Source organism: Perognathus longimembris, chromosome 18 (genome assembly GCF_023159225.1).
Source record: "Perognathus longimembris pacificus isolate PPM17 chromosome 18, ASM2315922v1, whole genome shotgun sequence".
In the NCBI taxonomy this organism is placed as follows: domain Eukaryota; kingdom Metazoa; phylum Chordata; class Mammalia; order Rodentia; family Heteromyidae; genus Perognathus; species Perognathus longimembris.
Window position 1 is genome coordinate 11978800 of NC_063178.1, and position 144179 is coordinate 12122978.

A 144179-nucleotide genomic window follows, 5' to 3' on the forward strand; every position below is an offset into this window, starting at 1 on the left:
AGTGGCATCTTCAACAGTTGTAAGAGAGAGTAACCATGGCAACAGTGAAGAAGGCTGGTAGGTACCTGCCCATCTAGCAAGGATGGAGTCTTAGAAGGCATGGGGTTGAGCAGGACAGGAGCCAGCAAGGAAGCAGTGGTCAGGTTCTATACAAAGTAAGATTTAATGGGAATAACAGCAGAGCAGAGACAGACTCTCTACAGAAGAGGTCCAGGCAAGATGGTAGCAAGAACAGAGCCACGTGTGTCAAGATTAATGGGAACAGAAAGCCCTGGGCTCAGTGTTCCAAAAACGCAGGTTCAGGGGAGCATGGAAGAGGTAGCAATGGAGGCAAGGCCAATGTGAATGAAGGAGGGACCAGGGTCTGAGGATCCTGCTGTACTTGCATCCCATCTGACCAGGTGGATTATGGGAAGGCTGGGTGGGCCTCTTCTTTCATCTTAACCACGATCCTATCCTGGGGGAAAAGGAGTGAGTTATTCAGCTTCTGAGGATACAATAGCAGTTCTATGCTCTTTGTAAATCAGGGAACTACAGAGCCACTACAGTGGAATGACTTAGAAAAGTCTTTATGGACATTTTCTTTGTTCTTTATCCACACGATGTCTCCACTTTCCCTCAAAATGCACACAGAAGAATAGCCAGACATGGAGGCTATGGGGGATAAAGGAGAACCTGGTCCTCTGCCAGGAGCCAAACTCAGTAAATACCTGATGAATGATGTAGGGAAGAGGTGGGACTACAAGTAGAATTGGAGAATTTGGTGTTTTTTTTTACTTCATAATCCACTGGAAGAAAAGAACACATGCTATTAACTGTATGTCCCTTAGGGCTGTGGGTTTCCCAGTTTACCCATGAAGAAGTTGACAGAGAAGCAGCCATGCATTTCTCAAGTGCAATTTCCCCATTGCTAATGTTCTGGAGGAAAGATCTCTCTTCCTGCTTGTTGTCTCTCCAGCCTTAACATAGGCAGAACTTAACCCTAGCCTTCTTCCCTCTGAAAGAGACCCCTCTCTAGACTGTCCACATGTGCCAGGTACTGGTAGCTCCCACCTATAATCCTAGCTCCTCAAGTGGCTTAAAACTGAGTATTATGGTTCAAAGTCAGCCCAGGCAGACAAAACTGTGAAACTCAGCCCCATACCAGTGGCTCACACCTGTAATCCTAGCTACTCAGGAGGCTGAGGTCTGAGGATTATGGATCAAAGCCAACCTGAGCAGGGAAGTCTGGGAGACTCTTATCTCCAATTAACTACCAGAAAACCGGAAGTGGCACTGTGGCTCAAACTAGTAGAGCACTAGCCTTGAGCAAAAGAGCTCAGAGACAGCACCCAGGCTGAGTGCAAGCCCCACAACCAGAAAAAAAAAATCAAAACAAACAGACAAACCTGTGAAGCTTTTATCTCAAATTAACCAGAAAAAAAAAGAGATGAAAGTAAAGGTTTGCCTTCAGTGCTAGACTACCAGCTATGAGTGTAAAAGCCAAGTGAGAACACAGGTTTTGAGTTCATGCCCTACACCAGCATAAATAAGATAACCATTCTAGTTAATGTTCATCCTTGATTTCTGCTTCTCTTCCTTTGTGGAGGTCCTATGACCCCACGCCTGCTCAGTTTTCCCCAGTTTTGAATGCTTTCCCTCTTAAACCACGTGATGAGGTCCACAGCATTCCCTATTAAAAAATGTATCCAAGTTTCTCATTACCATAAACTCTGATTTGAGCTTTTAGAGTTACCTGTTGTCCTCTTCCTAGTTACCCCCCACCTGCCAAATGAATTTTCTGTCATTACTGTTTCTACACTGCCAATCCAACCATTCTATTTGTATTCTCTTATCAAGAATCCACCTTTGATCAAGGAGATCAGGCAAACAATATTAGCTCTCTTCAGCATCTTCTCATATACATCAACTCTTCCCTCTCCCTGGAAGTTTCCCTGAGCAACTAGCTCGATTTGGCTGATCTCTCCGCCTCCTGGATTTAGCTTAGGCTACTGTGTCATTAGTATCTTTCATCTTCAACTTACAATTTATAAGAAACTGCTTACATTCTATAAATGCCATGGTGCTACTCTTTAAAAGGCAGGATAAGCCTATAACGATGTAATATAAAATCATAGAATATTAGAGTTGACATATTTATCAACTAGCCCATTCACTCTTTTCATAGAGAACTAAATTGAGTCCCAGACAATGTTATGACTTTTCTAAGGTTGCAGAGTCATAAGGCTCCTGATGACATACCTTCTTCACCCTGTCTACTGTATATGTCTTTTAAAAGAAAGGAGCTGAGCCATGATAGTAGAATGACTTAGGAAGGTCTCTATGCATTTTTGTCTTTATATTTGGGAAGTTAAGATGTACTTGGCAGGGTTAAAAGTAGACTTTAGAATTATCATTTTATTGGATTCCACAATCTAGTGGAGGAAAAGATATGAAAGAAGAGGTAAGACAGAAGTACAAGGTGTTACAACTCTATTTCAATTGCTATATTCAATGTCCTGTAAATGGTAAAAGCCTAAAATCCCACGATGATAACATAGTATAGCTAGAATTTCCTTAGTATCAACATGCAACACTACCAGTGTCTATCTTAGACCTCATAAAATACCATAAATATAAGAAATTAGGGTAAATAAAAAGAGATAAGAGGGTGACGAGAACAAATGTGTATTGACTGCCTTCTGTGTTTCAGGTTGCATTCTTTGTTCCTTTGTAAATGTCCTCTCATATACAGAAGAATAAATGAAGAGGGGAATTGGTTCAGACAGGGTAACAAATGTTCGTGTCATCACTTAAGACGAGAGCCCAGGAGCTTCTTGCTCCCATTGAAAAATGGCCAATGTCAAGGCAAGTTTAGATGCCACTCGGTCTGACACTCATTAATGAGGATGATAGTTAAAGCATTGGGAGGTTGAGTCAGTATGTTTTTTTAAAAGCTCTTGTAATTTTAATGAGAGCTTAGGAGAGATTCTCCTCTGTCTTAGTCATGCATGCAAGCTTGGGGGTGTTCTCCCTCACCCTGGGGTGAGGCCTCTAACATCTTAGTGCTTTTCATGCATGAACTTAAGACAATGTACATCTGACTTATACATCACATTCCAAAATATATTTGGTAACACTTGCCTGAATGGTTTGTAGACATTCTCCTTTGAGTAAGAAAAAGGCTCTGTTGATCTCGCTCCAATTGGGAGAGACAGACCATTAAAGTGGCTTGATCGTGTCTCCTGACACAGTCATATGAATCTTCTGGTATCATCAGGTGGAAATGGTAAGTTATTCCTAGCTCGTGATCACCACTTCTACATTGTGGCAAGTTCTAAGATAACTGGGCATGAGAGCCTTAATGGTTTTATCTAAGTGGCTCTTAAAACCACACCAGTGTTCATTCATACAGGCAAAGGTTTACACCCAGTGGAATTACCAGCTCCCAGAAGGAAGGTCACCAGGGATACAGACTTAGTGTACAGGGCCCAGGTCCAATCTTAATAAAATTCCTCCACAGTGGCCCCTGGTCTCTGCTTCACTTCTTAGGAAATACAATGGACTCTTTTCCTGGCTTCCTTTGTAGTACATCAGGCGTCAAAGGACTAGACAGAACAAAAAGTAGTATCAGGCTGTTGCTATGGAGATTTAAGAACCATCTGAATTGCGGTGGCATCATAGAAGCAAAATTCCTATCATCAGTCTTCAACTATAGGGCTGTTGAAATCTAGCTCATATTTTTAGAATGTGTGACATTTAACACATTGATGAATATTTCCAGCATTGGGACACATTCCCTGCTTCCATATTTAGATGGAGTTTTTCCACTTTAACTGGTGGGATTTTTTTCCCTCCATCCTGCTAAAGGCTACATCTCCTTGAGTGAGAATGGGTGAGACCCTTTTTATACTTTTATTTCCTAGCTGTTGTTTTTGTTCATGTTCTCTGATTCCTCTTTATTAAAGTAATTTTCTCCAGTAGCTGCATAGCTCCACTTCTTTCAAATTAGCCTTTTAAAGCCCTGAGTGAAATTCCATCCAGGGCTTTATCTCCACTGGGCTTAACCAATTCTCCTTTAAGTCTAAAGGGTTAATAGCCAATAGTTCTGAGCTTCAATCAAGGTGCATGGTTATTTCTCTGGTAGGTCTTTTTCTTGATGGTTGTACTGGGGATTGAACCCAGAGCCTCACTCCTGCCAGAAAAGTAATCTACCACTTACAGTCTAACCCCAGCCCACTCTTTATCTCTGAGATGACTATCCTTATCGTCTAAGGTGATTCCAACTTATTTCACTAGACTTCATATAAATCCCACTCTTTCCATGTGAAATGATAAGCAAGTCATCTTCCACTTTTCCCTTATGAAAACTGTGAACGGAGTTTTCTTTAGCTCCATACACACCATCATTGTGACCACAGCGTGTGTCCACATATATACACTCACAAAAATACTGTTCATCTCATTTGAAAAACATTAGAGGAGACTGGTCAGCTTATTAAATGTAACACTTAACCAAGTATGGGTGGTTTACACCTGTAATCCTAGTTACTCAGGAGGTTGAGATCTGAGAATGGCAGTTTGAAGCCAGCCTGGAAAGAAAAATCCCCCAAGACTTATTTTCAGTTAACCAGTAAAAAGATAGAAGTGGAACTGTGGCTCAAGAGGTAGAGCCAAAGAAGAAGTAAAAAAGCCAAGCAAGAGTGGGAAGCCCTGAGTTCAAGTCCTAGTACCACCACCACCAACAACAAAAAAGGCAACAACCCTTATAACCTAGTTAGTTTAGATCTAAAAAAGGAAAGATTGTGTCTATGCATTCAGGAAACCCAAATTCAAAAGCTCTACTAAAAAGAAATCCATTAAGTTGCTCCACAGTTGGCTAGTAGGTTTCCTGATTCTTGTTAATTTACCCAGCTTCAGCTTCTTCAGGACCTGCCAGTGCATGTAAGAGTCTTTTTTAGACCTCTTAAGAGAGCATCAGAATCTCTTAGACTTATTTATTTTCCTCTCCTCTTTAAAAACTCTCCAGAGAAGAGCTTTCTTATTCTCTCCACAGTATCAGACAACAAGTTCAAGTACATCCCTATACATGGCATTACCAAGGCGTGGCTCTTCCCTTTCAAGTTCCAGGAATCTACATCTGTTTACTGAGTTGAAAGGCATCAGGAATTCCTTGAAAGATTTTTGAAGCACCTTTGTATCACATTTCTCCTCTGGAGGTCACAGAAGGGGTGACATATTTATTCACTCTACATTTATAATCACCCGACGAAGCTGTAGATGTCAGGGCTGGCTACAAAGCCACACGAACTAAATATATTTGCACAGATAGTAATGCCACGCAAAGAAATAAAAGAGGACACCTGTGTCTGCTGACGCCTACGTCAAAAACTATGCTGTCATCCTCATCAATATCTAGGTCAAGTTAAATACTGCTTTCAGAAATTGCACTCTGGGCTTACAGTGGCTAATTGTGGTTTTTGTTTGAATAAGATTACACACACACACACACACACACACACACACACACACACACACGCCCACTGCAGGTGATTTCCAAACACAGTCTGACTGTCTGTAAGTACCTTTTTGCTTTATTCCTGATAGGTTGTCTTCCATTCGGCCATCAGTCAAGCAAACAAGAATAATGTACCATAGAAGTGCCTCACATTGTAAATTGTGTGGTGGAGAATTAGGGCAATTTACTAAATGCTTACAAGTCTGAGGACTTGGACGTCACCTGAAATTAAACCCCCAGGAAACACAAATGCCATATTATAATACCACCCCCCATGTCACAGCATGTCACATTTTAATCTTTGGTGTCCTGTGTAACATAAACTTGGGGAATGAATAAAGGAAATCATATGAAGGAATGAAGAACACCAACCAGTCTTCAAAGAGTTAACAACTTAGTCGTATAGCAATCAGATCAGAAACCAGAAAGTCATGTAAGATTATGCAGTGGAGATGAGTTTTGTAAGGATGCAGACAAGGGAGATGCTAGTTAAGAGGAAAACCGCTAGGGAAGATCTCATGGGTCCTGGGTGATGTGGTGTGCATTTGCCTAAGTGGGCAGAGCTATAGGTGTGGGATAGGGAGAGAACACAAGACAGCAGATGACAGCAAAGAGCAGCTCTATGCAGTCAAGAGTAATGGCAAACATGGCCTGAAGAAAGTGTCTTAGGCTCAACACAGAAGGGCACTGCTTGTCCCAAACCATCCCTTTGATCCCTAGGATTCAACTAACCTCTTCAACCATATCTAAAGGCATGCCTCACAGTGGAGGCTGTATAAAGGCAAAAGGATTTATAGAAGAAAACCAAATACTATAAAATGAACTCTGTAAATCTTAGCACTGATGTTAAATCTATTAGTAAGACAGGAAATGACCCATCTGCACATATGCAAATGTGTTTGCATGTGTATGTGTGCTGACACAGTTACAGTTAGACAGCTATTTGTAGTTTTTGAGCAAATGTATGCATCTGGAGGCCACTATGAAGTTCTAGGGTCAAGACCAGGTGCCCTCATTTGGACACTGGCATACTTCCTAGTTTGATGAAATGGAGAGGAATAGGTTGTCAAGACATCTTGGTTCTTTTGCCCAATCAGTTTTGTGGAAGTCCGAGTCCCGTGTATTCCTAGTCTTCCCTATCTCAAGGCTGATAAAACAAGAGAAACTCCTCCTCATTCTGTTATCCCTTCAAGCACTGCCTTGGAGAACCGAATGTTGGGGACTTAGATGTACATAACCAGCTCCATGAGTTGGGAAAGGCACAAAACCGTACATGAGGCCCTGGGAGGTACCTAGCCTTCAGTTGCGCACTCTGTAAAATCTCTTGTGGTAGCTAGGTGGTGGTGGAGATCTGAGAATCATGGTTCAAAGCTAGCCCTGGCAGGAAAGTCCACTAGACTTTTTATCACTAACCACCAAAAAGCCTGAAGTGGAGCTCTAGCTCAATGGATAGTGTCAGCATTGAGTGAGAAAGATAGGGGACAGTGCCCAGGCCCTGAGTTCAAGTTCAAATTGGCACACGTGCGTGCGCAAGCACACACACACACAGACACACACACACACACACCACTGTGGTTGCCACCCACTAGCGACCCATACCCACTGGTTGCTGATCTACAGAGTAGGGATGCCCGTGGTTGAGGATGGTGGTGAGAGAAGCTTTGAAGACCTTGTGGACTTTCACAGGCAGGATGGAGCAGACTTTCACAGGCGCCCTTCCACTGTTCACAAAGGCGCTGTTCCTTCCCACTGCTGGCTCTCTGGTGGCCTCACCTCCACCACTACCAGTTGCCCAGGCTCACGCTGACTCTGCTCCTTAGCTATATGCTTTGTGTAGCCGCTTAGCTCTCTCAGTATCCGTTTACTATTTGGATTTTCTTCTGCTTTAATTGAGGTGAGATTCATGTAACACCCTTTAAACATTTCAAAGTGACATCCAGCAGCATGTAATACATCAACCATGTTGTACAACCAGAACCTCATGTATTTCCAAACCATTTTCTTCACCCCAAAAGAAACTCTGAACTATGAGGCAGTTGTTCCCTAGTCTCCCCTCCTCCTAGCCCTGGTAACCCCCAATGTGTGTTATATCTCTACAGAAAGACCCAAAAGTATGCCACAAAATTTGCTCCAATACTTAGGATTAAAGTAGAAAACCCTGAGACACCCCACCCAAATCTTACAAAGCTGCTTCAAGTGAATATATAAGTTGTACATATTTATGGGGGTACACTGACATTTCAGGACCTGTCTACAGTGTGTATTTGGCATACTCATCCCGTTAGACATGTATCATTCCTTTGTGCTGTGAACACTAAAATCGGCACTGCTAAGATTTGAACTTAGGGCCCAGGTCTTTTTTTCTAGCATGCTGGCTATTGAGATAGGAGGCTACACTGTTTTCCCCAAGTCTGCTCGTGGCCTCGACCCTCCTATTTTATGCTTCCGGCAGTGAGTGGGATGACAGGTACATGCCACCACACCTAGGTTCTTCAATCCAGATAACATTTTATGAATTCACTTTCCTGTTTGTTTTGGGGTTTGTTTTTGCCTCATCTGGCACCAAAACTACAATTCTCCCAGTCTCCATTTCCCGAGTAGCTGGGATTAGAGGTATGGACCACCACATGTGCCTGGAATATTTCAAATTCCCTAGCACTTTGGAAATGTACAATTAATTGTTTCCAATCATAGTTATCCTACTGTGCTATTCAATCATTCTTTTTATCCAGTTGTAGCCCTGTACCCGTAGCTATCTCCTCTCCATTCCTTAGGCCTTCATATCTTCCATATCTTCTCTCCATTCCTGATGTCTGCACATCCTCTGAAGCACTGGTAACACGATTCTATTCTAATTCTAGGAGAATGCCTTTTAGTTTCCCCATATATGTGAGACTGTTCCTGACATTTCACTAAACATAACATTCTGCACTTCTGTCCCTGCTACTGTAAAGGATAGCGTTTCATTCTTCTCATAGAAAATTCTATTCCACCGTACATGTGCACGCCACATTTTCTTTACCTGTTCATCCATTATGAACACCTAGGCTGAGTCTACATCTTGGTTGGTGTGAACAGTGCTGCATTAAACAGGAAGTGCAGGTGTTTCTTCAACACACTGATTTTGTGTCCTTTGCATGCCTACCCGCTAGTGGGATTCCTGGATTCTATGGCAGTTCCACTTTAAAGTTTCAGAGGAACCTCCATATTTTCCATAAGTGGTGGTGCCAGTTCACATTCCCACGAATAGTAGACAAAGTCCCTTTCTCCATAACTTGCGAAATATTCATTGATTCCTCTCTCTAATCCATCATCTCTACATTCCTTCCTTCTTCATCTGTATACTAAGCCCCTCCACCTCTCGTAGCACTACACTGGGCACTGGAATAAGAAGATGATGGAAAACGGGCAAACTAACTTCAGGAGCTACTCATTCCTCAGATGTCAAGTGAGATAAAGTTTCTAAAATCCAAATTTTAGGATTTTTCTCCTTTTTTAAATGAAAGGACTTTATTTATTGGGGGAAAGAATGTACAGCAATATAAAACTCCAAAGCTCACCTGTCATTTAATTTTTCTCTGATTGTCAAATGGAAGTTGGATGTTGCCTGTACATTTTCTTGTGTATGTGGTCCAGTACTGAGGCTTACACTCAGGGTCTCCATTCAGCTTTTGTCTGCTGATGGTTGATGCTCTACCACTTGAGCCACACCTCCAGGTTCCAACCTGTACATTTTCTGAGAGTCCTGGTCTGTTCATGATTTTTTTTTTCTTGTTGCCTGTCCTGGGGTTTGAACTCAGTGCCTGGGCACTGTCCTTAAGCCATTTTGTTTGGTTGTGGGGCTTGAACTCAGGGCCTGGGTGCTGTGTGTGTGTGTGTGTGTGTGTGTGTGTGTGTGTGTGTGTGTGTGTGTGCGTGTATGTGTGAAGGCTAATGCTCTACTACTTGAGCCACAGCTCCACTTCCAGCTTTTTGGTGGTTAATTGGAAATACTCATCTCACAGATTTTCCTGCCTGGGCTGGCTTTGAACTGCCATCCTCAGATCTCAGCTTCCTGAATAGCTAGGATTACGGGCACAAGCCACAGCCACCCGGCTCGTTCATGAAATCGTTCTACAGGAAGGTGTGGGAGCAGATTCCTTGAGTGCGTCCACATGTCAGGGCAGAAGCAATTGCTCTTCTGCTTCCTTTTCCTCTGCTTCATGTGTACTAAACTATAGCCATGGCTTACAATGGTGAGGCCTGCAATTAACAAATAGAAGTCCTGGAGGCCCACTGTGCCACTTGGGCATATTTCCAGGTCCTTCATTACTTTCCACATGCTCTTTTTGATTTTCAAAACTCAAAGGAACTCTCTCTCTCTCTCTCTCTCTCTCTCTCTCTCTCTCTCTCTCTCTCTCTCTCTCTCTCTCTCTCAGAGTACTCCTCTCCTTAGTTAAGTAGCCTTTATTCCAAGGTAAAGTGAAAAGCCTCAATTTCCATGGTGTTCCATTTGAGACAGCTTTTTGTACCGATGTGGGTTTTTGTGTGCGAGTCTTAGGGCTTGAACCAAGAGCCTACATGTTGTCCCTGAGCTTTTTTGCTCAAGGCTATCACAGCTCCACTTCTGACTTTTTTTGGGTGGTTAAATGAGATAAGAGTCTCACAGACTTTCTGCACAGGCTGACTTGAAATTGGGGTTCTCAGATCTCAGCCTGCTGAGTAGCTAGGGTGACAGGTGAGAGCCACTGGCACTTGACTCTAAGAAACTTTCCCTGAAATGAACTGATCAAACCCTCACACTAAGGATTCACAGCAACAAGTTTCCATTGAGGTTCGTATTTGTCAGTGTAGAGTCAGATGTTGTAGCCCAGTGTACCATAAAGCTATGAGGAGACATCCCAGCCCCGGTAGGCTGCAAGAGGCGTCTATAGAGAAGAAGGTAGGTCAGTACGGTGACAGTGGCCCTGGTGGGAAGGGGGGTCTGGCCTTCCCACTTCTTCATACTATGACTATAGGGATGCAGACACGCTTCGACATCCTCGCAGAACAAGAATCCAGCCATCTTCTCGTCACCATGGAGAGCCTTGCACCCATCTTGTGTCCCTCAGTGCCACACAGGCAGCTCTTTAGTGCTACTCGCCATGGACATGCACCAGAGCCCTGGGCACTGTCAGTGCCTGCATCTTTCTCCCTCCATCAGGCAGCAGCCACCACACCTCCAAGGAGAACCAAGCCAAGGACATAACTCTGCTCCTCCCCAGAAGGCACCATTATAGCTGCCCACTTCTGCAAGGTTCCATCGCCCACAGGCCTGGTCTCCACAAGCTCCATTTCCTGGGTCTGGTTCTCTCCATCCCATTCCCAGGTCAGAGTGATCTCCACAAGGTAGAAGCCCAGGGCCCAGCACTTCAGGGTGACCTCATGGTTAGAGATGGGGTGGTGGGTCACATTTGCCTTTGGGGGATTGAGTGCTTCAGTGCCTCCTTCCCATACTCCGGGTACCTCAGGAGCCTCTTCCGGGAGGCTCTCCCGCTCTGCTTCACCTGTTGCCTCCCGTGTGCACTGAGGGGTCTGAGCCATGGTGTCTGACGCAGTCCAGGAGTTCAGATCCTGGTTCAAAGAAATAAAATCCTGGCCATCATGGGCATCAATCAGTTCGGTACCTGCGAGGGAAGTGTCCATTGGGCCCCATGTCGCAGCTGCCGATTTTTCTCCTTTTTAATCTCCTTGAAGTGTAAGCCTATTTTTGTTCTAAAAAGGACTGCTCTGTTAATTATTTCAACTGACCTTTGCCAAGTACCTCATCTGGCCAGGTGCTGGGGCCTCACACCCATAATCCTAGATACTCAGGAGGCTGAGATAGGAAGATCGCCATGCAAAGCCAGTCAGGACAGAACAGCCCCAGAAACTCTTATCTCCAATTAGCCATGCAAAAGCTGGAAGTAGAACAGTGGCTTAAGTGGTACAGGACCAGCCCTGGCCAAAAAAGCTAAGGAACAGCACATGGGCCCGGAATTTAAGCCCAGGATTCACACCTCACCCTCTCACATGCACCCCCTCGCCTCCCCTCCCCAAAACCCCAACTTAATCTGTCTTTTTTTTTTTCAGATGTTGTTAGCTAACCATTATGAACTATATCCAGGCCTTGGAAAATTGTCTCAACATCAGATAGAGCAAAGAACTAAATAATAACTGCCTTGCTTACTTGTATTTTCCCTTATTCCTTAAGGTTAAACAGGAATTTATACTCTCACAACAGGTTTCAGGAGAATAATGATAATCATTACTAATGGCATATGCTATTTCTCTTTTTTCCCCCGTGACATCAAAAATAATCTTCCCTACTTCCATGCCATTCCTTTTTGTGTAGATGTCTGAATTCTTCATTTTGCTTGCATGAAAACAGGCCCACAGAGGGTTAAAACTATTACCTATTATAATCCAGTAAATTTGAAATGGAGCCACAACCAGAAACCCTATTTCCAGAACCTGGCCCAGGATTATATGAAATTTAGCAAGAAAACTATACCAGGGAGAAAATCATATTGGCACAAAACAGTAAATCTTTCTGACAAAAATAAAATGTCTCTCCTGTATTTCCTTGCATACAAAATCAACTGCCTTCAGGAAAGAGCAGAGACTCAGGCTGCGACTGAATACTACCTGTAAAAATTATTTCTGGAAGGCTCTCTATTTATCTTGCTCTCTATCTCTCGCTCTCTCTAGAGATAATAAATAAACTTACTCAATTTTGAACATGCAGTTTGACTCTTCATGAGGTGAGATCTCCAGGTAGCTCATGTAGCAGAAGGGGTCAAGCTGGGTTCAATCAATTCCTCCATGATTATCAGCAGGAAGGCGGCAATAGGTAGGACTAGAAAGACCAGAGCCAGCCAGTTCCTTTTCTATTATAAAGTTAATAGTAGCCACTCCTCAGATTCAGGACATCAGCCTCTGCATTCAGACTGTTCCAGAAGATCATATACTGTTGCATACACTGTCACTGTTTCCTATGCCCACACGGGACACACACAAACTAAGAATCTTGACAAGTCCTCATAGCTCACACTGTAATCCTAGCTACTCAAGAGGCTGAAATCTGAGGGTCACAGTTCAAAGCCAGCCTGGGAAGGAAAGTCCTTGAGACCCTTACCTCCAACTAGCCACAAAAATCTGGAAGTGGAGCTGTGGCTCAAGTGGTAGCGGGCTAGCCTTGATCAAATAAAGCTCAGAGATATCATCCAAGCCCAAGTTCAAACTCCAGGACTGGAACTCTAGACCCTTTCTTCAATAAAAAAGAACCTAAACAGGTCATTCTTTCCTGCTTTTGCTTTTACACTGAAAGTTTTAATTGAGAAGTTCCCTGACTTAAAATAATTTGATTTAGGATTTTTCTGTTTTATAATGGTACCAACGCATACTTGTATGGTCATTCTGCTTTTCTCCTTTCAGTAAAGTACTCAAAATTGCATGAGATATCTGCCACTATACAATAAGCTTTATGCTAGATGACTTTGTCCAATGCAGGCTAATTTAAGTGTTCTGAGCATGGTTCATATAGACCAGGAAAACTACAGTGTTCCGAGAGTAAGGCATATAAAATGCATTTGAATTGCAGTATTTTCAATCTAGGATGTGTTTATAGAGAGCACAACTCCATCATCCAACTGTTTGGGGGGGTTGCCAATACTAACGATGGTATCTTGAATTCTATTACAAATCACTATGGAATCCATTTCCATCCCATATCCAGCTCTAGTTCATTACCTAGGTGAACTAACATTCTTTCTTCTCTTGGAGAAGAATGATATGAAGGAAGGCCAAAGCTAGCTGAGAGAAGGAAACATCACTTTGTTCATCTTTAGTGCTGTGTATATATGTGAATAAACTAAGGACTTCGAGTCAGGGCATCATATAGAAGACACTTGATGACAGACATCCTCATTTTCTCATTTTCCACCTCAAAAGTGGGTACAATAGTCCATCTCAATAGAGCCTAATTATGGACCAAGCCATTTTCCTGGACTCCATGTGAAATGTGTCCCACTGTCATACCCATATGAGATTGCAGGTACCACCAGACATGACCTTCTTGGTCATCACTGAACCATGCCTCCAGTCCTTTATTGTTTTTCTAATTATTTTTCAGATAAGGTTTCTAGCTTCCTTCTCTGGGTACACATCAGCTGGGTGCAATCCATCTGTTAGGTCTCCCATATAGGCTAACAGCTGTGCTTAGCTATGGGTTGAGAAGAGGGTGGGGGTGGGCGGGGGAGGGGTCCATCTCTTAAACTTTGCTGCTCAAACTGGACTTGAACTTCGATCCTCCCAGGCTCAGCCTCCCAAATAGCTAAGGTTACAGGTGTGAGGCACTGGCATCCAGCATCATTCACTGTCTGTATTGTAAAGTACTTCCCATGGAGGTCACCTTGTTTGGTCCTCTCATCGTTGGGCTCAGTTTTATCATCATTCAGTAATCCTTGGCCCCTCTCTCCCCCCTTTTTGCTGATGGGAATACCCTATACACCCTACCTGATTGGAATTTTTTTTAAATGCTCCTCCCCTGAAAGTCTTCATTCTCATTTAGTCTAAAGTGACTGCAGCTATCCTAAGGTGTCACCAGAGGGAATTTTTCTTCCTCTTCGAGCGAGAGCTGCATGACTCTCATAGCTCAACCTGCAGCCCTCATGGGACAAGGGGCTTAGCAACATGTGGAGGGCCTGAATCCACTCACAGAAGTGCTTCCACAGCTTCTGTAGTCTTTAGTGGGCCTTAGCAAAGCTAATCAGCTTTCTCATTTAATCAAGTGTGTGGTGCTTTGAAAAATTATTTAAAACGTAAGGAAAGACCCAAAGATATGACTCTATCCATTTAGAAATAATTATTAAGACCAACAGTTTATATAAAAGTGGAATCCTTTCATAGACTGAACTGTTCTGCCTTGAGCTGAATTGCCACAGTCATGGTTAATTCTTATTCTCACAACTGTAAAATAAATGGGCCAGAACCCACTTTTGCAAGGAAGAAAAAAGATAGACCATACTTGGGACCACCAGGTGCCTTTGTAGGTTGCCCCTTTCCTCCATAAAGTGACAATTTGTCTATTTTTCCATGTAGGCACATCATAGAAACTGCCAGCCTTGATCAGAGCCTTGCAGGGAGAGAGGAGGGCGTCAGCTCAATCTGTGTAGCTGGAAGACACAGGGCATGCGCGAAGATTAAGCAGAGAGCTTTCATAGTGAGATAACCCAGCTGTGTGAAAAATCAAGCCTATTGAACACGAAAGCACTGAGCCACCAAAATAACCACTTTCACCAGAAAGGAGAGGAATTATTACCACAACAGAGCACCGAGAAAGCCACAAAAACTCAGAACTCATTTCAAACAAATTCATTGCAATCAGCCTCACCCTCATCTACTTGTGCTTCCAACTCTTCCCTAGCAAACTTTGTTACTTCTTTTCTGAGCTACCTTTGATTTCTCTGAGACTATCCAGACTAAAAACAAAATTACCTGAAAGAAGATTAGGGTGGTGGGGTACTGTAGTGACTGCCTGTAATCCCAGTTCAGGATATAGAGATAGGAGGATCACAGGCTAGCCCTGGCAAAAGCTGGAGACCCTGTCTGAAAAGCAAACTGAGAACAAAATGACTTAGGCATGGCTCAGTAGTAGAGTGCTTGCCTGGCAAGCACAAGAGGCCCTGTGTGCAGACCCCAGTAAAAGCAACAACCATCAGAATTTCGGTTTTCAACAGGTGGATAGGCAAGGTGAAATTAATTCAAATACAAAGTTCAATTCAATGGCTCAGTGGCACTACCCACATTCACCTTCTCAAAGGCCACATGTGGTGAGGGACAACTGTATTGCTTAGCCCTGAAGTGGAATATTTCTAATATCACAAAATGTTCCATAGGCTGTGGATGAGTTACAGAACTTAACTTCTGGCCTACACCTGTGTAGTCCTAGGAGCTTTCTGATATTCTGATACAGCCCAGCTTGGCTTCCGGTGTAACTTCCTGGTAGTAAAATGAATGTGGCATAAGAAACCAGAAATTTCCCAGGTACTTGAAAACGGAGTTCAGTTGTGCAAACTGTAGGCCTCTGCTTGCTTTGGGGTACAAGAATAGGCTTTTCTTCCTAGTCTGTAACACACCCACCAGACCCCTTTCTTATCACTTCTATACTGCGGTAGACCACAGGGAAAGTGGAATCTGCAATCTCAGTCCTGCCTCAGAGGCCCCTCCCATCCTGGCTAGGGCCTCTCCCCCTAGCCCAAGTACCAGATGGCTGTTTCTGTAGTTGGAGGGTCCCACGTCCAGCCATTTCAATGCAGCAAAGGTCAAGGAGAAGTAGGATGAGGGCTGAAGACAAACTCTGGGTATGGTTACCCCGGGAATGAGAGGAGGGGCCTCTTCTGGTCTGATTTAGTGTACACGGTTCAGACCTACTGCATACTTACTAAACAGAAGCAACCACTAGCCCCAGAACTTGTCACATCCTGCCATTTACAGTATATCCTGGAGTGAGTGGGCTCAGGCAAGAAGGCTGCATCTCTGCTGCATTTCCCAGGGGTGGCTCTCTTGTCTCTTTGATATACAGCATGTCCAACTTTCACTGATAAAATTCCCAGCAACTGGCTGGTTGTTAGCTCCACATTTAGAATCATCTAACAGATGTCTACACAACCACAAGGATGCAGGTGCTCATAAACTCCTCAGAACAGAAGTTTACATTTTTCTTTCCATCCCAGCAACAACTGGAAACCACCCTGCACTGACATTGAGGGGGAAAAATGGAGTTGAAAATGGAATCTACCATCCACAAGTTTAAAAAAGCCATCTCTACATTAGAAATCTGCCTCTTGAATTTTAATATGTCATCATCATCATCATCATCGGCTTTCTGCTCAATTGGTCCCTTGCTTCATTTGCATTTCTTCCTACTGTTGTCTTATTGGTAGGCTCAAATTCCCACACCAATCAGCACTCTCACAATCCAATCTTTGCGAGGGTAAAGGGAGGATTTTTTGGTTTGGTTTGGTTTTGTCTTTGTTGCTGTTTTTAGTACTGAGGATCAATCCCAGCAATCTCAAGCTTGTTAGGCAAGTACTCTACCGCAGAGCTAAACCTCTATCTCAGAAGCATTTTGTGTGTGTGGTACTGGGGTTTAAACCTAGGAATTTGTGCCTCCTACGCAAATCCCAGAAGCATTTTTTAAATTGTATAAAATAGTAGTGGTTAAACCAACAGATTCATGCCCCACTGGTAAAAGTGCAAAATGGAACAATATCTTGGGAAAACCAATTCATCCAGACCAACCAATGGCTTCAACATCATTCACAACTTTAGATTTAAAACTTCTGTTTCTAGGGAAGGGGAAGATGACATGTACAAGGACGTTCATCCCAGGATTATTTATGATGATTGGCAAACTTCAGAAGAGACCTGAAATATTCAAAAGTGAGAATATTTATACACAATTACACATATTTATATACTGGCAAAGGATATCACCATCAAAGATCATGCCGTAGATGAACCACTGGATAAGTAGGAAGGATGCTCATGTTGAGGGTCAAAAGCACAAAATAAAATATGACTCATCTGCAACTTGCTACTAACTGTACTATTCTTCTTCCCCTTTAGGGTTAAATAGAACCAACCTTGTAAACTGGTCAGCACAATGCTAAACACTGGGAGAAGAGTCATCCTAATGGTATCCAGTGTCATCTCTAATGGACACACACACACACACACACACACACACACACACACGTGTGGGGTGTGAAGGAGTTATGTTACCAGAAAGTAAAATAAGTTAGCTGGGACTGCATAATCATCATACATAACTTTTGCCTCCGAGATGGGTTGAAGTACTTATGTTCTCTCTCCCCATACCGTGCCTAAGCCAAGTAATCAATGTCCTTTCTCTGCCCTTCACCATTATTCATCTCTTTATCTGACAGAAGGGAGAGTGCCTGACCTGACAGCGATGGGCATGGAACTGAAAACTCTTTTTTCAGCTTGAGTGATGAGCTAAAGTTGCTCAGCGTTCCAGAACTAGGGATGGGTAGACCTGGGGTTTGAGTGTAAAATGTCTGGTTTTAATAAATGTGTTCTAAAACAAACCTTTCAGGGATCAATCTGTATTACAGGAATAAGGAAACCAAGGGTCAGAAACGTCTAGAACAGCTGTTATGGGACTCGATTATGTATGTTTACAAAGAGCCACTCACTATTTCTCTTGGACCCCTTTCTATTTTTTTCCTCTGCTGAGATAAGATTGTAGGAGGAAAAAGTTGTGTTTTACTTATTAGGGTTCCCCCGTCAGTTTTATCACCCTTGTCTTCAACAGAGCAAATGACAATTATCTACCATGAGCCAGGCTAGATTGTAAGAGATTTAAACTTTCAAAGACCAGGAAGTGTTTTGGGCTGGGAGCTCACAGTTAAATAAAAATCCCAAGAATGATCCCAATGAAGTGACTTGAAACCCTGTCACCCACTATAAGACATTACAAACCAATCTCCTGATGGCATTTGTTGAGAGGTGGTCATGAGACAGATGTAAACCGGAAGTGCTTCGAAGCCTGGATTCTTGCTCCCTGATGCCTTAGCCCAAGGGAAGGAGCTATTGGTTTTGTTCCTCTTTAGTGGAAAACTGTGTCTAAATGAAGCAGTATCAACCTCCAAAATGGTGCCTGGGGTAGGAATAGACATCCTTTTGATATAAGAAAAATGCCTGAGGACAGCTCCAAATTGGTGCTGTCTCCCAGGGGCAGAGAGGGGACAGCCCTTCCTGCCCACCATGCCTCGCCTCCCTATGGGATCCTGGCTAATAAGGGCTGCTCAGCAGTGTCTGCACCATCTTCTTCCACACACCGAGGCCTTTGTGTTCGCAACGTGGGAAAGCAAGCCCTGGGGGAATATTCACGATAAGCCATGGCACGTTGTTATGCTTTTGCTTCTCAGGACTTTTGCTTTGAGCAAGGGGTGGGATGGCTCCAGCTGTCCTTCCATCTCCATTTAATAACCTCCCTCCACCCTGTCTTATCAGAGAAGAGGGCTGTATCAGACATTTGCTCTGAGCTCCTGGCATCTCATGCTCTTAGTTCTCTGTTCTCCTTAATGGAAAAACAGATCTACACTTCTGATACTGAAAATCAATTGTGTCTGAGATGCAAGCCACAAGCTCAGCCTTCTTACTCTCAACACTGCATACCAGGAAAATAATTATATATATGCATATATATGTATATATATATTCACACACATAGATATAGGTATATATAATATATAATATAATCAACTATACAATCTCTATACAGTATTATATAGATGCAGATAGATATTATATAATAGGTATCTATATATTATATATACATATGTAGATATAGACAGATAAATATATATTATATAACATATAGTAGATATCTATACAACATCTATACAGTTATATACACACATATACAGATAATCCTTAGTTTATGATGAGGTTACAACCCAATAACCTAGTGTAAGTTGAAAACACCTTAAGGTAAAATGTTTCTAATATACTGATCTTTCTTTTTGTATGTGTTTTTAATTCCATTCTATCTTTTCATTTTTTATTTCTATTGTAAAAGTGATATACAGAGGGATTACAGTTACATAAGTCATGTACTGAGTAATTTCTTTTTGAACAGTGTCATCCCTCCCTTATTTTCTCCCAGTTTTTCCCCTCCAACCCCCATCCCCCCCGCATGGTATACTTCATTTCCAACATAGTGTCCAGCGAGTATCACTGCTGAATTAGTTGACACTTTGACCCACTGGTACTGAACTTTCTAGGCATCATAGCACCATAGCACACTGTGGAGTGGCAGCTGTTCACCTCTTCTTATTTCAGGGGATTGAGCTCAAGGCCTAATGCTTGCTAGACAGGTACTCTACCACTCCAGCCACACGTCAGTGCCTCTTTGCGTTGGTTATTTTTGAGGTAGGGTTTCACATATGTTAAGACTGGCATGGTCTGAAATCTTCCCACTTGAGGTTCCCCCCATCCCTGGGGATGACCAGTGTGTGCCACTATACCCAGACATTGAGTAAGATGGGGTTATACCCAGGCTGGCCTTGGGGTGTAATCCTCCAATCTCTATCACCCAAGGAGCTAGGATTACCATACACATTGGTGCCACTAAGCTTGGCTATTGCATGGGAGCTGTGGGTCCAGCCACTATCAGCATCATAGAAAACTGTTGTGCACAAGTGTCTTCTTCTCATAAATCTGAAAGTCTTGTTAGATCATCACACATCAGAACTCTACCTCCTCAAAGCTCAAAAAGATGCATTGAAGACTGAGCAGGTGATGAGGAAAATGATTCTTGGTGACTTTGTGGCCACAGTTGGGCTGCGAGGTAACCCACTTTTAGAGAAATTATTTCAAAATTCAAAAGTGGTGGGCTGGGAATGTGGCTTAGTGGAAGATTACTTGCCTAGCATGCATGAAGCCCTGGGTTCGATTCCTCAGCACCACTGAAAGAAACAAAACTTAATCAGAAAGAGCCAGGAGTGGCATTGTGGCTCAAGTGGTAGAGTGCTAGCCTTGAGCAAAAGAAGCAAAAGAACAGTGCTCAGGCCCTGAGTTCAAGCCCCAAGACTGGAAAAAAAATTGAAAGTGGTAACTGCCTTCCTGTTGCTGGAATGAGTTACTCATGACTGATAGCAGTTAATCGGGCACTGACGCTAGAAGGGCTGTGTTTATGGATGATCCAGACTTATGTGCATTGTGCTTTCTTTCTCAGTTTAAACTGTGCTTCCAGAAGACAGAAGCAAAGCGGAGCTCTCACACAGTCACAAAGTCCTTATAGGAATTTGGGTTCTGAAACCTAGAGTAGGTTAGAGCTCTCCTGACTAAAATAGTGGACATTCTGGTGGCTCACACCTCCAAGCCTAGCTACTCCGGAAGCTGAGATCTGAGGATCAAGGTTTGAAGCCAGACTGCGCAGGAAAGTCTAAGAGTCTTATCCTCAATTGAACAACATGCACATACACACACACACACACACACACACACACACTTATCCCTCATTAAACAACACACACACATACACATATATACACACAACACAGTGGACCTTTATTTTACACATACAATAAGCTACATGCTCTAAAAATTATTTTACAATCTCATTTAGTTTTCTCTTTGAGGAGGAGCCATTACCACTTTGGAGCACAGAGAGTTAACCTGCTCAAGATCACACAGCTCCCAAGGAAGCAGAGCCAGTTTTCAAGTCTTGGTTAAGATTTTTTTTAGCAGTACCAGAGTCTCTTGCTCTTCCCTGGGCCACTGTGATCTGTACAAATCAAACCATCCTCAGAGCCCAGGAGAGCCAGGTTCAAGTGCCCCAGTATTCCAGCCTTTCCTGTTCTGTTCACGTGAGGCCCACGCTTAGTGGTGTGTCTTCTTGCCCATGTAGAGGTCGAGTCCATGAGAATGGTGTCTTTGAATGAGGTAGAGTCCAGCCTGTACCGCTCGATCTGAAATCCCTAAATATGGCTCTTCACAGCCCAATTCAGATCCCTTATTGGGCAGAAATGTACACATAGCAGTAGGACCTAGCTTTGCCCTTCTACACTCAAGCTGGAATGACCATGGACAGATTATCCTTTCCTTGTCTCTGGAAAAGAGAGGTCTGTCTAAACACCTGTAAGTTCTAAAACTCACTCTTCTCCTTTGAACCCCGGGTATTTTTACCTTAACATTTAATATATACTACTTTGTTTAGTATGATTATTTTCATGTATCTCCATTTCTATCTCTCTGAGGCCAGAACTCTAATTCCTACTGGATACATACTGATTTGGGGCTTGTTTTTTTTGTTTTTTTTTGGTGCTTGGAGTCCCACTGTTCATTGGTAACCATGTGTATTGATCCATTTCCCATGGCTATAGCAAAATCCCTGAGGCTGGGAACTTTTTTTTGCCAGTCCTGGGGCTTGAAGTCTGGGCTTGAGCACTGTCCTTGAGCTTCTTTTACTCAAGGCTAGCCCTCTACCACTTAAGTCACAGCACCACTTCTGGCTTTTTCTGTTTATGTGGTACTGAGGAATGGAACCCAGGGCTTCATGCATACTAGGCAAACACTCTACCTCTGAGCCACATTCCCAGCCCTGAGGCTGGGAACTTTTACCAAGTGGTTTATCTCACTCATGGGTTTGTAGGCTGGAAGCCTAAGAAGCATGACCTAGCTCTGGCAAGGGTCACCTTGCTGAGTCACATTGTGGCAGATGACGTTGTAGATAGATATCTTAGTAAGGGAGGGTGATCACATGACAAAACAGGAAGCCAGAGAGTGAGAAGGAGCTGGTCCTCGCTTTCCTATAGCAGTCTCTTCAGAATAAACTGTGATCCTAGGAGAATTATGCTTCTTTTTTCTGAGGACACTCCAATGACCTAAAGAACTCTCATTAGGCCCTGCCTCTCAAAGGTCCTATCACTTCTTAGCATTTCCACATTGGTGATTCCAACACACAAACCTTTTGAAGCCACACTTAAACCACATCCAAACCGTGTATTCCACCGCAGCCTCTCTCTCATACGTGATGCATTCGGTGTGTGCCCAGAACTCTGCCACTAGGGGTTTCACATGGGTGATACAAAATCCTAACATTCTCAAAAAATGGGAAGGAAACCAATGGTGATTTTACACATCTGCTTTGTATTATGCCTAAATGTAAACAAAGAACTAGCTAAGTAATAGCTCCCTTGGTAATTTACACTTTAATATCATAATCTACAAGAATGAATTGAACCAATAAGCTCACAGGGATGTGTTTTAAGAAAAGCACATTATCCAAATTTCTTTGCAATTTATTACTGAGTCTGAATTACAGAAAGCATAATGAATTTGGCCACTTAGTTTATATTTAAGGCAAAACATGAAATTTTAAAATATCAACAGTTGTTGGGCTGTTGAAAACAGTCACAAACAGCCAGTTAGTAGGGAAAAGGTAAGCCATGAGCTTCAAAACAATGGTGTTGACCTTCATGGAAAAAAAAAATACATTCCAGGGTTGCCAAAGTTACTTTAAATTCCATGTGGGCACTTAAGAGTAAAACAAGTCTGGCCCTAAATTAAAGCCATCAATATGCGCTCCTCAGGTTCGAAAGGCGTAAATAAATAAATGAAACAATGCACACAAATCGATTTCTGCTCTGTCTGCTACTTAAGTCCTGGAGTATAGTTAAAAAGTCAATTTAACACTAGAATATAATTACTGGGCATACAGAATGGCTAATCTTTGCTAAAGCATCAAAGAACAGCTTTCTTTTCTCCTGTAAATTTTTTAACTTCATAAACTAGAAGTAATAAAATGAATTTCTAGTTTTCAGGCTTTCTGTCCTTGAGAAAACAAAGGAATGCTAAGCCAGTGTGTGGAGGGGTAGGGATGGAGCAAAAATAAATGAAATGCAATGGAGTGTAAAAACACAGTTCCTTGCAGAACACCCCAACAAGGTGTCCAGCTGTGTCTCCCACATAGATGGAAAGCCCTTCTGTGGGTTCTATTTGCAGATCTTGGAGAAAATCTGCAGGAAGAATACAAATGTGTCAGTAAAGGTTGCTCTGGACTCATCAGTGAGCAAATTCACCACTTTTTCACGAAAGAACCAGGAAAGTCTACGGTGCAGTTCACCGTGGCTCACTGGGTAAGACCCTGATTCTGAGGTCTCATCTCAATAGCTAGCCTGCTGTCTGTGCTTCTGAGCTGCCTCGCATGCTCTTGTTCTTGAAAAAGAGAGAGAAAAGAACGGTCGATTTTTCTTTCAAATCTCCCAAGAGCTGAGATTGCAACCCCCACGGTGGGAAGTTCTCACCAAGGAGTGTCAACAAAGAGAGTCAGCAATGACCTTCTGTGTAAGTGTGGGGCTCACACAGCAAGTGCTGGAAGGCTTAGGTGCTGGGAGGCAGGCGTGCACCTGGATCACATGGTGGGGCACAGTGACACCGCTGACCCAAGGCTGTGAGCTCCGCCCCTCTAACAGGAGGTGCCCCCAGGAGCTCATCAGCACTTTGGGGACAGCCAGGCTCAGGGCTTGCTCTGTGGAGTTCAGGACGATGGCTCCCCTGAGTCTACAGGGGATACAGAGCCTGAGGGAGAGCAGAGGCGGCCTCCTTTCATTGCATAGAGAACAATGAAGGCAGCTTGGGGTATTGGGCAGGATGCCCAAGGGACGTACCATGTGGCCAGATACCAAGGATGAAGGCTCACACTAGCATGTGAGGGCCTGTGTGCTTTCCCTTCCTTTCTCCCCGCCCCCACCAATGTTTCATTAACACATGCATGTTAATCAGTTTTAGTGTGACATTTCCACAGACGCATACTATCTGCATTGATAGTGTTCAATCATCTTGTTCCTACCTCACCCCTCACCCACTCAGCAACCTTCCCAGGCCCAAGTAATTACTATTCTAATTCCAGGCCAGACAATTTTAGTTTCCATGAATAAGAGACAATATACTTGTCTTTTATCATTAAGCTTATTTCACTTAACATAATTTCCTCCATTTAGATAAACTTTGTTGGAAATGACATGATTTCACTCTTATTTAAAGCTGAATAATTATAATTACACACACACACACACACACACACATAATCTCATGTTTCTAACCATCTGTTCATGAGCAGGCTTGTTTCACATGTGAACAATTGTGAATCGTGGTGCAATAAACATGGAAGTGCATATACTTGTTTGGTGTACTAATTTCATTTCCTTTGGAAACATATCTAGAAGTGAGGGAGATGGATCATCTGGTAGCACTATTTTTAGGGATTGTTTCTTTCTTGTTTTGTGGTACTGGGTTTTGAACTCAGGACTTCTTGTGTGTCAGGTGTTCTGCCCTCTGAACACCCTCCCCTCCTTTAAAGTTTTTGAAAGAACTCCCATACTGTTCTCCACAGAAGCTCCATATCTTTTCCTTTCTTCAAAACCAAATTGATTTGCTATTGCCCTAACAAACTTTGTAAATGAGAGAAAAACCAATGTCTGTATGAGTTAATTCGGGGAATATTTTTTTCATGAGCATTCATTAATAATACAAGGGAGTTTCATTGCAACAAATCCACAGATGTTTAAAGGTATTTGAAAAAGTTCATCTCTTTGTTTTCATATCAACGATTTTGCTGTTGTGTGTTATCGAAGGGGCTGCAGTTAGATATTGATTCAGTACTGAGGCCAGGTTTGGTTTTCTAGATAAAAGTTTTTTTGAAAAAATGATCGTGTCTTTTCCTGAAGGTAGAAAACTTCTTCCGGGTTTTGCTGTCACTGTCTTCCTGAGAGAATGGCTGTCTACTGGCCCACCAGCACATACTTGCCATGTGTCCAATGTCTCAATTTTAGTTCATCAGCAAAGTCTGAAATTATTTTAAAATGACATATCTTTCGATATTCAAATGAGACTCAATCTGGCAAGGAAAATGACATGATGTTAATTATTCTTTGTGCATATCAATCAGCTGTGAAATCATTTGAAACTCCTGTGTGTTTGTGTGGGTTTCTTTACAGGCAGTGCAGAATAATCACCAACAAAAGGTCTCATTACTCCACATGAGAAGCTTTGAACGTGGAAGCCGAGGTGTGCCGTGGCATGCAAAGATTGGTAAACTTGGGCTCGCCATTAAATGTATCTAACCAAGGTAACAATGGAAGCCGAGGTGTGCCGTGGCATGCAAAGATTGGTAAACTTGGGCTCGCCATTAAATGTATCTAACCAAGGTAACAATGGCTATCAAGTAGCCAAAGGTCATAATCATCTTTGAAGGGAGGAAGAGGGACAAGGAGGGAGAAAGAGAAGGGAAGAAAGAGCAAAAGAAAGATAGACAGAGAGAGAGAGAGAGAGAAGAGGGAGAGGGAGAAATAGAGGGAGCGAAAACATACTGGCCATCTGGGGAAGTGGGTCTTCTAAATTTAGAAGTTACTTCATCTAAGACATTCAAAGTGTAAATTTACACTTGTGCTACTGCCTTCCACCAACACCACCACACCAATGCACAATCCCTCCTGACTTTGAGTAGCTGTGTACAGGAGGTAACCAGAGCGATGTGTATGGACAGCCTTGCAGCAAAGAGCTACGCAATGCTTCCGAGTGTCACGGGTGGCTATTGATGACGGAGAGAATAAGCTCTGAGATGAGTCAGCTGGTCAGAAAACTGGCCTAGTGAGTCCTGCTTCCCTTGAGCAGAAGCCTGAGATGAAGATGCCCCGGGACAAGGCAGGCACAACTGTCCAGTAAGGTCTACATAACACCCCCCTCCCCCGCAGCACCTGCTGGAACCACACAAGAAACCTTGTCTTTTCTTTGCCCCACACGGGCCCACCCCATCTCTACCTGTAGAAGGGACTGCTCTCTGGAACACCACAGACTATGCTGACATTGCTTTCCAGCTATTTGTGGATTTCTTACATAGGCTTTGTGAAAAGAAAGCATTGTCAAAAAGAAAAGCTTTTGAAAACAGTAACAGTCCCCCAAATTTCAAAGACTCAGTCAGTTCTATGGCATCATTAGCTGTGTTCAAATCATGGGGTGATCTGCTGCTTCCTTGCCCTTCATTTGGGGACAATCTGCCCCCATCAAATCTCAAAGAGGTAAAAGTTACCATGTTTAATACAAATGATAAAGCGTAAATCTGAGATCTGTTGGGACGAGGTGTGTCTTTAGTGGAAGTCCAGCGGCATGATGGGGGGAAAATGGACTGTGCATCTGCAGGACAGTACCAGCAGTACTGACTGAATTCTAGATCCTGAGCATGCGCTGGAGAGCTGTTCCCCCACCGCAGTCTCCTGAAAGCCATGAGCTAGGACACACTAAGGGTCTAGTGCATCTTCCCTGTGGCGCCTGGCCTCCAAAGCACCAGCTATGCTGCAGAGGCAGAGGCACTGTGACTGGACCTGCTAGCTGTTTACTTTCTTCAAGACTGGAGATTGGATTTAGGGCCTCGCACTGGCTAGGCCAGTGTTCTACTTCAGAAATGACACATACCTCCAGCCCTTGTTGTTGGCTTGTTTTTTAAATTGGGTCTCATACTTGTGCCCAAGCCAATCTCAGATCTCAGCCCTCCTACCTCTCCTCCTGGGCACCGACACACCTAGTTTACTCTTCAAACTGGGTCCTGCTTTTATCTGGGTTGATGATGTCAACCTGCAATCGTTCTGTCTTGGCCTGCTGGCGCTAGTCATTTAAAAGACCAGCAAGTTTACTTACCAGATAAGCAATTTTGACTGTTAAAATTGCAACCTTCAAAAATTTTAAATATTTTTCTGTGAAAAGCTTTGAAACATTAGCATTTTGTAAGCCAGCCTACACAGATAAAATTCCAATTATAAGTTTCAACCAGCCAGGCTCCCACCCAAATACAATACTAAAGCCACAAAGATAAGAGCAGGAACTTAAAAGAGACTTCTATTTATCTCCTTACAGCACATGAATTTTGATGACAGGCTATGTTGAGAGGAGAGACTTGACTAATTTAATTTCACTGGCCTGAAGCTGAGAGGTCTCAAGTTCTGTCAACTTTCTTTTGGAAATCTAACTTGCAACTAATGAAGACAAGCCCCAGAAGAAACCATTATTTGCCTATCTAAAGGAAAAGGGAAATATTCAAGAGAGCCCAAAGAAACAAAATGATAAGCCTTAAATGAATGTGGATTAACCTTCCAATCACAGTGCCATGTCATCTGAATTTTAACACATCCTAAAAGCAACCTTGTCTCTATAATAAGAAAGTCAATCACTTACAGACAAACTTAGCTTTCTTGTTAGAATTATTAGGAAAAGTAAAAGGGCAAATCTAAACCAGATGGGAGTCAGTTAATAATATTTTACAAATTAACATCCAAAAATATCCCTGGGAAATATATTAAAATAATCCCTACCCCCAAAAACTCCAGCTTTGAAAATATCAAATTTACATATACTTAGGAAATTGTAGGGAACTAGAATGAGGTCTCACCAACCTTCAGCACCCTCCCTATGGCCAAGAATGTAGCTATGAGGAAAGAAGAAACTTTAAAGTCAATGTTTGCTGGATGAAAAGAGAAATAGAATTACTTCAAGGAAAGTGAATGGGTCCCAGGATAGCAAGGAAAGCCTTTTATTTTTTTTTTTGCCAGTCCTGGGGCTTGAATTCAGGGCCTGAGCACTGTCCCTGGCTTCTTTTTGGTCAAGGCAAAAAAGAAGCCAGGGACACCACTTGAGCTATAGTGCCACTTCTGGCTTTTTTTGTGCATGTGGTGCTAAGGAATTGAACCCAGGGCTTCATGTATGCTATAGCGGCAAGCACTCTACCACTGGGCCACATTCCCAGCCCAAGGAAAGTCTTGATTCTGATTGGCTTATGAACATTCCAAACACAGTCCATGCCTTCATTTAATTGAGTGGCCCATCCATGGCCTGGGCACAGGGCATTTAGCTAATAGCTGAGTACAGACGGACACACAGCCAGCTTGGGAATTGTCCCAAATTGTTGAGACCACTTCATAAGGCTGCTGAGTCTGATCTCAATATGAACTCAAGTCATTGAACTACCTCCCTTCCTCCCTGCCTTTTATCCGTGTGCATCCGTAGCTTGCCTGTAAATCACAGAAGAGGCGTTTCCTCTTGACAGTTCTATTTCTCATCACCATTAAGCACTGGGTTTTAGATCTTCTGTTTCATAAGCACATACGGATCAGACTGTCTGAATGTGTTACCATCTCAAGGGGGCATAGCCAAGGTGAGCTTTGAGTGGCTGGATACTTTATGGACATCCAGGTCTTGCATTACACTCCTTTCTCCCTCATTCCTATAGCAAAAAAACAATGAATAACAACCAGGGTTTTTCACTCCACTTATTCATTACAGGAAGAAAGCAGCCATCTCTGAAGTGAACTTTCTGTCAGATCACCTCTTACCTACCCCTCCTCCCAAACTCCCCTCCTCGATGTCAGTTCCTGTCTAAATGTTAAGGAACACCCAACCAGCTATCTTTCCCAGGATGTGTCTATCCAAGAACCCATTAGAACACTTCCGTTGGAGAAAACACAAGTGCCTCAAAGCCAGCACACTTAAGTGAGTTATCACTCCTTCTCAATAGGCCCCTTTGTTCCTGTTCCATAGATGAGAGATTTCCAGCCACCCAGGTTCCAAGCCTGGATGGCTCAACTCAAGGTGTGGGCGTGGTCACTTCCTCCTACAGGACACATGGAAGAACCTCATGCCAGTCTATTTGCTTGGCAGGTGGATGACCACCGCTCCCTGGGTCTTGACACCTTTCTTCTTTTCCTAATTTCCCCCTTTTTGCAACGACATTAGAAGTTACAACCTCAACACAAAACATTTGGGGAACAAATTCAATCCATAGTATGGTCAGTAGTTCTCTGCCCTCCCAAATACCTCTCCACTGTTGCTGCTCTCCTCATGCAGACATCTTACATTTCTTTCTTCCTTGTCTGCTGGTTTGCTTTCCTTCCCCACCCCAACCCCTAGTCTGCTCTTCATATCCAGTCTGAGAGAACTTCCACTACAGCTCTTGCGATTGCCTTTAAAGCACTCCGGAAGGTGCTGCTGCGCCTCAACAAAAAGTCAACACCTCTTGTCTATTTCAAAACAATGGGCACACTCTGGACTCCACATCTGTTCTCCTCCACCCAGAGCCACAGTGCAAGCCACTAAAACTAATTTTCTTTTTTACCAGATCCCAGAAGGTGTCAAGTTTCCGCTACATCTGGGCCTCTGAAAACGCTTCCTCCTCAGCCAGGTAACACTCTGACTCACATCTCCTAGTCATCCTTAGCACTTGGTCGAGTGTCACTTATACCAAGGCTGTATATGTGATGTGTGTTTTCTTGTGACATTTCTTCTTTAGTCATACCAGTTACTAAAGTGTACCATGTATTCAGTCACCCTGTCCACTAGACTAGAAGCTTTGTGATGATTTAGGCCATCTCTATTCCTCACATTGCTGAGTATTGGTTTAAAAGAATAATGTCATAAAATTGTTTTCTAACAATATTTTTAGTCCAGAAGTTTTATTCAAATGACACATGAATCAAGCCAATTTATAATCAGAGTTGTTTTAAATGTTGGAAAACTTTTACCATTGTTTTTATTGCAAACTTGATGGCCTGGGAATTTAAATTCAATTTGCACATGCACAGATAATACACAATGGCAATATTGTCAGAGCACTGCACTGACCATATGCTCTTATATGATTGTGATTATCCTGTTCAAGCCCATTGTCTGAGTATAATTTTAATAACGCTTCCATTGACTCCCCAAAGTACTCTGGGTTGGATGATTAATTATGCATTCACCGACATACAAACCAGTTTACAAATGTTGAATTTTGTAGACAAAAATCGTGCTTTGCTAACTATGCCTTTATGAGAAAGTAAAGAGCTATGATTCAAAATGTAGAAGGAAGTTTAGCTAAGAAAGTAGACCTCTGAAACAAGAGAATAATAATAACTAAGGTTTACAAGGTGCATATTTTTGACATAGTGCAAACAATTAGAAATGAATTTGAGCCAACTTGTAATCAACCCAACAGGGAATTCGCTTATCTGGAGTAATTGAGTTAAAACAGATTAAGCTTTAGATGAATACAAATCACCAATTTCCATTTGCATACTATTTGAGTAATTGAGAAATATACCCAGTTAATTTTTCATATTAAGAGAAATTATGTCCAAGGACTATTACTCAAAAGCAACAGGGGAAGAGGATGTGGGTCAAGTTAGTGTCAAGATTTTGCTTAGTCTGGTAAAGGCTATTTTGTTAGTTTCCAGTGCTAACTGTCCCCACAATACCAGTTCAGCCATGACACTCTATAAGCAAGCACTCCACCCCATGGTGTCACATAAACACATTTGGGATTACTGGGGCTGTATTTCCCTTGTCTATGTAACTAACTTAAGTGGCTTCTCTTTAAGCCTTAATCCACGAGTGGAAATAAGACAACCAGAAAAATATGTGTACTTGCAAAATAATTGTTAATTATCTTGTTGGCTTCCTTTTTTGTGTGTGTGTGGCCATTCCTGGGGCTTGGACTCAGCGTCTGAGCACTGTCCCTGGCTTCTTTTTTGCTCAAGGCTAGCACTCTGCCACTTGAGCCACAGCACCACTTCTGGCCGTTTTCCATATATGTGGTACTGGGGAATTGAACCCAGGGCTTCATGTATATGAGGCAAGCTCTCTTAACACTAGGCCATATTCCTAGCCCCCTTGTTGGTTTTCTTGATACCAGTTACACATAGATGTCTTTCTTAATCACAAATACATATAGTTAAAAAATAGCTTATTGGCATAAATTATATATACAAAAAGAATCCCATCGTAACATTTCTATACGTGCATATATTGTACTTTGATCAGATATAACCCCTCGTCTCCGTTACTCTTTCTTAACTTCCTCCCAGCCCTTTCTTTTAAATGTTTTTAAGTGGGTTTCATCATGCTATTTGCACACACACGAACACACATATACATATTTTAATCATATTCACCCTCCATCATTCTCTTCTTCCCCACTCCTACCCCCCGTCCTCCAGTCCCCCCTTTTGTAATCACACCCGTTTTTATTTCAAAAACCAAGCCATTGAATGTCAACAAGTTCCATATAAAATATAAAGATAAAACCTCTGATTGCCAAAGCTACCATATTGCAAGCTAAAAGATCTTACAATCTTCCCAAGTTCATCCTTGGCACATGTAGGTCACTCTGCGCACAACTGTCCTATGACAGTTGAACTGTCCTATGAACTATAGAAGTTGAGTTCATGCCCCAGGAATTGGTAGCAAATGCAATTTGCTTCATTCCACCTCTGCCTAGAGCGGCAGACTGTTCTAATTGTCAGAGTGTTTTCATATCTAGATAGCTCAGAGAGCTTCCTGTATGTACAGTCCCCGCCCATTCTTTTGAGGGCGGCATTTTACACACTTCTCAGCATTTTGTACAACCAAAGTTGTGTCTAATCGCTTATGTCCCATAGGGATTCACTTCTAGGGCTCAATTTAGATGGGCAGAATAAGTCTCCTCCCAGATATTATCGATCATGCGTGGGATTTAGAAACTCTAACAAGTTGTCAGCACCCACCGAGGGTATGGGTTAACTTGGAGTCTGAATACTTGTTGACCTGGATCTAAAGCTCAACTCCATCAACCACCACTTGCCTATCCTGAGAAAATTCCCTCAGCCATTTAAGCCTCAGTCTCCTCGTCTGTAAAACAGGAGAAAACCCTCTGAATCAACAAAGCTACTATGAGAGCTCCTGGTACCTGGTAGGTACTGAGTAATAAATTCCATTGTAGGGTTGGCAAGAGGGAAAAAAAAGATACCTTTATTTATTATCCTGTGGTGCTGGGAATTGGATCCCAGGGCCTCATATATGCTAGGAAAGTACTTTTTGTTTTCAACTGAGCTACAGCCTCAGCCCCAAATACAGACTTTATAATCATACAGGTCTAACAATCCTAACTCAGTCCTAAAATATTCATGAGCCACTGACATTTTCGAAACCATCCATCCGAGATTCAGTTTTGTCATCTGTAAAATGGGAATATCTACTCCACAGGATAATGGTGAACGAAAGGTAATTCATTTGAAGGACCACGGACAGAGTAAGCAGTCACGGGTTGGTTGTAATTCATATTATTGTCTCCACTGAGGGACAAAAATAGTTAACCTCAGAACCATTTGATTCTGCAGAATTCCCTTTGTATAAAAGTCCAAGTTCTTGGACAGTTCTGGGGCCCTAGTTTTCTACAAAAAGAAAAGAGAAACAAAACAACAACAACAACAAAAAAAGCCAAGTGAACCAAGAGGCACACTGGCTTTGTTCCCCTCCAAAGGGTGCAGTCGGTACAGTTGGGAGATAGCAAGGAGCTACAAGCATAGGCAGCGCCATTACACTGCCACACAGCTGGTTGGCTCTTGCCATTTGGAGAGCTGAAGACAGACTCAGATCCCATGTTGGCACTGAATTCAGCAATGAAAAGGCCACAGAGCGCTTTTTGAAAGTGAGTTGCCAATCATACATCAACATGATGCAGGGAAGAGATTCTAAGGAGGCAACGTTGTGGACGTGGCTTGTTTCTACTCTTCTCTCTAGGCAGCATCTCCAGGTGTCTTGTAACTTGTGATTCTCATACTGAAAACACAGACAGGGAGGCCTGGCATTTCACCCGGAATCTGCTGTCATTTTAATTATCTAGCACATTGATAGAAAAATATCCTGAAGATGTGTTCCCTGTCTGTTCTTTCCTGGTGGTCTAGTTGAATCATTTAGGAGTCGAAATGTCTGAAAGCAGAATGCTGTTTACATTGTATAACACTACAGGGATTAATAAATTCACCAACCTCTTTAATTTGTTCTAATTAAAAGTGGCTTTGTAATTGGTTTCACCAAAAAGTCTTATTGAGAATTGTTCCTTTAGGTCTTGTAAAGACAGGGTAGGGTAAGTCAGTTTCCTACTGATCCATAATCTCAAATCTCCAACCACACAAATCCCAGCCCAGTTGCTGGGATGACCCCAGGCTGGCCCAATGCAAAAGAGAATACATGGGAAAGAAAGAAGAGAAAAGGATGCTATTTGGAGCATTTGCTCGTCTAGAGCCATGTGTCTTTGGAAACAACCACTAAGGGTCTGATTACCCTCAGCCAATCAATGCAATGAACAATAGTGATGTTTTGCTGAATTGCTGTAATGTCTTTAAAAAAAAAGTTAAATAGTCCTACAGTAGCATTCTTTGCACCCCAGAAAGTGTATTCCATCAAGCCATGGGTGATGATCTGAAAATGAAATCTGACTTACAGAATGTTTTAAACTTGTGCTCACTCAGGCTGTGCATTGATTGTTACACAGTGCTGAGTGACTGTTATTGGAGTCACAACCCCATTACCGACACCACAATGACATCTCCATCCCCTCTCCCTTGTGCTGTTTCCCTTCCCCTCTGGGCTTCTCCTACAACTGGCCTGATGGTCACTCGGTACATGTAATATGATCACACACCTGAGAGGTCATGATGGGAACTCCAGTCAGAAATCACACAGAGGCCTGACAACTGTGTATGATTTTTGCAGACTTTACCCAAATGCTTTCCTTTCCCAGTGTGGGCATGACATGTCTGTCATGTGGCAACTCAGCACGTGTGTCAGGCCTTTCTCTAGACAAGACTGCTGGTGTATGATGATAAAGAGTACCATGATCTGCAGTACTTCCTAGCCCTTCACATGCTGACAAAGGTTGCCTAGCAACTGTTGTTATGGGCAACACTAGCATATTTTGTTTCCCTCCATGTAACAGGACATCTTGGGTCTCCTGAAGGAGGTTCAAGTTTGCGCCTTGGAGATTGGGTGCCCCTCACAACATCCACATGGGTCATAATCTCCCCTGGCTCTGTATATGGCTTAACCACTACTACTGAATGTTCTCATTGAAGAAGCTCAAAATTTCCACCCTACTGACAGTGGGCAAGAGTTAGTATGTGATTTTTACTATGAAGTAACAGCTTGCCCTCATTTCCTTCCCTACTTAATATTCACAACAATGAGTTCAAAATGGTTTTTAAACTAGGAAGCCTGGTACAAAATAAAAAGTAAAGAAGGAGGAAAAAAAATCTTTATTAAGCTCCCCACTGGGATACTTTCCTCTTTAACACACTTGAAAAAAAAAAATCCTGGACAATTTGGCATAAGATCCATCAACAGAAGCAGGCTGGGATGTATACACTGGCGGATCACACCACCCCCTACTGATCGACCCTCTTAATGGCTCAGCATTTTGCAAAGGCAGCAGTTACCTCTGTTCTGCTGGCTATTCATTCAGTCTGCCTAAGTTTCTGCTGGCTTAATGAGAGCAGAAGATCTCCACCACCCCCCAAAATAATCATGGTGCTTTCAAGTTGCAGAAAAATAGCTCCTATTCAAATTAGCCTACAAAATAACTTACAATAAAGTAGCACAGCTAATGGCAAATTTAATTTCATGTCACCAGGTTTGCAAAATAGCCACCCAGTCCCTGTTTACAGGGAAAAGAAATTAGGAGTGTTTAGGAGAGAAGGCCAGCCTTGACCCTGAGCTCTTCATGGAAAACTTCAATTGTAATATCGTTTCATATACTGGAACTTGGAATTTGGAGACTTTTCAGCAGGAGTCAGCTTCAACAATAACTGAAACTTCTACTTAGCACAAAGTCAGATTTCATGATAAGTTCATTTTCCATTCCTGGTTTAAAAATATAGTCTTTTAGGGCTGGGGATATGGCCTAGTGGCAAGAGTGCCTGCCTCATATACATGAGGCTCTGGGTTCGATTCCCCAGCACCACATATACAGAAAATGGCCAGAAGTGGCACTGTGGCTCAAGTGGCAGAGTGCTAGCCTTGAGCAAAAGGAAGCCAGGGACAGTGCTCAGGCCCTGAGTCCAAGCCCCAGGACTGGCCACACACACACACACACACACACACACACACACACACACACACACACACACAAAAAAATATATATATATATAGTCTTTTAGGTACACGGTGTATACTTGTAGTTCCAGCTACCTGTACGTAAGGTGAGATCTCCTGAGTCCATGATTCAAGACCAGCCTGGGGAATATAATGAGATTTCTCTCTCAACAACAGAAAGGAAGGAAAGAGGGAGGGAGGGAGGGAGGGAGGGAGGGAAAGAAGGAAAGAAGGAAGGAAGGAAGGAAGGAAGGAAGGAAGGAAGGAAGGAAGGAAGGAAGGAAGGAAGGAAGGAAGGAAGGAAAACAGCAAAACTTGAACAAAAAATACTATCACTTGAGGACACCTGTTAAGTTCAGATCTGTGTCATCCAAGTTTATACTTTTATTTATAACTTAAGTTCAAATTACTTTATTATCCTACACAACATTTCTTTTGGGTTTTAATTCCCTTTTTGCAAAGTATAGGAGAGATTTTTCCCCTAATCTAAAAATAAAAAGCCACCTGGGAATTAAAGGGAAGTGTTGTCAGGAAGTAGGAACGGTATGATGACACGGGAAGCACAGCGGTGTTGCGGGAATCGGAGATCACACACAGAACTTAGGCTTTCCCGAGTGTGTGTGGACCTCACTAAGCTGCTGAGAACAGCCTGGCCACACTAGCAGCTATCACGGCACAGAAGAACTGGGCATCGCTGGCTCTACAGCATGAGTGGATAGCAGGAGTCACAAGACAGAGTTGGAGCTGTGGCACAGTTGGTAGAGCACGAGCTAAGTGTCAAGTACTGAGTTGAAGTCCCAGTCTTGCAATCAATTAAAGTCACAAGGAGGGAGGGGAGGGAAAGGGGAGGTCTTATGAACAAAAGGCTCTGATTTCCTCTAGGAGCTCTTCTTCCTAACGGTAGCATGTGGCCAGAAACATGGAACACACAAGTCAGATGCTAACGAAAATCCAAAGCATTTCTCAAGCTGGTTTTCTTTTATTCTTACAATTCTCTATGGAACTGCATTTCTCTATTAGATTGCATGGACCTTTCTTACCTGTCATTGCTAAGGGTTTTGGAGAAATTCAATAATAGATAGCCCGTAGGTATAGGTAATATATTAATAGTAATAAAAATGACAAAAGACCAGTAAAGGCATAAAAAGGATCATTCCTGAATTCATGTGTTTGTAAGGATTTAGACTATAACCCTATGCCTCAAGCCATGACCTCTGAAGAAAATGACGAAATAAAATGAAGATAAGGAAGTAATAAATGCCAAATTAAGCCATGATCTATGGGATGCAAGAGAATCTCTGTCCTTTGTACAAATCGTATGAAATAAAGCCAGTAATACTCCCCAGATCCTCAAGAATAGGACTTAAAGGTCCTCTGAGAATGTAAAACAGTGCTATCACTAGAGAAACTAGCACGACAGTCTACATGATAGAATTAACTCTTAAAAAAAAAAGAGAGAAAAGCAATATTTTATCCTCAAGTAGTTGTACAAAGGAGTTGCCACTCACCAAAGCAGTTAACGAATACATTGCATCTTGATCTTTGTCACCCATTTCAACATTCTCACCCACACCATCCTTTTCTTCCTTTAATTTTAGGGCAATTTAAATTATGTGCTTACTATTTTTGCTTTTTACAGAGCAATTCGTGTGTACCATGCATCTTGATCTGTGTCATCACTTCTACATCTCCACCACTCTTTGACTCACCCCTTCCCTATTATTTCTAAATTCTGTGGTATATACAATGAATTTATGCCTGCATTTCCCCTGTCCCCCCTTAGTTCTTCTACTCCTCTTTCCTTAGCCCTACCTTCCCCTCTTGCAAGTACTCACTGCCTGGTACTTCTTTTTTGGGGCTCTGACTTAGTCTTTTTAAAGAATTATACTATTTGTTCTCTCCATCACATCTATTACACGTCAGTTAGTTCATTTGGAGCCCCTTGCTTATCCAGTGTGTTTACTTTTAGAAATGTGCCTATAATTAAGGGGGAACATGCAAATGTTTCTATGGGTCTGTCTTATTTTGCTTTATCTTTCCAATTCCTTACAAATGGTACATTATCATTCTTTCTGATGGATGAGTAGAATTCCAGTGTGTGTGTGTGTGTGTGTGTGTGTGTGTACACCACATTTTCTTAATCCATTCATTCATTGAGGGGCATCTGGGCCAATTCCCTATCTTGGCTATGGTAAATAATGCTGTAATTATCATTTGATCCAACAATTCTCTCTCTGGATCTACACACAGTAGAACTAAATGCAAGGACTTGAATAGAGGCCATGGGGCACTTAACACTAAGAGCACCATATTATAGGAGCTAAAGGTAGGAGCAGTGTTAGATGAATGAAGACACACAATGCAGTCTTCATCTTCGAAATGGGGAGATAATCAGACACATGGTACAGCAATGGATGAGCCTTGAATGGATGAATCATGCTTAATATAAGCCAGTCACAGAAACACCACTATTGCTTAAAACCACATGTACAAGTTCACGTATAGAGTAATCAACTTCATAGACACAGGCAGTAGAGCTGTAGTTGCCAGGGGCTGAGACAAAGAAACACAGCGAGTTACTGTTTAATGATCACAGAGAAGAGAAACAACTGGAGATGGATGGGAGGAACGGTCACACAACAGTGTGGATGAACTTACTGCCACTAAACCGAACACACCGAACGTGGTTACATATATTGTGATGGATATATTTCCACAACAAGAGAAAGCAAAAAGCCGGCACTGAGGATTACAGTCTAATTACATTGTGCTCAGTGTGACCTTCCGAAATCAAGTGACCATCTCTACCCTTCATTCCCTGCCTTGCCTGGGATCTGAGGTGGCCAATGCCTAAAATCTTTACAACCTGTGGCCAAATGCTGAGTCTTTACCAATGGAACTACAGAGCTCCATCACAAGAGAGAGCTGAGAGAAAAGTGGTGATGGGATTATTATGCAGAAACCATTTTCCCCAAGGGTAGGGGCAAGAGGACAGGCAATTATAATCAATTAGTCCACTTACTTAGTATTAAGTCTTAATTGAAAGAGAGCAAGTGGAACAGAACACACACACACACACACTAAGAAAACAGGATGGGCTATAATACTGCTACCATTTACAGAATACAGACTCTGCCTACCAGAGCCACTGCTATCCACCAAAGACTTAGGGCATCTGCCTTCCAGCTCATGGGATTCCTGGACTCCACAGCTCTCTTGGGCAAGGGAAGCTGTGAGAATAAGGAGCCATAAGCAGAAGTGACAGAAGTATTTCATCCTTGTGTAAGGTCCTCCCATGACCTTCAGTGACTGCCAACACTCGAGGCTATGGTTCCCCCACCATTGTACCTAAGAGAGAAGTATACTCGCTAAGATGGTAATTTCTTTCTGCAGTTTCATTTGGTTTATTTTTGTGACAAAAACAACACTCAAGCACACACTGAATACACTGAATCTGGTATCTTACCTGTACTAACCACAATCCTGCAATGACCTTGCAAAGTGATGTCATCCACCCATTTCTCAGATGAAGCAATGGTGGCCAAAGTATCACACTGGGAAGGCAGCATGCACCACCAAAGTCAAGATCACCTCACACCCAACCCAGTCTCTGCCCACTGTAGCTTAAGGTTCCCTTTAATCAACTGTGAAGACCCCTTGCCTGCACATATCCACATTGTCCTCTTCTGCACATGCATTACATGTGCACAGACACATATGCGTGCACACGCGCACACACACACACACACACACACACACACACACACCAAGTCCACTAAGCCAATGTGTTTAGCCCCCTTCCCCTTGGAAGCTATGGTGTCAAAAAGCCATAGAAAGTAAGGACTCCCAGAGAAACGGGGAAGAGAGAAAATACAGCACTGAAGGCCCAAAGGCTTAGAGAAGAAAAGTTTTCAATAGTACAGCTCATCCTAAGGAAGGGAAGACAGGAAGGGAAGAACATCAGGATGGAAACAGAAAGAGAAGAGAGAGAAAAGCTGTGTGGTCTGCAGGTGGAAACTTCCAGAGAGAGCCAGCTTATTGGTGTGTCATAAACACAAGCTCCAGAGGCCCTGGGTAACCTTTAGGGCTCTATCATGCCCTAGAACACTTCAAAGGGACCTCTCCTAAAAGACCAGATTGTTCTCCACTTAGCATGTAGGTGGGCCATATCGACTCTCTGGGCATGTGCCCGAATTGGGCTAATCATCACATAAACAGCCCATACAGATCACCTCAGACACTCACTGCCCCACCCCCCCAGGCAAATACTGTTGGCCACATGGAGGTCTAGTGACCCCAACACTAGGGAACAATGGACAGACATATCCACAGTCACTCTGCATCCTTCCTGAAGAAAATCAGTTTGTGATCTGCATTGCCAGAAGCAACTTAGCTGTACCCCAAACCGCCTCTGTTAAGCTTTGCACTTGAACGGTCGGATTCAGGTATCAGGCCCCAGGGTACAGGGTACAGGCATTTACGCCATGCCCGGAACAGTGGCAAACGGAACTAATACATCTCCTAGCACCTGTCAGAAGAAATATGAGCACATTCAATTCTTGCCATTTTCCTTGTCTACTACACTAGGTAGATTAACATGCAGATAGATTCTCTTTTCTCTTGTGTGTATGTATGTATGTGTGTGTGTCTCTCTCTTCCCCCTTCCCTCCCTCTCTCCTTCTGTCTATTCCACAGTCAGTTTTCTGGCCTGTAGCCCAAAGATCCCCATGTGTCACAATATCGTAGAGGAAACTAGTACAAAAGGCACACTTATTCTCTTCCTTTCAAAATAGCTTGGGAAATGAGCTCCCCTTAGTTCAAAATTACAAAGAAGAGAGTAGAGGCTCCTGGGTAGAAGACCCGCTCTAAATGGTGGACACTGAGACTCTCAGCCTTCAGTGGGAGGTCAGGCTCCATGCCCTGCTGGTTCAGAAGGAATAAAATACCCTAGTTGTAGTTTTTTCTCAATGCTTCTGAGTATTGTTGGATAGAGACCTCTGTTGGACCTTCATACAAAGCAGTGTTCTCATCAGTTAAAGAACAAAGAAGCAAATGACTGCATGACAAAGCCCTATCCAAAGCCAAATGATAGAAGTGGAACTCCCCTTCCCTTTCCTGGACCCCAGTGAGAGCCCTCTGTTGCTTTCCATTTCTGTCTGCCGCCCAGCTCCCCACACAATGGGCTCATCACCTTGTGTGATTCTCGCACAATTCTGTAAAATACTTTATCTTTCAAGCTACAAAGAGACTCATCCACTGAGCACATCACCCCCAAACACTTTTCTCAAAAACCAGATGATTATAAATTCTTAGGGAAATAGATTTTAAAAAAAAGACTTCAAAAATTTACCAGTTCAGTTACATACACATATTTCAAACCACATACTCTTTCAATAATGCATCAATGGAGAAATATTGCTTCGTGTCGTCTTTATATAGCATTGGATAAAGTTTATTCATCATTGTTGCCCTTATCTCGAGAGCCCAGTTTTGAGTCATCTAATCCCTTTTGTACAAAGACACATTATCTTCATTTCCATCTCAGTTGTTTGAGATATGCTATCCTGTAAATTGTAATCCAAGTCCTGAATGAATACACATTCACATAACATCAGGACTGTTGTTTTATTTCTTCAAACTACAGCTATGTATTTATGACCTCTGCAATATAACCATTTACCTTACTGCCTTGTAAAAGTTCCCAATGGTATCTCATACTTGCATTCAGGAAGTCATATTCTTAGAACATCTGCTCCCCCCCTCCTCGGAAAAGGGGTTCAATTCACTTGGTCCGTTCTGTTTACTGATTGGTTTCTATCAGGAGACCTTGTTGGCATCACAAGCAAACACTGACTGAGGTCATTTCAGGTCAACATGCATTTCCTTGGACAACACCATGTTTTCAAGTAAAGGTAAGTGAGGTCGCATTCCCTAAACTTGGGATGCTTGGTCCTTACAAATTATTACAAAATATTTGCAAATTATTTTTTATGTAAGGGATGAGATGATTTGTGGATCTGTGCTCTGACTTACATGAATTATTAACCCCACTATACAGATGATAAAACCGAGATTCCCTATCTAGAATGTTCCTTCTGCCTTGAGCATCTACTACAATGCCCATTTCTTCCTTGGAGGAAGAAGGAACACATCAGCCACGCCAAGGGTACTTATGCTGCCATTACTGGATAAAAGCAAATAGTCTTGGAAAAATGATTAATACCTACACACAAGCCCTGGCCTCTGCCACTGCTTCAAATGGACCACTCAGCAGCCATGTTTAAATAAGAAATAAGAAACAGGATAAAGATATGGGGCAATGGGATTCTAAATTTATTTCATTTCTACTAAAACTACACATGTATCCAAAAGGCTAATTGGAAACACAATACCCTATTCCGCTCATTTCTGGATGATCAGTTTAAATGATACTTTTACTATCTCCCTTTTTATTATCTTATTTATTGTTTTTATTTAGTAGTTATTATTATTACTATTATTTTATTATCTTTTACTGCTTAAAAGTGCACCCATCTCAAAGGAGTAGCTAAGAGTAAAAACTAGCAGGGAAAGTAAAGAAGAAGCAGAGACTGACAGGAAAAAAAAAAAGCCAGGTAAAAATGGTCTTGTTTCATAGGCCTTTACTCCTCTACTTTTTACAATGGTGTTGGTCTGCCAAAGGATTTTTCCAATTAAGAGGAAAAGATTACAGTTGTCATCCTGGGATGGTATCAAGTCCATAATCTGTTTGCTCTTTCTATTACAACAGCTCAAGTATAAATAGTCTGCCTTCTAGAACCAGCTAAGTGTGTAAACCACTCAGCCATCTGTCAGGACCCTGCTAGGGCCAAAACCCAGGCAAGGCCTCCCAGGGACTAAGCCGGCTCTCTCTAGCCCAGTCCCTGGCTTCAGAGTCGTGCTAGGTGGGAAGTAATGGGCCAAGCAGAAAGGACACATTCTCTGTCCTCAGGGAGTCTTTGTGTCCAGCAGAGCTGTGTTGATGAAGACGTGGCTATGTTGAGCAGAAAGGAAAGTGGCATTCACAGGGAGGAGGCACAGAAGTCACTAGCTGGGCTTTGAGACTAATGTCCAGGCCCAGGAGGACACATAGTATTAGACTGAAAAAGGTATTACAAGGCCAGTTTGTATTTACTACCAGGAAATAAAAGTTAGCATCCCATATCCCAGTTACATGGTTTGGAGCTGCTTTCAAGAACTGGCCTCTTTTAGATCAGAGTGTCCGAAGATAATAGATAAAACCCTGTCCATAGGTTAATATGATTTTTACTTTATTCATTAGGCTATATTCTTTTACTATGCCTAATTTCTATTAAAACAAATATGAATCTGAATAGTTCTGTGCAGACAGATTCTACCGAGTACATGTATTGGCCAAGATATGTTTATTCCTAAAAGACACTGGTATCTTTTCTTTTATTAGAGCCTGTTAAGGACCTTGGGTCTTTGTTTATGTCTCTGGTCCAGTCAAGGTTAGTACCACTGCAGACAGGGGCCCTGGGATGGCGTCATTATTAATCATCCTGAAGAACATGACAGCATGACAGCACTCAAGACAAATAGTGAATGGATCTACTAAGAATTTTCTCCCAATATTTTACTAGCAGTTTGGCAAAGATTTCAACATGACCACATTAAAGAAACATTAGCGTATATTAATTATTCAAAATAATAGGTTTCATTATCTTTTTATATGTGTAAAGTGATCATATTTGATGTGATCAAGATTTTTTGTGCAAATGTAATTGGTATAACAAGTGGATTGAATTCACAAAATGGAAAGTCAGCTTTTCTTCTGGGAAATCACATTTTTAAAATTAATTCCATCTAATCTCTTTTCCTGAATCCCGGATGAGCTGTGTGGTCTTACCCATTCTTTCTGGTGCTAGAAGAACCTCAGTATGAAGCATCCAAAATCCAGCTCCTTACAGAAGCATTTCAATCTTTCCTTCAATTTAAAACTTCTCCCTGTTACCAACTCAGGATGGAGCAGGTGAAATTCCCAGGTCTACAGTGAAGTATGAGAGGGAGGGGAAATGATGGAGAGAGGAAATGGTCTTTCAGTCCTCCTCCATCTTGTTTTTCTTTCCCATAGTCCTCTGCTCACTGTTTTGGGCTTCACTTGCTCAGGACCAGGGGTGGGATGGGATGTAGAATGGGGAACCCATTACTTGCTTTGTGAATCCTTCATGGGACAGTTGCCCAAATACCACCTTCTTTTCTCTCTCCCAAGAGGCACTTTGGGTCCAGAAGAATCCCCTCTCCCCTTTAGACACCTCCAATTTGCACCTCCCTCGCATCTCTCATGACTTTCTCCACGCTGGGCTCTGCTACTAGCTTTTACAACATTCACTGGCTCCGGAGAAAACAATGTCTCTGCCCCCTGAATTCTGGTAGTGTGGGCCACACATTCCCACTCTACACTCTTCACTGAGCTCCAATTAGCATTTCACCTCTAGACCTTCTTCTAGGTACAAGTCCATGGCACATCGTGGTATCTTCCTCCTGCCTCCCCTCTAGGGAACTGAAGTCAATGCAGAAAGGAATGATGGTACACTGGAGGTGGGCGCACCTTCTCCAATTCTGTACACTTCTACTGCAGGTGGAATGTGAGGATCACTGGGAGAAAACACTGAACTCACCCTCCCTCTCTTTTACATAAAAGGCTGTAAATGGAAGCCACCATGGTAGAAAGAGCAGTTAGAGTGACCTGTCATCCTGAAGCTATGCTTAGTACCTTTCTTTAAAATATTGGGGATTCTTATCGCCTTTCAACCTCAAGATAGGTACTGTGTTGTTGAATGTGGAAGAAACGTGGTACAGATCATATTACTGCACTTGTCTCATTATTAAATTATTACAGGAATAGCTGCTTTGACTAGTTAAGTTATTACACGAATAGCAGCCTTGGTTTCAAAGGGAAGGACAATAAAGCAGTCAAGTAGGCAGACTTTGTACAAATATTCAAAAACAAAACACATCCTTCTTTCTCTTTTCATGAAAGCTTCTGAACCTTGTTGGAGGGGCCAAATCTATAAAATCCTAGGTCCCAAAGTATTAATTCATTCACCTCCAGACGGGCTAACTTATAGTCAAGAATGACCAGACTCTACTAGCTTTCCACTCAAGGGTCTGTGAGCCAGGAGAGAGGGCTAAGAATTTACAACCATCTCAAAATTATAAGTGGCTGTTGCTAAAAATTGGGAGAAAGGAAGGTAAACACTGTGGCAAGGAAAAGAAAAATGACAGCAAAGAAACAAAAACCATCTTCCCCAAAGTGGCGGGGGGGGGGGGGGGGGAGAAGCCTTCCTGCTTTCCCTCTGCCAGTGTTCTATGTTTATAAATCCGAACCCATGAAATTGCTTTTGAACTGTAGATCGGAAGAAGGAAACTAGTTTTGCCACCAGAAAATAAGTCAGCAGAGGACAGAAGACTAAAGAAGCAGAATTTAGGCTTCAGATGATAAAGGGAGATAAAAGCAATTTTTTAAATTATGGAATGAGCTGGGAATATGGCCTAGTGGTAAAGTGCTCGCCTCGTATACATGAAGTCCTGGGTTCGATTCCTCAGCACCATATATATAGAAAAAGCTGGAAGTGGCACTGTGGTAGAGTACTAACCTTGAGCAAAAAGAAGCCAGGGACAGTGTTCAAGCCCCAGGACTGGCAAAAAACAAAGCAAAACAAAAAAAATTATGAAATGAGTGATTTCAGTAAGTGACTATAAAAAGTACAAATATACAAATATACCCCTGTCTGCAGAAACTGCCTATAAAAACATAATGAGGAAAAAGAAAGATTCCTTTTATAATGGAAGGCAATAGGTAGGAAATATCTAAGAATGTATTACTAATAAGCAATGTGCAATAGTGAAAACCGCAATCTTGAATGCAGGATATAAAAAGATTTGCACACAAAAGCCATATCTAGATTTCTCTGTTGTGTGACTAGAATAGAAAAGGTGACAGTTATCTTCCAAAACACATATTTGATACTATGCCATCCCATCAGAAATTTCAATAGACTCTAAAAAGCTTTTTAAGTGATTCTTTTAAAAGTCATTGTAAAGAATAAGCACGAAGAGAAAGTGATGAGATGTTTCTCTAAATTACTACTCAAGCCAGTTATGAAGTCATAATGAATATAAATATGGAACTGGTACATAAGTTAACAATAGTAAAAGAATAATGAAAATAGTCCATATATAAACACACACACACACACACACACACACACACACGTAATTTTTTTAAAAAATCTTGCCATCCTCCAAAATTTACTCTAGGCTTTTAAAAGTTAAAACTCTAGGCTTTTAAAAATTAAAACTCTAGGCTTTTAAAAGTTAAACAAACAAATTACAATTGATCTTAGTATGAGCAGAACTTTTGAAACCTAAATACAATGAATCAAATCACAAAGTTACACGTTATTAATTGATTTTCAGTAAGTGTGCCCAAGTAATTTTTACTGAGTGATCAGTATCACCATTAAATTTGACTTCCAGAAACCACTAAGAAATAAGTGAACAAGACACAAAGAATACAAGTATATAAAAAATCAATAAATTTGAGTTTATCAATACTGTCTACAATGTTTATGCAATAGAAGGCCAGATACAGATGAAAAAAATCTGTAAAACATGTAAGTATGACAAAGGAATTTTATCTATAGTACAAATGAAACTGTCAAAATTCAATATCACACACAAAAAAATGGGCAAATGATTGCAACACATACTTTACCAAAGAAAACATAAGACGGTAAAAAGCAAGTTAATGCTTAGCATCAGTAATTAGTAGAAAAACACCAACTAGAATCACAATAATATACTATTTTACATGCGCCAGACTGGCGAACGTGTAAAAAAAAATTGCTGTAAAAATTGCTATTGGAAAGATAAGTTGGTACAATCACTTTGGAAATCAATTTGGCCATCTCTAAGAATGTTTAAAACTCAGTGGAGCCATGGCTCAAATGATAGAGTGCTAACCTGGAATAAGAGCTCAAGGACAGAACCCATGCCCTCTGAGTTCAAGCCCCAGGACTGGCATGTGTGCACGTGTGCATGAGCACACGCGCACACATGCACACGCGCGCGCACACTCATGAACTCTTAGGCCTAGCATATGGCCGAATTAAGATATTATACTTTGGGCTGGGAATATGGCCTAGTGGCAAGAGAGCTCACCTCGTATACATGAAGCCCTGGGTTTGATTCTCCAGCACCACATATCTAGAAAACGGCCAGAAGTGGCGCTGTGGCTCAAGTGGCAGAGTGCTAGCCTTGAGCAAAAAGGAAGCCAGGGACAGTGCTCAGGCCCTGAGTCCAGGCCCCAGGACTGGCCAAAAAAAAATTTTTTTTTTTTTTTTGTGTGTGTGTGTGTGTGTGTGTGTGTGTGTGTGTGTATTATACTTAAAACCCCACTAATAAACTCTGAGATCTAATCAACAGTTTGGCAATGTATCAGGAAAAAAAAAAGATCAATAGATAAGAATCAGTAGGTTTTCTGTATACCAGCAATGAAGAAATTAGGAAAACAATCCCATTCACAACAGTCTCAGAAAATACCTAGGGATAAGTCTAACTTAGGTGCAGTACTTCTGCAATAAAAACTATAAAACACCAGAGAAAAAGTCAAATAAAACACTGCACAGGGGAGGGGTGAAAAGACCTCCCGTGTTCATGGATGAAACGCATCAATATGGTAAAAATGGCTATACTACTGAAAGCAAGCCATAGATTCAACATGATACCCACTAAAACTCCAATGACATATTTTACAGATGTAGGAAAAAAAATCCTTCATTTCATATGGACCAAAAAACAAAAACAAAAAAAAACCTTAAGAGCAAAAGTAATTCTGAACAAAAAGAGTAATGCTAGAAGTATCATAAGACCGGGCTTCAAAATACACTACAGAGGCATAGTAATAAAAACAGGACATACACCAATGGAATAAAAGACCCAGAAATAAGCCCCCACTGTTACAGCCACAATGTATGCTAAAAACATACACCAAAGAAAAGATAGCTCCTTTAACCAATGGTGCTGGGGAAAACTAAACACCAACACATAGAAGACTGAAACTCAATCCTCGTCTTTCTCTCTGCACTCAAATTAGTTCACAGTAGATGAGAGACCTCAATAGAGCTAGGCACAGGTCCCCATGTCTGTAATCCCAGCTACGGTGGCAGCTGAGACTGTAAGGATCACAGTTCCAAGCCAGTATGAGCAGAAAAGTCTGTAAGACGCCATGTCCAATTAACCTGCAAAATGCTCTGCTGGAAGCACGGGCTCAAGATGTAAAGCACCAACCATGAGCAAGCTAGCCAACGGAAAGAGGTCAAAGCTGAGTATTCCTTCTCTTGAGCCTCACCTCATTCTCCGAATGAATTTTCATGATTGGAAGACAGGGAGCAGACTCCTGGGTTGCGGGGGGCGGGGAGCCGAAGGAATTTGGAATGAGACTCGTCCCTCCCCTGGAGAGTCCAGAGACAGTGTTAATGCCATTGGAATGGGAGAAAACACAGAACGTCTCAGATTCAAGGATGGCCAGCTGGGGCCACAGCCCCGGGTGCTGGGTGTTAAGAACCTCAGCGTACTCAGCACTGTGAGAGAATCATGTCTGCTCAAGAGCATTTTCTTTTATGAGCAAATAAAGCAAGTGAGCTTGGCGTGGCACTGTCCAATTCACCCAAGAAACCAGAAGGCCACGCTGTCAAGGCTGCCCCGGGTGGGTGCAGTCTGGCTTGTTCGCATTGTGTCAGGGCACGCCCTAGGGTACGTAAGCCCAGACAGTGTCCCTTGGCCTGGTACCGTTGCATCCTTGGACAGAAATGGCCTTTGACAATGAGTGACTCGTGGAGGGGACTTGTGTGCTGCATTCAGAGGGTGGCATTAAAAGAAACAGAATCCTAAGATTGGGTATGACTTGATTCGAGAAAGCAGGAACTGACATGTCCATTTTTAGGAGCTGCCACCACCCTCCCTATCAGCCAAAGGCTCTGCACAGAAACAGGCCAGTCGACAGGGAGGAGGAGCGATTACCAAAACCACTTGCAAAGCTGCTGGCCAGGCTTGCTGCTAGGAAATGTCCCAAATTTTCATCGTCCTGTATGACCTGCACTACTTTAAAAAAAATAAAGAAAACTATAATAAGTGCATACATATCATATGCTTTGGAAACACAAAATAGCAAGTGATTTGCTGTAAATAGACTTCATCTATCATTCGAAAGCCACTCTTGCCCATAGCCAGATCTGGGTTTCCTGAGTTTGTCCCCCAATCTTCCTGTCTGTTCATTGCCCCAGGGAGATGCTGGGGGGACTGTCACAAGGGTGTCACTGGCTAGGAGGGCTCCTGGACCTACAGGGTTACGACACAGGCACCAAAGGGACAGTGCTAAAGAAGTATGCAGAAGAGGTTTGAGATACTTTGCTGTCATTGTGCCCTCTAGATGCCCTTGACAAGCAAAACCAATTAAGAGTTTCCAGCATCCAGGATGGTTGTCTGTAAAGGAACACAGAGGAAGGCATTGTGGGTAGCTGGAACTGATGAAGTCACAGTGGAGGGCATCAAAGCCATGGGCAAAAAGCAGCGCCGAGCCTTTCTCCCATGAGAACGCATCGCAGTAGCCATAAAGCGTTGCTGCATTAATGGCACGTCTCCTCGCTAAGATTCGCTCCCAGTGTCGACGGAAACTAATGAGCACAATCACAGCATCGCTCAAGCACTCCTCACCTGCCAGGCACTTGAAAAGATTAGCTCATTAATCCACTCAGCCCTCCTGTGAAGCTGGTAATTATTATTATGCCCAGTTCAGAGATGGAGCAACTGAGCAGACAGGATACCAGGCACAACACAGCCCTCTGTTCCTCAAGGCAGGTAACAGGTCCTCTGGCTGGCTCACTTGCTCTCTCCCTTCATCCCAGCTTTCCCACAGATGAGGAAGCCTGATGTGGGGAGGAAATAGATGGACTGGATCTTTTAATGTAATCATTGATCGATTCCCCTGTAAAGGAGTCATTATGAGGAATGAAAACACTACCACTTTTAAAAAATGGGCATCACTGGACTCTTCCTGCCGATCTGTTTCTATCCAGAGCAATGAATTAATTTGACCAATGGGTATTTAAGAAATGCCTTCCATATGTTAAACATTTATACATCAGGTACTAATTTATCATAAAAGTAATACCGTTGAATTTTATAGGGCGATTGCACCTGCATGAAGTATCTATTCCTTCTCACTTCAACTTTTTGCTCCTTCTAGGTTTTACTGATTCAAGAAACTAGGGATACCCAAGAGGCTGAGATTCAAGGTTTGCAGTTCAAAACTAGTCAGCGGAAGCACCTAAAGACAAAGTTCAGAGACTTTCATGAGCCAAAGACTTCTTTATCTTCCAAGATATAGGATAAGTCTGGTGGATTGTAAATAGTTCCTTTTTTTCTTTGTTGTTGTTGTTGTTTTGGAACTGGGGCTTGAACTCAAGGCCTGGGCACTACATTTTTTTCACTCAAGGCTGGTACTCTACCATTTGAGACACAATTCTACTTCCTGTTTTTTGTGGGTTAGAGGTAAGAGTCTCATGAATTTTCTTGCCTGAGCTGGCTTCAATCCATAGTTCTCAGGTCTCAACCTCCTGAGTAGCTAGGATTATAGGCATGAGCCTCCAATGCCCAGCTAAATTAAAATATTTCAATGGTGAACTGTATAAATTTTCCAACAAGGACCCAAGTATGCAAGTTTATAGAAGCGAACAAAAATGAGATATTAAAAACTATTTTTAAGAAAACCAGTGCAATCTGAGAGCAGAAAAGCAAAAGCAATGATTTCTGTAGTGATTTTGTTTATAATTCCACTGGGATGTAGGGCCCCTTTATTCACATGAGAAGGATAGAAGAATGATTCTAAGTGAAAGCACATATCTATGGAATTCTAGAAAGTAGAGATAATTCAAATCTGCATGTCAAAATCCTAAGTCAGCCCCATCTAGATAGGTCAGAACTTCACATGTGTGTGCTGATGGTTCCCAGAACAGCCAGGAATAGAGGGCACCTTTGTCATAAATCTTCCCAGTGCCATGCTCTATTCCGCTAGCCATGCCCTCCTTATGTGGGGCAAAAGCCTCCTCTCAACTTGCCCCAAAGCAGAAATAACCATGGCTGACACCGTGTACCATGTCTGTCTTTCTCTATTCCCTCAGCAAGAATAGATTTATCGTGTGATGAATCACAGACGAGGTGACACATCATCACTGGGAAGGAATGAGCAGGACGCCAGGCAGGGACCACAACAGTACATTGGGGAAGGGAGGTTGTGATTTACTTTGGAAACTATAGATGTATACAGATGAGCTCAGCATCCTACCTGTGGCCCCCACTTTCCCACAGGTCTCAAGACTTGGAAACAAAGGAAAAGAGTGTGTGGTGTCTAGTGTGATTACTGTACAGTCACAGTGGCCAGTGGGCTCAAGTGGCTAGAGGCTTTGAGCACGTGTCCCAACTGTGGCATGCCAACATTTTGTGCTGGTTAATTATCAGCCTCAGGAATGGGAGGCTAGAGGGCTGTTCTATACACCGTAGAATGCTAATCCTATCCCTAGTCCTACCAACTATATTCTAGTAGCACCCCGAATTGTGATAACCCCAAATCTCTCTAGACTTAAATGAATATTTTAGGTGGAGGGAAGTAGGGTGTATAATATAGTCCCTCAATTCAAAATTTCTGTTAATCCCTCAATTACTTTTCTGTCAAAGCCAGATAATGTTGGGGAGGTGAATTAAGATTATTAATAACATTTTATAGTAATGTGACTAAACTATTGCATTAAAGGATCTCATTTCTTCTTCATTTGTTGCTTAGAACCCCTGCTATGTATTGTGTTATGGGTGTATATGCACATAGAACTAGCTATCATAGACTGTTTTGTACTAACACTCAGAAAAATATAAAACAAAAAAATCTGTTTGAAACATGCTCTCCAAAAGATTGATGACATAAATAAAATACATTCATAAAAGAGAAAATATGATCGTATTTTCATACTTCAGAGAGCACAATCATTTAAGTCTTTATATCTTTCTTATCATGAAGAGACTCTCAGAAATGTAATTGCAAATACAGTCAGAAGTTAATTATACTATTATAAATTATTTCCTTTTACTACTCTCTGGGGGAACTCCAGGAGTTTTAGGATGAATGGATGTGTATAAAAATACACTTTAGTAGTTAATACACAATTTATAGCATCAAGCAAGTAAAAATAGAATAAATCCTCTCACCAACATGGAAATAATCAAGAACAGAAGTATTTCTTCTTTGAAGTTTCTAAGAAACCTTTAGGTCTCAGTGTTGTTTAATGCTGTGTTTTTATTCAGTGCCTGGAGTAGACAAAAAAATGCAGTGAACAGCCAGAACAAAGGGAGACAGAGATGACGTCATCAACTTAAACTCCACAAATAAAGTCCAGGGCAAAAGAGAGAAAGGGAGATTGAAAAAGGTTCGAGGTCGAGATGGTAGAATTTAAACAAGTAGTTTTTCAGTAATTTATTATTCTTCTTTTATTTGAATTGATCCATCCTGTGCGCATGTGTAGGGTACAGAATAACAATTCAACATATGTTCACAATATATAATAATTAATTCCAGGGAACTTTTATCATTTGTATGTGTTTGGACTCTTCTCATTAAGTTATTTTGAAATCTATAGTAAATTGTTCTAAATAGGTATCATTGCACTGTGCTATAAAACACCAGAACTTACTCTTCCTGCCTAGCTATATTTTACTTGTTTGCTGGTTTTTGCTTCAAGCCTAAAAATCAAATACCAAACTCATGGGATAGCTAGGTATACACTGAAACACCATCAATTCTTTGCTGGTCCTGTGGCTTGAATTCAGGGCCTCGGCACTGTCCCTGAGCTTTTGTGCTCAAGATTAGCACTCTACCACTTGAGCCACAGTTCCACCTCTGGTGTTTTGTGTTTAATTGGAGATAAGAGTCTCATAGACTTTCTTGTCTGGGCTGGCTTTGAACCTTGATTCTCAGATCTCAGCCTTCTGAGTAACTCGAATTTTAGGCATGAGCCACTGACACCCAGCCAAATAATTCTTTTCAATAAAAATGTTATGGAGTAAAGGACAACTTCTCTTACATCACAGAGCACTTGTGCAGTCCACAAAAAAAAGAAGAAACCTACAGCAGATCACTGAATATGATTTCTTTTAGTTAATGTCTTCATTCTAATCAATAAACACATCAAACCCTCTTTCATTTATATAGCTACAAGCACTAGTTCTATTTGCTTCTTTCTGCAAAGAGGCCTAAACACTGCAAATGTAATATATTGTAAGACTCCCTCAATTCATTTGCTTTTCCATTCATCTTCATGAAAAGAAGCATGGCAACGAAATAACTATGGTTTTTCATCTTCTGCCTACCTGCCAGAGGCTCCAACATAAGTGAAGATTAACTAATGTTTGGAGGAGGCCACTTGAAGTGAAAGATTTGATGCATGATGATGCCGACACAATCTTGCCACGAAAACACACAGCCTGGTGACTTTATCTGCAATTTAAGAGTCTGCACAGCCTGAAGCAACGTTCTGCCCCAGTGATGCCAAGAGGCAAGTCAGCATTTCCCAGCAATACAAAACATCCGAAGGATGGAGGTCATTTTTTCCCCTCAAGTCTACACATTTTGTACCATCCTCAGTTTAGAAATGCTCCAAGTCACGTGGCAATTGCACTAAACACTAACGTCCTACCCAAACTATAGTTGTCTACTAAGTATATTGCTTTGGGATAAGAGCTCGCGTCAAGTTACTAGGGACCTGCAGATTCTTTGTGCTTAGATGATTGCGTGTAGAGCCATGAAGTCACACAGCGATCGCTCTGGGCTGCCATGGGTTGCCTGGGCTGTGGCGGGGTGGTGGCTATTTCTGAAGGGCTGAGGACATAGACATATGCACATCACAGTTAGCTTTTCATGGGCTCACAACAGATATGCTCCAGCAATCACATCCTATGCACAATAGGCTGTCTTGTGTACAAATTCTTCCATGGTTGTACTCATTTTTATTGCTGCTGTGACAAATCACCTCAAACTCAGCAACTGCATTATCTATGGCTCAGTGGTTCCACATGAGTCTCACTGCTCTAAACATCCGAGTGCTGAGGGACTGTGTTCCTTCTGCACGCTTGAAGGGAGATCTGCTCTTTGCCTTTTCCAGATTCTAGAGCACTCCTCATTGCTTGGCCTGTGGTCTCTTCCTCCATTTTCAAAGCCAGCGCTGCATCATCTCTCTTGGCTCTACTTGCACTGTTGCACCTCTGCTTCAAAGGATTCATGCAATTCATCTGGTCCAGCTGCATTTCCAGGCTATTCTTCCTATCTCCGGGGTTGTGCTTTAGTCACACCTGCGAAGACCTTGTGAGAGCTGCTTTTGCATGCCAATCTGGCCAAATGAAGATGTAATAATTAAGAAATAATGAATATTAAGGGAATTATTTACTCTCAATCAATGTGTTAATTAGTCTCTGTGTCTCAGCAGGCGCTGAGCTGGTGGTCTTTCTTCTGCTGAAAGGGAAACTCGGGTGGCTCAGCCTTTGATTGGAAAGGCTAGTCATCCCCAGGTGTGTCTGGGAACATTTTCAGAGAAGATTGGCCTGTGGGTCGGGACTGACCCTCATCTGTGGTGGAACTCTCTGATCAGCTGGTGCCCCAGACGGAACAACAACAACAAAAGTTGTTCTTCCTAGAGCCAGACAGCCTCTTCCTGTGTCCTTGGATATCAGAACTCTTCCCAGGTCTTCTCGTTCTGAACTTCAAACTCATCTATACGCCCTCTTACTTTGACTCTAGAGTCTTCAGCCTTGGCTGAGAGTTACAGATTAGCCTGATCCAAAGGCCTTTGGATGTGGGCTAGGTCACCCTTTTCATTCCCCTGATTTTCCATCTTACGGATGGCTATCATGGGGCTTCTGAGCCTCTACAACTGTGTGAGGCAATTCCCTTATAAATGTCTTCTTATATCCATGTATCACCTGGTTCTATCTCCGTTGGGGACCTTAAACAAATAGCCTCCCTTTTCCATGTAAGGGGACATCATTCATAGGGTCTAGGATTAAAGCTAGGATACTTTGGGGAGGCTATTTTCCTCTCTATCATAATGATCTGTGATGTGAGGATCCCCAATCCTTTATTTATCCACCTCCTTTAATGGGGAAATTCCTCCCACTCCCCTTAGTGGGATATCTGTAGATGTCAAATACAATGGCAGAAGCATCTAGGATAACTCCAAGTATTCATTGTTTTCCCAATCATTTATGTAGTAAGCTTGCAAAAGTTCTACTGAGGGTGGGTTGCCATTAATACAACTGTTAGAGTGTAGCGATATTCTGTGACTACCTTCTTATTCCATCTTTAGAACATCTCTAAAATGCTGGGTTTGGAACTACTTGGTATTACATAATTCTCTTATTTAATCACCAACATCTGTACAAATTGAAAGCTAGCTGGCAAGGCAATGGGGCATTTCCCTACCTGAGAAAAATCCCCAAATCCCAGATCCATTTTTATTTCTTTCCTCTGGCCTGGATAAGGGAATTTCAGTTTTGAGGCTAACTTCTGTCTTTCAAAATCTGGCCTCAGATCTTTCTAGAAGGTCTGATTTTTTTTCCCCAACAGTCGCTGGTAGGATGGTTTCTATACTGGTCAATCCTTTAAAACCCAGACCCCAAGCCTTGTTGCTGGCTGCTGCTAGAGTCTCTGGCTTCTTATGAATGATTGGATTAAGAATTATGAAGCAGGGCTGGGAATATGGCCTAGTGGCAAGAGTGCTTGACTCGTATACATGAAGCCCTGGGTTCGATTCCCCAACACCACATATATAGAAAATGGCCAGAAGTGGCGCTGTGGCTCAAGTGGCAGAGTGCTAGCCTTGAGCAAAGAGAAGCCAGGACAGTGCTCAGGTCCTGAGTCCAAGGCCCAGGACTGGCAGAAAAAAAAAAAAAAAAAGAATTATGAAGCACTTAATATGTCAAGAAGAGGAACAACCCAGCAGTGTTAGGCAGTGCAAATGGAAAAAAGAAAACGCACTACCTTGCTTTGTAACCATAAGCAACCATATAGATGGTAACCATCTGAATATTTTGAGTCTATGCAAATTAATCAGGCAGCACAAAGAAAGGGATTAGAGAAAGGACGAAATGTCCCCAAGAGCAGAGCAAAAAGCCGATTTATACTTGCAGATGCTACTTCTTGTTGTTTTGGTTCCTTTTGAGATTTTGCCCTTTCTCACACACAACCAGACTGCTCTTAGCTGATAAGAGTGGCTCAATGCAAATGGGTCCAAGTTTAGGTGAATTGTTGCGCTTTGTCCATCCAAAGTTCACTCATGCACTTTAAAAATGCAAAAACCAGAAGTGGATGAGAATAAGTTCTGGTCCTCGTCCTGCTGCCATTGATGGTGACCAAATCACATGACCTCTGTTCATGACCCCGGACTGCTGAGTCTTATTTTATATTAGTTAGCCTGCAGAGATGCTACTGTCACTGCTGTTTCCATGTCACTATTCCTCACTGTAGCACACTGCCCGTCCTGGGAGACAGGGAATTTGTGAGAGCTACAGCCCAGAGGAGAAGCTCACGTGACCAGCTAGACAATCCAGCACAGTTTGACTCAACGTGGAAACTTCCTCTAAGGATCCACCCCAAGTCCACCACAAAAGCCACTTGGCACAAACCCTGAGGGACAGCGTTTGCTTCCCTCCCGCCTCTAGGGAAACCTATTCAGAAGAAGGGGATCTCTTCAGAATCTGCTAATGAGAAGGCCCCAGTCATGCAGCCCTTTCTGCTCAGGAACTCCCTGTCCCCGTTTCAGGATAGAAACTTGCCACTTTGGCCCTCTGCCTCTGGCTTCCATTGCCCTGGGAAGTCTGAAGTTGGATACAATTGTGTGAGAAATGCTGGCTCTGGTGCCATAAACTCCCACAGGCAAAAGGAAAAGCAGAGTCAGTGAGGACCTTTCTTTCCATTCACTTCTTTGCTTCTCTAGTGTTAAAGCTCTGATCTTCCTTCCTGACTGACTCAGTCAACAGAATGTGTGTGTGTGTGTGTGTGTGTCTCTCTCTCTCGGGTCTTCTTGTCCCAGAGTTCTGACCTTTGGTGGGAGATGGGGAGGTTATACAGGTATTAATCCTGCTCTTCCAATCAGATGACATTCTAGAAGCTGAAAGAACGGCATAGATCTGAACCAGAGCCCTAAGAAGGTTGAAACATGCCATGGCCTGAAACCCTAACTCCCCAAGAGATAGTATTATGAGACAAGACCTGGAGTGGAGGGTGAGGTGGAGCCCTCATCGGTTGGACTGTTGGCCCCATGGAGTAGACCTCTCCCTTGTGTGAGACACAGCAAGTTGGTGTCCTCTGTTGACCAGGAAGAGAGCCCTGAGCAGGTGTCTCATCTTGCAGTGCCTTGCTCTTGAACATCCCTCCAGCCTCTAGAACTGTGAGAAATACATGCTTGTTGTTTAAGCCACCCGGCTTATACCATCTACTTCACTGGGCTGAGAGATGGTAAAGCAGGAGGTTAATAAAGCCTCTTTGCGGTGTGTCTGTGAGGGCATGAACAGAGATGGTTGGCAGGTGGGACAGCAACTAAACGTGAAAAAAAAAAAACCTGCTCCCTGAATATGGACAGCAACATCCAATAGGCTGGAGGCCAAGATGGAATCAAAGTAGAAGAGAGGGGCTGGGGATGTGGCCTAGTGGCAAGAGTGCTTGCCTTGTATACATGAGGCCCTGGGTTCGATTCCCCAGTACCACATATACAGAAAATGGCCAGAAGTGGCGCTGTGGCTCAAGTGGCAGAGTGCTAGCCTTGAGCAAAAAGAAGCCAGGGACAGTGCTCAGGCCCTGAGTTCAAGGCCCAGGACTGGCCAAAAAAACAAAGTAGAAGAGAAAGCCAGCTAGCATGCAGCTAGCTAGCTCCACTCTCCATGAATACTGATTGCCACTGTTATTTCCTGTGGGACACCAGACTTCAAGTTCATCAGTCTTTCGGTGGGAATACACCTCAGTGACTCTCTCTAGGGAGCTCTCCGGCCTTCAATATCCTCATGGGTCCCCCTAGTTTTGAGGCTTCTGGCTTCCTAGACTGAGCAACTAGTAGGTTCTCTGGCGTTTCAGCCTGAGAGAGCCATCCAGCCACCAAACACATAGACCACCATATGTATATTATTGGTGCTATCCCTCTAGAGAGCCTTGGTGAATAACCACACATCCCAGATGGATGAACACAAAGAAGGTAGGTTCTGAGATGAGAAGGAATGAGTCAGCCAACAAGGAAGAAGGAAGGAACGAGTCAGCCAACAAGGAAGAAGCCTTTCTCATATCGCTCACCGCCTTCTCTATTACTATCCTCCAGGCCTCTCCTTTATTGTACCAAGATGCCAACAGAGTCTACTATTGATTCTGCAGCTCTTTGACAGCCAGAGAAAGACTTCAGCGTCTGGAGCGCAGGGGATAGGGAACTCAGGCACGTTTGCTCCTTCTAAGTTCACCTGCTCTCAACAGCCAGAGCTCTCACAACACACTGGCCATCTGTCTGGCAGTTGAAACACAACATCCCCATCAAGAGATCACAACATGGCTTGCTAGTTTTTGAATAGGACCCAATTGTCCCATCTATATTTTGCTGATACTCAAATTGGCCTGACAGTCCAGCTCCCAGGACCAAAGGCCTGCAAAGTCTAGCACCTTGTCTACCATGAACCTGTGGACAAGGTGTGGCTTCTTTGAGGCTCTATTTTTATTTATCTAATGGAGATAGTAAGCCTTGAACTTATGGCTTTGCACACTCCCTCAGCTGTTAAGGCTGGCGCCCTACCATTTAAGCCACAGTTCTAGTTCTGGATTTTTACTGGTTGATTGGAAATAAGAACCTCTTGGATTCAACTGCCTGGGCTGACTTTCAACATCCTCAGATATGGACCTCCCGAGTAGCTAGAATTACAGGCATGAGCCATCGATGCCTGGCAGGTCTCTACATTTTAAAGAAGTTGGGATTTAAGCTCACAGTATTTAAATCTGAGGAGAATCCCCAGACTCCAGTTGCTCATTGAATCCAAGGATAAGCCTTTGCTTAAAATTGCCTTTGTAGGACTTAATAATTGAAAGCTATATTATTTTTCAGTTTTCTTTTGGACTCTACCCCTATTTCTCTAACTAATAAATCATTTCTAAAATTGATTTAGAACCTTTTCACCACACTTCTCTTTCCAAGTTCCCCAGCTGGGCTATTGAAGCTAAGACCTGGAATATGGTTCTACGTACAGTCAGCCTTCTTTTCACAACTATTTTGGAAATATCTATTTCAGGTCTTCATAATTGATAATAAAAATTTTACAACATCAACGGGCGTCAGTGGATCATGCCTATAATCATAGCTACTCAGGAGGCTGAGATATGAGGACAGGAAACCTGGACAGGAAAGCCTGCGAGACTTTCAGCTTCAATTAACCACCAAACAGCCAGACATGGAGGATGGCTCAAGTGGAAAACCACCAACCTTCAGTGAAAAAGACAAACAAAAACACAAAGCCTTGAGTTCAAGTCCCAGTACTGGTGCATGTGAGCATTCACCACACACACACACACACACACACACACACACACACACACACACTTCTCTAACTTCCCTACATTCCCAGAAATCTAACTTTCAGCCATCGCTGCAAAAGAGCTCTGGAAACATTTCATCTCTGAATGCTTTGTTGAAATAAATAAAAGCATCAGACTCCATTTCCTTAGAAACAAAAGCCCAGTGAAGCAGCACGCGTTGAGATGTCCTGTAGACAAGTTGGGGAAACACTCCTGCTTTTCCTTGGCCTGGAATTGGAACAAGGATGAGAATTTTGCAGCCGGCTGCACACCCTTTAACTCCAGGCTTGGTGCTTGGTCTAATGAAGCAAGCGATTGATTTCTTCCTGTCTAACAAATGTTACAGGATACTACCAGCTAGCAGAATGGGAGGGCCATCTTTTTATTTCCTCCTTTTTTATTGTAAACTTTTAATTTTGTGTGCTCAGGGAGAAATGTATGGATTTCTTTCTTCTCGTTAATCACAGCTGTGCTTCTGTCCTTCTCTCCTGTCTCTGCAGTTTTCGGTTTTCTTAGCCAATCACCCAGAGAAAGCACAGGCATCTCTTTCCTCTAACACACATCTAATGGGGTCACAGTCATTTCCGAGTGTGATGACCACAGGACCTGCACTACACGGCAGTGACTGGGCCCCCATGGATCTGAGGGGCATTTACACAGAGGGAGGCAGAGTCAATGCCAAGCTGGAATTCTTTGTCTGCTGTTACCATAATGGTTTACCACAGACTAGCTAATTTATAAAGAAAAGAAGTTCATGGATCTGGGCAGGCATGTACGCCTGGCACAGTAGGAGGTGGAAAGAGACTAGCCATCAGCCAGAGAAGATGGGGATGGTTGCAGGCTGCTTTTAGAACCATCTACTCTATAGCTAATTTATTCCCACACAATGACATTGGTCCAGTCAGAAGACTCCACCCTTGCCACCAATCACCACAGGTTCCCCTCCCAGTTCTGTTTTATGGCAGGGGGAAAGGGTATTTCCAACACACAAACAAAAGCGTCCATTACCAAAGTAAGCGGGTTTTCTTTTCCCCCTGTGGACATAGGAAATGTTGTTCAACTTTTAAAAATCTCAAAGAATCTGAATGTAATATTTATTATGTCCTTTCTTTATACTCCCCCTCATGCCCCTAGAAAGCCAGTTATGTATCTTAGTCAGATAGAGTCAATCACAGAGCCAGGATGCTGGGAGCGAGGAGGAAGAGCTGCTATCTGAATGTTGATAGTGGACTCCTGATGTATGGTAGAGTTTATATGTAGGATGTCATTTAATCCTGACCAGGACTTTATGATAGAGAGCCTACCATTTTCTTCAATATTGAAGAAACTGAAGTGAAAAATAGGAAGCCACTTATTCAAGATTCAAGTCTGTCTGGCTCAAGCCTCCAATGGTATACACCATGGAGTAGTTTCATGTGCGTGCACGTGTGTGTGTGTGTGTGTGTGTGTGTGTGTGTGTACTAGTACTGGGACTTAAACTCAGAGCTTTGTGTTCTTGCTTTTTCACGCAAGTTTCAGAGCTCTACCAATTGAGCCATACCTCTATTTCTAGCTTTTTGCTGCTAAGTTGTAGATAACAGTTTCATGGATGTTTCTGCCCAGACTGGCTTCAAACCACAATCCTCATTCAACCCACATCCTGATAACCTAGGATTCCAGGCATAAGCCACCAGCAGTCCACTTCAAGTCAAATGGAAAGGATTTGAGAGGAACCAACTTTGCTCATACTTGGACCTTAGACTTCCAGACTCCAGTCAGAATATGAATTTCTGTTTGGCTGAGCCATCCAGTGTGTGGTACATTTATTAGGACAGCCACAGGACATGAATACAACCTGGGCAAAAATCTATACTTTGGGGCTGGGGATATGGCCTAGTGGCAAGAGAGCTTGCCTCGTATACATGAGGCCCTGGGTTCAATTCCCCAGCACCATATATACAGAAAACGGCCAGAAGTGGCGCTGTGGCTCAAGTGGCAGAGTGCTAGCCTTGAGCAAAAGGAAGCCAGGGACAGTGCCCAGGCCCTGAGTCCAAGGCCCAGGACTGGCCAAAAAAAAAAAAAATCTATACTTTGCCTTTGTAACCATTAAAACATATGGTTCAGTGTCATTAATTACATTCACATTTTTGTGTGAGCTGAAATTCTGTACCCATTGAACACCCATTCCCTGTTCTGGTCTATTTTTTAACTACATTTTTTTTGGGTGCAGTTACTGGGGCTTAAACTCAGGGCCTCATGTTCTTGCTTAGTTTTAGCACTCAGGGCTGGCATGCTATCTCTTGGGCCACACCTTCACTTTGGACTTTTTTTAAAAAATTGGTTAGTAGGAGATAAGTGTCTTTCAGATTTGTCTATTTGGGAGAGCTTTGAACCATGATCCTCAGATCTCAGCCTCCTCAGCTAGGATGACAGGTGGGAGCCACCAGTGCCCAGTCTACCCTTAACCAGTTGCGCTACAACTATCTGCCTGTTCTGAGCCAGTGTGATCTCTTCTGGGGAGAGTCTTCACCCAGATGAGATAACTCATACAGTAGACACAGAATGAGCTAAGCAATAGAGACACTATACATGAGATTTTCACAACAGAGTAGTCAAGTGCTTTTTCTAGACTGTTCCAGACAAAAGCTTGTAGCTTACTCAGACAACTTGCACATAAGATGAACAAGGGTGATTTATCTGTCCTTCCAGAAAGCTTGGGATTCTCCAGGAAGGGCCTCTAATAAAATGAGTAACTGCCTCTCTTTTAGCCATGAGGAAGCCATAGGTGGAATAAAGCTGGGAAAGACAGGAAATCAATTTTAATATGGTCCCGTCATAGTCTGGAGGGGAGTTTCTTTACTTACCCCCAAGGCTAACTAGATTGAACCATCATCAAAAAAAAAACAACAAAACAAAACAAAAAAACCCGACGGGAACCTTCCAGAACAAAAAGCAAAATAACTGACCACAATGAAACTAAAGCTGACTGCCAGTAGCTCATGTCTGCAATCCTAGCTACGGAAAAGGTGGAAAGCTGGAGGAATGGAACTTGAAGCCACCTGGGGCAGAAAAGTCTGAGAAACTGCCCTTCCAGGTAACCACAAAATGCCAGACTAGAGGCATGGCTCAAGTGGTAGAGAACCACCTGTGAGCAAGAAAGCCAAGTAGACATGAGTTACCAATACACACACACACACACACACACACACACACACACATACACACAGAGATAGAGACAGAGAAACAGAAATCAACACAGCTCAGACTGGAGATCATAAATGAGCTTTATCACTGGCAAGATTGGAAAGATATGGTCTTAAAAGAGAACATATCCAAAAAAAGGGGGGGATATATTCACCTGTGTTCACTATCTGATGGGTCATTTAACTGTGATGAGAATTTAAAAATCAAGGTTTTCCAAGTCTCCCCACCACCCCCCAGCCCAAATGAATACCAAGAACTTCCTTTGTTGTGCTGGCTGCTCTGAGACATCTTATTTCACAGAGTGGCGTGTTATTTTTTTCCTTCTTCCTTCTATTGCTCAGCCTGGAGACACTAGTTAAGCCTGAGCTACAACTAGAAACCGTAGTTTCTTGGGGGTTTGACATAACATCAAAGTGCACCCCTCCAGAAAGGATTGTGTGAATGCAAAAGTTCAAATAACATCGCCACTGGACACAGCAGAGCTGCGTCTTCAAAGGACGCTGGTGTCTCCCGTGAGTTGGGCGGCTGAGCCTGAAGCTCAGACTCACCAATTTGAAGGGATTATCAAAAGGCAGTGTCAACACAGATCGGCACTTGTAAATGTCACTTTCAGTCTTTTCCTTCCAGCACAAGGCTCAGCGAAATCTCCCCACCTCAGCTTTGGATTTACATGAGGAACTAACTTTCATCTAGCAAGATTTCAAACCAGAATGACCTCTGCCAAATCTCGCAGTTGTTAAACGAGTTGAGTTCAAATTGCCAACGATGGTCAAGTGGATCACTGAGAACACATAGGCTAAATAAATGTAAAAGAAATAATACCAAGAGCCCCAAATGGTAGATTTATATGAATCTCTTTATCCTTACGTTCATGGTAAAAGAGGAAAAAGACTGGCGGGGGGTGGGGGTGGGGGACTAAAAGCAATCCACAAAAGAGGATTTATGTGTTCATATTCAAACTTGTATTTATTTTCACTTGTGTTCACACCCATTTACTCACCCCTGAATGGTTACAAGAATTCCTTTGATAGTGTGTAATGCTGACCTTCACTTATTTGTTTATAATACATGGTGTTTTCACAACTTGATTTATTTTGTCAATCTGCCTGGTCATTGAATCTGAGCTCTAGTTTTCAAGCAACCCAAATATGTTTTGGCGTCAAATAAAAGAGTGACCATTCCTGGGTAAGTTAACCTCTGTGACCACAATAATAACTAATATCATTTATCCTTTAATTGAGACTTTGAGTGGAGCCAGGCACTAAGCCAAGAGTTGAACATAGATCAGCTCAATTCATTCCTTGATAACTCCTTGGTAAGTATTGAATTCATATTACGGATGGAGAAATAGCAAGGACTGATGGAGAAGTTGACACTTAGAGCACTCAAATGATTTACCGTTTCTCAAACAAATCACCAGTATCAATTGGGAGATCTAAGCCTAAACAATACAACTGTACTATTTTACTTTTCAATTATCCCAGTTGCAAAATGTGGGCAAAAATACTCAATCTACAGAATTATTGTAAAATTTAAATGGGATTGCATATGCAACTGACGCCACAGTGGCAAGGGTATAGTAGCTAGTAGAAATATAGTTGTAGTAATATTAGGTTAGGTTAGTAGAACTATTAGGTTAATAGGTTGAGGATACTGTCACAACATATATTATCTAATAAACTCTTCACACTTGAACTTAGTGCAGGCATGCCAAATTGACACTTTAACAGAATGCTGGTAGTCACTGGAATTTACACACACACACAGAGAGAAACAATAATGAATACTGCTATGGGCTAATGATGTTAGAATCTTCAACAATAAAATACAATCGTGATGACAGTAAAAGTTGTGTAATGTTAAACACACTTGTGAAATTTATGCTATGTGAGTGTGTGGTAGCCATATAATCTCCAGTACTCATTTCCGCTTTCTCCTCCTGGAAAACTCCTACACATCCTACAGCATGCCCCCCACAACTCAAATGCTTTTTCCTTTGGGAAAGAGCCAAAGAAAGAGGGAGGAGGGAGGAAGGGGGAGGGAGGAGGGAGCTTCCTCTCTTCTGCAATTTTACATCACTGCACTAGATGGTAGCTGAGAGCAGGAACCGTCTCCAGGGTCTGTGCCTGACAGAGACTGATACATAGACGGTACATAGCAACTGCTTATTTAATGAAAAAAAAAATACACTTTCAATGTGTTGATTTCGAATTTGTGTTTTGGGTATTTTTATTTGCCAGACCTGGGGCTTGGAACTCAGGGCCTGAGCACTGTACCTGGCTTCTTTTTGCTCAAGTACTCTACCACTTGAGCCACAGTGTCACTTGCAGCTTTTTCTATTTATGTGGTGCTGAGGAATTGAACCCAGGGCTTCATGCATGCTAGGCAAGTACTGTACCACTAAGCCCCATTCCCAGCCCTGGTTTTGAATTCTTGATAGTCTGAGCACAGTAAGGTTGTATGAGACAGGGTTGAATACAAAAATGTTGTAAATGTTCATAGTGATGTCACTTCACAGTGTGGCTACAATAAAAGTCAGACCTAGAGCAGTGAGCAGAGCCAATTATAAATGTCAGTGTGAATCGTTCAGCCTGGCTCTTATCTCTCCTTGTCTTGTTCTACAGTCTTATTTTTGGATCTGAGCCAAGTTCTGCTGGTTCTGCTCTTCACAAAGCCCTGCCTAGGCACCAGAGATGTGCTGGGACTACAGGCAGTATACTCCAGCACCTGCCAGCTCTAATGGGAGTGGATGCAGGTACAAACCAGCGGCCTGCTCAGCCAGGCTTCTTAGAGCACCACTGCTTGGCTCTGAGGCAGATACTCCTACCCTGGGTGAAGTTTCACAAGCTTTCACCAATAAGGAAATTGGCTAAGAAGAAAAGATGGAAGCCGGAGCTGGGAATATGGCCTAGTGGTAAAGTGCTCGTCTCATATTCATGAAGCCCTGGGTTTGATTCCTCAGCACCACATATATATAGAAAAAGCTGGAGTTGGCGCTGTGGCTCAAGTGGTAGAGTGCTAGCCTTGAGCAAAAAGAAGCTAGGGACAGTGCTCAGGCCCTGAGTTCAAGCCCCAGGATTGGCAACAAAAGAAAACCAAACAAAGAAAAGATGGAAGCCATCAGAGAGACACAGGACTATACCCCATTTCTACCTCTACCTCTGAGACAATAAGTAATCAACTCATTTGACCATCTGAACAATGGGTATATTAATCCATCTCCAAGTTTCAATGAGGGCTAGGTTCTAAGCACCTATTGTAGGAGGTAGCACTGAGAAGACATGACACATAACAGTACCCCTGCGCTTCCCTTTCCTCTAATACCAGCTTTTCTTCTGAGGTCATCTAACTCAAGGTCACAAGAGTTTAATTCTTCCATCTTCTCAGCAACACATTTTGTTGTTGTTGTTAAATAATGATAATCCTCACAAGGGAGAAGGGATGTTTCATCACAATTTTCACTTAGAATTCCTCATAGCTTGTGATGTTTAGCATCTTTTCATATAACAGCTGGTTACTTCTACATCTTTGAAGATTTACCTACCTGGGTCCTTTGTCTATTCTTGAGCCATTGTTATTGTCAGTGCTACTCAATCAAATATACTTTATGAAAATATTTTCTCCAACTCCATAGCTTGCCTTCAACAACAAACTTAAGTACAGAAGGAACCTACCTCAATTTGACAACGTCTTCATATATAACAAGCCCACAGCTAACATCAGACACAGCAACAACCAGAGCAAGAAATAGGGGTATGGCTCAAGTGTGCAGCCCTGAGTTCAAACCCCAGTACTACAAAAAGAGGAAAATATAGCCTCTTTAATAGTATTATAAAATGAATGTAGTAACAAATTGAATAAATAGCTTTTTGAAAACTGAACACCTACATGCAAAAGAATGAAAATGGACCTCTACATTATACTACTGACACACACACACAAAAAAACCTGAAAATGGCTCAGAGATTTAAATGTGAGTTATAAAAAAAACACAGGGGTTGGAAACATGGCTCACTTGGTCAAGTATCAGCCAATGAGTGAAAATATCAGATGCTGAGTTCAAGTGCTAGTCTCTATCAAAAAAAAATAGAGAAGAATACATACAGGATGATTATTCTAGCTATATAAAATCCAGAATCAGGCGACATATCCTGTCATGTTAAGTGTGCAATATAATTATCAAGCAAAAGATGGGCTGAATGAATCCTTCAAGTGGGGCGAGAGGGTACAGTCAAGTAGGGTGCTCACAAAGTATTGTGAACACTGTTGTGCAACAGGAGGAAAGCACACAGATGCTTCTTTTATCCTTCTTCAAACTGGACATACAGCAGGCTGTTGCTTCCTACTCTGTAATAAAAAGAAGAGGCATGTTTGGCTTGAAGCCATCCACGATGCTGGAAGTCAAGACCTCGCAGACCCAAGGTCCACACAGCCTAGCGTCCACTAATAAAACAGAGACAGGCCCACAAACACAGCTGGTGTCCTCCTCCACGTCCCATGGCTGGAGGCAGATAAAATAATAAGGCCGTGCTGTGGCTTTTGCAGCAAATGCAATATCTTTGCAAAGTATTGCAATCCATAGTTCAGTGACCCTTGATACAGACATGATTATGGAAAGCCCTTCAGGCGTAACACAACTGGTCCCCGATTCAAGCTGGAGAAAGGGAAGCCTTTAGTATTCTTAACAACAACACAAATGCCTAATAAAAACACACAGCTTCTTTCTCGACAGCAGGGAGTACGATTCCGCATCGTGTGAACCTGCTGACACTATTTGTAATGTCATAGAAAGGTCACTAAAGCCTGAATCCACTCAGTAAGGTTTCATAGCTGTGATCATCTCAGAAACCACAGGCTTTATTAAATATCAGCTCTCACCTAATTTCCCAGAAGGTCATCTGCAGGTTAGGGTTGGTTCAGATGGGCCGGGCACAGCTATGATTCTGTATCTCATTTGCATCGCATCCACCCCCTGCACCATTCCTTGTGACCCACCTTGCTCCTCGATCTAAGCTGGCAACCTGGGGGTAGGTAGGCCCCAATCCCTTGCTTTATTGTCAGTGTGGGAAATGAAGATAGATGCAGAGACAAACTTTTTAAATCATGAGGTTAATTCTCTCCCTTCTTAACGTTACTACTGAGTTCAAGGAGGGTATGGCTGTACAGACTTGAGCTTCAGCGTGTGTTTACATGGAGTGAAAGAAATGAGGGGGCTCAGATCAATGTGACCTGGTGTTTTCCAGGTGAGTGAGCCCCCTTTGGGTTAAGTCTGAGAGTAGGGATGTGGCCTCCTAATAACACTCCACACCTATTTCAAGCCTCCACTCACAGGGGAATTTCTCAAGCACTGAATGTTAAAATACTCAACTCCCACAGAAGTTCTAATCCCCTTTGATTTGATATAAACAAAGTAACCGAGAAAATGTAAACCCAGCGAGTTTCCAAGGTTGCAAAGAGGAGGCCCACTGTGTCATTCTGGCCTGTATTTATATTTATTTATTTATTTGTACCTTTGTGTGTGTTCTGGTACGAGGGCTTAAACTCAGGGCCTCCAGCTCATGCTTAGATTCTTTACTTAAACCTGGCACTCTACGACTTTAGCCACAACCTCACTTTTAGCTTTGCTGCCAGTTCCTGGAAGGTAAGAATCCCACAGAATTGTCTGCCCTGGCTGGCTTTGAACCACAGTCCTCAGATCTTACCCTTCCACTGGCATGCGCCACCAGCACACACCCAGAGTCTTTGTGGCTATAAGAAAGAATGAGGGTCTGGGGCAGGCTGGGAGCCGCCTGCAGCCCTATGCATGCAAATACATTTTATTGCAATTCAGCTCTGTGCACTCACTTGTCTAAGATCGCCTGCACATTACCAAGACTGAGGTGAGTAGTCGCCAATAGTCCATTTATGTCCCACAAGCCCGGACTATTTACTATTTGGACCATTTCCAGAAAATAAGCTCCTGTACCACATCGTGAGCCCCACGATGCCCACGTGCAGCCAACAGGTCACATCCTTCAGTGGTGGAGGGCAGACATGAGCAAGACCACAGTATGTCTTGGTTGAGTTTCTGTCTTCTTAATTCTAATAGAAACATTGATAAGAGGACCCATTTCTCCACTGGGAAAAAAAGAAACAAGGAAATATGCAACTGGCTCTCAGTTTCTGCCTGTGGTGGTGGTGGTGGTGGTGTGTGTGTGTGTATGTGTGTGTGTGTGTGTGTGTGTGTGTGTACACGCGCACTGGGCCTGGGCTTGGACTCAGGGTCTGGGTGCTGGAGCCCCGAGCCTTTTGCTCAAGGTTAGTGCTCAATCACTTGAGCCACGGCTCCATTTCTGGGTGCTTTTATTTTTTTGTTTTGGGCAGTTAATTGGAGACAAGCATCTCACTGACTTTCTGCCCGAACTGCCCTTGAACTGTGGTCTTCAGATCTCAGCCTCCTGAGTAGCTAGGATGACAGGTGTGAGCCATCGGTGCCTGGCTGGGATGGGATCTGTAGGAATTCCTGGCATCGTGCCATGCCTACCTACCAAGCTGCCCTCCGTCGGTGCAGAGGAACGTGAAACCAATGGTGCCTGCTCTTTCATGGATTTAAGAAAGGCTAGACATATTGATTTTTTTTAATGTGGCATCCATTTAAAAAGTAAAAATTCAGTCTGGGAACTAGTAATGAGAAAACTAGCACTGTAAAAAAAACAGTGACTGGGGCCCACCGTGGTGTAACCTCTCGATGACCTCTCTGATTGGCTGGACTTGGGCTTGAGGACTCAGAGGAGGCTGGGAACATCTTGGGAAAGCCTCCAATTACCAGAATGAAAAAAGGGGACTGGGGGAAGTTTGGGGGCTATTCAGAGATAGATAAAATGGCACTTTGAAGCCAAGTTTACAATGGAATTACCTAAGGCATTGGGTAAAGGGAAGTTGCTTCCTAATTGGCTAGGACAGCCTTCTCCTAGCTGCTGGCCATTCAGTGTGCTAGCTGGGACAATCCTCAGACAACAGACATTTGGGCAGCCTCACAGAGACCAGGGCGTCTGTCAGGAGGTTGTTCTGATACAAGAAAAGTCTCCTATGCTACAGAGAGCTTTCTCCATTCTGTTCTGGTGAATAGCTTCTTTCCATGGAACCTTCTTTGCTTGGCTGCAGGTACATTTTAAGCATGAACTCCTGGCTATCAAAGTAGGACTGTACTGATTCAGTGGAAGAATAGAGGCACATGGCTAGCCAGTGGGGGGTGGGGGGCGCTATGGAGTCGAATACTTAAAAAGAAGAAGAAAGGTTCTCATGGAAGGAATGCGTGTTGTGGCCTAGTACATCACTTAATATTTATGATGACCACTGCAACGAAAGAACTTCTTTCCACCAATTTTGCCAGTGAGACAGCAGATGTTCAATACTCAGTATTCGACTCCAGAGTCCTAAGTGTGGGGCCAGACATAAAAGCAAGTCCATCTATCCTCGCTGCCTGCAAGACCCCTCATCTCCTGTGACTCCCCTCCTCTGCCTTCTTGAGGGCTCTGGCCCTAAGCAAGGATGGCCACCTCCTGGGAACTAAATGAGCAAGCTTCAGACACGACGCATCAACCACCACAAAGGAGCCAGCAGCCTGAAGGAAATTCAGAGGAGAGCCACATGAATAATTAAGAGCCAAAAAGGATTGATCTGTCAGGAAAGATTAGAAGAATCCAATACGTGTAGTTTCACTAAGCTGAGACAAAGAGCGGGTGGGGGAAGAAGCAAGACAGCAAAGCCATTACAGAATAGGTGGGTTTTCTGCCTCACACTGTTCAGGAAACAGAGATGAGAAGGAGATGTGACAAAGAGGAGGCATGAAGGGAGACTTAAATGATGATCTCTCAGGAGAAGAAGGATTTTTGTCCCAGAATCCAGAGCGAGAAACCCAGTTTATATTTGCTGTCCATATCACAAGTGAATGAACAAAAGCTCCACAGTGCTGCTCTTCCTTAACAAAGTAGTAAATGTGAGGTTCTTGCCCCGTCTGCTTGGTTGCCAGGCTTCTCACATCTGGAAATGAACTGCTTTGTTTGGAATAGACTCAATTCTCCATTACCCCAAGAGTAAGCCAGCTTGGATAAATGAGTGTGGACTTTCCCAGGCCCTGTAGCAGGCACTGGATAATCAAACATTCCATTCCGTGTTTGCCTGTCTAAGATTCACACAAGTACTTAGCTCCTCAGTAGGTTTAAAAAAAAAAATTTCAGTACCTATTCTACATTTATTCTTGTGATAATTTTATAAGCCAAGCAATAGACTATCAGCTAACTTCTCATGGTGACCAAGACTGTCCATATCCAAGAGGATACACCATTCAATACCAGAAGTAACCATTCAAGGGACCGATATAGGTCACCCATGGAAAAGGTAGGAAACACCAAGAAGGAAGGGGTGTGGGGTTTTTGATACTACAAAGCAAGATGGAAGGCCTCCCTTCAAGAAAGGACTATGAGAGGTAAGGAAATATCATTCTCAACAAAGAGCTGCCTCTGATTAGCTACTGGGAGCTGAACTCTAGGCTCTTGGAATAACCCGTGTGATATGAGTATCTTTGTTTACCTGAGGGCTTCGGCCTCCAAATAGTCTAATAGGATGATTTATGATGGGAACACTGGCCTACCTTGTATTCATACTCCAACCTCTAGAAGGGCTGGAGACTAAATGCTGTGTGAAGATTGTGATCTAATGTATCCAATGCCCAACGTATAATACTGTAACCTCTCTGTACGTCAGTTTGATAATAAAAATTTGAGAAAAAAAAAAAAAAAAAAACACTGCCCCCAGAGGCTCAGGTGAGCTTTCCTCCGTGCTGCGCTGTGCTTACGTTAAGAGGCACCTTAAAGATGCTTTTGCAGGGCTCCATGAATTACCTAACAGTCCTCCAGCCTTTTATCTGTGCCTTTTGATCAAAATTATTCTCTGCTGTAGTCACTTTACAATCCCTGTGGGTTCCAGGAAAGAGGGATTCTCCAGTAAGTATCTTGAGTGTGAAAGGTTAAAGAACCCACTCAAACAGGCATATCATCGTAAAGGAAACAGCCGAAATCCAGGAAATCACCTATAAGACAACTTGTTTCTGCCCTGTCACCATGGTAAAGTGAGATTCACTTCTCTGGAACTTCTTCAGAGACAAAGACTAAGCTCATGGTCAACCAGGCCATACCTGTGGCTTGAGAATGTTAATAATGCATAACCTTCTCACTCCCCCCCCCCAATTATCTCTACTTAAACCAAAGCCAATGTCTAGACTCTGGATGAAGGTTGAAGATATACCAAAGTGCTGTCTTCCCAAGGCTGCCATGTAATAAATATCCTTTCCATGTTGGGCACTGGTAGCTCATGCCTGTAATCCTAGCTACTAAGGAGGCTAAGATTTGAGGATCACAATTCGAAACCAATTGGGGGCTGGATCACAATTCGAAACCAACTGGGGGCTATAAGACTATAAATCTACAAGACTCATCTCCAATAAACTACCAAAAGAAGCCAGAAGCAGAATTGCAGTTCAAATGCTAGAGGATTATAGCCTTAAGTAAAAAGCAGCACAGGAACAGAGCCCAGGCCTTGAGTTCAAGCCCTGATTCAGTGTATACACACACACATCCCCTTTCCTGTCCTTCACCATGTCTTCATTTGAATAAAAGGTGAATGGGTGGACCTAACTTGGGACTCCTGAACTTTGGGCCTGGGGTCTAGAAATGTGGTTCTGAATGTTGTCACATGTCAGTACCAGGAAAGCTGCTGGCTTGAATGCATGGAAGGCCCACATTTGGTGCCTTTCCTGGACCCTGGGCTTTGCTTCTTCCCTTGGCTGATGTTAATCTGTATTCTTTCCTGCAACAATCTCTAACCATCCGTATAACAGCTTCTGTGAACTCTTCGTGACACCGTTGAACCTGAGTGTGGTGATGGGAGCCATCCAAGCTCAACTGGTGTCAGAAGTGAGATAATGCCTTGCGGGAACTGTAAACTGCAGCAGGCACTAAGAGGGGTGGTCTCCTAGGCCAAGCAGGCTGTGAGAGATGTCTCCTGTTATACTTTCATCAGTACACCAGATGATCCTCACAGCAATTGTTGTTTTCTATATGTACCATAAACCCCTCTTTCTTATTCAATTGCCTGAATGAATACTGGCTATTTTAAAAAAATCATTCCGCATCTAATTTCTGTGACCATGGTCACAGAAAATGACTACGATCATTATCCTTGTCCTATAATTTCAAGATAAAGCTACACTCCTTATGTAGTTCTCATAAGATAGTATGTTTTCAGGGATTGGAGACATGGCTCAGTTGGTAGAGCTCCAGCCAATGAGCAAAAGCATCAGGTACTGAATTTGAGTTCCAGCCTCAGAACAATAACAACAAAAAGAATGAAAAAGAAAATATGTTTTCAAATGTAATGGCAAGTTTGAAATGCTAAACTTATGATTGATTAGAGAAGATTCGTACAAAGTAGCACTCGATAATGCGGCTGAAGATCAGGGAACCAGGCAAGTGTTTGTTGGTGTTGCATTAAGTGAATAGAAGTGTGAGGTAGAGACCCCAATGACTAGCCAGCGCCAGTGGCTCACACCTGTAATCCTAGCTACTTAGAAGGCTGAGATCTGAGGATCACGGTTCAAAGCCAGGCCAGGCAGGAGAGTCTGTGAAACTCTTATCTCCAGTTAACCACCAGAAAGCCAAAAGTGACAACTGTGGCTCAAGATGGTTAGAGTGCTAGCCTTGAGCAAAAGAGCACAGGGACAGCACCCAGGCCTCAAGTTCAAGCCCCATGACTGACTAAAAGAAAAGAAAGCCAAATGACTGGGGGCAGCTTGGAGGAACTCAATGAGCAGCAAAGCAGGACTTCAGATGTCCCAGGGAAACCAACTAGAAAAGGCTTGAGAAGAGGTTCGTGCTCAGAAAGTGTTCAACTTGGGGAAAATCACACTCAGAAACTGTTGCTGAAGATCCAGGTGGCTTTTTTTTCTGGGAAAGACCTCAAAAGGGGGGGAGGTGTGATTTCCACATACCACAACGGAAGGTCTTTTCCCATGCTTGCATGGACTTCTCATGTCCCTAACTCATTCTTTAAACGTTGGTTTCCCACTGGATTTTTGTCTCCTCTCCATTTGCCTAAAACTAAACTGGCATCATGGTGAAGAGCATGCGCTGCAAAGTCAGACTCCAGACTCCAACTCTGCCATACACCAGCTGTGTGACTTCGAACAAGCTATGAAACTTCTCTGTGCTTCTGCTTCTGCTCATACATACTGGAGATAATAAAAAGGGCCTGTCTAATACGTAAGGCTTTTAGGAGACATCAATGAATATATACTGATTTCTTAGAATCATGCCTACCTAGATTAGATCATTGCTCAAAAGATTTATTATTACTATTATGTATAAGATGACAGAGAACAATGATCCATCCAATGACCAAAGACAAAAGCCAAAGTCATTCTGGTGTTCAAATATGGTTGCAACAGTTCCAACCTAATTCCAAGTGTTGTTAGTGGTCATTTCTCACCATCAAGTAGACAGAGACAAAAGGTATGATGTAATGACATTGTGGCTCAAAACTCAGAGACAGCACCCAGGCCCTGAGTTCAAACTCCATGACAAAAATAAAAAAAGAATGTTATGAAACCTGATGAAACCCAGGTGGATGGTGGATGGTGGATGGTGGACTGTGATGTATCCAGTGGAAGAGCTGTGACTTCTTCCCAGTGCGCCCAGGGCCTCTACACGACAGGGCATGGTCAGCCCCATACCAAGGACTCCAGCCCAGCCCAAAGAGAGGGACTTGCAAAAGTTAAACTTCACCCTTCTGAAAAATTTGGCCTGGCAGAGGAAGGGGCAGGGAATGAAGATGCTGATGAATAGAATATCCCAGGTAGAAACCCTGTTCTGAAAACAGAGCCAACCCTAGGTGCTCGAATTTCCCCGGGGGAGAGGATCCCAGGTGGGCTGCACGGTGGAGTCCATTCCCAGGAGAGCTGTTTGGGATCCCAGTGCTTAGGGCTCTCCCCAAGCCACCAGATCACCATTTGGTATTGGCACATTTTCCAAGGCTTCCTCCTGCCCCTCACCCCCAGATGATACTCACGTGGAACCCCCAAGTTGAAGAGCTGAAACCACCACTTCTAGACTCTTCTCAACTGTTGATTTTTCTCAAATTTCCAGGGGCATAGCACAGGAAGATGCTGGGTCAGCAGGTCAGGGTGAGACCTGAGATTGTACAGGATCTTTGGGGGATAAGGGAGGCTGAGGGGGGAGGGGGACTAGCTTATTTCACATTGTGTAATGTCCTCCAGTTCTATCTACATGGAAGCCTCCATCAGATTTCTTTCCTTTCTAGGGTGGAATCATATTCCATTGCATATATGTTTCTGTTTATCCATTCATCACTGCATCTGGGCTTGTGAATAACAGCTCTGAAGATAATGGACAAATAGCTCCTAATACTTGGCTTTCAATTCTTTGGGATCTAGGTAGAATTTTCTGGATTTCTATTCTTCCTCCTCTCACGTTGTTGCTTCTTGTTAAGATTCCAGAAGATTCTCTTTCCCCACAAGGACATCAGAGATGTCAAATTGGAAGTGCCCAAGAACCTGGCCCCACACAGGGGTGGATGCTTACAATCCCAGCTCCAAGAGATGTGGAAGTTGGAAGTTAGTGGTCCAAGGCTAGCCCAAGAAGAAACATTAGACCCTATCTAAAAACAAACTGAAGCAAGAAATAAAAGGGGGAGTGGCTCAAGTGATACAATGTGTGCTTACCAAGTGTAAGACCCTGAGTTCAAACCCCAGAACCACAAAAAAAAAATGTGCCAGAGAACAAATGACCCCTCAGCTGTCCTTGCCTATTAGCAATGGGAATTTATTCATCAATACCGAATGGCTCTAGAGTCAGATAATGGAGGGCTACTGGTCCTGTCTTCCAGAGTGTCCCTAGCAGAGGAAAATGCTCCAGGTAGAAAATGGTTTGGTAACACATCCTTGTTCAGCTTCCTTGTGTTACAGTCTAGTTCCGGGAAACCATCTTCTCGGAGTTCAATGCTAAGAATAAGGCAATGTGTTCCCATGCCTGAGCTCCCCTCGGCGGCGGCTGCACCTTCACCAATACCTGGTTTGTGACTACAGTGTCGAGTAAACAGCGCAAAGCAACTGCTGTTAGAGAACATAAAGGTTCTTCCTGTAGGAAACGAGACACAAGATTTCAGGTAGCAGAGTGCACATCAGTGGCACGCTAATGGAAAAGAGGGGAAGGATCCAGAGAGTACCGTCACCCAACCTGGGGGATCAACACCTCTTAGGAGAGTAAAAAGTCACCCGGGCGAGGCTGGTAGGGCTGTCCCAAACAGGAGCCAGCAACAATAACCAGGTAAGGCTTGTACTATCTCAAAGGGTTCCACCCCACATCTGTTCAAAGGTACTTTGGTCATTCCATCAGACAGTGGTGAGGCCAAAGCCACTGTGCGTTTCAAATTCACAAGGGTTTCTCTGTCAGGCCCCCACCACCCACAGTGTAAGGGAGTCTGGTCTGATAGATTAAGTTCATAATTTGAAACCAGGCCTCTGTATGCAGAAGGTATTTGTTAAGATAAGAGCGAGCCAATCGGTACACACTGAGTTTCCTCTGTTTGAGGAGTGGTTGGCTTTTATATCTGAATTATTCACACTCTTGAATAGGTAAAATGATTTTTCCATCATTCAAAAGCCACCTTGTATCCATCTGGGACTGAATCTGTCGAAATTTCAATATATTTGGGATGAAGAAGGGAAGAAGGAGAAACCAAGGAAAATAAGAACAGTATTTATCAAATTTATAACCCTTTAAAGAAACATTCTTTAGCTTCTAATAAGACTGTATTCCTAGGCCTTACATTAGCACCAAGAAAATGTAAAATGTTCAAAATATAGCCATGATGATAAAAGGTAAATGTTGGGTTGGGGTATTTTTTGTGGGGTTTGTTTTGTTTTGTTTTTTTGCTATTTTCAAATGCATTTCCACTTATTAGCTATTCACAACATAGTTTGATTTTGATTTTCGGTTTCTGACTTCTGACACTTTTTATTACAACATGTGTGTTCCTTTGTCACTGGAAACACAATAGGAATTAACCAAGTTCCTAATTTAGAACCCAGGGATGAATCAGAGATAATGACACAGAGAAGAGACTCACCCATCAGAAAGGGACAGAGCCTTGCACGAGGATTAATCAAGGAGAACGCCCCCCAGTGGGAGAACACTGCCCCCCATGAGCCGTGAGAAGAAAGAGCATGTGGCATGTCCTGTGTGCCCTGGAGATATTTATATGATGAATTAAAACACACACGCACACACAGGCCTTTGAAATCCTCTCCCTTCCTCTCCTCCCTCTCCTCTTCTGCTCCCTTCCTCTTCCCTCTCCTTCTTCCCACCCTCTCCCTCTCCCCCTTCTTGTCCAGGGACTTGCTTGCTAGGCAGGCACTCTTACTGCTGAGCCATATGTCTAGTGCTGATCTTACTAGTCATTTTTCAGATAGGGTCTTGCTTTTGCCTAAGTGTCTTGGCTGGCCTTGAACCATGATATTCACAAACTCAGCCTCCCTAGTAACTAGGATGATATACCTGAGCCACCAGCATTATCTACAATCTACCTTCTAAAAATTATTACTGTCTTTAAGTAGTTGTACAAAGGAGTCGCCCCTTAACGAAGCAGTTTGTGAATATAGTACATCTTGAGCAATGTCACCCGTTTCTCTCCTACACACCCCTCCCCTCACTCTTCTTTTGTTGGACAAATATTGGCTGCATCCTCCCCTTTTTTTCCAGTCATCTGCCCCTATCCCCTTAACCTCATCCAGTCCCTTTCGCCTGTTTCTTGATGTTTTATTGTGCTGATTTCCTTTGATTTTCCCTTCCTAAGGAATTACACTACTTGGGTTTCCCTTGACTCTGTTGCGTTTCAGCTGATACACTTGTATTTACTTGCAAACCATTCACCTTGTCCACAGCCAGGAGCACGAAGCTCTCCTCTGTCCCTCGGCTGGAGCCTCCTCTCACCTACCGCTCACACTGAAAACTAGAGAGACCACATAAAAGTGGTCCCTTCTCAGGGGTACAGGTGTGCAGCAGGTATAGTGGGGCTCCATTGAGGGGCTTTGGGGAGCAAGTAAAGATTGGTAACCTCCAAAAGCATTTTGATACAACATTGACTTGCCTTGCCACACTTCCCATCTCACGGAACACCATCTCAGAGAACACCAGGGATCGAGTGCTAATGGCACCTGCGTGTCACAGGCAAAAGAGATGTTTGCCTTCATCCTCGCTACACCAACTCTAGTCCAGGGTCTCAGTTCTCGAATCTCAGGTACTGACTATAATCACTTAACCCTCTTTCCTTCAACCCTCTCCCCTTCTCCACTGGATTCATCATGAGATGTGGTGAAAAGTTGGTGACCAAAATACATCAAGCCCACAGTTCCTTGCTAAACTGGCTACCTTTGATTCAAACAGTAAAGAGTGAGATTCAGAGCTCTGAGTCTGAGTCTTTCAAACAAAAGTGGGCTCACTGAAGTTTCATTATTAATCCTTCAGTGACCGTTCAATGCAGCCATTTTGGAAGAACCTTTCAAAGTCTATTGATGGCCAAATTGTACTATTGATTGATACCAACTGCAAACTCAAGAGCTGTTCATCCAAATCCCTTTAATTGGTCTTGAATGACACTCTTTTAAATGACTTTGGGAAGAGAAGGGGAAGAAACGCACCAAAAAGAACTCACACAAAGAAAATTACCACCCTGCCTTTGTTTCATTTTCTCTGACACTGATGCAGATTATCAACTTTTCTTCCTTTTTTTTCTCCCCCTTTCGGAAAATAGTGAGAATGAGAACAGCAGTTGGGACTTTTCTTGTTCTGTTGCCATAATTAGAGAAACAGACTAAAATTATGCAGGAGCAGATTGAAGGGAAAATACAGCCCTGCTTTCACATGAAATAGCTTACTCTTTTTTTAAATTCAAAGCTGTTTCTTGCCCTGCACATGTCTTTCATCTCCGCGTAGTTACTGTATTACTTTCAAGTTTCAGGTTGAACAATGGCTAGCTTGTTTGAAAAGGTTCAAGTATCGAGGTGTGCTCGTGGCCATTGTCTCTGTTTATTAGGTGAGGGGGTTATGATACTGTAGTATCTTTTTGCTAGGACAAGGGAAAGACACCCCTCCTACTACTAACCCAAAGGTGCTGATAACATCCGGTTGTGATTGAAGAAATGATTTTCTTTCCCATAAATTATAAAAATGACCTATTAAACAATTCACCCCTTAGTCATTCTATATAGAGAGGAAGGACCCTTTCTAGGACACAGAAATTCATTAGAAAGAATCATGGAAATCCATTTAGTAGGTGCATATGTTTTATTGCAGATTCAGTACTATTTCTCCTTTGACACTTACTTGCCTTTCCTTCCATGCCCTTTCTTGGAAAAGAAGGGAGGAAGAGGTATTTTATATGAGTGTAATTCAGATACAAGTAGAATATCTCTACCATCTGGAGCATTCCTATTTCTAATCACACATTTATGGAGCGACTCTGGACCTAGAGAATTCAAATCCCAGAGAGGAAGGCCTTGAAATTTGGATTTCAAACAAGCACCCAGGTTCTTAGGTCTTCTGCGTTCTGAGAATGCTCAATAGTCTCCAGTCTTCAGCCAGTAAGACTTACCTGCGCAGCCAGCTGAACTGCACCGCACATCCTTTCTGCTGGTGCTGCGAATGGCCCGGCATTCCCACTACTGCTATTCCTGAACCCCTGCAACCACTTGTTAACTTGTTGGTGCACCACCATCCTCTCTTAAAATTCCCAACACAGCCCTCTCACCAATAACGTCCTGCTCGAGAATTCCCAGAGTTTGGATATAGATGTTCCACAAGCATCTCCAGCTAAGGTTTGGGTGGTGCTGGTGGGTGGAGTCTGTAGTCAGGGGGTTTAGGGAGGAGGCTGATGCTGGGTGGCAGGTGTAGAGCCATGAAGGGCTGTGCTAATGGTGTGCTGGCAGCAAGGGCCTCAAGGGAACTTTTAAAGCCCCAGAGGCGTGGTGACATGTGGGGAGTAGCAAGAGGATACCTATAAAACAATCCAAAGAGTACTATTTAAGGGTCCCTACCCCTGCTAAGTGCTGAAGGGGAGTAAAAAGTTGTCTGAGAGATTCTTGCATCCAGGGAGTTGCAATGTCGGCAATTTGAAGACCACAAAAAAAAAGGAAGGAAGGAAGGAAGGAAGGAAGGAAGGAAGGAAGGAAGGAAGGAAGGAAGGAAGGAAGGAAGGAAGGAAGGAAGGAAGGAAGAGAAGACAAGAGAAGACAAGAGAAGAGAAGAGAAGAGAAGAGAAGAGAAGAGAAGAGAAGAGAAGAGAAGAGAAGAGAAGAGAAGAGAAGAGACTGACAAGGACAAATAAATGAACATCTATCAGAACTCCAGGAGAAAGCCACCTCTACCTCTACAGGCTCAATATACTTAGAAAAGTCCAATACATAACATTGAGAGATTCAATTTCTAGCAGGTGGCTCGTGCCTATAATTATAATAAGGAAGATGACCTCTGAGCATGGTGGTTCAAAGCCAGTGAGGGTAGGAAAGTCCATGAGACTCCAAATAACTACCCCAAATGCCAGAAGTGGAGCTATGACTCAAGGGGCCCTAGCATAAAAGCTCAGGGACAGCGCCCAGGCCCTGAGTTCAATTCCAGGACCAACACACATGCACAAGTGCGTACATGCATGCATATATGCACATGTACACACACACACACACACACACACACACACACACACTTCCAATTTCTAATCTAATTGCTAGTATGAGAGACCAGACATGAGCCATTTGAGTTCTATAGAACCATTCTATATACATTACATATCTTTTCCCCACTCTGTCCAGCATATCACATTCATTATTTTCTGTATTATTCTCAGCAAGTGTCATTTTTTTGTTATGTGGTGCTACTGCACCTACCTGGACTTACTTCATTCCTATACATTCTTTCCTCAGCTTCAGGATGTCATTGGTTCTCCACCCCATGCCCAATTCAGGTCCATCTGCTCACTCTTTTGCTTCCTTTTCCTCCTTCCTGTTCCACAGAACCAAGCCAAGGTTCATTTGCCTCCTGAAAGCCCATGACATCTTTCAGGAGGAGAGACTGCTACCACTTTTGTAGGTGTCTGAGTTGTTTGCTTATAAAACAGAGCACCCACGGCTTTTCATTTGACATTTCACCATTTTGGTGTGTTTATGTTTGTTTCTCAACCTAGATTGTAAGGTTGCTAAACATCATTGTCTTCTTCTTTTCCCTGATGTTGAATCATAATCAGCACCCAATTCTGGGGTTAAATCTCAACCCAGATTTCTGCTTAGTCAGATAGGCCTCTTCATGCTTTCGATTAAAATTTTGATATTTGCAAAGTATAATAATCCATTTTTCTCAGTGACAGTAAGAGGAGGGGGGAGAGCAATCTGAGGAAGGGAATGAAATTTGGGTATCATTCTTGGGATACAAAATTAAAAGGCCATCTGCCTCAGAGATGCAGCAGAGGCGTAATTGATATTCACCGCTCACATGCCACTTGAATTTTGCAGACACTTAATGATGTAATTGTTTATATAGTAAGAATCTAAATACCCTTTGGAGAATAACTTACTTTTTCTATACTCCCTACTGGCAGATAATAACTAGTGCTTATTTAACTAGAGACTTAAATATAGAATTTAAAGGAAAACAACAAATTGGTATGATGTTGTTGTTGTTAAAGATAGTAATTGGACAATATCTATAAACATTTGAGAGCATATACTTATGAGCTAGGATTTTTTTCTCCCCACAGTATATTCTAGCTACTTGTACAAAGATGCATGCACATGAATGCTCACTGTGGGACAGTCTATAATTTAAAAAACGTTTTAAAACAAATAGCCTAAACATCTATCAGTGAGGGTTGACTCTGCAGTAGTCATTCATACCATAGAACTGTCTGCAGTCATTAGAAAGAATGGGGGAAATCCAGTATAAATTCACAAGTCAAAATGCCACACTTGTGTAGAGACTTTCTGGAAGAATATGCAAAAATCTAAGACTCTGATGTGTGAGGCAAACCAATTTTTGTTATATACTCTTTTTCTTTAAAAAAAATATAGCCATGAAAGTATTTTCATTAGCATTTACATTATTTTTCCAGAAATAAGTATTTTTCTTATCAGAGTGGTCATTAGTTGAAAGAATTTATACCTAGAAGATCTCTGCCATACTGCCCATATATCTAGATCCATAATTCAATTTCGATTATTTATTTAAAAGCTGATGCTGTTTACTTTTTCTTCTTTTGTCATTTTCTTGAGCCAGTAGTAGAACTTGAATTCAGGGCCTAAGTGCTCTCCCTTAGCTTTTTCACTCAAGGCTGGCACTCTACCACTTGAGCTACAGCTCCACCTGTGGCTTTGGGGTGCTTAATTGGAGGTAAGAGCCTCCTGGACTTTTCTGCTAAGGCTGGCTGTGATTTTTCAGATCACAGCCTCCTGAGCAGCTAGGATTGGAGACGTGAGCCAAAAGCTGGTACCGTTTTCCCTTACATGTACCCGGTGAACAACAATGACATTGTTCAAACTTAGAGCCTCTGCCTTCCACCTAAGCTGAAGGCAAAGGCCTCACCAGATTTGGTACCTTGATCTTAGACTCTCTACTTCTGGAAATAATTAACAATAAATAATTTACTGTTTCCAATTTTTAGAAGAGTGTTCTTCACCTCTGGGTCTGAACAAGGAAGCATAATGAACAGTTGATGTTGGAACCTATCAAGAAATCCTGAAGACAAAGCTCACGAGGACAGAGACACAAAAAAAAAAAAACCAACAACTAGGGGATATGGTGGTGATGGAGGAATCAGAGCCAGAGCCTGGGGAAATGTCTCACCTCTGGATTGTATGTATTAACTAAAGAACTTCCCTATTCTAAAGCCAGTTTGAGCAGATGCTCCTTTCATTTGTCACTGGGAGTCTGCAAGTGCACCACTTCTCTCTCCCTCCCTGGGTCTCCACGTGGAGTTCATGAATCCCTACTCTTTCCTCCATTCCCAGTGGCCTGACATTAGTACACTTGGTGGCTCAGTTGCAGTACTTGAGGATTTTCTTATCTTCTCCTGTGATTCATGACTTCATTCAATCCATGTTCCACGCCATTTACCTCTTATCCTTATTGGCTGTTCATGGGGTTCCAGATACACTTTGAAATTTGTACCAGGCATTCAGAAGTTGTATTGTATCTTCTTTCAGCCAGGATCTTGGCTTTTTCATTTCCATTTCCTTTTGCTTTCTCTCTACGAATATATGTCACCTAGTAGTTGGGACACGAGACTGTCATTTATATTGCTACATGCTTTTCCCTACAGTTGGAACTACCCACTACCTTCCACCCTCCTAACCCACCACTCAGCCCATCAAAGTCCTTCTAAAACTTGACAGAGACTTGGGTTTCGTTTTCTACCTTTAAAAGAGCTGCTCTTCAATGACAGAAGGGCCTTAGTTAGGGAGATGGGATGCGGGCTATGTGGTGTCCTAGAGACAGCAGTTTGCCATCACGGAGAAGAAAATCAGGTCAAATTTCCAAAGTTACAGAGCATTTTCATTCTCAGGGATGAGGGTGCCCGTGTCCTGGGGAAAAATGTGATCACTTAACTTAGAATGACTTCTGAACAAGAAACTCAGCATCATAGAAAGTTAGAAACTCCAGCGGTATCCCATTCAATATCCTCATTTTAAAAAAAATGAGCATCAGTTGGGATAGCAGACAGGAAGACTAGGAGGAAGAGAGAGAGGAGAAGGAAGAGGAGGGAGAGAACAAGGACAAGAGACCATGTCCTCCTAGGGCTTCAGGACAGCACCAAAACACTGGTCCCAGCTCAGTCATTCAGCAGCTACCAGTCAGAGCTTATTTGCCTACCAGGCACCATTCTGCGTGAGTACCACAGGGTACCCGCAGCCCCAGGGAGCAGATCATACTGAAAAGGAGTCAGAGCAGTGGTCCTCAATGCTCAGCCATGATGAAACCCAGGAGTGCTATGTGTTTGATAATCTTCCTCTAATATGACTCTATTTCTAAATTATGCATGTGTGATTATCAGTCCACCTTGTGTATACTTTAATCTTCTCATTTACTATTCTATACTATGCCCCTTTAAATCTGCCATTGAGAAAAATATGAAAAAGGTTGGCAAATAGAGTTTGTCATGATTGTTTCTGAATATTTTTATTCTCTTTAAGTAGTGGTACAAAGGAGCGGCCATTCAACAAAGCAGTGTCTGTCATTATTTTTTCCTAGTCAGACAAATAAAACCTTACCAGGTATTTCAATGGCTCATTAGAGGTCCCTGTGTTGGGTGTGTCACATTCTATTGATTTCTCTTTTACCTCCCCACAGTTTACGTATTGGCCTTTCCAACTAAACTCCTTCACAGGAGCAACAAGGCAGTACTTACATAGATATCCTCATCCTGACCACAATGCCCTGACTGACATAGTCCATAAATGTTCTTAAAGGGAAGAGGAGGAAAAAAAACAGAAAAAGAAAGGGAAGAGAGCGACTGTTCCCGAGGAAGGAAAAAAAAAGGTATTAAAATCAATCTGCAACTCTGTACATCAGTTTGATAATAAAAACTTTAAAAAAATCAATCTGCAAGAAAAAAAATTAAAGTGCTGGTGGTTCATACCTGTCATCCTAGCTACTCAGGAGGCTGAGATCTGAGGATCATGGTTCAAAGCCAGCCTGGGGAAAAAGTCCATGAGACTTTTATCTCCAATAAACTACTCAGAAAAAGCTGGAAGTGGCACTGTAACACAAGTAGTAGAGCACTAGCCTGGAGTAAAAGAAGCTCAAGGATAGCACCCAGGCCCTGAGTTCAAGCCTCAGGGATCAGCAAAAATAAAAATCACAGATTTAACTTAAAACCCCAAATTACAGAATGCCCAGCCCAGATATGAACCCAAGTTGCAAACATGCTTTAAAAAAAATAAAGTGTAGATTTAAAATATTTAAATTTCAAAATTTTAAAAATGCCCTGCACTTGATAGGCCCTCAACTTCAAATCTTGGGTGTTGGGGATCAATTCTTTTGGAGTATTAGAAACTGCCCCCCTCTGTAATCACAGAGATGGAAAGAAAACAAATAGTTGTCAATACAGGCAATGCTTATGTTTCCGAGTCCTTGTAGCTTATGGCAGTAGTTGTAATAGCCTAGCATAAAGCATTCCTGGGCAATTCAGAACAGCCAACTAGGTTAATGACCAAAGACTCAGCCCCAGGCCATGAACACATTCTCCTGTTCATTAAGCCCTGGAAAATGACCTCAGCCACATTCATTACAGCTCAATTACACTACCCAGAAAGGGGAAAAAAGTCACATTTTAGTCCTAGTACCAAGTTTATGTCCCTTCTTTTACCTTGACACCTGGGCAATAAGATACAACCCATGTTACTAGTCCAAATACCAAGCCTGCAAAGGAAGCAAGGTTATTGCCTTATCGGCTTCCATCTGTCGGTGAGAATGCAGCACAGAGCCCTTGGGGGTCACAGAGACCTTCCTGCAGGGTTGATTCGTATCTCAGGTGGTCTCTGAAGGCACAGCATTGCTAAACACATGTGGCTCCAACTTTTAGAGGCTAGAGGAACTAAAGACAAGTGTTTATGAGTAGGAAAAAGAAAATGGCTCCTGCAGCTATCAACCCGGTCATTCGGTCCATCCAAACCCATGAAAAGCTTCCTCTCAATAAATTCCCAAGGAAAGGTGAGTACATCAAAAGGTAACAGACTCTCAAGGAAACCAAATCAAAGTTACACAAAGTGAGTACGTCACACAGTCGTTTCAAATGATGTTGAGGCTGTTTTTTCTGGAAGCGTTCTCTATCATCTCTCAAATACAGGCTTGGTGACTTGTTGGGACCCCCAAAACTCTGCCACAGCAAGTGTGGTTGATCCAAGAGACTTCACAAAAGGTCACATGGCTCTGCCTCACCATCTCTGACACGTGGTGCCACACTTAAGGCCTCCATCTGCCTCCGACTCCCTGGAGGCAGCCATATTGTGAGGAATCTCAAGCCATGCACAGAGGCCTTTGTCACCATCCGGTCCACAGAAGCAAGTGTGGTCCAGCTGACCCCAACACCCACCACCAGAATCTTCTCGAAGATTCCAGATCCCCATGGTCAAGTGACTCCAGCTAACTCTTCCAGGTCTCGTCTACAGTGTGGAGCAGAGGTAAGCAATTGTGAGTGTGGAACTCTTGACACAATTAGACACAGTTAGATGAATGATGTCACAAAGTGGAGGGGGTTGCCGTGAGAAATGGATTTCTCTTTCCTCTCTCTTACCCTTTCACCCCACTCCAGGGTAGGTACATCTTTGGGACATGTAGTAGTAATTTTTACTTATATACGGCCCTAGCTCATCATCTAATGGAACTGCATTGAACCCACATCTGACAGAAAATTCCCAAGGCTGTTTAAACAGGCTCTATGTACATTCCATGTGAGGAAAATGAATTCCAAAGACAAAGTAATATTGGCCTTCCTCAAAGGCCTTGTATGGTGAGGTGCCAAGCCCTTCTCTCAGGCTTTCTTCTTCAGGTTTTCTATGTTCCTAGTGTCATTGCTAAAACTACCTTCATCCCAAATCTAATCACTGGCCTTCCATAGCCTTTGCTCTTCATCTGCCCACCAGCCATCTGTCTTCCTAAATGCCATTATAACCTAAGTGCCTTCAAGGTGGTGGTACTAATGAGCCACAACCAATTCTCCAATTTGCAGTTCCCACCCTGTACCCCTTGTCCATGTCCATGATGCTCCCTGTAGCCTGATGGGAAATTCCCAGGGCTCTTGTCAGGCTCCTCCATGAACTGGTCCTCAAGCACAAATTCATCAGGCAGTTCTGATGACTATCCCTCCAAAAGTCCATGTCCTTTTCTCTCTGCTCTCACCTCCCTGCCCCTCTTCTCCCACCTCAACTCAGCCAAGTCATTAAACTGGGCCTTCTCCCTCTAGTCTCCCAGTACACCCTGCATTTCATCGCCAGACGAAACTTCCTGAGCCCCACCTCCATTAGTTGGTTCTCTTTTGAGAACACTGGGAGTCTCCTAAGTGCTGGTGGCTGAAATCCAAGTCCTCACAGGAACATTTGCAACATCTTTTCTCCTTTGGTCCCACCTCACTTAGACAGCAGTCCCCCTGGAATCCTTGCTTCCATTCACCCCAGCATCCTTCCTGCTCCCCATCTCTTCCCAACACCTCTGTCTTCACCCTACGCCCATCTTTGGCTTTCCCTGGGAAGATGCACTCCCTTACGTTTCAAATTTAATTATCTACACTCTTCAAAATGGCTCCCATGCTTTTTGCAGCATTATATACAACAGCCAAGTTGTGGAATCAGGCTGGGCACCATTTGTCAGAAAGTGTTATGTACATGCACACTTTTATCCAGCCATAAAGGAGAATGAAATAATGACATGTGTAAGAAAAGGGACGAAACTGGAGCTTGTCATGTTAAGCCAAGGAAGCCTCACTCAGAAACGCACATGTCGCATTTTTCTGTCATGTGGAATGTTTAGATCTAGAGAAGAAAAAGTGGACATGATCATAAATGAGAGACTGGGCCGTATAGAACCAGATGGAGGTGGGAGGGAAGAAAAGAGGGGGTCATATGGGGAGAATATGCTCAAAGTACATTGTATGCATATATAAAAACAGAACAGCCAGGTACCTATGGCTCATGCCTGTAATCTTTGCTACTCAGGAGACTGAGACCTGATCGTCAGTTCAAAGCCAGCACAGGCAGGAAAGTCCATGAGACTCGTACTCCAAATAACCAGCATAAAACCGGAAGTGAAGCTGTGGCCTACGTGGTAAGAGTGCTGGCCTTGAGTGAAAAAGCCAAAAGAGCACAAAGCCTCGAGTTCAAACCCTTGTACTAGCACAATTAATAAAACTAAACATAATGAAATTGGCAAATATGATCAAAGTATATACCTGTATGGAAAATCCCAATGAACCCCCACATTGGATCACTACTATGTGTTAATAAAAATACAGAGGAAATAGTTGCATACCATTTTCTTTCATAATATCTCTCTTCTTTTTTCTTTCCTTTTTTCCTTCCTCCCTCCCTCCCTTCCTTCGTTTCTCTTTTCTGCCATTTCCAGGGCTTGAACTCAGGGCTTCATGATCTCACTCAGCTTTCTTGCTCATGGCTGGAACTCTACCATTTGAGTCACAACTCCAGTCCAACATTTTGCTGATTAGTGGGAGAGCTAGTTTTAAGAACATTTCTTCCAGGCCGACTTTGAATCCCAGACCCCCTGATCTCAGCTTCCTGAGTAGCTAGGACTATAGGTATAAGCCACCAACGGCCAGCCACAAACTCACTTGACTAGATTTCTAGATTTTACTCCTTCCCAGGCATTGCTAGTAGCGTAGTCTTTGATGTCTGGGCCATTTCCTCCCCTACGCCATTCCCTCAACATTGTCTATAATTCTTATTTCTCCGACTAGACATAAGCTCTGTGGCAAGAGTCGCGCTTTCTACATATGACACCTACCCCCAGCTTTTTCCAGGTTAAACTAACAGAAACTAATAGAAATCTTAATTTTACCAAATGCATTGACTATAGTGCAAGCTGCTAGAGCCTAATAAACTCCTTCCTGACCCAGGGACTTTGCCCTGGTTGCCATGGCCCTTCCATGGCTTTTCACCAATATCCCTCATGTTGAAGCAGTGTCAGGGAGATAGTAGCTACTCGGTAAGTACATGCTGAATGAATGAACAGGAAACAACCTATGAGACAGGACCTACTGAGGCAAAAAGACACACAACTATCACACCGTGATGCAGGAGATGATAGAAATATATTGAAAAATACACAGGCTTGAGCCAGGACATCATGTATGGGGGATAGAAATACACATAAGTACCATGTAAAGTTTTCTCAACAGTGGAAGAAATAAATGACTGAGATCCTCTGAGAGCATTCAGAGAGCTGGAAAATTCTTGTTGCTGAGTGATCTTAGGGTTGCTCTCATCCACATTGGTGGTGATAATAGTGTAAAAGGCCCCCGGTGCTGATTGCTGTACAAAAGTGCAGCACGTGCAGTTACGTGTGGTGCATGATACTACATAATGCTAGTATGGCACATCATGTTTAGACTGTTTAACTTGAGCTTTGAGAATATCTCCATGTATTTAAGATGACTGCAAGATGGGTTCCACGGCAGCAACCTGGTACATTTAATGCTTCCCTTGTCTCTTGATCAAAGCAGGAGGCCATGTTGTGGGGAGCCATACCACTGGGTTGGGGCAAGTCCACTCTGTGTGGTCACACAATGATGAGATCACCTAACCACTCGCTTGTCAGAATGCACCCCTGTTATGAACTGCCGTGTGACTATGACTCTGTACTAGAAGAGGAAGGGGAGTTGGGACACGAGGCTCAATGAGTGAGCAAAGGCCAGCCAGATTTTTCAAGTGGCTGATGTGCAAGATTAGAAATTTGAGCCATATCTCACATAGGAACGGATATCATGGAGAATTTTAAAGAGGAAATCTAATCCTTTGTTTTATAACTATCCCTCTCGGAGGGTGAAAAAAGTCTGGAGATAGACAAGAGGCAAAGAAGTTGTCAAGAGGCAGCGATACAGGGGAGGCCCTCTGCAGGTAACGTTGGTGGACGTGGGATGAGTATGAGAAACTGAGAAAGAAGCAACCTAGGGATCAGGTATGGTGGTGCACACCTCTAATCCCAGCTACTCAGGGAATGGGAGGATGGTGGTCTGATGCTGTGTCAAGGGAGGTTAGCATAAGATTCTTACAACAGACAAAAAGCAGCAAAAGGACTGGGGTTGTTTCTCAAATGATGGAGTCCTTGCCTAGCCAATGCCTTGAGTATCACAAAAAGAGGAAGGGGTTGGGAAGTGGGAGTGGAGAGGAAGAGTGGCATATTCTGATAGACCACATGGATGAGAGAGAGATAGCAAGGAAACTAGCTGAGTCCCTGGTGACAGACAAATGTCACCGCCACTAACCAAGACAAGGCATACAGATGAAGGAGTAGACCAAGATTGGTTGTGGTGAGTTCAGCTGGAGGTACTTGTGGGATAAGCGAGAGGATAAATCTGATCAGTACCTGGATTTGTAGTCATCAGATCTTGGGGGCAAGATCTGTCCCAAAGACACAATCAGGAAGTCATTAGTGTACCGATGAGAGCTAAAACCAAGGGTGTAGACAGTGTTGCTGGGGGGATGAATTGGATCTACCACTCAGGAAATTGCTTCTCCAAGGCTGCACTGCGAGACGGCGATTTCAATATCCAGGATTATAAAGAGCACTCATTACAATGCAACCCGAGTTGCAAGCGAATGTTACCTTGACATTGGAATCCAGTCTCTCACTTGCTATGTACCACATGGTCTGAGCTGCGCGCGCTTCCAGGACCCTGATTACAACCAGGCTCCACACCATATGTTCCATTAGACTTCATATTCTGGCACCAAATCCAATGAGAAACTGCTACCTGCACTCACAACAGATGCCCCCCGAACCACAATTAAGCTTCACAAAGCAGCTGTGCAATTCATTCCTAGCAGAGACGCACTTATTGCTGTACTATCATGTGCAGCAGGACTGAAAGCCATGCATCTTATAACTGCCAGGGAGACATATTGCTGTCTGTATTTTAGTCATCTCCCTTCAGAAGCTAAGAAAATTTTGTTAGTTATTGAAGACAGGAATGTAAATTTAAATCTGTTCATGGCTGGAGTGGTTCACACGACCTTAGAAACATGTGCTTTTCCAAAATCATTGACTTCCTGTCTAGAGGTGACCTCTCATTGCCCCAGAGGCTCGGATGTCAAAAGAGAGAAGGAGGCAACTTTTTTTTAGATTCAATTTGGCTCATATAGGAGTCTAATAAGCTAAGTGCAGATGGATAGTTATTTCATGTTAAGATAAGGCAAACAACTACAAATACTGATAGCATTTGCTTTGGCAAATAGGTAATAGTTATTATTGTCTAATTTTACAAATGGTGAGACTTGGCAACCTAGCATAAAAAATTCAGACACTCTACGATGGAATTGTACTCATATATTAGAAAGAATCATTATTATGTCATTTGCAGAGAAATAGATGGATCTAGGAAAAAAATAAGAGAAATAGGTCAGGCTCAAAGAAATGAATGGTGCATGTTTTCTCTCATATATGGGAGTTAAACCTAACCTATACACATATGTGAAAATATATAGAGTTACATATATATGTATATGTATACACACACACACACACATACAAACACACATACAAATTGACTAAAGGATGGTATACTCAGGGGGGATTCCAATGGTGTAACTCCTCTGAACAACTAATGAAAAGTGGAAGAGGAGCCAAGAGGAGGGGAGCAGATGAATGGAGGACAGGTGAACACAGCCATATTCAGTGTACATATGTGAAGATGTAATCGTGTAACTTAAGGGTATATAAGGGACTGGAAGAAGTGAGGAGAATGGTGGAAGGTATGAGTGACATTGATTAAGATGCATCGTAATCATCATCAGACTTAAACTGAAAACCCATTGTACAACTGTGTAAAGGGAAGAGGAAGAAGAAGAAGAGGAGGAGGAGGGAGAGGAGGAGGAGGAGGGAGAGGAGGAGGAGGGGGAGGAGGAGGGGGGGAGGAGGAGGAGGAGGAGGAGGAGGAGGAGGAGGGGGAGGGGGAGGAGGAGGAGGAGGAGGAGGAGGAGGAGGAGGAGGAGGAGGAGGAGGAGGAGGAGGAGGAGGAGGAGGAGGAGGAAATTCAGACCATCTGGTTTTTCCCAATGTATTTATTTTGAGGAGAAACTGGATCCATGATTAAGGACGCACTGATGTTTTGCTTGTCTGGTTAGTTTCACAAGAGCACCATTGTGGTATATAAAGTACACAGAGCATTGTATTGAGCATCTATTATCTTTGTCTTGCCAGCCCTCCCTACTTTGGATACAATAGCTCGTCTCCTTTCACCACCTGTCCTGCCCAATCCAGGTGCCTCAGGTAGAACTACTAGCTCCCATGGTCCTGAATACAGAAGCCAACCCACTTTGTCAGAAATCCCCATACCTGTGCCCAGTAATTGGCCTACAACAAATCCATTATCCAAGAGGGAGAAAAAGAACTTGTAAGCATGGCCACCCCACAAGAAGTGTCTACTCTTTTACCTGGTGTTTGCTAACTCCAAGATCAAGTAACCCTAAAACTGCAGAATAGAAGCAGAGAAACAGCCAGAATTACTCCCGCATTCCACGTTCTCCATCCAGCCACACCTGGCACTACATCAGCGATGGGACCTCTCAATACATCCATGGGTAGATTGGCCTCTTTGCTAATCCTGGTCATTTGAGGTAGTAGTCTCTGCTGTGTAGATATACACATTGAAACATTGCATCTCAGAAAAGTGATAATTGAGTCTAAAGGATGTTTAGCCCCTGACTTAGATATAACAGTGACACCCTAGAGACCTTTTGACAACTAGTCTACTTTAAACAAACCAGAAAGATAAATGTTACGAAGACTCAGTTCTACCTCCAACCAAAATATCCAGGGCCACTGCCCAGAGCCCTGTGTGTAGGCAGCCCCCTCTGAATATAGTCTTGTAGAACTGAAATTACCATGTCATTATTAGTCTCTAAATTTCCATACCAATTTTTAATATCACTTTTTTTCAAATGTAGGATTTAACTATCATGCAAACCAGAGAACCAGGATAATGTCTCAGTTTCACCATAAATCATCTAAAGCATCTTAAAGAGTCCACTTAACTTCTCTGGGTATCATAGACTAGAACAATACCTGACCTGCCTAGATGGTTCTGAACACCCAGTGGAGACAGCAAGATGCCAAATATTGATATTGACTCCAAAACAAGCTTTCTCAAGACAGAGTTCAATTTTGTTCTGTGACTTTTGACATTTGGGATCTCCTGGGGGAACGCCATTAAAGATGGAATGGACTATTCACAGGGTAAAGGCAGAGGAAAGTTCGGTTATGTAGTATTGGAACCAGGACTTTGCTTCCTGGGCAGGTGTTCTAAGCAGAACACCTCCATTTGCCTCTCTCACCTTGTAAACCTTTGTCCCTTAAAGAAACGAGTCAAATTTGCGTATCCTTAAAACAGTGTATATTCCAATGTAATTCAGCTGCTTCGTGCACTTTGAGCTTTCTTTCTTGACCTACCACCCCTCAATAGGTTAGGTAAATCTTCAAGAACCCATCCCTCCCCTCCAGTACACTCCAGAGTTCACACGGTGAGGACTTGTGTGCTCCCTTGTTACAGTTCTTACTTGGTTCTCTGAAATCCCCCTGCATGTCTGTTAATTAGAAAGTATGCATTAATCATTCCCCTGTGTCTACATCCTGTCAATTTGATTGTAAATTTGCAAAGCCAATGACTGGTTTGTGGGCTTCTTATACAGAATAGATATTCAGCAAGTATTTGTTGGCTTGCTAATAGAGGAAAATGTCCACATAAGGAAATGGCTGAGGGAAGAAGAATTTAGAATGGGGTTAAACTGAGAAAGATAAAAATCATGGAAGAGCAGGTTGTCAGTGGAATCCATTCAACACAGAGCGGGGAACTAGTCTATTCAAAAGCAGCCCAGACATCTGACATCAAAATTCTAGAATAGAAAGAGCCTTTAGGATCATCTAATTTCCATCCTTCATTCATGACAGTAAGCACCCACTAATTTCTCTGACTTGCCAACTTGAGCTTTTACATATTAAATTTCCCTATTGTTAAACATGACTCTTGACAATTTCCTAGAAATGAAGTCCAAGAAACTGGAACCTTGAAAATATGACAAATCCATTATGGAGGCAAAATGTCTCCACTGGCTAGAGTTAACCCAGACACCACGATCAAGTTTTGTGATATCACATTTTTAATTTTACACTTCAACATATTAAATGATCATTTTAAGTAGGAAGACAGGATTTCTCACTTAGAAACAAGGAAAATTCCGAATGACTTGAAGAACTCATTCAAAAAGGGGGAAGCGTGCAGGAATAAAGTTCTTAAGTGTAGAAATGGTCCACAAGTGAACTCTGGCTTGGCAGATAACGTCGATTCGATTTGAAGACTCTGGATCATCCATCCCAATTTCTATTGTGTGACAGCTTCCAATCTTTGATTACCATGGGTTGTTTTGGGGGTTTTCTTTTGGTCACAAAAATAGAATGGAAAAGCTTAAATGAGATACAATGTATGTAAAACTTACAGAAAATCATACATTGTATCACTTATCACATAACTGGTGAACTTACATTAAAACTATTTTAATCTACTTGTTCTAAGGTCTGAGTTTTCAGAATCTAACAGCCAACATGGCATCATAAAACATTAGTAGTACCTTGGGAATGTGTCCCTACTTTCTCTCTGAGTCCAAGCCAACCCCCCTTTTGGGTGTTATTAGGATTTGAACTTGAGGCCTTATAATTCCTAGGCCTATACTTTCTATCACTAGAGCCATGCCTCTAGATATTTTTGCTCAAGATACTGTATGATACAGTCTTGCATTTACACCTAAGCGAGCCAGGACTGCATTCCTCCTTTTTACACTTTCCATACTAGCTGGAATGATAGGTACATCACATCTAGCTGTCAGTTGAGGTGAAATCTCACACATTCTTTTTTTGCCTACGCTGGCCTCCAACCACCTCTGATCTTTGCCTTCTGATTAGCTAAGATTTATAAGCATGAGCCATGAACACTCAGCTGAGTCTATATTTTTTGAGGGGATTCATCTTTAATGGAGAATAATCTCCTCCCTGAACAAATGAGTGAAATTTTCCCACCTCTAGATGGTCAAGGCCTGCTCATAAGCCAGGATCTTCCCCTACCCCCCCCCCCCATGACCCATACCCAGTTTGGGTATGGCACTAGTCAGAGGTCATTAGCTTTTGGTCAATAGAGTAAATTAGGTTCCTGTGGGGTCAAACCCTTGACTGTAAGTCCTACTGATCATCCATTTCAGTTAAAAATATAGAATTTGATTCCCCTGGCACTCAAACTGAACGGTTGGGCATGAATTCCACCATTCATTTGAAAAGCCATGTTGCTCTTGTGCTAGAAATGGAATAAAGACATAATGCTGAATGAACAATGTGTTTGAGCTGGCTTTCCAGGTGCTCTGTTCTAGACCACATCCCTAAAGGTCTGAAATGGTGTTAGCAGAGCTGAGCAGGACCTTAGAGATGAGTATGACAATCCCAGGTAACCAACGACATAGCTGAGGCACAGAGAGAGGAAGCCACAGCACCAAGGTGACCCAGTAAGTGGCAAAACTAGAGACAGGGCACAAGGCTCTCCATCCCCCCAACCCAGCCCCAATTCAAGATGTCTCCAGAACCAAATAAACATGTGCCAGCCAGCATCATTCAGCATATAGACTAAATACAATCTGCCCTGCCTCCTTATCCAGAAACCACCAGGTGATGTCCCCAGTGACCCTGCAGCCCAAAGACAATTGCACAAAATCAGAGCTGCAATTAGCCAACCGGTCTTGACTCCCCCCACCCCCAACACTGTGCACTGATGAGCTCTGGCTCTTGCTATTACACCAGACTACTCTCCCCAGTGAGAAAATGCTTGATCAATGGGCTCATAAATAATCATGTTTGCAGCTTCCTTCCTGAGCTCATAGCCAAAGGAACTCCCACTGGATGGACTCTCTTCCTTCTTTCTTGTCTTCTCCATTGCTTTTTATTAATTTTTGAGATGCATCATGCAACATGTCAGGGAAACAATTTTATTAGGGCTTGCTCTTTAAAAAAGAAAAACACACCAAAGTCTCTAGAGGGGAGGTTTCCCTGAACCAAACACGAATGTGATATGCCGTGGCTTGAAAGACACCTGGTGCTCCAAGAGGTCTCTAATCTAATGGTCCATCATGGGTGTCAAGAGCTCCTGAGAGAGAAGAGAATACAATCCTTTAATCCAGGCAGGAGATGAGTGCGAGGGAAAGATCTCAGGAGCAGAGGCCAAGGACCAATGATCAAGTCTGAGCTGCAGACAGCCACGAGACCACCATGGTGTTCAGGAGCCTGACCGTGCGAGTGGGAGGTAGAAACAGCCAAATCAGGGTGCTGAGCTGCATTCTGCTTGGTCACCCAGAAATTACCCTCAGGACCCTTGGAGTAAACACAGATATATATCTGAACATAAAGGAGTACTCGTTCAGGGCAGGGGCAAACAGGCTCTCCTTGAAAAGCTTTTTTTTTTCAAGGAAACTTTTTTTCCCTGAACATCAGTTTTCACACCCCCTGTGGCACACCAGATAACCTATCTGTGCAAGTCTTGAGTGTGCATGCCTGCATTTTTTGTGCACAGATGCCCAGGTTTCTAGAAGCCTCCTGAATCTCATCTCATAGATCCTGCATTTAAAGCCAGCCATCATCACAAGTACACAGAGTCTTGACCATGCATTCCCTTGGCCATACATAGCCCGTGGCAGCCCAAGTAGCGTCAGACAATAGCTTTACTGAGGAAGGAAATGAACCTTCATTCCTTCACACCTTTCTCTCCCAGGGGGGACCGGAAGTCACGGAGAGGCCCATGCAACTCAAAGCACATCAAATGACTCTGTGGACCAAATGTCAATTGGGGGTAACAGAGCATCAGATACCTATCCTTCTTCACTTGAGGGGGGGGGGTCTCTGCACCCAGGAGGCAGAGCCCCTACTGGCTGCTGGTTCAAGTCATCGTAATGAAGCCGCACTTCCCCCTCTGATTCAGAAAACACAGATCAATATACGCAAGCACAAGTACTTAGGCTCTCTTTCATAAAAATCTTCTAGGGAAACCTTGGTAACATTCTCATGCAGAGCCGAGACAAATGCTCTCTTTCCCATGGCATTGTTGCCCTGCACTGGCCACAGAGGAGGGAGGGGGCAAAATGACAGCAAAGGGAGACTAAACCTAGGCTCAAGCAGAAAGGCCATCAGGTCACAAGGCGACCCCATGGTCCTCGTTTGCTTTACAATGCTCGAGTAATAGTTTTCCTGACTTGGTGCACGGGAATGCGAGTAGGGCAGTAGTGGATACACGCAGGTGTACACGCCCTGCTGGCGACTCCCTGCTCAACTCTAGAGGGGAGAGGAGTTGTCTGCCAACTCCCATCCCAAGCGCCACAGGAGCCCTGGGGCCCCTCCCAAGATTCTCCACACACATGGGCACCTGGAAGGAAGACAATGACTCACTTCAGGCAAAAAAAAAAAGACTCCCCAGTTGCTATGAAAATCAATCCAACACCCGGACGTGATCCTCTGCCTTTAGATCCAACAGACCAGAGAGAGAGGGGATGGAGAATGACTAGGAAGACGTGTCCTAGCAACCTGCTCGGAGGGGCTCTCGGCACCTGTTTGCAAGCCTCTCTTCTCCACATCGCATCCAGCAACAAGTTTCTAAAATGGCCAAGCTCTCCTGCTTTCTCCTTCCCTCTGGTGCTTAGTCATGTTGATGCTCTGACCCACGCAATCGAATTCAAAAGAGCTGGCCGGCTGCAGCACAGCAGTATTTAACATGTCTGCAAGTCATCATGGTGAGGAGCAGCAGCAGCGAGCAGAGCCCCCCCCCCCCCCCCCCCCCCCCGTGCAGCTCAGGCTGGAACGGGCGCCGCTGGGCCCTACCTCCTCCCCAGTGTACTCACCATGAGCAGGCTGAGAGCAGAGTCCGGCACCAGCTGCACAGCCATGGTGTCTGATTCCACCTCCCATGCACAGACTCCCGCTCAATCAGGCCGCCTGGACCACTGCGCAGCATCCACAAGCACCTACAGCAAAGCAGCCGCAAATCCACTCAGAGGGCAAACAGGCTCAAGGTGAGGGCTAGGCCACCTTTCCCACGGAGTAGGGAAGAGGATGTTGGGAAGATGGGTGGAGAGTGGGGGGGGGGGGAGGAAAAGGAAAATAAGAAGCTGCAGGTTATTTAAAGGTGAGCTTTCCAAGCTGCACACCACACACACACACACACACACACACACACACCACACACACACATACACACAGCACATCAAACACAGATCTAAAAAGCTTAGAGCCCAGCCCTTTTCAACTGCTATCTTAGCCTAGGCAACACATCTCTTTTAAAACTGACAATTAAAATAAAACATTCTCCACTGCAGATAAATCAGCCAGCCCAAAGCAACCGCCCTCCCTCCCTCTCCTCACCCCACCCCACCTCCCCGCATCTCTTAGCAATTCTCAGCTGCATAAACATGTTCCATGTCACAACTTACCGCTCGAAATCTGCTCAGGGTCCTCTTCTCTCCCTGCAATAGGTGTGTCTCTCCTGCAGAACCACAGATCTACAAGGGAGAGAGTGGAGTCTGGCCAGAAGGGACCAGGCAATCACTGGAGATCAGCAAACACCTTCACCATAAGCAAGGAGAGCAACTGACCCCTTCCACCTTCCCCAGATTTACTTCTCTCCAAGTAGACTGGCAAGCTCAGCTCCCTGTAGGGCTAACATACTTACAAGAAACATGGAATTACAGAGCCTGCTCTGTTAGCATTCTGGTCTTCCTGCCTGTACCACATGTACGCAGCTCAACACCCTCTACCTCTCTCTCCCTCTCTCTCTCCCTTCCTCCCTCCCTCTTTCCCTTTCCTTCCCTCCCCTCTCTCCACAGGGCTGCCTATTAGGAATTTTGAAAGATCCTCCCTTACTCAGAGGGGGAGGGCAGGCATGGGAGATGGGAGACTCATTTGTAATAAAGAACACTGTTTACGGGGGGGAAAAAAGGCAAATTAGCCTTGAAAATCATATCCTATAACATTTTCCTGAAAGCTAGCAAAGCCTGCCCAGTCTGGTTGTATAATGAGGGGATGCAAGTCTTCCCAGAAATTTTAGAGACTCAAGATATTGTTTTATAAGCAAGACCACGCTTCTATTTTCTTCTGGAGTTCACACGTTCAGCTCAAAGTGACAATTACTTTATTTTAATTAAACTTTTTTCTTTATTGTCAAAGTGTGGTATAGAGGGGTTACAGATTCATATGTAAGGCAGTGAGTACATTTCTTGTTCAACTTGTTACTTTTGGTGATTGTGTTTTCTGTTCTTTTCTGATTTCTTCCTTCACTTACCTGCTGCAAATGAAAATGATTCCTTAAATTCTGTAACTGGGTAAGGTGAGTTGCAGGAACACAGATATAGCTGCTACTCCCGTAGGGTATATTATTTAAAAAGTATTTATTTGAGCTGGACACAGTAGTACATAACTATAATCCCAGCACTTGGGAAACTGAGGAAGAAGGAGAGACCCCATCTCACAAGCACAATAAACAAAAGTGTTTATTTGGCCATCACAGTACTTGGCACAGAGTAAATGCCTTAAAAAAATGCCCACTGAATTAATGAAAAGATTCGTCTGTCCGACAGTGGGCCAATAACTGGGAATGCTTATTCCAGGTTAAGCTGTTGGGATTTTAAAGCCATTGATCTCTGAAATCCTTGATGGAACCATTCCTGCTATCAGGTGCCTTGAGAAGTCAAAGTAAAGCTGAGTGCCCGTGGCCCAGGCCTGTAATCCAGGCAACTTCCAGGCAGACAAATCTGACAAATCAGACAAATCTGAAGGACTCTTATCTCCAATTAGCCACCCAAAAGCTGGAAGTGTGGGTGTGGCACAAGTTGTAGAGCTCCCATCTTGAGAGAAAAGCTACGCAAGAGCTTGAGGCCCTGTGCTCAATGAAGTCCCAGTAACAGGAATGTACACATACATGCACGCATGCACGTACATGTCAAAGCAAAAGTCACATGGGTGCAGCCTAGTAGCCTTGCAGGAACATTCTACACAAGATGGGGGATTTCACAATAATACCCAAAGCCATAATTAATATGAAAATAACTAAAATGACTTAAAGAACAAGCGTCAATACTGGTTTAAAGAATCAAATCCTAACCTAACCTTGCAGGTAGATTTATATAATCAATATATATCATTGTGTTGTGTACATATACATTATATGCATATCTATAATACACATATAATCAATCAGCTGTTATTTGTAGCATGCCCACTTTGCATCTCTGCCTTCAAGGAGTTTGTAGTCTGTTTGGTGTGCTAAGATATACCATCTACAAGGATCATCTATGAGAGAAGACATGAAAGATGACGTAAAATGGCATAAAAACAAATGCATCCCTTGGATGGCATAGAGACAGGGGAGTTTGCTTTGGGCTGCAGGAACATGGCGGTCTGGGAGATGGAATTTGAGAAATCGCAAGCCATCTCTTTCAGGAATCTGTTTTCATATTCTACATGGGCTGTGTGTTTGGAAACTACAGACCGCATAAAGAGAAGAAGTAATCAGTATTGAAACTAGTTTAAGTGGAGGATGTGGGGAGAGGGAGTCAGGCAGGATTGGCTTTGGGTGTGGCAAGTCCAGACCACACGTGGATTGGCCTTGACGAGGTCTGAGAGAATGAGTGTCCGCCACTAAGCTCGGCTGTGTGCACCGTGCCTGGCTCGCCCTCCTCCCTTCATGGTTCCCTTCCACTTGGAAAATCTCATTCACCTTTGCTTCAGTGATGGCCCAGATTTCCTTAAAAGCAAGACCTGTTGAATCATCAGGGGTGGAGCAAATAGAGAGGGTGGCAAACTTGGGGGTCAATCTGATGAAAATACTGCAGATGCACCTCTGAAATACCTGTTTGAATGATTCACGTAGACTACAAAGAGTGAAGGAGAGGCACATCCCACAAGCGTGCACACACACACACACACACACACACACACACACACACACACACACGTGTCCTGTCTAGGAAGGGGAATGGAGAGAGCAATTGAAGATGAATATAGCCAGCATATTTTGTGGACATGTGTGAACATGGAACGGCGAAGCTTGTCAAGATTGACTTGAGAAGTGGAAAAGAGAAGACCAAGAGTGCTGGCGGGGTGAGCTTGATCAAGAAACATCATGTCCATGTAGATATGTCCAAATAGAAGCTCCATTACAACTACTCGGTGCTAATAAAAATGTAAAAATAAATTTAAAAACCAAACAGCAAGGCTGGCAGACAGACATCTCCTGGGTAAGGATTTTATTGGAAGGTACAATCTTAGCATCCCCTGAAAGTAAGATTCAGAGGAAGAGAACAAGACCTGGTTCATGGTGGTACCCACTGAAAAGGCCCCAAGGAAGGGCTAGCCTGCCTAGGTTAGGCCACCGAGAGAGGGAGGGGAAGGAGACTCGCCTCGCTCTACCCATTTGCTGACTCACTGGTCCAGACCCCTCCCTGGGGAGACTGTCCTAGAAGCCTGGCCACACCCTGGAGGAGGCTGGGCAACCTGGAGCACTAAGGGTTAAAATGACAATAACAGCAGCTTTCCCAGGAGCATGCGCAGATCATCCAGGTGGGGAGCAGTCGAGGAAGCAGGGAGTCTACTGAAAATAGAGATGGTTATAGAGCTTTCAGGGTCCCAAGTGATGTACTTCTAAATAAAATGTTTCTGGACTTTTCTAGGCTGGCATTTGTACTTGTTGATGAATGATGCCTCTTTAATGAGAATTGTTCCTTTTTCTCCATTATTCCCCTGCCAGAAAGCAACAGCCAGAGGTCAGAGCTAGGGCTCCTTCACCTCCATTTGTTCTGCAGCCCTAGGCGTCAAGTGTGAATAGCAACAGGTGGTCAAGGGCACGACGCTGTGAAACCGGGAGGGGACCAAGAGGAAGGGGCTCCGGCTGCATGGAGAGAAGGGAAGCAAGCAACAGGCTGACAGATCTGAGGAAAATGGGAGTCTCGGGATTCAAGTGCAGTTACAAACACAGAAATCCAACTGCAAGGAATTGCGGGGCGGGTTACGGGAAAGAGGAAGTAAGTTATGTTAAATAGACTCCTCAAAAAGCAGTGATGACCGACGATGGATAAAGAAAATATGGTATGCATACACAATGCAGTACTGTTCAGCAATAAAGAAGAATCAAATATGGTCCCTTTGCAGGAAAATGGATGGAACGGCAGATCGTCATGTGAAGTGAAATAAGCCAGTCTAAAAAAAAAAACGAATACCGCATGTTTTCTCTCATATGCAGCATCTAGGGTTTTTGTTTTTTTTTTAAGGTATGAAAATCAAGAGGGGACAATTTTGGAAGAGGAGGGGGGGAGAATGTGATCAAAGCACTTTATGTGCATGTATACAAAAATGTCAAACGGAAACCCATTAATTTGGACAGTTAATAGATGCTAATCAAAAATAGGAAGAGAGTAGCAGTAAGACAGGAGCCTTGAGGTCCTTTGAAAAACTGCTGTGAGAGTAATACTTGAGGTCACAGAAAGAGAAGGTGAGGGGGATAACAACTTTTTCCTGTAACAATTTTCCATGTTTGTCCAAGGGGACATCCCAAGAAAGCTGCACACACAACCAATCTCAACATGGCACACTCCTAAAAGCTCGTCCAATGATGGGCAGCTAGTTCAATGTTACAGTTCTCAAAAGCCATTACAAAAGCTAGCCCTTCAGTGTATCTCCCATGGTTCGCATGAGGCTGCTATTCCAACTCTTAGCGTAGGGCCACCGTTGCCTGCACGAAGGGCCTGGTGGGAGAGATTTTTTTTTCTTGAGATTTATGACAGAGATAATGTATGACCTCCCAAGAAAGCTTGTGTAAGGACAGCTTTGACCTCCGAACCCCAACTGTACCATTTCCCTCTTGGAAACCTGAACCCCTATTCTGTCACAGGCTTAGTGATCCAAGGTGAGGTGAAACTCAAAAAGCCTGTTAATGACTGCATTTTCTTGTTTGTTTACTTATGTTAGGAAAATGGAGAAGAAAAGCAAGAAACAGGCCGGAGTCCATCTTCCATAGGGGAGGACTGTTGATTGAGATATAGCAGTCAGGGGACACAGCCTTTCCATGGGGTTGGAAGTTGTGCAAGGAGAAGGTTTGGTAGTTGGGGTTTTTAATGGGGTCTAGCAGGAGGCAGAGGTTAATGAAAAAAACATTAGGTCTAAGGAGGTGGGGGCTTTTTGGTTGGGCCCACAAGGGAATGTTTACAGCCAAGCTGTAAACCTGTCTACCTGGGGGTTTGACTCTTGACCAGAATGCCCACAGCCTAATCTTCCTTTCAATTCTAGGAGATATTATCATTGTTGGCATGATGGCTTCCTTTTGCTTTTTTTTTTTTTTTCTCTGCCTTGTTTTTCGTGGTCATTCTCACTGCAGCAATCCTGTTTCTCCGGCCTTTGTGTCAGTCAATAAACCACCCTGAACTCTTTTCTGGAAAGACACAGGACCTAAAGCATTCTTGAATGTACAAACTGCTCTTCAGTAAATTCAGCACATGGAAACACATTTTTTTTCAGCCACTAATGTGGCAATTAAGAGACCATTTTAAAATATGGCAAATGTCTGAAATAATGTTTATTTGACCATAAAATGGCACATAGACTCTAATTGTATTATGTAAACATTTGGATGCGAAGAAGAAGGAATCTTTGCTTCCAGCCAACAGGGGGTAACAGATTTATCCCCTCAAATAAAGGAAATTTCAATAAACCAGATTTCCCCCCCCCCATCCCCGTAAAACGCCTGAAATGACACTTTTTAAGACAAAAGCTTGGGCTGGGAATGTGACTTAGTGGTAGAGTGCTTGCCTTGCATGCATAAAGCCCTGGGTTCGATTCCTCAGCACCACATAAACAGAAAAGGCTGGAAGTGGCGCTGTGGCTCAAGTGGTAGCGTGCTAAACTTGAGCAAAAAGAAGCCAGGGACAGTGCTCAGGCCCTGAGTCCAAGCCAGGATTGGCAAAACAAACAAAAAAGAAAAAGCTATGAGCTGAGCATGCAAAAGGTGATGGTCTCTCTAAAGTGATAAGAAGCAAATGGGGGGGGGGGGGCTGGGAATATGGCCTAGTGGCAAGAGTGCTTGCCTCCTACACATAAAGCTCTCAGTTCAATTCCCCAGCACCACATATATGGAAAATGGCCAGAAGGGCGCTGTGGCTCAGGTGGCAGAGTGCTAGCCTTGAGCGGGAAGAAGCCAGGGATGGTGCTCAGGCCCTGAGTCCAAGGCCCAGGACTGACAAAAAAAAAAAAAAGCAAATGGGTCCCTTTTCCAATTGTCCCAGATTACTGAGTGGAGTGTTCCCAGGGCCCAGACCAGGCAAGGGAACTACCTGAAGAAAATGGCCTCCCTCAGTCAAGTAAGCAGAGCTGGTCAGCTGAAGGTGGACTGAGCTCACAAGGTAGGGAACTAAAGAAGATACAAGGAGGGCTGGTAGACACCTTGAGAAGCCCCTAGAATAATCTGTTGAGTACCGTGTCCTCTATATGCATGTTAAAAAAAAAAAAAACACAAAAAAACCTAATCATATTCCAGCATGATGGACTAGGAAGTGCTGTGGACCTGTAAGAGGCGGGGTCTACTAGGAAGGTGTTACAAGGATTGTTCTCAGAGAGGACAGAAGACCCGCTGTCTTTCTCTCCACTCCACTTCTGCCATGTTGTGTCACTGGTCATCTCCCTCACTGGAGGCCAAACAAACAACGCTGCCTGATCTTGCACTTTGACCTTCTAATGCCCTGAGCAAAGCAAACCTCTCTTGACTTCATATGTGGCTGGTGGGGGGTGTTTTGTTAGAGTGGCAGGAATGGGAAAGAACTCCTTAAAAGGAGTGAATGGAAGGAGGACCAACGCTGAGGCAGGACCAGACAGTGCCTGTTCCCACCAGCCAGGACGTAAGCCTTCTAAATCTCCACACACTAGTGCAATACATAGAAGGCTCCACACTCAATAGCGAGGGACAAACAGGCATCCTTAGATCCCTAGCCTCATCTGCCTAACATATCTAAGAGGTGAGGAATAAACAGATGAAATGAACTTACACAATTTAGCTATATCCGGAAACAAAGGTTTCTTTTTTAAAAAAAAATTATTAAACTTTTTTCTTTATTGACAAAGTATGGTACAGAGGGGTTACAGATTCATATGTACGGCAGTGAGTACATTTCTTGTTCAACTTGTTACCTCCTCCCTCATTCCCCCCTCCCCCTTTCCTTCTCCCCCCAAGAGTTGTGCAGTTGGTTTACACCAAATGGTTTTACAAGTAGTGCTTTTGGAGTGGTTTGTCTTTTTATCCTTTGTCTCTCAATTTTGATATTCCCTTTCACTTCCCTAGTTCTAATACTAGTATATACAGTATCCAGGGTACTCAGATGAGATACAGTGATAGTGCAGGTACAACCACAGAAAGGGGATACAAGAGGATCATCGACAAAAGAAGCTACGGTTTCACATGGCATGTTCAAAGTAATTACAACAGTGATATAACAGTCATTTCCATAACATGGAGTTCATTTCACTTAGCATCATCTTATGCATTCATAAGGGCTTAGCTATTGGGCTCTTGTGATCCTCTGCTGTGACTTGCCTAAACCTGTGCTAATTATTCCCTATGAGGGAGACCATAGAGTCCATGTTTCTTTGGGTCTGGCTCACTTCACTTAGTATAATTTTTTCCAAGTTCTTCCATTTCCTTACAAATGGGGCAATGTCATTCTTTCTGATAGAGGCATAAAATTCCATTGTGTATATGTACCACATTTTCCTGATCCATTCGTCTACTGGGGGGCATCTGGGTTGGTTCCATATTTTAGCTATGACAAATTGTGCTGCGATGAACATTGTTGTGCTGGTGGCTTTAGTGTGTTCTTGTTTGTGGTCTTTTGGGTAGATGCCCAAAAGTGGGGCTGCTAGGGCTGGGGATATGGCCTAGTGGCAAGAGTGCTTGCCCCGTATACATGAGGCCCTGGGTTCAATTCCCCAGCACCACATATATAGAAAATGGCCAGAAGTGGCGCTGTGACTCAACTGGCAGAGTGCTAGCCTTGAGCAAAAAGAAGCCAGGGACAGTGCTCAGGCCCTGAGTCCAAGCCCCAGGACTGGCAAAAAAAAAAAAAAAAAAAGTCATAGGGTCATAGGGGAGCTCTATGTTTAGCCTTCTGAGGAACCTCCATACCACTTTCCAGAGTGGCTGAACCAGTTTACATTCCCATCAACAATGAAGTAGGGTTCCCTTTTGGGCACATCCACTCCAACATTTGTTATTGTTAGTTTTCTTGATAAAGGACATTCTTACTGGGGTGAGGTGGAATCTCAGTGTTGGTTTGATTTGCATTTCTTTTATGGCCAGTGATGTAGAGCACTTTTTCATATGTCTATTGGCCATTCTCATTTCCTCATCAGAGAAGTCCCTTTTCAAGTCTTTAGCCCACTTGTTGAAGGGGCTGTTAGTTCCTTGAGGTTTTGTTTTGGAAGAATTTAATTTTTTTAGTTCTGCATATACTTTAGATATGAGGCCTTTGTTGTATGGCTGGTAAAGTTCTTTTCCCAATCTGTGGGCTTTCTGTTTATCTTGTGAGCTATGTCCTTTGCCCTGCAGAAGCTCTGCATTTTGATGCAGTCCCATTTGTCCAGCCTTCCTTTGATTTGTAGCATTTCTGGGCCTTTATTAAGGAAGTTTCGTCCTGTGCCAAGGAGCCCAAGTGTTTCTCCTACTCCTTCTTGTAGTGTTATCAGGGTATCTGTTTTTATTTTGAGGTCTTTGATCCATTTGGAATTGATTTTGGTGCAGGGTGATATATAAGGATCTAGTTTTAGTTTGTTGCATGTGTTGAACCAGTTTTACTTGGCATCATTTTATGTGATCATATGGGTGTAGCTATTGGGGTATTTTGATCTTCTACCATGACTAACCTAATCATGTACTAGCATTCCCTATGAGGGACACCATAGGGTTTATGTTTCTTTGAGTCTAGGATACTTCACTTAGTATGCTTTTTTCCAAGTCCTTCCATTTCCTTACAAATGGGGCAGTGTCATTCCTTCTGATGAAGGCATAGAATTCCATTGTGTATATGTACCACATTTTCCTGATCCACTAGTCTACTTAGGGGCATCTAGGTTGGTTCCATGTTTTAGCAATGACGAGTTGTGCTGTAATGAACATAGTTGTGCTGGTGGCTTTAGTGTGGTCTTGCTTGTAGTCTTTGGGGTAGATGCCCAAAGTGGGGCTGCTGGGTCATAGGGGAACTCTATGTTTAGCCTTCTTAGGAACCTCCACACTGCTTTCCAGAGAGGTTGAACAAATTTGCATTCCCACCAGCAATGACATCCTCTCCAGCATTTGTTATTATTGGATTTCCCAATAAGGGACATTCTTACTGGGGTGAGGTGGGATGTCAGTTTTGTTTTGATTTGCATTTCTTCTATGGCCAGTGATGTAGAGAACGTTTTCATGTGACTCTTGGCCATTCTTATTTCCTCTTCAGAGTAGTCTCTTTTTAGATCTTTAGCCCATTTGTTGAAAGGGCTGTTGTTCTTTGATTATTTGCTTTGGAGGAAATGAACTTTTTGAGTTCTGTGTATATTTTAAATATCACGCACAAAGGTTTCTTAAGAGGCAAAACTATCTGTCTGTCCCTAGCCAAGGTAAAGCTTTTAATATCTGACATCTAGTAAGATGTGGAAAGAATTTTTAAAAAAATACAATCAGGAGAAGAAAGAAACCGTAATCATCCAGAATTAACACAAAAGTTACTAAGCAGAAAGCATGATTCAAACAGTAATTATAACCTTATTCAATATGGTCAAGAAGTGAAGGAAGACATGAAAGATATTTCTTTGAATTAAAAATAGTTAAACTTCAACTATCTCATCAATATGTAATCGGTATTCCTACAGAAAGGGAATTTCAGAGATGGATTGTACTCATAAACTGATATGTTGAATGGTAAACCCTTTGCACAACTACTTAAAGATAATAAAAATATAAATTTTAAAAGAGAGGGGGCGAGAAGTGGCACTGTGGCTCAAGTGGTGGAGTGCTAGCCTTGAGTGAAAAGAAGCAGGAGCCAGGGACAGTGCTCAGGCCTTGAGTTCAAGCCCCATGACTGACAAAACTAAAAACAAAGAAAAACCCAACTCAGTGTGCAATTGAGCATTTACAACATAATGAAAAATGTGCAGATGTTAATACTACATCACCAAAAAGAATGAATATTATATAGACATATATGGCACAAAAGCACCCAAGACATTTTCAACATCTTTGATCATTAAGAAAAGTATAAATTAAGCCTAGCACAGTAACTCACACCCATAAATCCATTTACTTGGAGGAGGACATTGGGAAGATGGAGGTTTGAGGCCAGCATACACAAAAATCACAAAACCCTACCTGAAAAGTAACTAAAGCAAGAGCAAGCTGGGGATCTGGCTCAATGGGTACAACATCTGTCTTGCAAACATGAAGCTCTTGTTAACTTTTATTCTGGGTTTGGCATCAATCTTTGACCATCACAATCTCTACCTCCCAACTAGCTGGGTTGACAAGTAGGAACCACCAAGCCCAGTCCAAAATGAAAATTGTGTCCTTTATTTCATTTTGTTTTCTGAAGTGCTGGGAATTGAAATGAGAGTCTTGTACAGGCTGGGCAAGAGACATACCACTGCCCTACAACCCTAGCCTTAGAAAAACTAATGCTATCTAAAATATTTCCCCATCAAAAGATTAAACCCATTAATCATGTTATTTCTGCTGATCGTGCATCATTTCTTTAATATTCATTTACTTACTCTCTCAATTTTCAAAATAATTTTATTTCCACACTTTTGAAAATAAACAATGCCAGACACTTTTTATCTACTATGTCGTGTAGTGTGTGCGTATACATGTGTGCACTTGCACATTTGTCTACTGAAAAGTTGTTGTTAATTTTAGAAATGCTATAAGTTTTTATGTGTTTTCATATGAACTCTCATCCACTATAGTAGATTTGAAAACATATCACTCTAAGAAACACTTAATGACATACAGTTCTTGAACTTCCTATGCTTTCTTAAAATAATTATTTTATTGGCTTTATTACTGTTTTATCTTTACTATAATTGTATAAATGATTGGATTTTATTTAGACACCTTTGCTAGTTTTTCATAACTTCTTCAATAATCTAAACGAGTTTTCTGATTTGGTTAAATAATCTGTATATGAGTTAAGTTTTTATTATCATTCTTTGAGGGAAATTTGCTTTTTACCAGATTGAAATAGCTACTCCCAGCAGAATAATTATGTTCTTTACAAAAATTATATTGTACCTACTTGCCATGTTTCTTATTTTCGTATGTACTTAACATTATTAATGTCAGGTCTATTCAATTTCAGTATTCTATAGTTCTCATAATGCACTGATCCAGTTATTGTTTTTTTAATGGTCTATTTCCTGAGATAATTATTATTCCTTCATTAGTCCTCTAATGTTCTTGTTTATCTTCCCAAGTATACTGTAGAACTAATTATTTGGAATTACATAAAATGCTACATATAAAATGACATTTTAACAGAATTATATTGAAACTAAAAATTAAGCTATAAAAAATGCCTTTCCATTTGACCATCTAGAGCACATAGTTTACGTATTCAAGCTTTTTTCCACCACAAAAATCTTGCAGGATGCCTAAGGCATATATTAAATACTGTCATATAAGTTTAATTAACACATACTTCAATTTTGTGGCTATTATAAATTGAAAGTGTTATGGTTCTGTTTTTAATTGCCTACTAAAGGCATTCAAGTATCAGACTGACTTGTAGTTCTCTATCTTTTGACTAGTAGTTTTTCTTCACTGATCCATTATCTCAATACCTTACTCAATGTTGATTACTTTAGCTCTTATAGGTTTATAGGTGATAGTTACACACCCTTCTAGTAGTGATTCTTATCCATTTTACTTCTTTTGTGTATCTTTTGCAGTGAAGACAATGGAAATTTCTATAAAATAGTTATTATGAAAGCCTCACTCCACTTGGTTACAGCTGATATCTGGAAGAATCCTGAGTAAAGGCTTGGTCCTCAATGCATCAGTAATGAGAAATTAGTCTTTTGATCCAGACACTACATGTGTATGTCTCAGAAAGCTGAGCCCTGGAGGATTTCAGTTCCAAGCCAGCCTGGGCAGAAAAATCCTCAAGCCTCTATCTCTAATTAATCAGCTAAATGATGGAATGGAGGCATGGCTCAAGTGCCAGCCAAACAAACAAGCAACATAAGCCCTGAGTTCAAGCCTCAATAGTGATTCCCTCCCACCAAAAAGAAGGAAAAGGAGGAGAGAGAGAGAGAGAGAGGGAGGAAGAGGAGAAGGAACAGGGGAGGGGAAGGGGGAGGAGGAAAAGGCTTTTTAGAAGTGATTAGATCACGAGAGCTCTAATTTCATCCATGGATTAACCCATGGAAGGTGATTTTAAAAACCTGGTAAGCCAGACTGTGAGGATGTGTCCTTGTGGTCCTGTCACAGAGACTCCATCTGCTCCCTGGTCCCTTCCCTGCCCCCACCTCCCTGACCGCCTGGAGTGAATGCCTTTACTCCACCTGTGGTCCCTACCACCAAAGAAAGAAATTCTTAACCTGGGCAGGAGTACGAATATTTTGTCCATTGTTAGTCATTTTTAGGTGGCATCTCACTACCCCAAATTAACATCATATTTATTTTAATTAAAATGTATATTTCTGGCAGGCAGCATATAAAGGAATAAGTCAATTTCTTGACATTTTTGGTCAACAATAAGGTCCAAGCTCAGGGCCTTATAGTGGCAGGGCTGGCACTTTACCACTTGAGCCATATATCCAGGCTTTTTGCTTATGTTCTTTTCTTTAAATATTGTCACTTTTTACATAGGCTAGTCTGGACCACAGTCCTCTTATTTACGCACCACTGTACCTATAGGTGTATAGATTAGGATAAGGCTCTCATGAACTTTTTTCCAGTCTGGCCTCGAAACACAGTCCTCCCAGATATCAGCCTTTTGAGTATCCAAATAGTGAGATCTGGGTAAGTCCCACTCTATTTTCTTTACTATTTTTAAAACATGTAATGGAAAAAATATTGAAAGAATAAGAGGATTTCAGTATAAAGGCAGCCAGGAAGACAATTTCATGAGACCCCTCTCTCAATCTATATCTGAGTGTATGGTGTGCACCTACCACCCTCAACTATGCGGGAGGCTGAGATTAGCAGGGTTGCCGTTCCACACCAATTTGGGCCGATAAGTCTGCAAGACTCTAAACTGAGGGCATCTAAACAGATATACACCCGTGATCCCAGCTACTACAGGAAGCCTATAGAGGTGAGTCATGCTCAGGTAGGCATCTGGGTAAAAAGAGAGACCCTATCTTTTCAAATCATTAGCACAGGGGAGGGAAGAAGCGTACTCTTTACCTGACTTGTGTACTCTGTAACCCCTCTGTGTACAACCTTTATAGTAACAATTTACAAATTAAATAAACACGCACAAATAAAGAAAACAACTAGCAAAAAGCAGGGCTAGGTGTGTGCCTCCGCTGTAGAGTGGAGCCTAGCATGCTGGAGACCTTGAGTTCAAATCCCATAACTGAAAAAGAAAGTTGTTTCTGTGTGTTCCTGAGAGGATATTTCCAGAACTTAACATTTGAATCAGTAGACTAGGAAAAGACATTCCCCTCCCCAGAGCCATTGTAATTCTAGCTCCTTTGGAGGCTATGATCCAATCTATTAAGAGCTAAAGGGAACACAATGGTAGCGGGAGGGTGAACTAGTCCTCTCTGGTTGAGCTGGAACACCCATCTTCTCCTTCTGTTCCAGATCTGAGCACCTGGTTCACTTACCTAGGGCAGAGACTGAATTACACCACACATTCTCCTTGGTTTTTCGGCTGGAAGATAGCATATGTGGAACTTTGTTTCCTTTATAATAGTATGAATGAATAAATCATTCTAATAAATCGATCTGTCTCTCTCCCACATATACACACATAAATGCACAGAGTCACCTACTCAATGCTCAGTCAGTGACAGGCCACCCATCAATGACAGTGCCATAAGACTGAAGATAGGTGATGAATTTCTATCACTTAGTGACTCCACAACCCTCCTAAGGTTGCACTGCTCAGGAACTGTTCAGACGTGTAATGATGCTGGTTTAAAAACACCTCATGCACTACCAAGCTACGAAAGTATAGCAATACAATTAGGTACAATGTACCATACTTGATAGTGATAATAAATAGCAATGTCACCAATTTATGTATTCAGTGTACTACATGCAGTGTACTATATTCTTATTTTAGTGCATGCTCCTAGGTATATGTTTTAAAAGGTTTCTTGTAGAATAGTATTTATGTGGTGTGCTGTGTACTCTTGTTTCTTTGTTGCATAGCTTTCATGTGTGGTTCAACATGGTGAGCAACAATGTATGTGTATGTGTGATACACACACACATATATATACACACACACACGATATAGCTTACATGCAGTAGGCTTTATCACCTACATTTATGTGAGCACACTCCATGATGTGCCCACAACCACCACATTGCCTAGTACCACATTTTCCAGAATACCTCTCCATCCTTCAGCAAAGCATGACGGTATACTTATACAGCTGGTCCCTGAGTAACGTGGGTCTGGGAGGAGGTAGGTTAGGAACGTGATCTCTATGCAATCAAACCTCCACATGCAGCTTTTGGCTCTCGGAAATCTTAACCACTAGTAGCGTACTGTTGACTCCAAGACTTATTGGTAACATGAACAGTCAATTAAAACATTTACTATGCTATATGATTATACATGGTGAAAACAGATGAGAAGGGAGAACTGTGAGATATCACTGATTCCTGCAAGAATCTTTCACTAGGGAGATGATTGGCATCACCTGGTGTTGGAAGTGTGACATGGATATGCACAACACTGTGCTCATCACCATAGGAACAGGAGGTGACTACAAACCCATCCTGGGCAAACAGCATGCACTGCAGTGATGGTTTGATACTGCATCTTTACGCTTGTTTACATTTCTCCACACTGTGATTGGCAGCATTTATGGTCTGTGCATAAGGTTTCATACATTTAAACATATTTGTGTATATTTTGTGGTAGTAAATTATAGATTATTACCCACATACACTTTATGCATCCCTAACAAACCTTTCTCTTAAATTAAAAAAAATATTTCTAGTCTACGTCATCTGAGAACTTTTTCAAATTGTCACAAAATTTTTACAAATCAAATCTACATATAAGTGGGCTTGGGAAGCTCAAATCCATGTTGTTTGAGGGTCAATTATGTTCTATCTATCTATCTATTGATGCATCCATCTACCTATCGATCTACCCATCCATTATCTATCTACCTACGTATTTATCCATCTAGCACCTTCTAGCAGTACTTCTCCTATGAAGTCTCCACAAATGCCCATAAAGATCTTTTCTGAGCATGAGGTGACCCAAGGATGACATCAACTTATATTGTTCAAAGAGAAGGAGGAGGAGGAAGAGGAGGAGGAGGAGGAGGAGGAGGAGGAGGAGGAGGAGGAGGAGGAGGAGGAGGAGGAGGAGGAGGAGGAGGAGGAGGAGGAGGAGGAGGAGGAGGACAATTGCACAATAAGGCAATGTGTCAAAGATACCCTCCTTGACCTAACTCTAGTCAGGCTCCTCTAAGCTCAGGTCTCCAAAATTGCTTTCTCTTTTTAATCTGTTCAGTCCAATTTTAGTAAGAGTTTTGCTGTGTACATGCATTAAACGCCCCCATGTTTGGGGCGTTCCTCATTCTCCACCCTTGAAATCTCCTCACCCTAGCCTGCCCTCAGTGAGAACCCTACTGAGTTGGTTTCCGCAAGAATCTTCCAGCCTGGATGTGGCATTAGCCATGTGCCATTCACGGCCTTCACTCTGTTCCTTGACTATAAATCTCCATATGTCCTTCTTAAATGTGGGAATCGTATTTTATTTCTTTACTTCTATTAGAGAACTCCACTGGAACGGCATTCCCTCGACATGAATAAAGCCTTTCCAACCATCTTAAAAATAAATAAGGTCCTTTAATTAACTCTCTGCAATTAGAGTTTCAGTATTCCATCTGTTCTCCGCCAAAACCCTGATTGATACACATAGGAAAAAACAAATTCAGGAAATAAATAGCCAGTGTGACTCATGACACCCTGGTCTCTGATGCTTGTGCCTGCCACTCCTTCTCTCAAGCTTGAACACAATCTGAGCCACTGCCACAGCAAATCCGAGCAGCACGGAGCTCAGGGGGCCAGGGAGCGACTCGCAGGGTAGCTCGTCCTATAGGAGAATCTGAAATCAACATTCATAGGGCTTGTAAGACACTCAGCTGCACACACCTCCGGCCAAAGCCAGACAGATGCAGGTCAGACCAGCTTGTCTGACATCTTCACATGGGAGGAGAAAGTACTGGGCTTGGGTACCATCTCAACCTTGTGCTCTCCCTCCCCATCACGTGAGGCCATTGCCGGAGCCCATCCTCGTCTCTCTGGCTACAGAGGTAGGTGTAGAACCAACAGAGCTAGAGTGGGAGAAGACCATGGGGTGCTATTGTTAGAACTGCAGCCTGTCCTGAGAATACAACTTCTGGAACAAAAGTGGCAGCAGGAGGACCACAGCACTTAAAGGTTTAGAGGCTTTCCCCCCGTCTATTGGAAAGACAGCTATCTGGTAGCTTCTCTTAGGAACTGGAATAGGGCCATTATGATTTGCTGGAGCTTTGAAAACCAGAGTGATAACATAACCATTGCAAAGAAAAAAGCATGGAAGTGGGAAATCTCAAAATCCAAGAGCTTAGGCAACAGAGAGGCAGACAAAAGTCGAATCATATACCAGAAGAAGAAACTCCAGAGAAGTTTTGGAAACTGAGGCTATTTCTGAATCTGCCCCCTTAACAATGGCCAGGACAGAGATGCCCTCCCACCCCTCCCCCATGCCACATGCTGGCGCATTCAAGAGCCAGCCAGCTCCCTCCATGGCTTTCCCATCCTGCAGAGGCTCAAATGTCAAATGCATCATTCCCCAGTGTCCCGCACCCAGAGTTAATGGTGTGACTCAACGAATCCAGCGCCTGTAATCTAGAGAAGACAGGGCAGGAGAAGACGAGAGAGTTTCGCTGGCACGGATTGTGGCAATGGCAGCCTAGCTCTGCAGTCAGGATTTAGCTCATGGCAGAAGCAGGGACCTCCCCAGACTCTGATGAGACAGAATAATTCTGGGAGCTTGCCTGGGAGCTACAGCTTAACTCCCACCAAGTACTTTTGGAAGCCATCTACATCTTTTATCCAACCTCCTTCTGCTTCAACTCACTGGAATGTGTTTTGCTTTCTGCACAGGGAGCCCTAACCGATCCACCACTGTATTTCCTGCCTGATGCCACAAAGAATCTTTATTTTTCTCTCTCTCTCTCTCTCTGTGTGTGTTTGTGTGTGTGTGTGTGTGTGTGTGTGTGTGTGTGTGTGTGTGTGTGTGTGTAGGGGGGCATGGCTGAGGATGTGTGAAGAGTGTGTATGAGGTGAAAGGGAAATTTTGATATTCTGTCACCACGTGAAATTGGATTGGTAGTCGAGGTTGTTTGCTTGTTGTTGTTGTTTTTAATAAAAGAGGTCTATCAGATGAAGAATGAGCCTCAAATTCGAAATCATTCTGTTTCCATCTCCCTAATGCTGGGCTTACAGGTGTGTACTACCATGGCTTGAATGCAAGTCTTAACCACAAGGAATACTAGAGCTGTTCAGCCCCTGCTCTTGCCCTCTGTCATATGGCACAACTGTGAAGCCAAGGAACATGGATCAGGCGAGCTGCTCTTTGGAGAGCACCCCTTAAAAGGGTAAGTTGCTAGTGCCCTTTCAAGAAGAATTAAGAAAACGCAGTGGATGAACTCAGGGCCTAGGCACTGTCCCCTGAGCTCTCTTGCTCAAGGCTAGTGCTCTTCCACTTTGAACCACTGCACCACTTCCAGTTTTTGAGTGGTTAATGGGAGACAAGAGCCTCATGGGGACTTTCCTGACCCAGCTTGCTTCAAACCACAATCTGTATATGACTCTATTTCCTTCTGTACCTGAGGGGCTAATAAGGGCCCAGAGAGACCTGCAGAGACCCAGACAGGGCCCAAGGAGCTGGGGTGTTCCTCTTCTAGAAGCTTCCAAATCTGTCTAGATATGGGAGACTACCCTGTGGCTGAGGTCTCTTCCCTCGTGTGAGCTACTTACCTGGCCCCAACCTCTGCTCATTTCTTTCTAAAAAGAATCCCGTGTGTGTAGCTGCTCTATGCCACCCCAGACCCAGAGGACACATCTCCCAGGGCTCTGTGCTTTAAAGTCACAGCTCCCACTTCAAGCAGAGGTTCGCAGCCAAAGCGCCCTTGGTTTCTATCTGAGGTAGGACGATGCTGGTTAAATATGTGAGTTTGGGAGACAGATCTGGTGCTTCTATTCACTAGCTGCCTTCCCCGAGGAAGACTGACTTGTCAGTACTTTGCAGAGGAGGGGGGCTCTTTGTTAAATGGAGGCTAGTAGTTCCTAACTGTAAGGTGACTTGCAAAATCAAGCACTTTCTTAGTGTGTACTAAATTGTCCACAGCAAGTACTTGCTAAGGGGCTGCGACTGACGTGGTTATTGGCCACTCAAAACCTTTCTATAGGGGGCTGGGAATATGGCCTAGTGGCAAGAGTGTTTGCCTCGTATATATGAAGCCCTGGGTTCGATTCCCCAGCACCACATATATAGAAAAAGACCAGAAGTGGAGCTGTGGCTCAAGTGGCAGAGAGCTAGCCTTGAGCAAAGAGGCCAGGGACAGTGCTCAAGCCCTGAGTCCAAGCCCCAGGAAAAACCAAAAACTTTTCTATAGCACGGAATCCCCAGCAGAAAGAATTCTGGGCTGCTCACAATGGTGTTTGAGGAGGCCGAGCTGTCTTGGCAGCCTCAGGGCCTCACTCCAGCTGCCTAGGCCAGTCCCCTTCAGGAACACTTGCTTTCACCAGGAAGCCATCCTCCGTGGCCTGAGAGGACTAGGTGACACCCCCCTGGCCTTGTGACACCAAACCTACACCCCGTGACTGTCACATAACGAAAAGGACAAGGCACAGATCCTATGTTGTCCATCAGCAAAACGCTGCTGTCCAGGCCGTACATCCCCCGCACCGGCCGCCCTCCTGTCCCTGGGCCTCGCTAGTCAGTGTAGGCTGGACAGTGGCACAGAAGAGGGTACTCCAGCACCATCCTGGTAGACTAATGCCCAGATCCCAAGTAGCTCCCGAGAGTGAGATCAACCATTGCCAGTCCACCTGTCCACCTAGGAGGACAACGGCTTCTGGGGGTGCCTGGCAGGCGTATGTCTGGAATTTCACCCACCCCTGCCCACACATGGCTCCCCTGCCTGGCTCTCTCCCGTCACTTGTGACACAGAGTGTCCTGGGATTGCAGCAGACCAGAGGCAGAGCTGGGGGGCCAGTGGCCTCCCATTTGACCTCACTCACCAGTTCCAGAGCCATGGAAACACTGGAATTTCTGCCACTTCAGGCAACTGTGAGCCGGCTGCTTCCAGAGGCAGTTAAGGAAAAATTGACAGTCAAATGGAATGGAGCTACACGTTGCTCTAAGACGGAACTCCTGTCATGGGTGCTCTCCTCCCACCAGTGAAGCCTTCAGAAAGTGGTAGACAGCTCCAAAGCAGGGCTGGTGGCACGGCTCAGCAGTATAGCACCAGAATAGCAAGTAGGAGGCCCTAAGCTTAAACCCAAGTACCACCAAAAGAAAAAGAAACAAAGTGTGGGGGGTGGGGGAGTGTGACCCACACAGCCAAACCCTGGACCTGAACAGGCCCAGGTCACGTGGCTAATCCTAGAAGCGTACCTGGCCCTGGGCATCCTCTGTCCCATCCAGTTTAAACGCCGCGGTCTCCAGCCTGTCAGCTCATCCCATTTTAATAGCTCAGCCTGCTATTTTGGGTACAGATGGAGATGTCTGCTGTTTTCAAATTAGCCTCCAGTGCTGCTCATCATTAAGCCGTCCAATCTATCCCTGCCACAGCTTCCTACACCTTCATGCTGCAATATCTCCTGTTTTATTATCTACAGTAAACAGACGATTTTCTCCCAACAGAATCAGCATCCAGCCAGCCCCACGCCCCACAGCCTGGTTTATCTGTCATGCCAGGCGCCTCGTCACTTGCTGAGGCCACACTCCCGGCCAGGTTGGATGTGACAGCCATTGTCCCTGGTGGGCAACCTGCAACATCACTGAAGTCCCTCGCTGTTCATCTGGGCCCTGCGGTGGCACTGCAGAGAGGGGAGATGCCACGGTACCAGGAAGACCCAAGTTCCTAGCCCCACCTTAAGGGCTCCCCTGGTGTGATCTCAGGCAACTGTCTTAACCTCTCTGGACCTGTTTGCTCTTGAGCCACATCTGAGCTAAGGACACCCATCTTACAGAGTCTGGGGTGTGAAAATCAAGAAGACGTGCAATCTACCTGGTCCCTATAACCAGCCATAGATAATATCTGTTCCTTCTCTGTTCCCTCTCAACAACAGTGGTATTAAGTGGGATTTAGGTTTTGTGAACCATTGAGAAAGGTAAAGCTAGAGGGTAAATGAGACGCGCAGGTTTCAGGTGAAAATAACAAGGCAACATAGCAACTTTCAACTAAAACAGACTTCGGGGCTGTGCACACTACTCCTCCTTTGTGGCCTAAACAGCCACCTTGCTCCCCAGAAGAGTAGAAACCCGTCCCATGTACCACAGAGACTCAGCAAGGGGATTTGTGTTGCACATGTTGTGCGCTGCCTAAACAAGGAGCGTGCTTGTAGAAATAAAAAGAAAATGGCAGCCCTGCAATTTTGCAACACAGATCCTGCACGAGCAGAGAAACACACCTTCTCCTCGTAGGCAGGACCCACACCCAAGGCTAGTGCCGTTGCGAGGTCATGAGACTCTGGCCTCACAGAGGGAAGTGGAGGTCCAGCCGGTGGGAAGATGACACAGCTGGCAAAGCGACCAGATGGCGTCCACTCCACCCATACAGAATCATGAAGCCCCTACTGCGGAGGGAACTATGCTTCAGATATGGCATGAGCATGTTCCACAAACAACTTTGTTCTCCTGTACAGCAGTACTGAGTTTTGCTGTTGGGTCATAGGGCCAGGGCTGGGGGGGGGGCGGGCTCCACCTTCTCAAAGGATCAACACTGGCTCCCCAAGGTGACTAAATGCTCCTGAGAGCCAGCTGCTCTAAGTGAAAGCCTCATCTGAGCTTGCTCCTTTCCACATAGCACTAGTTCCCTTCTGCCTCTCTGCCATGATGTGGTATCATCACGTAGGTTCCCACTAGGGCACTGGGACCTCTGGAATGGTCTGTTTTTCTTAATAAAGTCCCCAGCTTCTGGTATGTTGGTGTAGCAACATAACATGGATGAAGGCAAGCTCAACTGTGGTAGTAATTGCCTGTGCTAGAACCTCCTTGCACCAAGCCTTTGGGTCAACCATGTCACTTGCTTGGGATACTAGAGCAGAAAACTGTGACTCAGTCTGCAGCATGAAAGCTCTTTCTACATCAGACCTGGCCTTCTTCCTGTGTTCTACATTAACTAAGCTCAGATCTGACTACTGGAGGTTGGGGGGTAGGGGGAATTGAAGTTCCCACATCTGAGAGAGGACCCTGGGAATGAGCCCCTCTCCCCACAGCCGCTCCTCCAGCTGGCCATCCACGCGAGCCAGCCAACTCCACTCCAGCCTCCTAGGTAAGCTAAGTCAATAGCTATTTTGGCTCACTATGTTTTTAAGCCATTGGTTCACTAAGTTTTAAGCCATTGTGTTGCACACAAAATCTAACAGAAGCAGAAGCCATCCCAGGCTTTGGCAGAGTCTGAGTCTGACAAAAGAAGAGAGAAACAAGGATGCCCTTGTACATAGAGAGACACACACTGGGTTAATGTTTAGAATCCCGGAAGGTCTATGTCCTCAGGGAAGGAGGGGAAACTTTCATTCTTCGAGGACACCACTGGTCCCCCCAGCAAGCCCTTATCCAGCATTAAACGGGGAGCAGGGATGAGCAGAAGGCTCCTCAGGTGAGCAGTCTGCCTCCTGCTGCCCCGCTCCTTGCGCGTGGCGCTGGCATTGTGGCCTGTAGTGCAGAGAAGGCCAAGGACCTTGCCCTGGCACACACGGAAAGGAAGTGGCCAGGCCAGAGTCTGAATCGAGGCATTCTCAGCCTTGCTCACATAGCCCTCTGTCTCTTCGGGATTCACAGAAGCAAATCCAACATGGAGACTCTAACCGAGCTGCCCTGGAGCCATGCCGGTCAGCTATGACCCGGTGTGACATGTCTACCCATGCAGAAGCCACATCGTCACTCCACGCTGCCTCAAGAGGCCGCTTGATCGTGCCAGTCCCGGAGGGGTGAAGGAAACGCATGTTTGATGATGGTGGTTAGGGGTGATGGAAAAGGGCTTCCTCCTTTTCATCACTCCCAGCCTTGCTTCAGTCACCCAAGAGAGTCAGCTAGAAAGCAAGAGGGACAGACCACCACCACGAGCCCTGCCCCGTTAGCACGTAGGGCCAACAGGAGGGAGGCATGCCCAGGGCTGGCCTCCATCTCCCAACCACCACCTCGCCCTTCCCCAGGAGCACCCAAGCTCTGCTTATGTTCGTTGATTGCTGGGGAATACAATTTCACTCCTCTAGGCCTATAAATAGAGAGGATAAATATAATTTACTGACAAGACTTTTGGCGGGGAATTTTATGTATATTGATGAGACTATATTTGAAATGTGCTTATAGAGTCTCAGAAACAGGAGATGCATACAGACTAAAAATTGCCTGGCAGCTAATGAGAATTAGGCAATAATTAAACACCTGCTAGTCCCCCTCCGCGCATTGTACCTTGTGTGTTGATACTCCACACAGGGCTGGGAAGGGAAGACTCCCTGTTTTCTCACATTATTTTATTCTTTGTTTATTTTGGGTTTTTAGGGGGTGCAGGATCTGTGTAGGCTACAGTGGCCTAGATCCACAGCCTCTAGCTTTCAACTCCCGAATGCTAGGTGATCCACCATAACTGGCCTGGTTTCATTTTTTAAATGAGTGTGGTACAAATAAGTACCAGAAAATAGGTACTTGTAAGGGGCTGGGGAGCAGGGAAAAGGAGACGGATAGAAGCATAAACAGGAGAATGGAGTAGAACACAGTCAAGAACGCTTTGTGTACCATAGAGTTGAGAAAAATAAGGGAAAAAGTGTAGGTTGAAAGGGGGTGATGATGTTGAAGGACGACACAGATCAACATGCATTGTATGCATAAGCTGCTTTGTTAAATGACCAAAAAAATAATACATAACCTAAAAATTAAGAAAAGTGAGGGAAGGTGTAGGTTGGGAGGGATGGGTAAGAATGTTGAAAAGGATGACATTGATCAAGAGGTATCGTATTCATAAGCTGCTTTGTTGAATGGCAACTCCTTTGTACAACTACGTAAAGATAATAAAAATATCTTTTTAATGGGCATAGTAGTGAATGCCTGTGATCTTAACACTTGGGAAGTGCAGGCAAGAGAATCGTGAGTTCAAACCTATCCTGAGATATGTGTTCCAGTCTCAAGAAATACATAGGCATCTGTGCCTCTGTCATGCATACACGCATCGCTCATACATCCTGAGAGACATCCCGGGAAATCAAGTCATGCTGTCTGGACTCCCGTGGCTGGTCAGTGGCAGGTGGGATCGCAATCCTGGCCGCTTGGCATTGCAGCTCTTGTTTCAGCCACACTCCTTATCAAATGCAACACCAAGAGAAGGAGCCCGGAGGAGTTCCTTCAGACACATCGTCCAGACTGCAAATGCAGTCTACACTCAAGGGCGCCGGCGTGGTAGACAGAAAAAGGAAGTTGGGCCCAGACCCACTTAAAAGACGAGGGCCCTTGCTAGGCAATTAGGCCATAGAGATTTTGTCGTTGTGTGGCCATCACAAGAGGGGGGCCTTCATACACCACCCTGGGGTGACATCCTGGGGCCACAGAATGGTCTCTGGACCCTGGGCTATAAACCTGGACAGGCCAGTACCTTGCTGAATGCTGTAGGCAATTGTGACTGAAGATGTGTGTGTGTGTGTGTGTGTGTGTGTGTGTGTGTGTACAGTAAAACACAGAAAAGAGATGGTAACAGTAAGGCACAGAAGATAAAAACCCAGTGGTTCACCTGCATATGGCCATGACCATGAGTGCAGCTGGCAGGACTGGAAGCTGCTCTGGGGAGCAAGTGAGTAGCGAGCAAGATGAAGGCCATGACTGCACCACTGGACACTAAGTCCCTCACGCTGTGGCTACATTAGTTATTTTTCTTTCTTCAAGCATCAATTAACCTTACTTTACTGTATTGTTTTATTTTTCAAATGAAACTTTTTGTTAGAATATTTATAGAGTAACACAGCTATTTAGTTTAAAACACAAACACATTGAATCACTGTGTGGTTTTTTTTTTTTCTTACAGTACTGGAGTTTGAACTCAAAGCCTGAATTCCAGGCCTTTTGCTTGAGCTATGACCCCAGCCCTTCTTTCAACTGGTTGGTTGCTTGTTTTGGCAGGGGAGGAAGATGGAGTCCCACAAACGACTCTGCCTCCTCTGGCCTTGAACCTTCCTGGAAGGTGTACACTTCCACTCCTGCCCCATGGGCTAGGATTTAGTCACGTCATTACTCATTTGCAAGGAAGGCTTGGGTTTCTCATCTTTATTCTAAGAAGCTGAGCACGTAGCCGGGTACCAGGGGCTCACGCCTGTAATCCTAGGTACCCAGGAGGCTGAGATCTGGGGATCACATTGGAAGCCAGCCCAGGCAGGAAAGTCCAAGTCTGTGAGACTCTTATCCCCAATAAACTACTCTGAAAAAGCCAGAACTGGCGCTGTGGCTCAAGTGGTAGACTGCTAGCTTTGAACAAAGAGAGGCTCGGAGACAGAGCCCAGGCCCTGAATTCAAGCCCCAGGACAGGGGGAAAGAAAGAAAAAAAGAATCTGAGCACCATGGAAAGGCTAGATAAAGTGAGGACAAATAAGCAGCACCATGGACAACACCTGACACAAAATAACAAATAAGGTCTCAGTTTTTATTGGCTAATATTACCTGTACAAAAGGAATTTCATTGCGATATTTATGTGTATGAATGTGATGTTCTTTGCTCACATTCAACCTATTACTTTTTTTAAATCCCTTCCATCTTAAAAAAAAATTCTAACAGATTTAATTATTCTATTTTCATGGGTATGAATTAAATATTTCCATCATATTCATCCTCACCCCCTCACCCCAAAATAAGAGCTCCATGGGCTCAGTCATCTCTCTTCCATCCCTGACAGCCTGCCAACCCCATATCAATACAGACTTCCTGGTTCAGCCATGCTTGTCTTCCTGCACCCAGCCAAACTCACGGAAGTCTTGCTGCCCTCTCGTTCGCTTCTGCCCGGCTGAGCTTCCATGCACCCCCTTCTCCTCCCCAGCTACTCTCTCCTCTCCTTTTCAACCCTCCTTTCCTGTGGGTCACCCTGTAGGTCCCTCTCATGATCCTGCCGGCACAATGTATTGTCACCAGCTCTTTGCTCTCCAGTCTCCTCTGCCCAGCCATAGGTGGCTTCCCACAGGGTTTAGAAGCATCTTTCTTTCTCCACAGACCGCCCCCCTCCCACATCAGTTCCTAACACACAGGTAGGTAGGTGATCAAACACTCCACAGTTTATTAAAACCCTTTGTAGCTAGCTCCCCAAGCTGTCAGAAGGCAAGTTACAAGCCATGGGGGTCTAGACACGGTGAGATGTGTTTTCCTTTGTAAAATAAATTTTTGTGGGGAGAACGCATTTCTATGACTCTGCTATCAAGACTCTAATAAAGAAATTCCCTGAGGGGTTTTGACTCTACATCTTCATCTCACTGCATTAATCTCACCTTCCATTTTTATTAGTTTCTTTACTGCCTCCCAGGGTTTATGCATCTCCAAGCAGACATGGGTGTCTCCTTGTTTTTCTCTTTTTCTTATGCCAAAGAAACAGCATCCTGGGGCTGGGAACGTGGCTTAGCGGTAGAGGGCTTGCCTAGCATGCACGAAGCCCTGGGTTCAATTCCTCAGCATACACAGAAAAGGCTGGAAGTGGCGCTGTGGCTCAAGTGGTAGAGTGCTAGCCTTGAGCAGAAAGAAGCCAGGGACAGTGCTCAGGCCCTGAGTCCAAGGCCCAGGACTGGGAAAGAAAGCAAGAAAGCAGGAGAGAGAGAGAGAGAGAGAGAGAGAGAGAGAGAGAGAGAGAGAGAGAGAGAGAGAGAGAGAGGACGGAGGGAGGGAGGGAGGGAGGGAGGAAAGAGCATCCTGCTAGCCTTCCTGTCCATGTCACTAAGAAGGGAAAGGCCTGCTTTCTCTGGCACAGTGCCACCATGCAGATACATATTTTTTTTAAACAAGTCCTCTCTCTGTCACTAAAATATCACCAGAGCTGCTATTTCCTACACAGAGAAGTGAATCTAAACTAAATCTCCAAACGGGACTTCTACCTAAAAGGGTAAAGGCATTTGTCATTTTCCAGCTATTGTTACTCTTCCTAAACGTAAAAAAAAAAAAAACTGAAAAAGGTTATCTCCTAAGCATTTAAAAAATAATCTTTTCTAAGAGCACAGACTATGAAGATAGTCAGGGCAAATTTTCTCATTGTCTGAGGCTGTGGTGTCACCTTCAGTGGATTAGGGTGGGCAGCAGGTGTGAGAAATCACTCTCGCTTAGCTCTTTTACAAATGCAGTGCATCTCAACCCAGTGATTTTCTTGGCATTTACAAAAAGGCCATTTTTGCCCAAGGGTTTGTAACCACTGAAAAGCTTTTAATGGAGTTAGAGACAAAATGACAAATTTCTCACATTGGGGACATTTTCCTGGAACAAGCAATTTGCCTTCATATCCTATTCTGGGAGCTTTGAAAACAGTGCAGCAGAGCAAATTTGGGGGCCATCTGTGACTTCCTACCCACAGAGGGAGGTGGGGGGGGGCACGGGAGCCCTCCCTGGACCTCAGCAATTGTGCTAGAGCTGGGCTGTGGACCAGGGCACCAAGATCCTTCTGTGCCCACCAGATGTCCTTCAGTTAGCTCAGAGCCCCTGCCGCTGCTCTCCACAGACACCTTGCCTAGCAGTTTGGACATCCTCCAGGGGGTCAGTCCAAGGTCACCCAGACCCAGGACGCCCAAGGACACCAAAGAGGTAAGGAGGTTGGGCTGGGCTCTGGGATCTGGGGACAAGATGAGCCTTCCATTGGCTCCTGGGTGACTTAAGAAGGCAGAGGTCTGGGAGCAAAATCATGATTAGAGGAAGTAATGAGGAAGGCAGTGCAGGTCCCAGATCCCTGTGTCCTCCTTTGTGGGTTCCTGTCCTTGCAGTCCTCCACTGTCCTTGCCATCTGGAATGTGGCCCCAGGCCCCCCACTTGATCACATGACTTCCTTTCCATCTGCAGCACAATAGCCACCGTGATCCATTCCCATCCAAATCTGGCCTGTGGCTGCTCCACAACCTGCACCTGTGGCTCACACGGATCCACCTAGCTGTCAGGAAAATGGAGGAAGACGGAAAAGGAATAGACCAGACTCCATTGTCAATAGGCAAGGACTGTTTATTGAGGAACAGCAAGGGGATGAACTTGGGACCAGGCTTATATGGGGTCTGAGCAAGGAGGCAGAAGTTAATGAAGGAGCCACTAGATCTAGCAAGTTGGGGCTTTTCTGTTCGGCCCACAAAGGGTCGTTTACAGCTGGGCCTAGGTGAAATGTCCTATCTGCATATCAAAGCAGGTCCACGCATGTTGAGGTTCCGAACGGCCGAGGCAATGGGGCGGCGGTCAAGCCTTCAAATTCCATCTTTGGATGCATAGAAAGAATGGGCCTAGAGGGGAGAGGCAAGTCCTTCCTATAGGGTCTTTGGATACATAAGAAAGAAGGCTGAGAGGGGAGCAACATGGAGTTATGAGAACAAAGCAGATTCCCATCATTTGAAACCCTAAGGAGTATTAAAGGTTGAGGGACATCGTGGTCTTTCCTGGCCACTTCCTGCTGACATGGGGGCATGGAGGAGTCACTGGGGCTGGGGTCCTCAGGGTGTAGGTCTGCGTTGGGCAGGGAAGGGCAGTGTCCCGTTGCCTGCAGTGCCTTGCCTTGCTCAGTGTCCTGAGCGAGGGCTGTTATCCTGTTAAAGACAAACTTGGAAAAGGTGAGATCAGGCAAAAGGTTTACAAGGTGGCAGGACTAGTTGATAAGAATGACAAAGGAAAACACACATAATCCAAGTTTGGCCTATTACCGGGAAGGAGAAATTTCCAACAGAAAGAGCAGGTAACAAAGGCAGGAATGTAAATTTCTGTCCAGTTAGAAGGTAGGCAGGCATGGACATTAGATGGGCAAGCCTCCTAACTTGTTTCCCTTGATCTCCTGGCTCTGGTTACTTTTGAAAGGGCAAGCACAGAGTGGCTCCATTTCGGACATGACACCAGGATGTGACTCTCTTACTCCTCTCCATGGTTCCTGGTTATCTGGACTGGCCTCAAGGTCCAGGTGCTTGATGCTGGGATGGCTCAGTAGACACTTCTTCAGTCTCAAGGCCTGGGCACTGTCCCTGAGCACTTCTGCTCAAGGCTAGCACTCTACCACTTTGAGCCACAATGCCACTTCCAATGTTTGGCTAGTTAATTCTCTTGAGCCATGCTTCCAGCCTGGTTCTTGGTGGTTAGATGGGAGATGGAGCTTTAGAGGGATTTTTCTATCTGGGCTGGCTTTGAACTGAAATCAAAGGATTCTCTGCTATAAAACCGCATTTTATGTCCAATTAAAACAACAAGGAGATCAAATAGAAATAGTTATTCTTAATTGTATATGATACTTAAGGATACTAATTGAGGTTAAGACATGGTAGGTGTCACTAAGCCTTTGTGATTACAACAAAGAATGCAGAAGCTGGTGTCTTTTTAGCTCTGTATCCAAGGTAGCTTACATATTAAACAGGGAAAAATGGCATTTGAGTTAAAAGGTGTTCATTTGAAGGACAGACACTTTTATAGATGGGACCTAAAGAACGAACTCAAGCTCCTATCTTTTAAGACATACTCATACCATCTGCTACATACTCAAACTTTCTGGGATTTGTCTTAATTTCCATGGAACACACCTTTAAGACAATTGTTGCTTTCCAAATCCTTTCCTATCCAGAGGAAATCATTTCTTGTTTCCTCAATTTTCCTTTCCAAGGATCTCTTTACTAACTTTTCTTTTGGTTTACATTTCTCCTTACTTGTTCTTTTCCTCACTGCTGTCTAGAAGAGGAGCCGGGCCTCACCCTGCTGCGGGGCAGTGGCTGCTTTGTGGGCTAGTGAGTCTGCAAGGTTGTTAAGGAGGGAAATGGAATATTTCCCCTTTTGGTGTCCAGACAATGAATGATGGCAGTCTGCTCGGGAAGCAGTACAGAATCCAGGAGGTCCTCGATAAGGGTGGTATTAATAATAGGGGATCCTTTTAGCGTTAAAAATCCTCTCTCCATCCAAATTAGGATATTGGAGTGAATGATGTTATATGCATATTTTGAGTCGGTATAGATGGTAACCTTCCCACCTAACTTTCTGACTGGCAGCGTGGTGAGGGCGCATGTTAGAGCAACCAGCTGTCCCTGCTGTGAGGTGGTGTGGGAGGAGGGGTAAAGATTTCACTTCTGGGGCTGGGGATATAGCCTAGTGGCAAGAGTGCCTGCCTCGGATACACGAGGCCCTAGGTTCGATTCCCCAGCACCACATATGCAGAAAACGGCCAGAAGCGGCGCTGTGGCTCAAGTGGCAGAGTGCTAGCCTTGAGCGGGAAGAAGCCAGGGACAGTGCTCAGGCCCTGAGTCCAAGGCCCAGGACTGGCAAAAAAAAAAAAAAAAAAAAAGATTTCACTTCTATGTGCACAGGATGGGCTGGGTTCCTCCGGGTTACCTTGAATAATGGCATATCCTGCTGTATAGGGGGAGCCTCTAAGAGAGCTGCCATCAACAAACCAGTCAGGGGCCCCAGGGACAGGCAGGTCTGAGATGTGGGAGAGATGTGGGTTTACAGAGTGATATAGGGTTTCAGAGCAGGAATGTATGAGAAGTTCTGGTTCTTGGGCTGAGGTAGGCAAGAAGGTAGCAGGGTTTAGAGGGGGAGTCTGTTCAAAGAATAGGGTAGGGTCAAAGAGAAAGGTATGGAGAGTCTGGATTCGGGAGGGAGGCAGGCAAGGAGAGAAGGGTTTTGTGGCTGAGAAGATCCTTAAGGGACTGAGCGGTTAGAATGTGGAGTGGGCTGTGGAGAGAAAGGTGTCTCCTCCCTTTTGACAGAGAATAGAAAAGGAAAAAGGGGTTGTTAAGGTCTGGGAAGGAGAGGGTAGAGACCTTGGACAGAGAGCTGAAGTTGGTGGATAGGAGCTGAAGTTGGTAGGTAGGAACTGAGGTGGATAGGATCTGAGAGAGATTGGGGGAACAGGAGGGGTTAGTCGAGGTGGGGAAGCTTTACTGGCAAAGTACAGAGGTCAGGCTATAAGAGAAAAGTTGGGGATCCAGATGTGGAAGAAGTTAAAGAGGCCAAGGATGGCCAAGAAGCCTCCCTTGGATTGAAGCAGGGGATAGTGTTATGTCCCAAGGGTCTTTTGACCTGAACTCTCCTCCCCAAAAGTTCTTAGGTTGAAGGCTTGGTTCCTCTTGTAGCAATGATTAGAGATGGGGCCTTTGTGGAGTGGGGATAATTAGATCATGAGATCTCTGATGGTATCTGCAGGGTCATCCTTTGATAGACTCAAAACTTAATGGAGGTGGTGGAACTTGAGGAGATGGAGTTGAGCTGTAGCAAAGAAAGGTCATTGGGACATGTCCTTAAAAGGCCCGTTGTATTGTCCCCATGGACTCTTTCCCTCTCTCTGCTTCCTGGCCAGTGAGGTGAGCAGCTTCACTCTATCATGGGTTCCCTACCATAATGCTCTGCTGTACCACAGACCTACAAGGCTCAGCTGACCAGGGACTGAAACCAGGAGCCCCAGGAAATTTCAGCACTTTTTTGAGGTGTTTATCTCAGGTATTCTGTCACTACAATGGCAATCTACCCATTCCCAACCTCACCCAGACCTAAACAAATCTCACCCAAGCTGGCTGCAGTTCTCTGGCTGAACTCACCTCCTGCTCTCTCCTCTTTTGCCAAGGTCATTCTCAGGCACAAGACCTTTTCTTGCTGCACCTTCTGCCTGGAGATTTCCTCCACATCTCCACGCGGTCCCTTTGCTGTCTTCCTTCAGGTCTAAGTTCATGTCACCTCGGGGATGCCATCCTAGACTGTGCAGGGTCTCTCCGCATTTCCCTCCACAGCAGGCCTTGCAAGTGGACATATGTCTATATTCCCATTTATCTATTTCCTATGCCCTCCGCAGATGAAAGGTTCCACTGGCCACAGTCGCACTGTTTTGCTCATTGATGAGTCTTCAGTGTGCGGAACAGAGCTACCATGCAGTGGATGTCCAATGCATGTTTTTTAATGAATGAAACGAAGCTAAAGGTATTAATTTGGGTGTTAATTAATATCCATGCACTCCTGAGGGGCCGAGACAACACTGTTTTTTTCTTTTTTGATCTCGTAAGAGGAACCAAAAGAGTTAAATGAATTTCTCCCAGTCAGGGACTTTTCACCTATTGCTTCGGGGGAGGGGGGGAGGGGGCTGATACCAAAAACCCCATGCAGGCCATGGACTCACATGTATGTATGTTCACAAACACACACACATACATACATGCACTCACAACAGTGCAGGAGGAACTGTGTTCAAAAGAGAGAGGCTGGGGCTGGGGATATGGCCTAGTGGCAAGAGTGCCTGCCTCGGATACACGAGGCCCTGGGTTCGATTCCCCAGCACCACATATACAGAAAACGGCCAGAAGCGGCGCTGTGGCTCAAGTGGCAGAGTGCTAGCCTTGAGCGGGAAGAAGCCAGGGACAGTGCTCAGGCCCTGAGTCCAAGGCCCAGGACTGGCCAAAAAAAAAAAAAAAAGAGAGAGGCTGGCAGTCCCCAGGCTATAGTGGGCAGTAGTTGCAATCACTGCTTCCTTTTGGGTCCTAAATCTGCTTGATTCATGACCCCTCAAAGGTCCCAACTTCATTTGTCCATGTAGTAGTTCTCAGCCTGTAGGCTCCCATTAGTAATAAAAAAAAAAAAAGGAATTTACTGGAAATTGGAATTCTTGAACCCACTCCATAGAGTCATCTTAGTACTTGCAAGGTAAATCTCAAGCCCCTCAAAGTAAGTTTGAAACACCAGGTGCCTCTTGGGACAAATGAAAGCATGGAGGAGGAACCAAAATTGAAAAAAAAATCTGGTCAAATAATAGCATGAAATGATAAGACAAACTTGGAGTTGTGGTGGCCCTGTGTCAGTTTGTGAGATGCACAGATTAGAGGTGAGAGAACTTCCTCTCTGGAGAAAGGAGGTCATTTCACTTTCCCGTCACTGATCGCTTCTTCCAATCCAGCTGTTCCTGTCAGGCTGGTATGAAATGAATTAGCAATGTTACCAGCTTCCCAAGAAACAGGTATTGCTGCCATACACATAGCAACTAAATCACCACCTGCATTAATTGGTCTGCCCCTGACAGGCCCTTCCAGACTCACAGGGACTAAATAGGCCCCGGACCCTGAATTACCTGTCACCTACTCACAGCTGTATTCAGTCCCAGTCCTCACCCCAAGATCTATGGTATATGAGGAGCATGGGATGGTACAGGAGCAGCAGGGAAATATAAGATGTGGGCCATGCTTGTGGGAAGACAGCCAGACCCAGACCTACTGCCCTGGTTGCCTTGCATTTTGGAATATCATGAACAGGGACATTTATAATTAATGTCATCCGGATCCCATTCTACTGCAAGACCCAGGAGTAGGAAGTGCTATAGAAAATCACACTCGAGTGATCTTCAAGAGAAAGAATCACTCCTGAAATGCAAAGTACCTCAAGTCTCTCCCCACCTAAACCTTATGAAGCCACTGTTCTTAGAATAAAATCTCCAACCCCTTTCTAATAGAAGGAAACATTATATATACACATATATATACATATATATGCATACACACAGACATATACATACATATAAACAATGGACTAGAATCTACTCTCTTCTTTGGAGATATGACTATTCTGGTTCTTGATATGAGCAAATGACTAGAACAGCCATCTCTCCAGAGAAGATGACGCTACTCATAGATAAGCACATGAAAAGATAGTCATCATTAGATAATTTAATCCCATAATGGGACACTGACACTCATCAGTATGGCTGTTATCCAAAACAAAACAATAGCAATAGAAAGAAAACAGCACAAAAAGTATGTGTGTTCACAGTGATATGGAATAATTGGGATCCTTGTGAACTGCTGGTAGGAAAGAAACATGGATGACCACTATGGAAAACAGTATGGGACTTCTTAAAAACAACAACCATATAATCAATCAATTCCAATGCTGCCATATTCCCAGAGAACAGAGAGAATTGTTTGCAGGCAAGTGTTTGTCCACCAATGCTCATAACAGCACAGTTCACACTAGCCAAAAGGCAGAAACTACCTAATGGCCAATGCAACTATGCAGTTCACATACAGTAGAATATTATTCACCTTTTAAAAGGGAGGAAATTCTGATGCACGCTGGAACAAAAATGGACTTGGAGGACATTACTCTGGGTGAAAACCAGCCAGTCACAAAAGGACAAATATTGCACAATTATTTTCATGAAGTTCCTAAACTAAGTAGTCCAATTCAAAGATACAGAAGAAAGAAGAAAGCTTTTCAGGAGCCAGAAGAGAATGGGGAATGAGTGTGTAATGAGTTCAGGGTTTCAATATAAAAGATGAAGAAGTTCTAGAATGGATGTTGGTAGCAGCTATACAGTAATATGAATTACTTCATGCCATGTAAAGTACACTTAAAATTAAAATGGTAACCTTGATGTTATGTATACTTTACAGCACAAGAAAATTCCACTTCCTTGCCTATTTTCTCCCTTTCCTTTCTCACTGTGTTTCAGCCACTTTGTTCATAGTTCAGCTTCTCAGCAATGGTTTCCTCCTTTTACCCTTTGTGTGTCCTTTCCACGGGGTGTGTCCTTTTTAACCCTAGGGAGGAATCTAGCTAGTTGTTCACCAAGCCGTAGCCTCTTCTAGCTGGTCATAGCCATTTCTTCCGGGACACCTGCTCTTCCTGAGCTAGACTTTTTTTTTTAATGTCCCAGCCTCCCTTGTAGCAAGTGACAGTGAGCAAAAATCACAGCCATTCCCAACAGTCCTGCTAACGTCTCTGAAAAGAAAACCTTGATGCAGAAAAGCATGGTGACCATGGAAACAACACATTAAAATCTGAGGAGCTGAAAGATAGAAGAGGCCGGGGACCCAGAATCACGGTGTGGGAAAGAGCCTCCTGCTGGCTGAGCCATGTTCATTTTGGTTTATATGTAAGAGAAAAAGAACTTGCCTTGGAACCATTGTTCACTTGGAGGTGTTCCTGTTATGGCTAAAACATCTAGCCTTATTCTAATTAATGTACAACTCCGAGCTTTCATTCACCTCTGTCAAAAAGCCTCCTTGCCTTCCTCATTTGCTGCCCCACCATGCCATTCCTTACCCTCGCTTCCTTGTAGACAATTTCGTTCTTTCCTTTAATGCAACCCTTTGGGTGTGTTTCTCCCTGTGAATGACAACCTTCTTCAATAGGCACACTGCATGTGTCCCTTGTCACTGTATTTCCTTAAGATGCCTAAACCAAACCCAGTTATCATTTACCCTCTTATATGAATGGATAACCATCTGAATTTCAGCCCTGTTACCAGTGGTCTTTGCCTTTTCCGACTCTTTTCTGAATGGTGCAAAAGAAGATGCCTCGTCACGCCCCTGGTGGGCACAGGAGTGACTGCATGTAGCCTGTTCTCATTCTTGTTGAGCCTTTTAACACAGCATTTGGTAATGCTGCAAGAACTATTGGTCTATCTTGTGCATGGACTGAGTTTCTCCAGGGTGAATGTGCATGCCTCGTGTCCAAAGGTAGAAGGTTGTCAAATGAATGAAGGAACGGCTGGCTGGCTGCCTGAATCAATGGATGAGTGAGCACATGAATTTATCAGAGGAAGAGTTGGAGACAGATCCTATCTCTACTCAGCCTCAAAGCACAGAACACAACATGGGTCAAGACTGGCCTGTTCCTTCCCCATCTAGTCACGTGGTGTCATGACTTACCACACTCCAGAGAGCTGGAGATGTAAACATAAGAGAGAGCTGGAGATGTAAACATATGGATTGGGCGTTGGTGGCTCATGCCTGGAATCCTAGCTACTTAGAAGGCTGAGATCTGAGGATCACAGTTCAAAGCCAGCCTGGGCAAGACACTTATCTCCAATTAAACACCAAAGAGCCAGAGTGGAGCTGTGGCTTAAAGTGACAGAGCACTATCCTTGAGCACAAAAGCTCAGAGACAGTGCCCAGGCCCTGAGTTCAAACTTCAGTACCTGCATTTAAAAATAAAGCACATGTATATAAGATTATATAAGATGAGGCTAAGCAAAATGAACTCCAAGAGATAGAAACAAGAGGATTTTATTGTTGTTGTTGCTATTTTTTAATGTACTATGTGAATTTCCTATGGCTTATCCCTTGTTGTTACTGTATATGATTTTGGTACACTGGGTATTGTATATATGTTTATCTGAGCTAGGGAAGGGAAAGAAAAATGAGGGAAGGTGTAACCAGTATGACAAGAACTGTACTCACTGCCTTATTCTGTAACTGTACCCCCTCTGCCCTTCACCTTGTCAATAAATTTTTTTTTTAAAAAAAGCACTATGTACCCAAAAAGTCACCTTCTTTTTCAAGGGGACTAAGTCCCCTTATGCGATTCTAAGCAAAAACAAATAAACATCCTTGCTTTAGGATAGCATTATTTAAACCTAGAATAGAAGAAATAGACAACCATGCTTTATCCTGCGTTCTGTAATTCAGGATACATTAACTCCAAGTGGTGATTCAGTCATTCAAATGTGGGCCACTCAAGTCTAGATCACTAGCTATAAATAAATGCAAATGGCACATTGGATCTCAAAGACTTAAGGCCAAAAAAGTATATACTACAATTAGTCATTTTTATTCTGATTACATGTTAATAATTTAGATATAGCCTGTTAAATATATTAAGTCACCTCATCTCTTTTAATTTTTTAATGTGGCTAGTAAAACTATTTTTTAATCACACATGGGAAATGTATTGTGGAAGGCACCACTCTGGGATATAATTAGTACAATGCAGCTATACAATCCAAACCACAATAGATCCATCATTATTTCTAAGTCCTTGAGTTCTCCAGACTCACTGTCAAATGCTTTCCAAACATTTCACAAAATTTTCAATGAATGTTCACTATGAATAGGCCCCCAAGGAGGTGCTGCATAATTGTGTTTCATGACCAGAGGGCTTTAGGTTGAAACTATTTGTGCTGATGGAATCCATGGAATAGAAGAATCTGGATAAACCCTCAAGCCAGGTATTACATAAAATTCCCTCCTCCACACTAACCCTCTCCTCCATCTCCAAAGGTCACCTAGAATTACTCAGAAGCATGAAAAAGAAAGATCTGTCCACTGTGGGGCTTGGTTGTTCATGTCAGTGCCGTCTTCCTCCTGCCCTCTTTTCCCTTGAGAGACCTCATCCACTAGGTAGGAAAGGCCAATGGGTGGAACTGAATCTAGCACTTTCCAAATGAGTTCATAAGATACTGAACGTGTGATGGTTAGAGGCTGATCTTGAATGTTTTATACTTACTTGGCTTCCGGAACAAAGGGAAACAGGCGAGAAAGCGATACTCCATTGAACTGGGTTTTAAAACAAGCAAGAGTTGTTGTTTTCTTAATTCTCTGTTATGTTCTTAACGGTTGTGAAGCCAAACCATAATGGTGGTTCTGATACTGAAAAACTGTCTCCTCTGGGGAGCCCTCCATCCTAACCAGGTGCTCCAGTTTTAATCCTTTAAGCTCTTTACATTGGAAACTAGGAGTGAGCGTATATTTATTGGCTAAATACAAGTTCTTCCACTTAACAACAACAACAACAAAAAATCTTGGGTAAGTTTTTACCTTTTTATCCAAGAGTATCAGTATTGGTCTCTACTAAGCATTCCAAAAGAAATATAAACATTCAAGAAGTGCTTTATAGGGCTGGGGATATAGCCTAGTGGCAAGAGTGCCTGCCTCGGATACACGAGGCCCTAGGTTCGATTCCCCAGTACCACATATACAGAAAACGGCCAGAAGCGGCGCTGTGGCTCAAGTGGCAGAGTGCTAGCCTTGAGCGGGAAGAAGCCAGGGACAGTGCTCAGGCCCGGAGTCCAAGGCCCAGGACTGGCCAAAAAAAAAAAAAAAAAAGAAGTGCTTTATAATGATAAATTTTAAAGTTTTTCTTTTTTGAGAAAACATGAAAAGCTATATCTGCAGAAGTCTTGAGGAGTAGCAGATGAATTAAAGGGCCAGGGTTAAAGAGCTGCAGCCTTATTCTGCCCAAATTGGTTTTCAACATTGGACAAAAAGCCAGCATCGGGTCAGAATCAGGACCCAAACTCTAGCTGTTCTGAAAGGGAAGGAGAGGAGTTCGGAGTTCGGAGTGAAAATACCTCTTAGGATTTTCCCTGGGTCCTGGGTCTTAGAGTCTACTCATAGCCAAAAGATCAGAGAGCTAACATCCCTATTTATTTATTTATCAGTTGTGGGGCCTGAACTCAGTCCCGGAGCTCTTTTGCTCAATTCTTGCACTCTACCACTTTGAGCCACAGCACGACTTCCAGTTTTTGAGTGGTTAATTGGAAGAGTCTCACAGGGACTTTTATATCCAGGGTTGGATTTGAACTGAGATCCTTAGATCTCAGCTTCCTAAGTAGCTAGGATTACAGGCATGAGCTACCAGCATCTGGCTTTTGACTTTCCCCTTTAAAGCCAGGGTTCATGGTAAGATTTTCCTGAAGACAAATTAAGAACTCATCTCTGCCTGTGCCAGGTCTAAATGAAGTCAGTGCACAAACGAGTCCCTTAAATATCGATTTAATGGTATTGTCCAAAGGTGAATGACAACTCTTACCCATGGATTTTCAGTCTACACAGTGCTGATAATAATTCCACTTCTACAAGAACCTTCCACCAGAAGCTACCAGAGGAAGGAGAACAAAGGACCCATATCAGGAGACCCCAGAATATCGCTGTTCTATTTTCTCCACAGATCTACAACCCTGATGGTTCTTCTGGGGACATTAGTTGGCCACTTTTCTTGTTCTAAATAAATAAATAAGCTTTGCAGAAATGAACAGATGGGGGAAATTTTCAAAGCAGCATGTGGGTGTTTCAGGTCCAAATCCCATTAACAGATAACAGGATACGTCATGGCAGCTTCCACACAAAGCATCACAAAATTTTAAACTTGTGTGTAATAAATGGGGCTCCCCACTCCCCCAAACTAGTGCGATATTCTCAGAAACATAATAGCCCAGCACCAAAACTCTTTCTCCAAGAGTCCACATTGGCCGTTCTAAGTATGCATTAGCAGTCTGTCCAAAGGTGGGCAGCAAGTGGTATCACTGATGTGGCTTCTTCCTCCTCTTTTCCTTTCCCAGAGGAGTTGTGACAAACTCTGGAGGAATGAGGGGTGACTGTGAGATACTGATAAGAAGACTCCATGTGTGGATATCCTCAGAGGTAGGACTGCCTTGTCCTATCTCAGAATGAGAGACTGGATCATAGTGAGGGTGTACAAAGAGGAGCACTGTAGCAAGAGTATCGTAACCGAGGGAGACAGTGGTCCTGAATGAAACAGGGACAGTTCCTACAGCGAGAGCAGGAGCCCATAGAAACAGAGATGTAGCTAGACAAGATCATAGACCTTCAAATGGGGTGGGAAGGATTTGTGGCCTGTATTCCCCAAGGCTTCCCAGAAGCCATGGTTCCTAGGAACCATGTTTTCTTGCTTTGCCCCCAGTCTGATAGAGGAGTGGAAATCTGAATTACTCTAAGTAATTCAGTACCCCCATTCTTCCTCCCCCTCCCTCCTATGAAGGCTTTTCTTTGGGATAAGGGTAATTGGTGCCTTGTGTTTTCGTTGCCAAATTTTGTGGAGATACATAGGACCTTAAGCTTGTACTTTGAGTTCCTAAAACCAGACTTGTCAACGAAGTTGCTACTTTTTAGAGGTCTGACTCCATCAAAACCATCATGAACCTATTTTCTCCTAGTTTTAATCAAGACGACAATCATGTGACTCTAAGTCTATCATTATTTTCAAAGGAGTCAAAGTAATTTTAATTAAAGCAATACAGAGAGATTTCATATTCCCGTGGGCTGTGGAAAGTTTAGAGTGGCTATCTTTAATAGAGGTGTAATAATGTGTGTTCTACTAATTCATCCTCTTAGCATGACTTTGTGGTCCTTTTATTTGGTAACAAAATGGTGAAGAAGACTAACTTTTCAGCAATATGCTAGGAAATGATTTTGCTGATGGAGAAAAGGGTGTCTTAAAATAATATTAAGTGATTTGTTTTCATTTCCTATCCGGAAAAGAAATTATACAAAGCAAAGTTCTCTGGAACTGAAGGCACTACTGTGTTTCAAGCTCTGGGCTGGATGGTTTCCTGTCACTCCAGATGTCCTGGTTTTCTATCATTCTATTCCTCAGCAGGGCCAGGCTTAGAGAAATGCGGTAAGGGCTCCTCCTTCCTACCCCTCCCTCATCAACAGCCCCTCTCTTGTTTCCTCATACCACTCAGATACCCAGCGTCCTCTTCTCCTTTTTTTCTGCCTTTCAACAAAATCTAAGCTAGTGGTCAGATCAGCTGATCAAGCACCTTAGGCATTCATGTCTGGAAACAGAGGAACTTTCCCCTCCAAGGGATACTTGCTCATCATCAATAAAAGAGGGGACTTAAGACAAAAGAACGTTGCTCTCTTGGCAAAGTTTGGTTTCTCATTGATGTGGTGGCTGTGGGTAAATGTCCTGGTGACATCACACTGCGGGAATCTCCATGCTCTGCCACGTGCTTGTTAAATGCCTGGTGTCCATTCCCTTCCCACCATGCCAGCTCATAGCTTTGTGCTGTCCAGTTCAGACCCAGAACACCCTAAGCTCTGATATCATAAGCAGGACAGAGTACAAGAGCCAGCTTTTAAAGGCTAGTGGCTTCTAGCTCGGCACTGCTGGCTCCTTCCTATAATGATCCTAGCTATAGAAGGCTGGGATTTGGGAGGATTGGGCAAGAAAGCCTGTGAAACCCCTTCTCCACAGTGGAAAGGTGGATACAGCGCATGTGCCTTGATCCAAGCAACTACAGGAAACCTAGAGTAGGTGGAGTGTGTCCGCCTCATCTCAAAGTAGAGAGGACACAGCTCACAACATATGCTGTCCTCTTACAGCCCCATGGAGAAGATAATAAGAAACCTCACAGGGTGTTTAAATCTTCACCAGCTGGGCTCCTTGTCCTAAGGAGAAACTCTTCAGTGGCTGCAAGGCTGTCACCAAACTCTCGCATCAACAGGCCTGTACCTACAGCTGCATGGTTGGGATGTGAACACCCCTTCAAGCAGGCTGGGAAGAGGTTGGCAGGGCCCACTGGCCGCCTGGATCCGAGATCACTGCTTTCCACAGACCTCACCTTCCTTTTCCCTTCACCAATGGAGTTGGGTCTCCTTAGAAAATGAGAGCCACAGTTGGGCGCCAGTGGCTCATGCCTGTCATCCTAGCTACTCAGGAGACTGAGCTCTGAGGATCTCGTTTCAAAGCCAGCTCGGGCAGAAAAGTCTTGTCTCCAATTAACCGCTCAAAAACTGGAAGTGCCACTGTGGCTCACAGTGGTAGAGTGCTAGCTAGCCTTGAGCATAAATGCTTAGGGACAGAGCCCAAGCCCTGAGCTCAAGCCCCACAACCAACCACCCCGCCCCCCCAAAAAAAGAAGAAAGAAAAGCCACAACTCCAAACAATGCAGCAACCAGGGGAATTGGTTCTTCTGTCTGCCTCCCTTCGGGAAGACTCTTGCACTTGGAAAATGTGTACATACCCCAGCAAAACCTCAAAAACATGTAGTAAAACATCTTTTCTCTATTTAAGCGAAGTATGGGACCACATGGGACTCTGTTGATACTGCCTGGCAAACAAAAAAGAGAGAACCAAATTGAATACCCCTGATTTGTAAAACATGAAGCCCGAGCCTCTTTGTCTGTATGTCCCAGGCAAACACACAACCAGCCACTGCCTTCCTAAGACACCTGCGAAATACAAGGGGTGCTGCCCCTCTGGGTGTCTATTATATATTTTGAAGGTGACCCCCTAAACAAAGCCTTGGTCATTTATTGAGTGCCCAGCAGGTGAAGACACTCCATCAGTAGGACATGTCCCTCTGTGTTATTTCATTTGATCTCAGCCAATTTGTGAGGAAGGTACAAGAGACAGGAGCGAGACCTCCATCTATAAACAGACAACAACAGATGGCTCCGTGGGTGGCTCAGAATTAAATTTACACAAGTCCGGTCATCTTGTTCTCTCTTTAGAACTTTTCCACCATACGAACGTGACCTCCCCAAGAATTTTTAAATCTAGTTCTTATCTCCAAACACCCTGAGCTGGCAGCAGTTCCCTTATTTGCCCACGTGTCTGGTAGAAATGAGGAATCCATCACCCCCTTGGCCACTTCTTTCATAGATTATAATGACATAGGAACAACAGACTACTCATTCAGCATCCCCGGCCCCATGTCGCTCCAGATGTCCTCCGGCAGGCTGCCCAGCCAGTCTGAGCTGGACGGAAGCTCTGGCTCATCTCCCCAACTCTGACATTCTGAGGTCTCTCAAATCCATTCTGATGATGACATGGTGTGATTTGCAAAGCAGGTGTTTCCTATTAGTGGTGATTTTCTTCTGCCTGCGCGCGGGGCCTTCCTGCCAGGATCCACACACCTGGTCTGCTTTGCCACTCTGCTGGGGAAAGCAAGCAGGTGCCCTGAGCCATACGGAGAGGCGAGGAGGAAATGAACTTCATGTTCCCAAATGTCCCCTTCCTCCCGCAGTCAGGCCTTGCTGACAAAAGCAGGCCCCGAGGCTTCCAGGAAACCAAGCCGCCTCCCGTTCTCATATTTAAATTTACTTTAACCATAGCATTACCCTGCATGTCAACAGTTCAGGACAAATGGATGGATTCTGGTTTAACTATTTCACTGTGCCAGTGGTAATGTGTTCAATCATGCATTAAATTAAAAATGACAACTTGGAAATATGTATATCCTGGATGCCCAGTTCTGTGCAACTAAATAGGGGGGAAAGATTTAAAATGCTGCCTAGCAAAGGATTACCACTGAAGAAGGCTGAATCTTATTACTGCCGGCCCACGCCACTCATTTGCAAGGCCTCATTTCAAAGCCCTCTTGACAGTAGCAGCCCCGTTATCTGGCTGGGTAAACACGCCATTTCCTTTCCATAAGAAAAGACCCAGCCGCTGTCCAAAGCAGAGTTGTCTTCAGTGTTCCCAGCCAACTCTGCACAAGTTCCCGGGTTACTAGGTACCAGTCCTCTGCCCCCTTACCTGCCCAGCTCTCCCCTCCTGCCGCTGACCATTCACAGAGATATTAATGAGCTCATCTGCAACTCCACGATGGTCACCTATTGTGGGCTAGCCACTTTGCTAGGCACTTCTTGCAATTGGTCACCTAAGGACTCCATGAAGAAGTTAGTAGTTTGCTCTGACACAGACAAGGGATGCTCAGAAAGGGCAGGTGTATTTTGGAAGGTCACACAGTGATTCAAAGCTGATATCGCTGAGTCTCAGGCTCTTGCAGGGTTCCTGTAGCTCATACCTGCAATCCTAGCAACTCAGGTTGAGATTTGAGGGTCACAGCTGGAAGCCATCCCAGGCAGGAACATCTGTGAGACAGTCATCTCCAATGAACCCCCACCCACCATGTGACTCCAATAGAGAAAAAGCAAAGGGAAAGTGCCCAGGCACTTTCAAGACTCAGTACCAGTACACGTACACACACAAACACACACACACACACACACACACACACACGTGTGCACCCCTCCCAGACTCTTAAGCACTATGTCTAAAACATACTCTTGAAAGATGTTCATTTAACTGAGCTACCCATCTTCCATATCTCTCCATGAATGCAACCGAGCCGGGGTGAGAAGTGCAGAGGCTTCCGGAGGACATTCTCAAGGCTCCCTGGGCTGTGCCTGTTCCCTCTGCGGTGGGGCAGGCGAGTCCTCGGTACTAAGCTAAGCAACACCTCACGGGCAAGGATTCCACTCAGTTCTCCCCGCCACTCATCACATTGGCCCACACCCGGCCTCGAGAAGGTGCACACAGCCTTGTTGCACAAGGTGATTGCTGAGCGAGCATGCTGGCAAAGATGGAGAGAAGAGGGAAGGTGGACACAAACCACTGGAGGAATGCAGAAATTCAATGCAGAAATTCCCTCTCATGCTGGTTTCTAGGGAAGGCATTTTCCCTGAAGGATTAAATCACTGCTTTGAGCTTTTTCATACTTCCAACACCTGAGCTCTTATCATGTTAACTCTGGTAAATACATGCGCAAAGCATAACTCAGACGTAGTCTCTAAAGACAAACGGTCTAAAACCCAACTGGCAAGTAATCATGCCATTGTCCACTTCTCCCTGCTTCCTCACAATGACAGGATGCAAATATACTCCACTGTCTTATAAAAGGTCCATCATGTGACCCAATGAAGTCCACTGAAGTTCCTGAAATAATTATATCTTCTGGGAGATGAACACAGATCCACCTAAGGCTTTTCCAATTTGTCCCACTCTGCTTCTGCACATTGACCTCCTATTTTCTATGCTTTCTTCCATTTCCATCGCTTAATCACAGGCTGACAATTTCTTTTCTCAGTATTATCTAGCCATGCCAGTTTGCATTGATTTAGCACGTGCCCTACAGAGAAACGTCCATTAGTGGGAGTTGTACCGTGACCTAACCTTGCAGATTTCTGGGCGGAGCTGGCAGGGACTACAAGAGGCCAACAGCAGGACCAGGCTGAAATTAGCCTGATTTCAGCATTGGCTTTGAGTGTGTCTGCATCTGTTGTCTTAATGGATTGTGAGGACTGCCAGGTTGTCTGCCAGAACCTGCCATCAAGGTCAAGGACATGGGCAGGCAGCTGGAGGGAGCCTGGTTCGTGGGGGCCACAGTGGGTAGGTCTATTGGGGAGCTTTTTTGGGTGTCTCTGATTCCTCCCTTTTTAAAAAAAAATTCTATTTCCCTTTGTATTCAGCAGGAGCTGGGCTTGTTCAATCAAAACAAACCAACACTTCCATCAGCCTCATTGTCTAGGGAACTTTTTAGTACTCTATCCAAGCGGGAAGGAACTCTTCTCCATCTGGACTCCCTGTTAAACAGCTCCAGCTACGCAGACTCAGTGAGAAAACGTGGCCAGAGACAGTGGCTCTGTCCAACCAAACTGACCTTGCTAGTGCTGGCCTCCTAAAGAAAACTTGCAGCTGCTATTAGTGTTTAAGAAGTGAGTGTGTGTGTGTGTGTGTGTGTGTGTGTGTATACTAGTACTAGGTGGTACTAGAGCTTGAACTCGTACCTGGGCACTATCCCTTAACTTTTTCACTCAAGGCTAACACTCTACCACTTGAGCCACAGCCCCACTTCTGTTTTTTTTTGGTGGTTAGTCAGAGCTAAGAGTCTCACAGATTTTTCTACGCAGGCTTTGAATCACAATTCTCAGATCACAGCCTCCTGTGTAGCCAGGATTACATGCATGAGCTACCAGCACCCTGCAACAATAGCTATTATTGAATATTAACTATATTCCATGATTTATGATAAGCTTTATCATTGTGCCCTTATTACAGATGAGAAATGACATACACAAAGCCCTGAAACTAAGCTGGGGTACAGTGGTCACTCATGGTAGAACAGAGCTGGAATCAAACTCAAACCATTTGGTACTGTAAGTAAACAGATGTTACTCTCAAAGCCAAATAAAGTGACAGAGAATCTGGAGAACTGAGGGCTAATGTGAGTCTTAATTCTTTTATCCCACTAATGTCTATCCTTTTCCAATATTAAAACCCCTTTGTACTTTTTAAAAAAAATCACAATATTTCTCACTGTACTTTCAGTATACATTGAAAAAGAAAATGAAAGAAGCTGTGCTGTAGTAATAATATTTATCAGTATGCTTGCATCTTTTTTTTTCTGTCATGGAGCTTGAATTTAAGACCTGGTGCTATCTCTGAGACTTTTAACTCAAGGCCAGTGCTCTACCACTTTGGGCCACGGCACCATTTCCAGTTTTCTGGTGATTAATTGGAGAGAAGAGTCTCACAGACTTTCCTGCCCAGACTGGCTTTGAAAAATGATCTTCAGATCTCAACCTCATGAGTAGCCAGTACAATCATGAGCCACTAATGCCCAGCACATGTCGTATCATGTTCATTACAATAATTCTCTATTACAATGGGCATACGCCATGTTATCCAGGCAACCTAACAGTGCTTGGAGCTTCTAAGAATTCCTGAGTTCCTTGAATTAATCTCGATATCCACAATCAGCATGGATTTCTATCTCTGCTCGTTCTTTCTCATGGATACCAAGAATAAATAGTATAAAACTTGGATGACTATTCTAGCTTAACTAAAATACAAGTAAAACAAATGTAAATATTTAAACAAATGAGGAATTTGTGGAAATACTGGGTTTAGTGTCAATACTATCATCTTCTCAGGGCAAGGCATACTCTCAGCTACTCAGGAGGAGGACATAGGATGATCACAGCCCAATGACAGTCTGAGGCCACCCCAAGTAAAAGCTAGAGAGATCTCAGCACAAAGAACAAGCCAGCCATGGTGATTGTGTGCCTGTAGTCCTAGCTACTCAGAAGATAGAAGTAGGATTGTGGATAGCGATCAGACTGAGGGAAGAACATGAGACCCTATATTAAAAACTAAAAGTGGCTGGGCACTGGTGGCTCATGCCTATAATCCTACAGATTCAAGAGGTTGTGATCTGAGGATTGCAGATAGAAGCCAGTCAGGGTATGGTTCAAGTGGCAGAACAGTGAGTATGTATGTATGTATGTATGTATGTATGTATGTATATATGTATAAATAAATAAATAAACAAATAAATGGATTACAGAATCTTTGATCTGGAGAGGAAATCACCCTTTCAAGAAGGTTCTAGAGCCTTCAAGAAAGGACCCTATCATTGAAATGAGTTTATTCCCAGACCAGGAAAGTGTTCAGTACTACCTGCTCACTGTAGGACATGTCCCTTGCATTTTATATTACACTCCTTTGGTTTTTTTCCAGAATACCAGAACTTTGTCTAGCACACTTCGTGGGTCACTCCAAGTATATCAATTCATATCAACTCATCCTTCCCTTTGGATCCAAACAGGCATAGGTTAGCTCTAAAACAAACTCAAGGCTTTATTCCTCACAATGTTATTATTCTCTTTTTTTTTCTGGAGTTTTCCCATCTCAGACGGTTGCGAGACGTGCAGCAATCTACCATCCCCGCCTACCTGACTACAAAGACACAACCCAGCCTTGTGTCCACCCCGCTGTCAAACCCTTTGATTCCTCTTATTCTTACACCAAGCTTTGAATAATTCCTGCCATCAAAGGAAGAGTAACCCTCACAATAGCCCTGGAGTGATGGAGACACTTACAAAGAAAGACAGGCCTCTCTGCTGGATGTATTTTATGTTTAAAAAAATCAACATGGGTAAGAAGAGTTCATTCTGCACTCAGATTAGAGGCCAAGAATTTCAATCCAAATTACTACCACTTATCCCTGGCAGAGGAAGCTAATCAAGGATCCCTTATGCATGCAGTGTAGCAGATGTCCCATAAGGCTCCATCCACTCAAGCGTCTATGGTAGATAGGGTAGGGTTTACTCTACAGGGTCTGCTATTCTAGCCTAGATGTGGCAGATTCAAGGCCCTTGATGCTAAACAGGGAGCTGGGGGAGCATGTCCTTCCCCACCTTCTCTCCACACCACACCACACAGGCACCGCCCACACTCTGCACTCAGCCCCTTCCACAGAACAGAAGCTCCCGTCTAGTCTTGACTTGACAAGACGCTCATTCACAAGAGGGACGGAAAGTCTGGGGATGCCTGGAAAGGATACTGCTTCTTGCTGCAGTGCTTTGCTCCAAAGGAATGGGGTAAGCAGCCTGGATGCATATGTCATCTCCACAAGTGCTCGGTGGGACTAATAACATGTGCTACTTCTCACTTGGGAAGGTCTGAGACTTTTCCCATGACCCCAGGTCGGACCAGTCCATGAGCAACGTGGTACATAGGTTTGGCATTTGGTCAGCAGTCATCTTTTCTGATTAGAATTGCTAGG

The 144179-nt window shown here is 43.7% G+C and overlaps 1 pseudogene; it reads right to left on the reverse strand.

Moving 5' to 3' along the window:
- Positions 1–10675: 10675 nt before the first annotated feature.
- LOC125366871 lies at positions 10676–78592 on the reverse strand (annotated as a pseudogene).
- Positions 78593–144179: the final 65587 nt, after the last annotated feature.